This window comes from Hippopotamus amphibius, chromosome 4, assembly GCF_030028045.1.
Source record: "Hippopotamus amphibius kiboko isolate mHipAmp2 chromosome 4, mHipAmp2.hap2, whole genome shotgun sequence".
Classification (NCBI taxonomy): Eukaryota; Metazoa; Chordata; class Mammalia; order Artiodactyla; family Hippopotamidae; genus Hippopotamus; species Hippopotamus amphibius.
Window position 1 is genome coordinate 185822501 of NC_080189.1, and position 143440 is coordinate 185965940.

General features: G+C 43.1%; 2 protein-coding genes and 1 pseudogene across 11 annotated transcripts; 2 read left to right on the forward strand and 1 right to left on the reverse strand.

The window, feature by feature from the left end:
- The first annotated feature begins 11562 nt into the window (after positions 1-11562).
- On the forward strand, positions 11563-115079 carry MARK3 (microtubule affinity regulating kinase 3). Of its 10 annotated transcripts, none has more exons than XM_057730584.1 (18): positions 11563-11921; positions 34896-35087; positions 48171-48224; positions 74575-74623; positions 77294-77359; positions 81484-81554; positions 85858-85914; positions 88522-88758; positions 88918-89037; positions 89277-89376; positions 89692-89804; positions 90314-90467; positions 95856-96073; positions 99009-99112; positions 105748-106005; positions 109827-109853; positions 111143-111187; positions 114107-115079. In XM_057730584.1, the coding sequence occupies exons 1-18, from the start codon at positions 11871-11873 to the stop codon at positions 114450-114452; spliced, it is 2262 nt and encodes a 753-aa protein (XP_057586567.1). In that variant the 5' UTR covers positions 11563-11870; the 3' UTR covers positions 114453-115079. The 10 variants fall into 10 exon arrangements, with proteins under 10 accessions (XP_057586567.1, XP_057586570.1, XP_057586569.1 ...); XM_057730587.1 differs by having other exon boundaries at positions 90362-90467; XM_057730586.1 differs by lacking the exon at positions 111143-111187.
- Positions 30303-30618, forward strand: LOC130850974 (enhancer of rudimentary homolog; annotated as a pseudogene).
- A 20010-nt stretch (positions 115080-135089) lies between the features above and the next one.
- CKB (creatine kinase B) lies at positions 135090-138538 on the reverse strand. Its single transcript, XM_057733428.1, has 8 exons — positions 138433-138538; positions 137930-138134; positions 137559-137713; positions 137353-137485; positions 136843-137014; positions 135976-136099; positions 135559-135748; positions 135090-135476 (listed from the first exon to the last, which is right to left on the reverse strand). The coding sequence occupies exons 2-8, from the start codon at positions 138120-138122 to the stop codon at positions 135298-135300; spliced, it is 1146 nt and encodes a 381-aa protein (XP_057589411.1). The 5' UTR covers positions 138123-138134; positions 138433-138538; the 3' UTR covers positions 135090-135297.
- Positions 138539-143440: the final 4902 nt, after the last annotated feature.

Sequence of the window (143440 nt, forward strand, 5' to 3'; positions counted from 1 at the left end):
CGTCTGAGGTCACACCTGCCGGAACAGAATTTTGTTCTAACAACTTGGCGGGCTCCAAACTGCCTTGCCATGCCTGGCTCCTGAGCTGTCCGCGTGAAGTCAGGGATTTATTAAGATGAAATGCTACACTTTGAGGATTTCATTCCTTCAATTCTGCCCTTGTCTTTGACCTGGAATCATACTGACAGCAAATATTTTCCAAATGCAATCGCAGCAACTGCTTTCCCAGCTGACATGTGCTGAGGAACATGATGAGGCATCAGAAGTGTCATGGTTAGCAGGTGGGGAAACAGAGCCAGGGGGCCGGGAAGGGTCTCAGCCAGTCAGGTTCAAGGGTGAGGCGAACTTCGTCTAAGGACAGCGACTCTGTCAGCTTCCCACATCGAATCCACAATGAGGGACAGAAAGGTGGTCAGTTGACTGTTAATTATGCCTTCATGCACTGACTTCAAAACAAAGTTGAATCCATTACCAGTATGTGGAAAATTACCCTCCTTTCTTTCAAAACCACAAAAAAATAGTCAATATAAACTGCCTGCATATTTTACCCACACTTTTTTTTGTTCTTTTTTGGCCTCACTTCGCAGCATGCAGGATCTTAGTTCCCCGACCAGGGATTGAACCCGTGCCCCCTGCAGTGGGAGTGCAGAGTCTTAACCACATGACCGCCAGGGAAGTCCCCTACCCCCACTTTTCTTGGTCATTTTGTCACTTCAGGGTGGTGACCTTGGGCAAGTTAGTTAGTCCCACTAAGCCCAAGTATAGTAGACTGAATAATGGCCCTCAAAATATCAAGTCCTGCTTCCTGAAGCCTGTGCATGTTACCTTATATGGCAAATATCTTGCAGATGTGATTACATAAGGATCTTGAGGTGGGGAGATTGCCCTGGCTTATTTGACTGGGCCCTAAATGCCATTACAAGTGCCCTTTTTTTTTTTTTTGATAATAAGGGACTTCCGTAGTGGTCCAGTGGCTAAGCTCTGCACTCCCAATGCAGGGGGCCCCCAGTTTGATCCCTGGTCAGGGAACTAGATCCCACATGCTGCAACTAAGAATTTGCATGCTGTAACTAAATATCCTGCACTCCACAACAAAGGTCCCAAGTGCCGCAACTGAGACCAGCACAACCAAATTAAATAAATATTAAATAATAAGTGTTTATTGAGCTCAGGAGTGTGTAGGTAAGCTGGGTGCCTCTGCTGATCTGGGTGGGCCTGGTTGAATTTGGCTGGGTCCATCCACTCATGCACTTGCAGTCAACTGTGGACTGAATGGGGGTGCCCTGGTTTAGCATGGCTTCAGCTGGGACAAGTGTCCTTTTAAGAGAAAGGCAGTGGGATGTTAGCTACACAGAGAGAAGAGGAGATGGCATTGTGACTAGAGGCTGAATGATGCATCCACAAGGCAAGGAACACCGCCAGCCACCAGCAGCAGGAAGAGGCCAGGAACAGATGCTCCCCTAAAGCCCCCAAGGGCAATGGCCCTGCCAACACCTTGGTTTGGGTCTTCTGGCCTCCAGAACTGTCAGAGAATAAACGTACGTTGTTTTAAACCACCGTCTGTGGTCATTTGTTACAGTGGCCATAAGAAACTGACATGCCAAGACCAGGGAGGATGCTGCCCTGGGGCACCGTGGAGACACTATAGGTGCTGCCCGCTGGTCCCCAAGGGAAACCCACTGTCCTGCTCCGTGGATGTGGGCTGCTGGGGGGTTCCTTTGTCCAGACCCAGCTGATGCTGCTTCCCGCACCAGTAAGCGCAGGACTGGCAGGCCACAGGCAGCCCCTGGGAGGTCAAAGGTGGAAGAGCTGCTGCCTCTCCAGCACCCCTGTCCCTAGAGAGTCCCTGGCTTCTGCTTCTCCTGGTCCACTGAAGGGTTAACCCCACAAGCAAACTCAGGCTCCTTCCTCTGAGCTCTGACGGATAAGTCAACCACTCATCACTTATTTTCATTTCCTCACTGCCCAAATTCAGGGGCTCCAGATCCCTAAGCTTGTGAAAGTCCACTGGAGCCCAGGGCCGGCTGGTGCTGGGGGTGTGATCTGTGGCAGGAGACCCACCTCCTGGTGAGCTCTGACACTCTCCAGACCCCACGCAGACTCCAGTGCACAAATGGAATTGAGGCCTGGTATTAGCATTTACCAGCTGGGGGTGCTCGGTAAACTGCTTAAACTTTAGGAGTATCAGTTTTCTCATCTGTAAAATGGGAACTCATTCGCTGCAGGAGAGGACAGGAAGATAAGAGGGAAGGCCAGCAGACTGATGGGCCCTCTCAGATACCACAGGCAGTTGATGGAGGGTGAGGTTGGGAATGGTTGTAGGAGGGGGCACCCTGGGAGTCACTGGGGACTTGCGTGGGGATGGTGGGGACAGTCTGACCTCAGCAAGAATGAAAGAGAAGGGAGCCAAAGGCTGGGGGCAGGGAACAAATAAGGGTCCCTGTTTTGTTTTGTTTTATTTTTTTATAATTTTATTTATTTATTTACCTATTTTTTATTTTATTGGCTGCATTGGGTTTTCATTGCTGCATGCAGACTTTCTGTGGTTGTGGAGAGTGGGGGCTACTCCACATTGCGGTACATGGGCTTCTTATTTCAGTGGCTTCTCTTGTTTCGGAGCATGGGCTCAGGCACACGTCTTCAGTAGTTGCAGCATGTGGGCTCAGTAGTTGTGGTGCACGGGCTTAGTTGCTCCGTGGCATGTGGGATCTTCCCGGACCAGGTATCGAACCCATGTCCCCTGCATTGGCAGGCAGATTCTTAACCTCTGCACCACCAGGGAAGCCCCTATTTTATTTTTTAAATATTTATTTATTAGTCGTCGCATGCAGGATCTTTGTTGCAATGTGCGGGATCTTTAGTTGCGGCATGTAGGCTCTTAGTTGCAGCATGCATGTGGGATCTAGTTCCCCAACCAGGGATCAAACTGGGGCCCCTGCATTGGGAGTGTGGAGTCTTAACCAGTGGACCACCAGGGAAGCCCCAAGGGTCCTCTTGGTGCCTGAGGGGAAGGGTCTGTAGGGAGGGAGAGGATGCCAGGGAAGGAGGGTTAAGGATCCAGGGAGAGTCCAAGGAAGGCATGAGGGGCCGGGAAGGGTTCAGGCCCAGACTCCCCACACATGCAGGGATGTAGAAGAAAAAGGTGGCCCTCTATGGGGCACAGGGTGTCTGTGGGGTCTTCCAGGCTGTGAGGCATTAAACAGGGTGTGCTGTGCAGGCTGGTGTGCTGTGCAGGCTGGTGGGTAGTGGGTGGGTTGTTGCTGCTTCTCTGGGGCAGACAGGGCTCAACCCAGTATTTGCCCTTCCCCCACTGCCCCATGATGCTCCAGCCCAGAAAGGGCAGGAGATGAGCCAAGGCTAGGGGGCACCCCCTTCCTCTACTGGGGGCTCACCAGAGGCAGGAGGTGGGGTGAATCCTACCCTTACATCGAGTTTGATCTGGCAGCTTTAAACTGGGCTGGAGGACTTCCCTAGTGGCGCAGTGGTTGAGAATCCGCCTGCCAGTGCAGGGGACACAGGTTTGATCGCTGGGCTGGGAAGATCCCACATGCCATGGAGGAATTAAGCCTGTGAGCCACAACTACTGAGCCCATGCACTGCAACTACTGAAGCCCACACACCTAGAGCCTGTGCTCCGCAACAAGAGAAGCCACTGCAATAAGAAGCCTGCGCACTGAAATGAAGAGTAGCCCCACTCTCTGCAACTAGAAAAAGTCCATGCACAGCAAAGACCCAACACAGCCAATAAATTAAAAATAAATGAATAAATAAATAAATAACTACCTTAAGTGAAAGAGGCAAGACACAGAGGATCAAATAATGTCTGGTTCCATTTATGTGAAATATCCAGAATAGGTAAACCCAGAGACAGAACACAGATTGGCGGCTGTCAGGAGTTAGTGGGGAGGGGATGAGAGAAACTGCTTAATGGGTGTAAGTGTTATTTTAGGGTGATGGAAATGTTTTGGAACTAGATAGACGTGGTGGTTGCACAACACTGCCAGTACTAAATGCCCCTGAATTGTTCACTTTAAAATTGTTAGTTTTATGTTTTGTGAATTTCACATCAATAAAGTATTTTTTTTAATTGACAGATACATCTCTAGTATTGGTTAGGAGTTGTGATACACAAACGCTCCTGTACCTGCCTCTTGCCTCCCTCCTCTTCCCCTAAAGGTAACCACTGTACCACTACCCTGATTTTTGTGTTTATCACCACCTTATGTTCTTTCAATTGTTTTACCCCATATATTTGCATCCTTAAACAATGTATTGTTTGGTTTTACATGTTTTTTAAAAACTTTATTTATTTACTTATTCATGGCTTCATCAGGTCTTTTTGTGGCACACAGGATCTTTCGTTGCAGTGCGTGGGCTTCTCTCTAGTTGTGGGTGCACGAGCTCCGGAGCGCATGGCTCAGCAGTTGCGGCACGTGGACTTAGTTGCCTCACTGCATATGGGATCTTAGTTCCTTGGCCAGGGATCCAACCAGCGTCCCCTCCATTACCAGACAGATTCTTAACCACTGGACCACCAGGGAAGCCCCTGGTTTTGCATGCTTTTATTTCTGTGCTTCGCATAAATGGAGTCATGCTTTACACAGTCTATGAACTGCTTTGTACTCAAGAACTGATTTATTCACGTTGCTCCGCATAGTTGTAATAAAGTTGTTGTCTCTGCTAACATATGCTATTTCTTTGCGTGAACATGCTCTGTTCTTCATTCACACAGATAATGGACATGTAGGTTGTTTCTAGTGTTTTCCTATTACAAATAGCAATGTGATAATATTCTTATGCATGTCTCCTGCACACACAGTCAGGAGCTTCTTTAGGGTAAACATCGTGGGTAGTATTGGTGGGTTTTGGGAGATACACAAGCTCAAGCGTGCTTGCTGATGCCAGATCTTTCCCCAAATGTTGATCGTATTCATTTTTGCCAAGGAACCAATGTTTGGCTTTGTTGGTCCTCTATGTGGTGCATGTGTTGCATCACATAATTTTCTGCTCTGGGCTTTATTATCAGTTTCCACTCCTTCCAGTAGTGTCTAAGAGTTCCTTTCACTCCACACCCTCAGCAACATTTGCTTTTGTCAGACTGTTTCTGGTGGCAGTTACGTAGTAACTCATTATGATCTCAGTTTGTATTTGCATTAATGAATCAGTTTCAGCATTTGTTTTTACATTTACTGACCACTGTGGAGTGCCTGCTTTTATGTCTTTCACATATTATATTAGGTTATCTTATTAAAGTGTAGACATTCTTTATGTAGTATGGATATGACTCCTTTATCAGTTACATCTTCTCTCCATTTGAGGTTTGTATTTTCACCTTCTTGATGGCATTTTTGAAAAACAGAAATTGTTATAGAGTGGAGGAGAGCTTTTTTGGTAATTGTATGTTCCTTTGTACCTTTTAAATTTTGCACCATGCGCATCTATTATCAAAAGAAAAAAATTAATAAGGTTTGAATTAAAACAAAAGAGCTAGGGAATTCCCTGGTGGTCCAGTGGTTAGGACTCCAAGCTTCCACTCCAAGGGGCACAGGTTCGATCCCTGGTCAGGGAACTAAGGTCCCACATGCTGCACTATGGCCGAAAAATTCAAATCTAACCAAACCAACCAACCAAACAAAAGAGTTAGTTTCTATCACTTTATCCTAATTAAATTTTCTGTTAGACATTATGTCTTGAAATTATTTTATTCTTGAGTTCTTTTATATGTGTCCTGTAATGACACTTGAGAACTGTAACTTTTTCTGTTCACAGCTATATCCCCAGTGCTTAAACCACTGCTTCAAACAAGGCAGGTGCTCACCTAACACTGCGGAAGAGGAAAGAGAGGTGGGAAGGATAGAGGGCCACCCTTAAGGGCTAACATGGCTTTTTGTAGGGGTTCAGTGGCTCCAAGGGTTGGGCAGGAACCTAAGTAACAGAAGAAATATTCTTTCCTCAGATAGAGCTTAGACTTAAAATTATGATTTGTATTTGGGAGATCCGTATTTGTTTAGGGGTGCTCACTTTAATAGGGCAACCCTAGAGCAATGGGAAGATATGAGGCCGCAAGAGAGAGTGGGTTTTATTTACCCACTCATCCTTTTTCTCTCCCATTCTCTTGCTGCCCATCTCTCTTTGCAGCCAGCATGGTGTCAGAGCCACCAGAGTGCAATCTAAGGGCACTGCCTCCTGGCCTCCCTGAGTTTCCATGTTCCTATCTGCAAAATAGAGACAATAACATGAAAATTAACACCTTTCGTATTGTAGGACCCCTTACCAAGCACTTCTGCACCCATTACCTCCTATAATGAGCTCAATGCCCAGTGAGCTAGGTGAAACTGGATGGGAGGAGTAACACTCTGACTTGCAGCCATGCATGGCCTGATAAGCCTTGACCTACATCTCCAGACTCTAAGTCCAGTGCTCACCCAGGGGAGAACTGAGAAGTGCAGCTGCCCAGGAAGCGGGGTCCTCTCTGCGGCGGGAGGGTGAACTCTACACATGCATGCTGGCTGTTCTCTGGGCATTATCTCCATGGATCCCCAGAGCAGCTGTGGATGGAAGGTTCTATTATTCCCATTTGACTGATTAAGAATTTGAGCCTCAAAGACATGACGTATTTGCCCAAGGTCACCTAGCATTCAGAGTCATAGCCAGGGTTCAAATCCAGGGTTAAAACTCCAGAGCCCTTGCTTTTCTACCACCTCTGTTGTCTCCACAGACCCCTGGATACAGTTCTAAACAGTGGGTTTTCCCAGCTCAGAGCTGAATAGACGGGGGAAAGGACCTGCACAGAGAGCTCCACTGTCGGAATGTAGCAATGACACCCAACAGAAGGTCATATGTGTGTGCATCTGTACCGAGATCTGGATCTATAATCTCCAACAGATGAGAGAACAGAACATTTCATAGCCTGGGGCCTTTAAGTGCAGGGGCAACATTTGCCCTTTCTATCTCCATATCCCCCAAGGCCATCCAATATTGCAATGCAATGTGGGAACTGATAAAAGGACTATGAGTCCTTGATAAAAGCTGAAAATTTCAGAACAGTGTGTTTAGGAAAGCTGGGAAGTCTGTGATCCATCTCAGAAGCAATCCATCCACAGTTATCCCGAAAAGATACAGTACTGTGGAAGAGAGAAGGGTGCAAAATCCCTGATGGTTCTATGCTGAGTTTCTAACTGGGCCCTCCGTGGAGCTAAGCAAAGGGACTAGAATGCCCTCTGCTTACCCAGAACAAAAGGGACCAATCACCGCTAGACAACTGGAGGGCAGAGCACAGCTGTGGAGTCCGATCATGGCTCTTCTGTGGACTGTGGTGATGTGAGACAAGTTACAGCCCCTCTCTGAGCCCCGGCTGACACCTCCCTCAGTGGGTTGGTGCAGTTAGTGGTCTTAGTATAGGTGCCCGGTGCACTGCCAGTAAAGCTGGAGCACAATAAATGTACTCAAAATGGAGCTCAACAGGGACTTCCCTGGTGGTGCAGTGGTTAAGAATCCACCTGTCAACCAACATGGGTTCCATCCCTGGTCTGGGAAGCTCCCACATGCTGCAGAGCAACTAAGCCTGTGCACCACAACTACTGAGCCTGCACTCTAGAGCCCTCGAGCCACAACTACTGAGCCCATATGCTACAACTACTGAAACCCACGCACCTAGAGCCCATGCTCCACAACAAGAGAAGCCACCACAATGAGAAGCCTGTGCACCGCAACAAAGAGTAGCCCCCGCTCACCGCAACTAAAATCTGCATGCAGCAACGAAGACCCAATGCAACCAAAAATAAATGAATAAATAAGTAAATAAACAAATAAATCTTTTTTTAAAAATGGAGCTTAATAAATATACTATGACCTCAGGCAGCAATGGGAGCTAGTCTGAGAAGGTTCCATGGAAGACGTGAGACAACAGGGCTTTATAACAATAGGGAAGATTCAGGTACATGGGAAGCCATCCCAGGCAGAATGGCAGGGACAAGGTCTTGGATGCAAGAATTCCTAAGCGACCTGCTGGCCCTCATGGAGGACAACAATGGCCCCACTGGGGTGAAGGAGACAGAGCAGTGAATTAAAAGAATATGTCTGCCCTGACCCCTGATACGTTGCAGAGCAGCCTGGAAATGTTGGGGAGGGTGGGGTCTGGAGTGGACTTTGTATTTCCCTTAGAGGGTGGTGGCCTCTAAGCATCTGTGGCCTGCTTGGGGTCACACCTGTCTCTGCCTCCAGTCACGATGACCCCAGGTGTCCCACAGTTATCACACTTCTCTTCTTGACTCTATTTATTCTCAGGGCTCTGCTCTCTGTCTGCTCCCTATCAACTACACAACAACAACAACACACTCGCACACACACGTGCACACACGTGCTGAGGAATGGATCCTGGATCCCAGCAGTTCCCACACCCTGTCACAGGGGAGTTGTGCATGTGGGTGCTGTGGTGTGATAGCCAGGCAGAAGCAGGCCTTTCCAGCTCTGTCCAAACTAGGTATGGTGCAGAGAACACAGGTCCAGGGGTCAGGAGATGTGACCACTTGACATGATAGTCTTGGTTAGAAATGCACTTGGCTGCAAGTAACAGATAGCCTAAACTCTCATGAGAGGGGCTTATTTTTCTTGTATAAGACAGTCCAGAGGAGAGCAGTTTCAGGACTAGGGCAGTTATTCCTTCTTTCTGGTGCTGGGATGGGGTGGATGCTAAACAGATCTCCCCATCACGTGCCTACAGAGGCTGTGGAGCAAGGACATAGGTCTGGGGCTTCTGAAATCTGGGCCCCCTTCTGGTTCTGCTGCTAACCAGCTGTACAACTTCAGACATGTCACTTCACCTCTTTGAGGCTCAGTTTCTCTTCTGTCCTATAGCAGCAAGGGTAGGACTGGATTATCTTCAGTTTCTTACCTCTTAGGATGACCTTCCTTCTTGACATGAAAGCAGGCACTACCTAGGCACATACACAACTTCGTATATTTAGTTATGTCTTTTCAGTTTAAGGAGACTGAGACAGAACCTATTTTAATATAAAAATAGGAAACAAGACTGTGAAAAAGGACAGAAGACAGCATTCTAAGAACAACTTCCAGATCCTGCCCTTCCATTCCTTCCAGACCAAAGATCCATAGATGTATGTAATTCAGGCTACAGTGAGTCCTTCAGATAGAACAATGCGTTGTTTTTTCTTTTTTTTTTCCTTTTTTTCCTCCTCTTCCTCCTCCAGTTTTGCATGTAACATGTACACCGTGCCTCCCATTTCCAGCTCTTTATAGTACCACGATATCATTCAACATAAGTGCTATGAAAAGTTCAAAGTGTTTAATTCTAGCCTTTATGAAAAATCAGAAGCATCTTGAGTTAAGTACTGTCAGCTTCATTTCTTACTTCTTGGCATTCACTGACTCATTATTTAATGTGTGGCTTCAGTGAAAACAGCAGTGAGGTGGAAACCTCACCCCTAGCCACTTCTCTAGCCTATGTGGTGGAATGTTCTGAATCGCCCAAACCCTTTCTCTCAGCTCTTGCCTGAGGCTGAAACCCTTTTGTGGGTCCTCTGGGTGTTTTCCCAGCTGCCTTGGTTGACATTCCTGTCATTAGGAATGCCATGCTGTGTCCAAACCTGGCCTGGCCCCTGCCTACCCCTCCAGTCTCACCTCTCACCTTGACATTTACCTAAACCCACCACGTGGTTCTTCATCTGTACAGGCCATTCTGCTTGGCATCCCTTTCCAGCCATCCTCATATAGCTCACTTGACTCACACTTCTAGACTCAGCATAATCACCACTTCCAGGAAGCTTCCTTGACCCAACTCCTCAAGTTGGGCTAAATGTCTCTACAGGGACTCCCACAACCTTGTGTTCACCCACGTTTCCTTTGAACTGTGTGAAACACACATTTAACTAACAAGAATTCAACCATCTCTATTTGACCAAAGAGGAAGAAAGATAAGGACATTTTAAACAGGGTTGTCCTTGGCCCAGTAAACACTTTCCTGAGAGGGAGAGATAAAAGCCCCGACTGCATCTTAGTCCTCACAAGTTCTTACCTTGTGAGTATCTGCCCTTTCTGGGAACGATTCTGATGTTTTAAGACATGTATGTCTCTCAGAGCAGGAAATGTCCCAGACATAGCAAGAGGAGTCACATCCTGGGGGACGAAAGGAGAAAACGTTAAAATAGAAAAAGAAAAGCAAGACATACCTACTATAAGGACTCATCTGTTATGGAAGTTTTAGGATATGGGTTCAAATCCCAGCTTTGCGGCTAACCAACTTGGGCACTTTGGTCAAGTCACTATAACCTGTTTAGACTTGGGATCACAAGGTGTGTCTGCCCATCTTACAGGGCTACCCTGAGGCTTAAGTGAAGTAACAAATGTACCCACAAGGTAGACTCTCAGTAACAGTTCATGTTACTCCAGTCCATTCCGCTCTCCCTCCTCAGAACCCTGCACTAAAGCATTCCATCCAACGCTGGCCAGGCTCTAGGCAGGTCCACGGGACACATTCAGAGGCTCGAGAGTAAGGAAGGCTTCTAGGAGAGATTCCATTTCCAACGTCCCAGTCTGCAAGTGTCCACTTAGTTCCAGCCCAAGGTGGGACCCGGGGATGAAAAGTCTGGTTATAAACCCCCTACAGGCATTTAGGCGGTGGTCCCTGGGGGCTTTTAGGACTCCCCGCCCCCTTCTAGTATTCTTCCTTCCGAAAGGCATTTAGCTGGGTCCGGGTCCATCTGCCTCCTGACCGCGAGCTCCTCGAGGGCAGGGTGCGTCTGCTGCCCTCAGGAGGCTGAGCCCAGCCCCCGGCTGCTCAGAGCCAGAGGCAGGAAGGGTGATGGAGTCCTCGGCTCCCGGGTCACCGTTAACGATGCAGTAATTCGGCTCCTGCCCATAGCCCCGGCTCTATAATGGCTGTCATGGCTCGATGTGGGGCAGCGCTGTCCCAGCTTTTGAGGGACGCTACCTCAGCTTTTGCACACAGCCGGCGCTCAAGCAACACTATAAATATCAATCCAGCAGTCAAGCTCAGGCCGCCGCCCAGGGCCGTTTGCCGGTTCTTTCGCGGGTACCGCGCGCTCCGGCCGCTGGGAACCCGCGACTCCCGCCGCCTGCCTGGCCCCGCCGGCCCCGCCCAGTCTCCGGCCCCGCCCCCTCGGCCCGGGACTGGGCCGAGTCGCCCCTAGCAACAGCAGCCAGGCCGGCTTCCTCGGGCCGCGCTGATTGGCCGAGCTCCGGGAGGCGGCGGTGCCGTCACTTCCGGCACCCGCAGGCAGCAAAGGAAGCCGAGGGGCGGCCATCTTGGGTCCGTGAGGCTCGAAGGTGCCGGGAGCGACGGCGTCGGCGGCCGCCGGGCGGAGGCTGAGGCGGAAAGCAAGCCGGAGGGAGGAGAGCAGCCGGGCGCAGGCGCCGTCTCCGCAGCCCCCTCCATGGTCGGCGCCCGCAGCCCGCGGGGACCTGTCTTGCACTCCACCTCCTGCACATTCTCCTCCTCTTCAGGGGCCGCCGGCGGCGCTGTGTGGAGGCTCCGGCGCTGAAACCCGCGGCGCGACGGGCGGGGGCGGAGGAGGAGGCGAGGGGGTCCGGGCCCGCGGGGCGCCCTGAGGCGCGGGGACGCCGGCGGGCCGACCCGCAGCCCGCCGCCGCCGGCCCGGCCCCGCCACCGCCGCCCGCGGGGCTCCTCGGCGCGGCCGCCGGGGCCGGGGGAGCATGAGCCCCGCGACCCGCCGGGGGACGGCCCGGGCCCGGCCCGGGATCTAGACGGCCGTGGGGGAGGGGAGCCGCCCTCCCGCTCCGGAACCGCCGGGCGCTCGACGCCGCGTCGTCGGCCGCCGCGGCCGCGCTGTTTTGTTTCACCCTCGCGTTGTGCCGAAGTGAAGTGAAGTAAAATGTCCACTAGGACCCCGCTGCCGACGGTGAATGAACGGGACGCTGAGAACGTGAGTAACCTCGGCGGCCGCCCCGCGCCGGGTGTCCGCGCGCCGCCCCCGGGAGCGCGGCCGCAGCCCTCGCCGCGCCGCCGGGGGGTCCCCGCCCGTGGGCACCGGGAGGCGGCCGGGCGGCCCGTTTCCTGAGCGCGCGGGCCGGGGAGGTGCACCCGCGATCGCGCCGGGGGCTCGCCTGGTAGCGGAGGCCGCGCTGCAGCGTGGCCGGCCGCGCCGTGGGCTCTCCGAGCGTGTGGCGCGTCCCCGTAGCGCTTAGGACTTATTTTCACTACACTCTCCGTTCAAGTTAGGTTGTCGGGTTAAAAACACGTTCGCGGTGTTGATTCAGCGCAACGGATGGGATCAAGTGGACGGTCCTTTATGCCTCGTTCTCTAAATTGTCTTGAGCTGAGTTTCGTGACCGTCACTAAAATTAAGTGCCCCCTGAGGAATCTTTTCGGCCCCCTTAGAGGCAACTCCAAAGCTATTCGGAAGTTCTAGGACAGAGCTTAGGCTTGAGCGAGGAGTAGCCTCGTTTCCGTACGGATCTGTTTTGGAGGAGTTGGTTAAGCACATTTCAAAGGAGACTGTGTAGTCCCGCCGCCCTGCCGCGCACTGCCTAGCCGAGGCCACCCACTCCGGGCTTAGCTTTCCTGCTTCCTCACAAGCAGTTGGCTTCGGTGAGCTCTTAGGTCCGTTCTGGCACTCACATTCTATGATTCTGTAAAAGGCACCTTTGATTTTGTTCGTGTAAACCTTTTGAAAAGGCCGGGAGCAGCAGTTTTAGGGACTGACAACTTGTAGTAAAAATTCCATTGGAGAAATGCTGCCTGTGTCCAGGTGCGTTCTGACCTCTTCTCTAGCACTGGCTTCAGGATTGTTCCAGTCTAGCTGTGAGTTATCGTCTGTTAAAAACAAAAACATCTAGAAAATAGCTTGTAAAGAAACTTCACTGGCATTTTATTATAAGTGTTATGAGGTAATTCCTGGCAAAGAAGTGCTGTCACTTAGGGAAAGCTTCCTTGCTCTGCCTGTTTTTATGTTTTTAATAACGTCCTGAGACCTTGTGGCCTAGTGGTATCAAATGCCTTCATTTTAATCTTCAAAATGCCACTTGTTTGCTGGATAGCTATCAGGTGATTTAATCTGTTTATGTAAATCTTGGTTTAAAGCATCCCTTTAGTATTAGTATATTAATGTATGGTATTTAATGCTCTTTAACCTGGTAAATAAGTGTTGCAGTGGGGTATGTTCCTTTACCTGAGATGGATTAGAAAGTTACATGAAACGTAATAGAAAATCTAGACTCGGTAAGTCAGTGAAATCACTTGCTTATAGACCCGCTGATGACTTTAATTCTTCATCATTTTCTTGTTCTTTGACGACCCTGTAGAGTGGAGCAAGCAGAAAAGTGAGTTGATTAGCTTTGATTTTTTGACTTTCACTCAAAGAAGCAAAACCTTACATTGAACCAGAGCAGGAGCTCCATACTTTCTAAATAAACTGAAGCCAGGAACAATCATAGCAGATTTGTGATGATGGATTTACACCAAATGGGTCTTTACCTTGTTTTCTGTTGACTTTGTTGAATTGTGGTTTAATCTTTTTGTGTGTCGTTAGTAATTACTAACTTTAAAAACAGTGTAGGGTATGGAGTGTGCCTTTATTCTCATGGAATGTATATAAAACTGAATTTTTGACAGTGCTAAAATAGAGGTTTGTAGCACATCATTGCATTAATTCACCACACCCTGTTTTTTAACTCTGGTACTGACATGTTCTGGAAGTAGTTGTGTATCTTTTACAGTGTGGTATCCTTGTGCCGGCTGGCATATACCATGTTATTTTCCTACCACTGCTGAACTGCTAGGTATTAGACTTCCTGCCAATTGAGTGATGAGGGTTCAGGAATGAATGAGAGTCCTCTGTCTCTTTTGGTAAAGTTGGGTGTATTGAGATAGAACATTCACTCTAAGTGTACAGTTTGATGAGTTTTGACAAATGTATAATCATGTCATCACTATCATGGTCAAGTTAGAGGACGTTTCCTTTGCTGAAGAAGGTCTCTTGTGTCTCTTTACAGTCAACCCCCTCTCCCTTCCCACAGCCCCTGGCAGCTACTGATCTGTTATCTGTCTCTATAGTTTTACCTTTTCTAGAACGTTATTTAAATGGAGTCAGAGAGCATAAAATCTTGTGTCTGGCATCTTTCACTTGGCATAATACTTTTGAGATTTATTCATGGTTGTGTGTGTATCAGTAGTTCATTCCTTTTTATTGCTGAGTAGTAAGTAGTTCATTGTTTGGAGGTACCACAGGTTTTTTTTAATCCATTCACCAGTTGATGGACATTTTGGCTGATATGACGAATAGCTTTGTCTTTATATTTTATGAAAAGACTCTCCATTTTGCTTACCCTAGGAATCTTATGTAAATTTTAAGTAATTATATATAATTGTGATGAGAATGTTGCTTATAGATCAAGAATAATAAAAGGTAGATAATTTGCAAGAATATTATCTTCATGCTAGTACACTACTCTGTTTTCATTTGTTTGATTTCCAGATGTGAGTATTCACCTTTAGCTGATAGATATATAAAAGATAAACTGTTATCAGATCATTTTAAAACTCAGAAAGACTAGTCAGACAATCAGACCTAATGAGGATGTTGAGGCTCAGAGAGGTGACAGGAGCTGCTTGTGACTACTGACTGTTTAGCAGCAGAGCCTCTACTAGGCCTCGGGTCTCTGTCTCAGTCCTCTCTGCTTTTTTGTGTAGCAGGCTGTTTCTCAAAAACTTATGTACTAATTATTCAACTAGGGAGATGTAGTTGTACCAATACACAGAGTAAAATTAAAATTAGACTATTAAAAATGTTTTGCTATGGGAAATTTCAAACAAATGAGAATTTAATAAGTTTTTATCAGTGGCTCTTAACTGGGGACAATTTTACCTCCCCAGTGGACATTTAACAATGTCTGGAGACATTGTTGGTTGTCACAACTGAAGAGGGTTGCTACTGACCAGAAATGCACCTAAACATTTTACAATACATAGGACAGCGCCCCCTGCCCCCTCAACAAAGAAATATTTGGCCCAAAATGTCAGTAGTGCCAGGGTTGGGAAACCTTGGTACATAATTAGCCCCGCCAGGTACTCAACAGCTCAGTGATCAGATTTCTTTTATTTGTTCTCTCCCCAAGAAGCAAGCTCAATACATCATATCATTTCATGTCTAAAGCTTTAAAGAGATAAAGCTTCTTTAAAAAATATAATCTTAATCCCTTTATCATAGTTTTTAAGTATCAGACATCTCACTGCTCGAGGTTGCTCAGTTGTCTTTTTTTAACATACATGTGTTTATTTATTTTTTTTAATATAAATAAATAAATTTATTTATTTATTTTATTGGCTGTGTTTGGGTCTTTTTTGCTGTGTGCGGACTTTCTTCTTTTTAGTTGCGGTGAGTGGGGGCTACTCTTCGTTGTGGTGCGCTGGTGCCTCACTGCTGTGGCTTCTCTTGTTGCGGAGCACAGGCTCTAGGTGTGTGGGCTTCAGTTGTTGCAGCACATGGGCTCAATAATTGTGGCTCATGGGCTCTAAAACTCAGGCTCAGTAGTTGTGGCGCACGGGCTTAGTTGCTCCGAGGCATGTGGAATCTTCCTGTAGCAGGGATCGAACCCGTGTCCCCTGCATTGGCAGGCAGATTCTTAACCACTGCGCCACCTAGGAAGCCCAGTTGTCTTTTTTTTTTAAAAACGCTTTGTTCAAATTAGAATCCATCTTGGGTTCATATATTATAGATGGCAAATATGAGACAAGATGCTTTTTTTAAAGGCAGCAAAAAAGTTTGCATTTTAGTTTATGTTCTATAGTTGACTTGTATAGAGGTCATGGACGTATTCTGTTTGTGTACTGGTAAAATTAGAAATGTATTTTTCACTTACATTTCAAAGTATATGACACTTTGTAAGTAAGCCTGGGTTATTTGCCAAAGTACCAGAGGCGCTGGAGGGCTTTGCCAATTTAATAGCTCCTGATGTGTGTGGATACCATGTACTTACTTATTATTAGTTAATGCAAACAGTCATCAGAATTTCCTGTCTTTGTGAAATAAACTGGTGGTGTTATTGTCTAGCCAGCTATTGGTTGTATGAGACTATTAACCTGTTCAGATTTGAGTGCCTGATATGTGTATGCCACTGTGCTAGGCGTGGTAGAGCAGCGGTCCCCAACCTTTTTGGCACCAGGGACTAGTTTCGTGGAAGACAATTTTTCCACAGGCTGGGTTGGTGGCGGGGGCGGGGGGGGGGGGGTTGGGGGAGTGGTTCCGGTGGTAATGCGAGTGATGGGGTAGCGTTGGGGTGCAGCAGGTGAATTTTTGCTCACTTGCCTACTGCTCACTTCCTGCTGTGCCGCCTGGTTCCTAACAGGTTGGGGACCCCTGTTGGAGAGACTGTACTTAGGAACGGTATACCTCCTCAGCTCTAGGACTTCCAGTCCCTACAGAACAAAGCACCCTGAGCTCTGTGAAACTAGTCTGTAAACTCTCAAACTGGAGTGAACACCAGAATCACCTGGAGGGCTTACAAAAGCTCTGGTTGCTGGGCCTCACCCCCACACCTGATTCTACCTTTGGGGCCCTAGAGTTTGCATTTCTAACAAGTTACCAGGTGATGTTGATGCTGCTGGTCCAGGGACCACACTTTAAAGAAGTGTGATATTATCTTAGTTTTCAGTGAAGGCTTTCTGACTAAATGATGTTCCTTTAGATTGTATTGTGTCTAAAGGGGAGAGATTTCAGTGGTTTCAATAATGTTTTCAGGTTCCTTGAGTTTTGTTTTTTAATTAATTAATTAATTTATTGGCTGTGTTGGGTGTTCATTACTGCACATGGGCTTTCTTTAGCTGTGGTGAGTGGGGGCTACTCTTCATTGTGGTGCACAGGCTCCTCATTGTGGTGGCTTCTCTTGTTGCGGAGCACAAGCTCTAGGCACATGGGCTTCAGTAGTTGCGGCACATGGGCTCAGTAGTTGTGGCTCACGGGCACTAGAGCACAGGCTCAATAGTTGTGGCGTATGGGCTTAGTTGCTCTGCAGTATGTGGTATCTTCCTGAGGCAGGGATTGAACCCGTGTCCCCTGCATTGGTAGGCGGATTCTTAACGACTACGCCACCTAAGAAGTCCCAGGTTCCTTGAGTTTTTAAAGTTGGTTCCTTGCAGGAAAATGTGGTTTATGGAGAATAAAAATAGTTACCATTTTTTGATCACTATGTATCAGGCAACAATGCTAAATACTTTATATTTCAGTTAAAATATGTAATATGGGGACTTCCCTGGAGGTCCAGTGGTTAAGACTTTGCCTTCCAATGCAGGGGGGTGTGGTTCGATGCCTGGTGTCTAAAAAAACCAAAACATAAAAGCAATGTTGCAACAAATTCAATAAAGACTTTAAAAATGGTCCACATTAAAAAATCTTAAAAAAAAGATATGTAATACGATTTCATTTAATCTACTTAACTTCCAAGCACAGCTATCTGTTGAATCGAGGTGTTTGGGGCCTTGTTTTAAAAAAAAAGTTGATCTCTGAAGAATTAATATTTTTATTGGGTCAAAGTGTTTGGAAAAAGATGTTATTCAATTTGAGAGTTGTTTTCATTTCTTTTTTATGTAAATTAGGTGAAGGTGGAAATTTTCAATGAGTAGAATATTGGTCGTTTTGAATTGTGTAGTGCATAACTATTTTTTAAATAAATAAACTTATTTATTTATTTATTGGCTGTGTTGGGTCTTTGTTCCTGTGCACGAGCTTTCTCTAGTTGTGGAGAGTAGGGGCTACTCTTCATTGCGGTGCAGTGGCTTCTCTTGTTGCGGAGCACAGACTCTAGGTGTGTGAGCTTCAGTAGTTGTGGCGCACGGGCTTAGTTGCTCCGTGGCATGTGGGATCTTCCCGGACCAGGCCTGGAACCCGTGTGCCCTGCATTGGCAGGCATGTTCTTAACCACTGCGCCATCAGGGAAGTCCCTGTGTAGTGCATGATTATGTTGTAATTACTTATAAGCGACTCATACACAGTTTAATATAAATTAATAGTACCTGTTATCTTTAATTGCAAAGAGGATTGTTCTGGATTCTAAAACATAGCCAATTTTTTTTCCCCTTAATTTGTTTGGCTGCACGGGGTCTTAGTTGCCACACATGGAATTTTGTAGTTGCGGCATGCAAACTCTTAGTTGTGGCATGTGGGATCTAGTTCCATGACCAGGGATTGAACCCAAGCGCCCTGCATTGAGAGTGCAGAGTCTTAGCCACTGGACCACCAGAGAAGTCCCCATAACCAAATTTTATCCTTGGAATTTGTTTCCAAGCTGGAAGTAAGAGTCGGGGAGTACAGCCCCTTCTGATCACCACTGGGAGGACTAAAGCAGAAATTCAGTTGTCTCACATCCATTTTAAACTTTCAGAATAAACAAGGAAAAAACAAATCTCTTCCCTGGAAATCTCCCAGCTTTAATGTTGTCTTATGTAGGAATTTAAAGAATGTGCTTGGAGTTGGTCTGCAAGTAGTAATAAGGGGTTTGTGCTGACCCACATGCACCTGCCTGAACAGTAATTGAGACGGCAGAAGTTGGCACTGGATGAAAATGCCTTTTTTGGGGGAAGTCCAACTTTTACTTCAAGCTTAAGTTCTTTAGCACTGCACTTTAGTCACCTGAGCTGCTTGGCCATCGTTAGTACAATCTTATGTAGACTAGATAAGGCATTGTTTATGTGGGTTACGTGGGATCTTGGTGTTCATAGTGGAAGCTTGAACAAAGCTTGAGATGTTTGTTTGTATTTCTTGCTAATAGGCTGTTGCTTGGGGGTGAACGTTAAATATTGTGGGGTTTGCATTATGGACATTTTACATGAAAATCTGTATTGGGAGAATTTAATATGAAGTTTGAGTAAGGTGAACTTAGAGATTTTTATTCCAGAATTTTATATAACCCCATTCTTTCTGTAGTCAGTACCTTTATGACTTCATTCCTGGAGAGGAATAGACCTAGAACCATTTCCTAACACAGCCTTTTGCCCTTAGCCTTACCATTCTTTGTCAAGAAGAATAATTTAAGCTGGGCAAGCAGCTTTTGTTGTTGAAGGTACTTGAGGTGTTTTTGATGGCATTCTGTTCACATGCTGTCTCCACCTCTTTCCTTGTCTTCCTTCCCTTGCATAGCCCTTGCTTATCCTAGGCCTGCCTTGATATTCATAGGCATGTGTTAGCTTTACTAGTGGAATGGACTAAAGGAGGTTATATTTTCTTCTCTTAAAAGAAGGTTGCCATCTAGACATTAAAGATAGTCAGTGATAAAGAATCTTCCACATACCATGGTAATGTATTCTAGTGTCTTTTTCTGTTTCTGTTAACGTAGGTCAGGTGCTTAACATTTCCTGCTTATTGTATAGCTGTCCTACTTATTATTGCTGTGGAATTAGCCACTCCACAACTTAGTAGTATAAAACAACAGGCATTTCATTATACTGACAGATTTTGTGTGAGGAATTCAGGTGGGAGTGGCTTATGTCTGGGACTTCAGTTTGGGGGAATCACGAAAGGCTGGGGGATTTGAATAGCTGGGCTGGAAGATCCACATCCTAAGACCGATTGTTCACTCACATATATGGCACCTTGGCAGGTATTGTTAAAAGGCTGGGTTCAGCTGGAACTTGGCCAGAGTGGCTACATGGGCCTCTCCAGTAGGGAGACCTCACTGTGATCGGACACACGAGGTAGCTCAGTGTTTCAGCAAACAAGACAGAAGCTGCTTGCCTTTATGACCTAGCCTCAGAAGTCATATCTTCTGCCATTTATTCTTAAAATGTTAAAGCAGTCATGGGCACCCAGATTCAAGTGGAAGGGACATAGACCTTTCCTTGTAATGGGAGGTATGTCAAAGACTTCGAGGTCATGTTTTCCAGTCACTGTAATAGTAACTCTTTGGTTTTATAATATGACCTAGCATTTTTGTGTGTGACCTTGGACAAGTTATTTAACTTCTTCATGCCCCAGTTACCTCATCTATAAAATGGGATTCGTAGTAGTAATGACCTCATAGGGCTGTTATAAGAATAGGCCTTCCATGCTGTGGCCTTCCTTGCCTATTTGTCCTTATCTCCTACCTCTCCTCACTCACTGCATTCATAGACCCAGGTGTCTCCTTGCTGTTTTTTTAAGACACCAGGGACATTCCAACCTCAGTGCCTTGATATTGGCTCTTCTCTTTGTCTGAACACCTTTCTTCCAGATATCCACATGGCTAACTTTCTCACCTTCTCCTCTTTTCAAGCATCACCTCAGTGAGGCTTACTCTGACCATCTGTGGCCCTCCCAACCTCCCTAACCCTGATATAGTTTTTCTTTTTTTCCATTGCATTGTTACCTTTAACGTATTATATAATTTACATATTTCTTATGTTTATTGTGTTTTGTCAATTTCCTCTGGTATACTGAAAGCTTTGTGAGAGCAGGAATATTTGTTTTGTTTATTGATACGACTTCAGATACCTAGAACATGCTGGTCGTTTATTACAGGTGATCAGTAAATAAATATTGGTTGAATTAGTGATTAAATGAGACAATGAGTAAAGCATTTAGAATGATGCCTGACACATAATAAGTAATAGATAAATGTTAGCCATCATTAATGGTTTGTTTACTGGTCTTTTCATCTCTCATCTCTGTGTCATTTCTTTCCTCTCTCATGTCCTGTGTCTTCAGCCTCTTCCCCCTGTAGTTCCAATGAATTCATCTTCTTTCTCCTTTTTTAAAACCTCAGAGAGCTTTCTTAAAGGAAGGCTTGATGTAAAGAGTCTGGGCTTTGAAGTGAGCGATAAAGATGGGAGCCTAAGACTGTGGTTGAGGAAGAGATTCTGAAGACATAGTGGACTGAGGTATATGGACCAGATGAGCCGAAAAGAAGGAGCAACAAAACATAGGAAGGGAAATTGGGATTTGGAGTTACAGGCTTGCATTTGAAACCAGTTTTCAAATACAAGTAACTTAACCATGAGCAAGTTCATTACTTGTCTGTGCCTCATTTTTGAAAAATTTTAGTTAAAAACTTTAATTGATATTGTCTACATATAACTGCATTAGTTTCATGTGTACAACATAATGATTTGATATTTGTGTTGGGTTGGCCAAAAAGTGCCTTTGGTTTTTAAGGAAAAACAAAAGACAGTTTTCATTTTCACCAAAAACTTTATTGAACAACATATTCACCATTTTGTTCTACTACCTTCTGCCATTTTTGAGGCAACTTCATAATTCCATCTTCCCAAAACTTTTTATCCTTTTGAGCAAAGAACTGTTTCAGATACCTTTTACAGTCTTCCAGGGAATTGAAAGTTTTTCCATTAAGAGAATTTGTAAAGACTGAAATAAATGGAAATCCGAAGGTGCAATGTCTGGTGAATATGGCGGATGAATCAGAATTTCCCAGCCAAGCTGTAACAGTTTCTGCCTATTCGTCAAAGAAACATGCGGTCTTGCATTATCCTGATGGAAGATTATGCATTTTCTGTTGACTAATTCTGGAAGCTTTTTGTCAAGTGCTGCTTTCAGTTGGTCTAATTGGGAGCAATACTTGTTGGAATTAATCATTTGGTTTTCCAGAAGGAGCTCATAATAGAGGACTCCCTTCCAATCCCACTATATACACAGCATCACTTTCTTTGGATGAAGACTGGCCTTTGGTGTCACTGGTGATGGTTCATTTCGCTTGCCCCATGATCTCTGCCATTTTCTCATTATTATATAGTATCCACTTTTTGTTGTCACAAATTTTTTTTTCTTTCTCCCAAGTCATTTCCCACCCCCAGGCCCCCTCGCTTTCCCCATGTGGTCACAATTTGTGTGTTGTTTTTTTTTTTAATAAATTTATTTATTTATTTTATTTATTTATTGGCTGTGCTGGGTCTTCGTTGCTGCACACAGGCTTTCTCTAGTTGCTGAGAGTGGGGGCTACTCTTCATCGTGGTGCGCAGGCTCCTCATTGTAGTGGCTTCTCTTGTTGTGGAGCACAGGCCCTAGGCGCATGGGCTTCAGTAGTTGCAGCACATGGGCTCAGTAGTTGTGGCTCACGGGCTCTAGAGCACAGGCTCAATAGTTGTGGCGCATGGGCTTAGTTGCTCCATGGCATGTGGAATCTTCCTAGGGCAGGGCTCAAACCCGTGTCCCTTGCGTTGGGAGGCGGATTCTTTACCACTGCGCCACCTAGGAAGTCCCACAATTTGTTTTAAAAACAGAATGTTTTCATTTCATTTCAGTAGAGAAATGCATGTGGAAATATGGTCAAGAAGGTTTCTTTTTTGGTTTTTTTTTTTTTTAATTTATCTATTTTTAGGCTGTGTTGGGTCTTCATTGCTGCACTTGGGCTTTCTCTAGTTGCTGAGAGTGGGGGCTACTCTTCTCTGTGGTGCACAGGTTTCTCATTGCAGTGTTTTCTCTTGTTGTGGAGCACGGGCTCTAGGCTCGCAGGCTTCAGCAGTTGTGGAGCACGGGATTAGTTGCTCCATGGGATGTGGGATCTTCCCAGACCAGGGATCAAACCCGTGTGCCCTGCAGTGGCAGGTGGATTCTTAACCACTGCACCATCACAGAAGTCCAAGAAGATTATTTTCACTTAACTTATGTGGACCCCAAATATCAAAGCAATTCACATAACCAAGCTGATTTTCTTTTCTTTTTATAAATTTATTTATTTATTTATTTATTTTATTTATTGGCTGCGTTGGGTCTTCGTTCCTGTACACGGGCTTTCTCTAGCTGCTGTGAGTGGGGGCTACTCTTCATTGTGGTGCGCAGGCTCCCCATTGTAGTGGCTTCTCTTGTTGTGGAACACAGGCCCTAGGGGTGTGGGCTTCAATAGTTGCAGCACATGGGCTCAGTAGTTGTGGCTCACGGGCTCTAGAGCACAGGCTCAATAGTTGTGGCGCATGGGCTTAGTTGCTCCGTGGCATGTGGAATCTTCCCAGAGCAGGGCTCACACCCATGTCCCTTGCATTGGCAGGCGGATTCTTTACCACTGTGCCACGTAGGAAGTCCCCAAGCTGATTTTCAGTTCACATAACCAAATGATTTTCAGTGCTTGATTTGGATATTTTGAGTGTGTCAGCTGTCTCCCATGTGGTATAATGTTGATTGTTCTCAATTATTGTTTCAATTTGATTGCTGTCAACTTCAACTGTCCTACCTGACCGTGGGGCATTGTCCAGCGAGAAATCTCCAGCACGAAACTTCGCAGACCACTTTTGACATGTTCCATCAGTCACAGCACCCTCTCCATACACTGTACAAATCTTTTTTTTTTTTTTTTGGTATTTCAGTTGTGCTTTTACCTTTCTTGAAATAATAAAGCCTAATATGCCGAAAATGTTGCTTTTTTTCCTCACATCTTCAATGTTAAAATGGCTACACAAAAATTCATCAATTTTGTTGTCTTTAAATCCAAGCTGATATGACAGCTGTCACATACAATCTAATAAAATTGTTTTGAATGAACTTAAAGACAGCTCAGTGCTACGAGAGCCGTCTTAGGGGAAAAACTGAGTGAACCTTTTGGGCAACCCAATATATATTGTTAAATGATCACCACAGTGTCTAGTTAATAGTTAACATTCCATCTCCACATATAATTATAGGCTTTTTCTTTCTGTTCATGAGAATTTAAAAATCTACTATAGTCACCATGCTGTACATTATATCTTTTTTATTTAACAAAAGAGAATAACACCATCTATTCAGGGTTGTTGTGATTGAAGAAACTAACGCCTGTGAAGTGCTTGGCCCAGTCTTCTCCATATGATGGGGGTTCTGTAAATGTTAATTCCCTCTTGAGATAGCTTTTGTAGTGTCACTCCAGAAAACTGGATAATCTAGTCCTTGGTTTAATATTCAAAGTTCTTGACTCACCTTTCTAGCTTTGTTTTTTCTAACTGTTCACCTATATAAACTTAACACTATAGCCAAACAATCCTCCTTGGCTATTTATGCACCTAACAGTTTCACACCTGCTGGTTGCCAGGTCCAATGTACTAAGAATACAGAGATGAGATAATTCTTACCCTCAAGGAACTCATAGTCAAGTACTTTAGTGTAGCAATTAACTAAGCAGGGGAGTGGGAGACAGAGAAGTGCCAGCCTAGTCAAGAACATTAAGATAAGAAATTGCCAGCAGTCGTGGTGTCAAGGAACTAAAGCCTTTTTCTTTTTCCCTCCAGTGTTAAAATGGCATGTGAAAGAGCTGTGAGAGATGAAACTGGCTAGACCTGCAGATTAAGGGAAGGCAGTGCAGCCACGCCCGCCCCCCCCAAGCGTTTTAAGCTTTCCTTGTGCTGGTGTCTGGCTTGAAATGGCCTTCATCTTCCATTAGAACTCTACAACTTGTCCTTCGAAGACCCGACCCCTTTTTTTCCTTCATCTAGCCCAATGCGATCATATCCTCTGAGTGCTTAGAGCTGCTTTGTCCCGCACAGTAGCTACCAGCCACGTGTGGCTGCTGAGCACTTGAAATGTGGCTAGGCTGAATTAAGATGTCCTGTGAGTATAAAATATTTACCAGAATTCAAAGACAGTTTGAAAAAAGGAATGTAAATCTTACTCTTTTTATGTTATGTGTTGAAACATTTGGGAGCATATTGGGCTAAACTATTATTAAAATTAATCTATTTCTTTTTAGGTTTTTTTTAATGTTGCTACTAGAAGATTGAAAATTTCATACGTAGCTCACAAATCTATTGGATGGCGCTTGGAGTATTCGCTCTCTGATTTTCTTGTGGGCAGGGATTGCCCCTTATTTCAGTTACTGTTCCCCATGTTGGCTCCCCAGCTAGATAGTGAGTGTTGAAGGTTTGACACCATACTTTTCTATTTTTTTATCCTCTTATAGTGCCTGCTACGTAGTAAGTGTTTAGCATATAATTAACTTGTCAAAAGCAATCGAGTCAAAGTTTTCTTTAGCCATGATTTATTTGTGCCTTATTCTTCTGAGGGTTGGCCAATTAAATTCTTTCATTTTATTTCATTATTATGACAGTTCACCTGCTCTGCCAATAATGTGTTTTGTTATAAGTGAAACCAATTTAACTGAATTTATGCACGTGAACAGCAATTGTTCTCCTTCCCTATTTTTCATATTTTTGGAAACATTTTCATAAACTCAGGTGCAGAAGTCATATCTTTGATCAGTGTGAGGCCATTCTCTTGCTTATTTATTCCTGTTAATCCCTATTTGTCATTTCCCTTATCCTTCCAAGAGGTTACTGTTCTAACATTTTAATATATTGTCATGTGTGTATATGTATGTGTTCTTAAAAGTGTATGTTTCATACTTTGTGTAAATATTGCATAGTCTCATCTGTGCATCAAATCTGTTGCTTTTAACTGCTGCATAGCACTCTGTGATGTTTGTCTACCACATTTTACCTGCTTGCTGGGGTAGGCTACTTCTCTCTCTCTCTCTCTCTCTCTCTCTCTCTCATACACAAACACACAATGCAGCAGTGAATACCTTCATATATGTCCCCTTGTGGACTTGTGTAAGAATTTCTTGGGGATGTGTAGCTAGGAGTAGACCTCCTGGGTCACAGGACATGTCAGTGCCAGGTTGCACTTCTGGATGGCTCCTATCAGCCCACACTTCCACCAGTAGTGCATGGGGGTTTTTGTATCCCTGGTTCCTCCAACATTTAGAATTATCCAACTTTCTAATTTTTATTTTATTTTATTATTTTATTTTATTTTTGCCAGCCTACTAAGTTTAATGTGATACCTCATTGTTAACTTGCATCTCTCTATGATTTTTTATTTATTTATTTATTTATTTATTTATTTATTTATTGGCTATGTTTGGTCTTTGTTGCTGCTCATGGGTTTTCTCTAGTTGCAGCGAGTGGGGGCTACTCTTCACTGTGGTGCGCTGGTTCCTTATTGTGGTGGCTTCTCTTGCTGTGGAGCATGGGCTCTAGGTGCATGGGCTTAAGTAGTTGTGACACACGGGCTCAGTAGTTGTGGCTCACGGACGCTAGAGCTAGGCTCAGTAGTTGTGGCGCACAGGCTTAGCTGCTCCATGGCATGTGGTATCTTCCTGGGGCAGGGATCAAACCTGTGTCCCCTGCATTGGCAGACGGATTCTTAACCACTGCGCCACCTAGGAAGTAAGTTTAAAGCTTTTTCCAGAGAGCTCTTATATATTCTGAATTAAGTTATTTTCTACCTACTTTTTAGTTTTTATTGCTATAATGAATGGTTATTTTTAGTTAAATTTTGTGGTATGGTTACTACTGGTGTAGAGAACTGTTGTTATAGATTGATCTTGCACTATGTCAAGCTCTCTCTTGAGTTCCAGTGGTATTTCCAATTCTTTTGGCTTGCATTCTATCCGTAGATGGCATTTTTTTTCTCTCTCTCTGAGTTTTTTAACTTTTTCTTTCCTTAGAGTTATTAGCCATGATCTCCAGTATTATGTTACATAATGGTAGTGATAATAGGCAGCTTTGTCTTGTTTCTGATTTTAAGAAAATGATTCTGAAGTTTCTCTATGTAGTGTAATATTTGTTAAAGGTTTTGGTCTATAATTTTTACTAAATTGAGAGAGTTCCATTCTCTTTCCAGTTTGCTAAGAGTTTTTTAAACCACAAATTATTCAGTCTTATCAGTTATTTTTCCTGCAGGGAATGAAGTAATTGCCCAGCTTCTTTCAAAAGTGAATTTTGATTTTGTGAGTATCCCTGAAGTACAAAATACTTGAGGGACAGCCTTTTATTGTCATGGTTTGGCTTACTTTTGAAAAACCTGCCCATGTATTAAGGAGGTGGCTTGTTATTTTAAGGATTAGAAGGGATATGGGGGCATGTCTTGTGTTTTACAGTTCTATTCAGGAACAGTTAAAATGTAGTGTAAAGTTGTTGTTATATACATTTAAACCTGGTTTCTTAAGTAGGCTTCTCAGATTTCAGGTTGGTGCTTTAGCAGATAGATCCAAGGGCAAATCTGGAATCATATTTATTATGTTAAAAAACTAAAAAACAACAAAATTTTTTTTTTAATATATGTGGGTCTAAGTTATATTCTCATTTGTGTCATCATAAACAATGATTTGTGTTCTATGGCTCTTATTTTTCTTCTTTTGGTTTTCTTTTTTTTTAATTAATTTTTATTGGAGTATAGTTGATTTACAATGTTGTGTTAGTTTCTGCTATACAGCATAGTGAATCAGTTATACATATAGTTACATATATCCACTCTTTTTAGATTCTATTCCCATATAGGTCATTATAGAGTATTGAGTGCTCTGTGCTATACAGTATGTTCTTATTAGTTACCTGTTTTACATATAGTAGTGTGTATATGTCAGTGCCAGTCTCCCAGTTAATGCCCCCCCTTCCCCTCCTTGCTAACCATGTTTGTTTTCTACATCTGTGACTCTGTTTCTGTTTTGTAAATAGATTCATTTGTACCATTTTTTTTAAACTCCACATATAAGTGATATCAGTGATATTTGTCTTTCTCTGTCTGACTTAACTCAGTATGACAATCTCTAGGTCCATCCATGTTGCTGCACATGGCATTATTTCGTTCTTTTTTATATGGTACATATATACCACATCTTCATCTATTCCTCTGTAGATGGACATTTAGGTTGCTTCCATGTCTTGGCCGTTGTAAATAGTGCTGCAGTGAACATTGGGGTACATGTATCTTTTCAAATTACGGTTTTCGCCAGATATATGCACAGGATTGGGATTGCTGGATCATACAGTAGCTCTATTTTTAGTTTTTTAAGTAACCTCCATACTGTTCTCCGTAGTGGCTGTGCCAATTTACATTCCCACCAACAGTGTAGGAAGGTTCCCTTTTCTCCACACCCTTTTCAGAATTTGTTTGTAGATTTTTAAAAAAATAATTTATTTGGTTGCACTGGGTCTTAGTTGCAGCAGATGGGCTCCTTAGTTGTGGCATGCATGTGGGATCTAGTTCCCTGACCAGGGGTTGAACCCAGGACCCCTGCATTGGGAGCATGGAATCTTAACCACTGCGCCACCAGGGAAATTCCTGTTTGTAGATTTTTTGATGATGGCCATTCTGACTGATATGAGGTGATACCTTTTTGTAGTTCTATGGCTCTTATATATATAGACACATTTTAAAAGAACTAATATATATATATAACATAAAATGGAGTGCATTCCCCATTCACTCTTCTTATTGCTTCTTTTTTTTATATAAATTTATTTATTTATTTTATTTATTTATTGGCTGTGCTGTCTTCGTTGCTGCACACAGGCTTTCTCTAGTTGCAGAGAGCGGGGGCTACTCTTCATTGTGGTGTGCAGGCTCCTCATTGTAGTGGCTTCTCTTGTTGTGGAGCACAGGCCCTAGGCGCGTGGGCTTCAATAGTTGTGGCACATGGGCTCAGTAGTTGTGGCTCACGGGCTCTAGAGCACAGGCTCAATAGTTGTGGTGCACAGGCTTAGTTGCTCCGTGGCATGTGGAATCTTCCCAGGGCAGGGCTTGAATCAGTGTTCCCTGCATTGGCAGGTTGATTCTTTACCACTGCGCGGCCTAGGAAGTCCTTCTTATTGCTTCTTACATTACTATTGATATGCCCCTGTAACAGTTTAGTAGTGCTTTGGCTGAAAGTAACTAAACTTTACATCGTGGCTTAACCAAATAAGGGTTTATTTTTCTCACAAAAGAAGCCTGGACAGCTTCTAGTTTTGGTTCAGCAGTTCAATAATATTGGAGCTGGTGGTTTTTAAAAATTTTTTTTTGTCTTTTCTCTCATATTTGAGACCTTATGGCTGCAGGATAACTTATACAGCTCTAGCTGTTATGATTGCATTCAAGGCAGGAGAAAGGAGGAAGGGACTGTGCTAGTGTACCTGACTCCCTTTATGAGAAACAAGAAGTTTTCCCAGGACCTCCCAGTAGACTTTAATGAGAACTGGACAAAACTAAACCGTATAACTCTAGCTACAGGGAGGTTTGGGAAAATAGGAATTTCACTGGCCATGTTGCCTCCCCAAATACACAAATGGCTTCTCGAGTTAGAATGAAGAAGGGAGGAATGGATTTTGAGTAGATACTACAGTATTTGATCCATTCCTTAATAATATTACCTAGCAACTTAAATGTTTTGCATTGAACAGAAGTTTTAGTTTGAAAATGAACTCTTCATGAATTTGTTAATAACCTTCTGTCTTTGGCTTGATTCTGCATAATTTTTGGTAGCACTGCGCATGTTCTAGTTTTCATGGTGGATAAAGTGGTTCAGCTCAATTCCCTGGGAGGGAAAAGGATGAGGACTCCTTTAATCTTTAAACAGCTTTGAGGGCTCGCTTCGGCAGCACATATACTAAACAGCTTTGAGCCTGTTGTATTTCCTTCCTTTTGGGAATGTTTAGTACTACTGCAAAAAGTGGCTACTATTATGTAACCTTTTTTCCCCTCTCAGGTTGTTTATTGTCACTTAGGGAGAAAAGAAATTCATGTACCAACTGATTGGCTAATAGTATAAGAATTCAAAATTATTTGTTGAAATGCTAGGAAGTTTTTTCTTCTGTAGGGCCACTGATGAATGCATGGGAAAAATAAAATGAAGGCCAAGTAGAAGCAAAAGCCCATTTAATTTGTATCTGTTTTGAAAAAATTTTTTAAACACATTAGATTTTAAAATTTAAGGACTTTGTATATCAAAATAAATATACTAAGTTTATTAACTATTGGAATTTAGCAAACATCAGATATTTCAATCTGTTATATGAGTTTATACTCTTATGAGGAAATACAGGTTTCTTTTGGGGTTTTATTATGATTGTTTATTTGCATGCAGGTATATTAGGTTAGGCTAGGTTATGCTGTGGTAACATTCATGACCAAAATCTTGGTGGCTTAACACAGTTTTAAAAAACTGTCAACTTCATTGACTCCATGAAGACCAATCTCCATTTCCAGGCCATTTGGTGCTGTGACCCCCCATCCTTGGACAGCGCTGTGGGCTCAGGAGAGCAGCGCAAGTGTCAAGCGCTGACAATAAATGCTTCAGCATGGAAATGACATGTCACTTTCACTCATATTTCATCTGCTAGACTTAGGCATCTGGCTGTGGGCAACCTCAAGTGAGGGGAGTGGGTTTCTCTGGGAAGTCAGTGTACTGTGGTGGATAATTGTCTACAACAGAGTAGCAGAATAGAGATAGATATAAGCAAAGTACATCCCTGGAGCCCAGAGGAAAAGAAATTCTGATGGGATACAGGGAGGGTGATGGAACGCTTCATAAAGATGGAGACAGGGCTGAGCTCGTGTGCGGCGGCGGAGTCAGCAGCAGCTGCAGCGAGGGAGTTTGGCGCGATGTCTCACACCATTTTGCTGGTACAGCCTTACCAAGAGGCCAGAAGGCAGAACTTATGCCGACTATGAATCTGTGAATGAATGCATGGAAGGTGTTTGTAAAATGTATGACGAACACCTGAAGAGAATGAATCCCAACAGCCCGTCTATCACATATGATATCAGTCAGTTGTTTGATTTTATTGATGACCTGGCAGACCTCAGCTGCTTTGTTTACCGAGCTGATACCCAGACGTACCAGCCTTATAACAAAGACTGGATTAAAGAGAAGATCTACGTGCTCCTTCGTTGACAGGACCAACAGGCCGGGAAATAGTTGAGTTTGGAAGCGTTAAGAGGATGGGGGTGGGCTTGGAACACAGGTGTGTACAGCATGCTGTTGTGGAAGTTCTGTAGTATAGTAATCCTGTTTCCATTTTGGTACACTCTAGCCAGGATTGAATGTGTTAGATGAAATGTGAGGATCTTCTTCAATCTGAAACCCCCTTTGCGCTCTTCTCCCCCTGCCCCTTTTTTTTTTACTTAAACATTTTTATGATGATGTAGATTGGTTGGTTTTGTCAGTTAATGTTGGTTCCAGTCCTTCAAACTGTTATATCTGCTTTGTAACATTCACTGTATTAACCCTTCTTCAAGTTGGGGTGGGGGTGTGATGCAGTTTAGTTACGTCCTCAAGACAAAGTCTTAGTGAAAAACAAATAAATGTTCTTTAGTTTAAAAAAAAAAGATGGAGACAAATGACTCAAACATAAGAGAATGAGTAGGATTTTCTTAGATTTGAAGAGAAGAAAGGGCACTCAGACTGAGGGAGAATCATGCTAGAGAACAGTGGAGGTCGTAGCTGGAGAGAAGGAACAGATTAGATCAGCAAGGGCCTCAAATTCATTTACCATTCATTCAGCAACAGTGTATCCCACCGCTACTGTTTGCCAGGTACTGCTTCATTTTGTGGGAATATCTGATAGTGAACAAAACAGACTGAAATCTCTGTTCCCCTGAAGGTTACATGCTAGTGGATGTGGTGCTGTTAGTGTTCTATTATAAGTAGATTGGAGATTATGCAAACATATAAACTTGATGCCTGTGAATTTTAAGGTTCTCCTGATCTTTCTATTTTACATGCAGTAGGAGACAGTTGATTTGCACAAAAGTTAATATTTTGTCTGTTTAACTGTGCCTCACTGTATAAAACTTAATTCGTGAAAGGCTGAATTTATAAAACATGTAAGTTAGAAAGTATACGTTTGCATTAAAAAAGCTTCCTTAACCAAAATTTTGGATAGTAGTATAATTTTAATAACTATATTTTCATTGCATAAATAGTAAAACCACTTGATATATATACCTCATGGGAACACGGATTTTGTTTTATGCACTGTTGTATTTCTAACACTCAAAACAGTACCCAGCTCATAGTTCTATAAAATCTATTATACATTATCATTTGATAAATATTTGAATGAAGAAATTTGGGGGATAAAAATTTCCCATAATTTAACCATGTGAATGTTACAAGGGTTAGTATTTTGATCACTTATTTAGTCATTCAAATATTTATTAAGTACCTGTTATATGCTAATTACTGTTTTGAGATCTAAGGAACAGTAAATTACAGTCCGTGTTTTTATGGAACTTATGTCTAGTTCGGAAATAAACATAATGGTTACTAAAATTTTTTTCAAACTGTACTCCAGCTTATCTACGGTAATTTGCATTATGATATACCTATTTTGTATAAAGCGTTAGTGTCATAACTTAGTTATTTTAGTTTTTTCTTTAATCATTGAGTCCTCATTTCTAATAGGCTATTTTATAATTTGGAAGTTAGAATCTTTTTGTTACAGGGACAAAGTTGCTTAGATTTGTCACCAGTTTGTAAACGTCTATTTAACCTAACATATACATTTACAGTAAAAAAAAAAAACAACATAGAAATCGTTGTTTGCAATGCAGTATTATATGATAATTGAGTAAAACAGAAGAGAACCTGTCCCAAAACCTGGTACATGAGGGACAGAGATTTACTTAGAGGAATATGAAAAAGTAGATAGAAATTATCGTAGACATTCTGGAAAGGATATCTTTTGAGGACTTTAGAGATTGATGGCTCAAATTCTTAAGCTTTTGCTGTAAAATAACTTTTCCCTTTTCCTTGATATTAGTGTGTTACAAAGTGTAGTTTCTTAAGTTTGTTACCTAGAATCAGGCTTATTTTGATCTACAGATAGAGAGCATGAGAAACAAGGGACATTTTCCTGGACAGAAAGTTAGAAAAGAGAAAAGAATGAAGGAGGTTGAAAGTGTCTGAGTGTCCTGAGAGTGAGAGGCCTTCTTTGAGCAGGAAGGAGGCATGGCATCCTTTGAGCATGGGGGAAAGAGGAAGAACTAGGCAGCTGGCTGCTTGTACATACAGAATTGTATACATCAGGCATTTGTATCTCTCATACCTTTATATTTAATACAGTAAGAGGCATATATGATTTGTTTTACCCTTATGGAGTATATTGAGTACTGTGTTCATCTATTCAACAAATATTTATCAAGGGCTACAGAGTCTCACTGGCTGTTTTTTTAAACACATTGTTTTATTTTATTTATTTATTTGGCTGCTTTGCTGCACTTTGCCTTTCTCTAGTTGTGGCAAGTGGGGGCTGCTGTTTGTTGTGGTGTGAAAAGCTTCTCAGTGTAGTAGCCTTTATTGTGGAGCATGGACTCTAGGTGCATGGGCTTCAGTAGTTGCAGCCTATGGGCTTAGTAGTTGTGGCACGCGGGCCCTAGAGTGCGTGAGCTTCAGTAGCTGTGGTGTGTGGGCTCAGTAGTTTTGGCACGCAGGCTTAGTTGGTCCATAGCATGAGGGATCTTCCCAGACCAGGAATGGAACCTGTGTCCCCTACATTGGCACACGGATTCTTAACCACTGCACCACCAGGGAAGTCCAAACACATTGTTTTAAATTATTGTTAGCAGGACTTCCTAGGTGGCACAGTGGTTAAGAATCCGCCTGCCAATGCAGGGGACACAAGTTTTATCCCTGCTTCAGGAAGATCCCACATGCCGAGGAGCAACTAAGCCCGTGCGCCACAACTACAGAGCCTGTGTGTGGCAACTACTGAAGCCCACGTGCCTAGAGCCCATGTTCTGCAACAAGGGAAGCCACTGCAATGAGGAGCCTGCGCACCACAATGAAGAGTAGCCCCCACTCACCGCAACTAGAGAAAGCCCATGTGCAGCAATGAAGACCCAGCAAAGCCAATAAATAAATAAATTTAAAACAAAAAAATATTGTTAGCAGCATAGTTTAGAAAGAAGTTGGGAATGTAGATTCTGTTTGGATTTCTCACTAGTGAAATGTGGCAGTGAATAAATCTCAAGGTATCCTCATCTGGTGAATGGTTATATTAGCTGCTCTGCGTGCTTCACAAGGTGTGTTAAGGATAATATGTGCTGGTACATTTAATAGCGTATGGAGGGCTTCCTAGGTGGCGCAGTGGTTAAGAATCCGCCTGCCAATGCAGAGGTCACGGGTTTGATCCTAGCTCCAGGAAGATCCCACATGCTGTGGAGCAACTAAGCCTGTGTGCCAAAAAAAAAAAAAAAAAAATAGCATATGGAAAAGTTAAGTTCTTTTTTTAAATTTATTTATTTATTATTTTAAAAATATTTATTTACTTGTTTTTGGCTGCGTTGGGTCTTAGTTGTGGCATTTGGGTTCTTTTGTTGCAGCACACAAGCTTCTCTCTAGTTGTGGTGCACAGGCTCAGCAGTTGCATTGCACAGGCTTAATTGCTCCGCATCATGTGGGATCTTATATTCCCAACTAGGGATCAAACCCATGTCCCCTGCATTGGAAAGCAGATTCTTAACCACTGGACCACCAGGGAAGTCCCAAGGTTTTTTTTTTCTATTATTAATTTTTTTTTTAATAAATAAATTTATTTATTTATTTATTGGCTGTGTTGGGTCTTCGTTGCTGCACGCGGGCTTTCTGTAGTTGCAGAGAGCGGGGGCTACTCTTCATTGCGATGTGCGGGCTTCTCATTGCAGTGGCTTCTCTTGTTGTGGAGCATGGGCTCAAGGCTTTCGGGCTTCAGTAGTTGTGGCACGTGGGCTCAATAGTTGTGGCTCTCGGACTCTAGAGCACAGGCTCAGTAGTTGTGGCACACATGCCTAGTTACTACACAGCATGTGGGATCTTCCCAGCCCAGGGCTCGAACCCACGTGCCTTGCATTGGCAGGCGGATTCTTAACCGCTGTGCCACCAGGGAAGCCCCCTATTATTTTTATTGGAGTATTGTTGCTTTACAGTGGAAAAGTTAAGTTCTTTATGACTGTTTGTCTTATGTTACAGCCACGTATAGAAAATATCTCATTTCTTTCTGAACGCCCAGTTGAATTTTGACACTTGGTATTTCTCTTTTCAGCATTTTCTTGTTTTCCTCATAAATTTATATCATGTGGGCAAATCCCTTTAAAGTGCCTGATGTATTGGGATTAAAATTAAAGCAGTGATATTTTATTTCTTTAACTAGGGGCTCTTGAAACTTGTCAAGTGCTGTGAGTCTCGCCTAACCTTTGTTGTATGTCTTATTTTAGCACACATCACATGGAGACGGGCGACAAGAAGTTACCTCTCGCACCGGGCGTCCTGCAGCGCGGTGTAGAAACTCGATAGCTTCCTGTGCAGATGAACAACCTCACATTGGAAACTACAGACTGTTGAAAACAATCGGCAAGGGGAATTTTGCAAAAGTGAAATTGGCAAGACACATCCTTACAGGCAGAGAGGTAAGTACAAATTATGCTTGATTTCTGTTAATATACTTGCTCTGTTTAGTTCCATGTGAGAGAAGTAGGAAGAGAATGTATATATTTGGGCTAATTAAACATTTCTTAAGAACAAGAAGCTTATATATTAATTATCTGGGAGTTCTTTTGCTTTCTCATTTCTTTAAATGTTGTAAAGATTATATTGAGTGTTTGAATAATCTTTTGCATTTGAGAAGAGGTAGTGTTCTTTTTCAGTAGTAAATGTCTACCACCATAGTAAAAATTTTTAACTTCATTGTAAACTCATGGTACTTGAAAAAATCAGTAGTGTTGTCTGTTCTTATAGATTTATCCTCATGAAGTTTCTTCATCTCCCCAAATATTTTTCTCATAGCTTATGTTTGATAGGTTATTGTGTAGGAAGGCACATGCTTTCCTAATTTTTGTAATATTGGTTTTCTTCTCAACCACATGTCATATTTATCCAAACCACTTTCCTTAGCATTGCTGCTAAATTAACTCCCTCCTCACGTTCTGCTTATGCGGTATAGAACTGTTCTGCTTTTTTCTTTTTTCTTTTTTTTGGTCATAGTTTCTTGCATTTGGATCTTTATACCTGCCGTTCCTTTGCCTAAAGTACACTTCACCCTTTTGTGTAGGAGTCACTTCTTCTGGAAAGTAGCCATTGACAGACTCCCTTTCCCCAGGCATAGGACTCATGTTAAAAATCCTGATACTTTCCTTAGGTAGCATGTTTTACTATTACAGTTACATAAACAATTATGTTTTACTCTTAAAATTACAATTATGTCTCCCTCCTCTAGTTGAGAGGGTAGACATCAGTACTTAACTACGTTTGGCACATATTAGGTACTTAATAAATACTCGTATTTATTGAATGAATTTAATATTACTTTTTTAATTATTTAATTGGTTGCGCCAGGTCTTAGTTGCAGCAGGCGAACTCTTAGTCACAGCACGCATGTGGGATCTAGTTCCCTGACCAGGGATCGAACCTGCGTCCCTTGCATCGGGAGCTCGGAGTCTTATTCACTGTGCCACCAGGGAAGTCCCTTAACATTACTTTTGAAGGAAGCTTTTTCAAGAAATGCTTGCCGTGTACCAGAGCCTCCTGATATGTGTGCCAGGGTGGTGTTCCAGGTGTGCCATGGTACTGATGCCTGCAGCCCCCTGTGCTGGGGGCTGCTGGAGCAGGACCCATCCTGGGTTTGCTACAATTCGCCCTGCAAATATTCTGATTTTCTGTGTGTGCCGGGACCTGAAGAAGGTTGGGGAGCATTGGTCTATGCTAACTGGAGTCTTAGGTAAAGGCTGTAACTGAAAATTTGCCTCTTCACATTTCATCTCAATTTTAGTGACAGTGCCCTGGTTAAGACTCCTGGTTGTAGAGATGCCTGGACTGCTTTTGGAACCGGTAAATAGCATGAATGGTTAGAGCTTTCTTTGCTGCCCTTGAGCAAAACTTTTTGATATAAGGAACAAAACCACTGAGTTTATTTCCGCCACCAATCTCAGGTGGTTATTCGGCCAGTTTCCTTACACAGGTAGAGATGGTGTGTTAAAAGAGGAGTGGGACAGACAAACCCTCTCCCCTTTTACATAATTTAAGTGTGCTGGAATGTGGCTTACCACGTTTACATCAGTAGACTCTTGAGACATAATGGTAATTTTTCTTAGTGGTGTACTTGATCACATCTGGATCTTAGTGCACATAGAACCAACATATTCTGTTCAGTGGAACATCGTTTTCCAGTGTTTGCTGGCACTGTAGTTCACCTCCCGTTGGTGGGCATTGGGTGGTTTATGAATTTTTTGCTATTACAAGCATCAGCAGTGAACGTTCTTTAACATAACTTTCTGTGCTCTTGTTAAGAGTGTTTTTGTAGGATAAATTACTAGAAGTGTGGAAGTCCGGGGTCGGGGGGATGAATATTTGACACTGTACTGCTAAATTGGTTTTGAGAAAACATGGTACTGTTTTATTAACCTACCACAATGAATGAGAGTGCCCCTTTTTTCTACATCCTTGCTAACACTGTAGATAATTTTTGTAGATGATCGGATGAACAAAAAATGGTATTTAAAAAAAGATTGTTTTTTCCTGATAACCACTTATATTATTTTCATATATTTGTGTCATTTATATTTTCTTTTTAGAATAAGCTTCCTGTTGTATAACCTTTATCCATTTTTCTTTCTTTCTTTATTTATTTATATATATATATTTTTAATAAATTTATTTATTTTTTTATTTTATTGGCTGTGTTGGGTCTTTTTTCCTGTGCATGGGCTTTCCGTTTTTTTTAGTTGCGGTGAGTGGGGGCTACTCTTCGTTGTGGTGCGCAGGCTCCTCTACCATGGCTTCTCTTGTTGTGGAGCACGGGCTCTAGGCGTGTGGGCTTCAGTAGTTGCAGCACATGGGCTCAATAGTTGTGGCACACGGGCTTAGTTGCTCCGCGGCATGTGGGATCTTCCTGGAGCAGGGATGGAACCCGTGTCTCCTGCATTGGCAGGTGGATTCTCAACCACTGCGCCACCTAGGAAGCCCCTCTCTTTTTTTTTTTAATTATTGGTTTATTCAACTGAAGTTTATTATTATTTTTAAAATTCATTTATTTTTTATTGGCTGGGTTGGGTCTTCATTGCTGCGCATGGGCTTCCTCTGGTTGCGGTGAGCGGGTGCTACTTTTCATTGCAGTGCACGGGCTTTTCATTGCGCTGGCTTCTCTTGTTGCATGGCATGGGCTCTAGGCACATGAACTTCAGTAATGGTGGCATGTGGGCTCAGTAGTTGTGGCTCACAGGCTCTAGAGTGTAGGCTCAGTAGTTGTGGCACACGGGCATAGTTGCTCCGTAGCATGTGAGATCTTCCTGGAGCAGGGATCGAACCTGTGTCCCCTGCATTGGCAGGTGGATTCTTAACCACTGTGCCACCAGCGAAGTCCCTCTTTTCTCTTTTAAATCTTAGTGATTTAAACCTTTTATGTGTTTCAGACATCAGTCTGATCTGTCTGCGTTTCATGTCTTGGCAAGAAAGGTTTGCTTTGTTCCAAGATTTCAAAAATGATTCTGTTTTTTCTTCAAATACTCCTGTGGCTGACATCTGAATGTTTAATCCATTTGGTATGTATTTGGGGAGATTAGTATGAGGTGTAGGGCTCTAATTTTTCTTCCCCTGTGTGCATTGCTGCTTGTCCCAGGATCATCTGTTCTTTCCTCCCTGTTTGTTAAATTCCCTTTTGTTTCTCTGATTTAATTTGTTGTTTTGTACCCATATCATGGTGTTTTTATTATTGCGGCTTTTGATTGTACACTTTGATTTTTTGGAGTAGGTTAAGTCCCCTAGTTATTATTCTTTTTTTTATTATTATTATTTATTTATTTATTTATTTGGCCGCATTGGGTCTTCGTTGCTGCCTGCAGGGCTTTCTCTAGTTTCAGAGTGCCAGGGCTACTTTTCATTGTGGTGTGCAGGCTTCTCATTGTAGTGGCTTCTCTTGTTGCGGAGCACTGGCTCTAGGCACGGGACTTCAGTAGGTGTGGCACACAGGCTCAATAGTTGTGGCTTGCGGGCTCTAGAGCGTAGGCTCAGTAGTTGTGGTGCATGGCTTAGTTGCTCCGTGGCATGTGGGGTCTTCAGGAACCAGGAATCAAACCCGTGACCCCTGCGTTGGCAGGCAGATTCTTAACCACTGCACCACCAGGGAAGTCCCTGATTATTCTTATTTTTTAAAAATTTCATTGCTCCTTTTGCCATTTACTCTGTCAGATGAATTTTATTTCATTTCATTTCATTCCATTTCATTTTTTTTTTTTTGGCCACACCATGTGGCTTGTGGGATGTTAGTTTCCTGACCAGGAATTGAACCAGGGCCACGGCAGTTAAAGTGCTGATTGCTAACCACTGGACCTCCAGGAAGCTCCCAGTCAGATGAATTTTATTTTATTTTATTTTATTTTATTTTATTTTATTTTATTTTATTTTATTTTTTAAAATCTTTATTGGAGTATAATTGCTTTACACTCTTGTGTCAGTTTCTGCTGTACAGAATGAAAGAACCACATGTATACATATATCCCCATATCCCCTCCCTCTTGAGCCTCCCTCCCAGCCTCCCTATTCCACCCCTTTAAGTCTTCACAAAGCAAGCATCAAGCTGGTCTCCCTGTGTTCTGTATTAGCTTCCCACTAGCCATCTATTTTACATTTGGTAGTGTGTATATGTCAATGCTACTCTCTCACTACGTCCCAGCTTCCCCTCCTCCTGGTGTCCTCAAGTCCGTTCTCTATGTCTGCATCTCTATTCCTATCCTGCCACTAGGTTCATCAGTACCATTTTTCAAGATTCCGTAAATATGTGTTAGCATATGGTATTTGTTTTTCTCTTTCTGGCTTACTTTACTCTGTATGACAGACTCTAGGTCCATCCACTCACTATGAATAGTTCAATTTCATCCCTTTTTATGGATGAGTAGTATTCCATTGTGTATATGTGCCACATCTTCTTTATCCATTCATCTGTCGATGGACATTTAGGTTGCTTCCATGTCCTGGCTATTGTAAATAGTGCTGCAGTGAACATTGTGGTACATGTATCTTTTTGAAATGTGGTTTTCTCGGGATATATGCCCAGTAGTGGGATTGCTGGGTCATATGGTAGTTAGTTTTTTAAGGAACCTCCATACTGTTCTCCATAGGGGCTGTAGCAATTTACTTTCCCACGAACAGTGCAGGAGGGTTCCCTTTTCTCCACACCCTCTCCAGCATTTATTGTTTCTAGATTTTTTGATGATGGCCCATCTGACTGGTGTGAGGTGATACCTCATTGTGGTTTTGATTTGCATTTCTCTGATGATTAGTGATGTTGAGCATCTTTTCATGTGTCTGTTGGCCATCTGTATGTCTTCCTTGGAGAAATGTCTGTTTAGGTCTTCTGCCCATTTTTGAAACGGGTTGTTTGTTTTTTTGATATTGAGCTGCATGAGTTGCTCGTGTATTTTGGTGATTAATCCTTTGTCAGTTGCTTCATTTACAAATATTTTCTCCCATTCTGAGGGTTGTCTTTTTGTCTTGTTTATGGTTTCCTTTGCTGTGCAAAAGCTTTGAAGTTTCATTAGGTCCCACTTGTTTATTTTTGGTTTTATTCCCATTATTGTAGGAGGTGGGTCAAAAAGGATCTTGCTTTGATTTATGTCATAGAGTGTTCTGCATATGTTTTCCTCTAAGAGTTTTATAGTGTTTGGCCTTAAATTTAGGTCTTTAATCCATTTTGAGTTTATTTTCGTGTATGGTGTTAGATAGTGTTTTAGTTTCAGATGAATTTTAGAATTAAGTTGCCATGTTCTAAAAACAGCCTTACTGGGATTTTGATTGGATTAATTTTGATGGGAATTAATTGAATTTATAAACTGATTTGGGAGGAATTTGCTGTTTTAATGATACCAAGTGTTTCTGTCCAGGAATATGAAGTGTTCTTGATTTTATTTTTAAGGTTTATGATTTTCTTCATCTGGGGTTTTCATAATTCTTGTTCATTCCAAAGTATTTTATAATTTTTGTTGCTATTGTGTGCAGTTATATGAATTTTAACACATTTATAGATTGATGTTACCAGTACCATAATCAGATACAGAACAGTCCAATTACTTCAGAAAATTCCCTTGTGGTCCCTTTGTGGTTGCTCCCTCCCCCAACATAACCTCCTGCAACCACAGGTCTATTCTTCATCCTCATAATTTTGTTTCTTTCAAGCCTGTCAAGTAAATGAGATCATATAGTATGTCTTCTCACTCAGTGTAATGCCTTTGAGATTGATCCAGGTTGTTGCATATAGTATTGATAGTTTGTTCCTTTTTATTGCTGAGTAGTATTCCATTGCATGGCTGGACCACAGTTTGTATCCACTCCCCCATCGAAGGACATTTGAGTTGTTTTCAGTGTTTGGCAGTTACGAATAGAACTGCTGTAAACATTCCTGTACAGGTTTTTATGTGAACATGTTTTTATTTCTCTAGGATAATTAACCCAAGAGTAGGATTGCTGGGTCATAAGGTAAAAAACTGAAGTTTTTCTAGAAAGTTGCTTTTATTACAGATTTATTATAGTATACTATTCCTAATAGAAATAAACTTCAAAACCTTAGTCTCGTTATTATTGTATTTTTTTCACTTGGTACTGTTTTTAGCCCACTAAAAGCTGAAGTTTTTCTGTCAGCATTCTCTTACCCTTTTATGATAATGTAATGTATCTTTCCTATTGAGGTACTAAGACCACTAAAGAAAACCCAGAGTGCTCCAGGAAGTGGTATTGGTGATTCAGAGACTTAATTCTTTCTGAGTCAGTAGGAGATATGTTAAGGGATAGTTTTAACTGCTATCCTTGGGATAAGACTAGCAATGTAGTAGAATTATATAGTGGAAAGAATTCCCTGAAAGAAGAGAGTGGGGATAATCTATATCATGCACTTACGTCACAAGGATGTTGTGAACATAAAAGATACCCAAGAAAATTTATGTGATGGAAGAATGGCATTTTTACTGAACAGAGAAATTCCTTATGTTGTTGTTGTCCCCCATGGCTTTTTGAATTTTTAGTTCCCCTACCAGGGATCAAACCCAGGCCCCCTGCATTGGGAGCACGGAGTCATACCCACTGGACCACCAGGGAAGTCTGGAGCCTCGATTTTGTTTTGTTTGTTTTGTTTTGTTTTCTATCTCTGCATTTCTATTTTGCTTTCTGGGAGATACCTTTATCTTCCAGTCTTTCTATTAAATTTGAGTTCCTATCAGTGTCCTTCTCCTCCTAGTTCTTTCTTGTTCTTTATTTGTCTTTATAGTATCCAGTTCTGGTATCAGTGCTGTTTCTTCTCTTAACTCCCTGAGGATAATAAAAGCTTTCTTCTTCTTTTTTTTTTAAGTAGATTTTTTGCTCCCTACATTGTTTCTCTTTTCTCTGGGATTCTTTCTTGGTGTCTGTCTTTCATACAGAGACTTTCTTTTTGAAATCTGGTAACCCCTGGTTATCTGTCTGTATTTAAGGTGGAACTGTAAGAAGCTGGTCAGAAGTTGGGTTTGCATGCATAGGATATGTCTGACCACAGAACTTTCCTTTGGGGATTGTGCAGTGCTTTTATTGGAGGACACATATCTTTTTCTTTAGATCTCGTCTCTGGGACCATTCTGTTCTCTAGATTAAGAATCCCCTGTTCTGCCTGCGGGGAGCTGTGGTCCCACCCCTCAGTGGCAGTCTAACAGGTAACTCCCCCCACCCCACTTTTCGTCTCCATGCCTCACTCCTGCCCTCTCCTGGGTCCATTGACCTTGAGTCCAGAGCCGCATTATCTTCTCCACAGAATAAGTTTACAGTCTCTTAGGAACCCGTGGTCATTGGTTGGGTTGGGGAGCAGCAGCATTCTTTATACAGACTTTTGGCTTTGGAATTAGTCCAGTAGCTCCCCTGTTGCCTTTGGTCCCCTGGGATCTCCCAGTCTGGAGCCCTTTCCAGATTGTGTTGGGGAAATCACATTGTTTCTGGTTATAATGTCCTCTGCTCTCTCTCCTCTCTCTTTCAGAAAGTTATTGACATATCTTTCCCACTGTGGTCTTCTCAACTTGTTATTGTGCTTTTGTGGCTGTATGCTTTTATTGCATACACTAGAGGAGAAACCAAAGAGAGGGAAGAGAGAAAAAGATTCAATCTTGAACCTCATTTATCCTTGGCCTCTACGTACTTAATAACTGTTGTTGCTTGTAAGAATGATAAAACCGTAGCTCTTCATCCTTAAATGTGCTAAACTCCTTGACATTTTAGTCACAACTTTTTGTGTGTGTGAAATCTATGTTAATAGCTTTATGGGAAGTTTGGAGACCAGAGAGGAAAAACATTCCCACAATCAAAATATTCTGAATACCATGTTTATTTTTTGTGTATTCTCCATATTTTATATGTAATTTCAACATACTTTTGGCCATAATTTTGTATCCTGTTTTTTTTCCACTCAGAATTTTATCCTAAGCAGGTTTCCCTATGCTGCATAATCATAATTGTGGGTTTCAGTGGTGCAGTTCCATTGATTAGAGAACAGTAGTTCTCAAACTTTTTTTTTTGTCTCAGAATTCCATTAAACTTTAAATAGAGAACTCACAAGTTTTTGTTTATATGGGTTATATCTCTTGCTATTTACTGTGTTAGAAATTAGCACACTAAGAAACTTAAAATATATATTGGGTCGGCCAAAAAGTTCCTTCGTGGTTTTTTTTTTTTAAATAAATAAATTTATTTATTTATTGGCTGCGTTGGGTCTTCGTTACTGCACGTGGGCTTTCTCTGGTTGCAGTGAGCAGGGTCTACTCTTCTTTGCAGTGCACGGGCTTCTCATTTTGGTGGCTTCTGTTGCTGTGGAGCACAGACTCTAGGTGTGCAGGCGTCGGTAGTTGTGGCTCGAGGGCTCTAGAGCAATAGGCTCAGTAGTTGTGGCACATGGGCTTAGTTGCTCCTTGGCATGTGGAATCTTCCCAGACCAGGGATCAGACTTGTGTGCCCTGCAATGGCAGGCAGATTCTTAACCACTGCGCCACCAGAGAAGTCCCTCCTTCAGTTTTTAAGTAAAAATGAAAGACATTTTTCATTTTCATAAAGAACTTTTTTGAACAGCGTATTCACCTTTTTGTTCCACTACCATCTGCCATTTTTCAGGCAACTTCTTAATTCCATCTTCCCAAAACTTTTAATGTTTTTGAACAAAGAACTCTTTCAGGTACCTTTTACAGTCTTCCAAGGAATTGAAATTTTTTCCATTAAGAGAATTTTGTAAAGACCGAAATAAATGGAAATCTGAAGGTGCAATGTCTGGTGAACATGGCAGATGAATCAGAACTGTAACAGCTTTTGCCTGGTCATCAAAGAAAGATGTGTTATCCTGATGGAAGATTATGCATTTTCTGTTGACTCATTCTGGACACTTTTTGTCAAGTGCTACTTTCAGTTGGTCTAATTGAGAGCAGTACTTATTGGAATTGTTTGGTTTTCTGGAAGGAGCTCATAATAGAGGACTTGCTTCCAATCCCACTATGTACACAACATCACCTTCTTTGGATGAAAACCAGCCTTTGGTGTGGTTGGTGGTGGTTCATTTCGCTTGCCCCACGATCTCTTCCATTCCACATGATTGTGCAATATCCACTTTTCACTGCCCATCACCATTTGTTTTAAAAACGGAACGTTTTTGTTACGTTTCAGTAAAGAATCCCATGGGGAAATACGGTCAAGAAGATTTTTTTCACTTCTGTGGAACCCAGGCATCAAGGTGATGAACTAAACCAAGCTGGTGCAAATTATTTTCAACACTTTATTTGGATATTTTGAGTATGTCAGCTGTCTCCCACGTGGTGTAACATTGATTGTTCTCAATCAGTGTCTCCATTAGATCGCTGTCTTCAACTGGTCTGCCCAACAGTGGAGCATTGTCCAATGAGAAGTCTCCAGCACGAAACTTCACAAACCACTTTCGGCACGTTCAGTCAGTCACAGCACCTTCTCCATACACTACGCAAATCTTTTTTTGGTGTTTCGGTTGCGTTTTTACCTTTCTTGAAATAATAAAGCATAGTATGCCAAAAATGTTGCTTTTTTCTTCCATCTTCAATATTAAAATGGCTGCACAAAAATTCACCAATTTTGATTTTTTTTTTTTTAGTGCATGTTGATATGACAGTTGTTACAATACAGTCTAACAAAATTGCTTCCAATGAAGTTGAAGACAATTAAGCACTACTAGAAGCCATCTTACAGAAAAAATCCAATGACCCTTTTGGCCAACCCAATATGAATTCATTTAAAATAATAACAGACCTTTTACCTGTTAATATAAATAGTGTATTTTTATGAAAAACAACTATTTTCCAAAACAAACTACAGAGAAGAGTGACATTGTTTTAATTTTTTGCAAATCTCTTTAATGTCTTACTTAATAGAAGTTAGCTGGATTCTTATATCTGCTCTACATTCAGACTGTTTTGGTATGTTGTTCTGGTTGAAGTGTATGAAGAAAATCTGGCCCCACACAGATATGTAGCGAGAAGAGAAGGGAGGACCTCAGTATCTTTTTTAGGTGGTTCCCGGTATTGTTCTTTGATACTCTACTAAAACTCAGTAAGTAGTTATTTCTTGGAAGGGGGGGCAGTGATTAATAGAATGTTTATTCAAAACAACTGTTGATGGACAAAAAGAGTTAATATTCTGAACAATTTGCTTCAGTTGGAAATTAATAATAGAAGATTTGGAAGTGAGCAAGCAGAACCATAAACGATAGCTTTACTGGTCTGGTAACAGGTGTAACTGACAAGCATAAAGATGATCGTGATGGTTTATTGTGGAGTATTTATAGTTAATGTGCAGAAAAAGAAAAACCTCACATAAACCCAATTCTTACAAATTAAAAAAATCACTTAATTACATGATTGTGACACTTTTTTATTGTGGTAAAATATACATAACATAAAATTTACCATTGTAGCCATTTTTAAGTGTGCAGCTCAATGGCAGTAAGTACACTTACAGTGTTTGCAACCATCATCACTGTCCATCCTCAAAACAGATATAGTCAGTCTCATTATTCACAAATTCCATATGTGCAAATTCACACACTCTCCAAAATTTATTTGCAGCCCCCAAAATCAATACTAGCAGTGCTTTTGCAGTCTTCTTTGGACATGCACAGAGCAGTGAAAGGTTTGAATTGCTTAATGTGCGTTTCCCAAGCTGAGGTCCAACAAGGTGACACTCTGCCTTCTTTCAGCTTTCATACTATAAACAAATGCCCTTTTTATGATTATTTAGTCCAGTTTTCCACATTTTTGTGCATTTTGTTGGTGATTTTGTGGTTTAAAATGGCCCCCAACTGTAGGACTGAGATACTAGCCAGTGTTCCTAAGTGTAAGGATATGACATGCCTTATAGAGAAAATACATTTGTTAGGTAAGCTTCATTCAGGCATGAGTTAGATATTTCAGTTCAGTGTTAATGAATCAATAATGTATAGTAAATGAGGTGTCGTTAAACAGAAACACATAAAACAAGGTTGTGTATTGATCAGTTGATAAAAATGTTGTGAAGGGGGCTCACAGGAACATAACTCTTTCCCCCTAGGAACAGTGGTTCAGTATGCACTAATTCAGTGTTCACAGTGACTTTTTATAGAATGTAATTACCGTGAATAATATGAGTCAACTGTCTTTTTTTTTTTTTTTTTAATTGAAGGAGGAAGCTTAATTGCTTTCCCCTAACAACAGATATATGGGAAGGAGTATTAGAAAAGATTATAGGCTCTCCTCATATGTTTGATTCTTGAAAATGGTTTTAAGAGCAGAGAAATAATAAGCAAATTGAGAGCTCTCTACGTGAGGTGTGTGGAGGGTGCTGGTCAAGCGCCTGGCTTCACGGTTGGCTGGGAGGAAAGTTGGCCTTTCGCTGGAACCTTCCATACACACAGCACTGAATTGTTTTCTGTGGTCAGTAAAGTTTTTCCTGGGTTGTGCCCTTTGAGCATACTCTAGGCTTGTATGTGCCCTGCTGTGTGTGCCTCAGATTTTTGTCTCTCAGAAGTTGTTTAAAGTCATTTGTCTGCTGATACCACCTCTCCCATTCTCTTTGCAGTTCTTTGTCGTTTTGTCTTTATTGTTTAATTGGACTATCAGGTGGGAAAAGAGAATAGAATGCATGTGATTAGTATGTTATCTTTAGCTGAATGTCCTCATTATGGGTATGAAAGATCTTTTCACTTAGTTATTTTTATTCAGGTTAGTTAATTATACAGTTTAGAGTCAAGGCTTGTTTTTGTTTTTTAAGTGTTCCCTGCCCCTCCCCCAATTTCTAATCTAAGATGGCCAGTTTCAGTCTTTTAAACTGATTCTTTAGGTTTTACTTTCATATCTTTTAATAGCACGTTTTGTTCTTAATTATGTTTTAGTTTTAGGCATCATTATCGATTGATTTCTCACTATGATTTTTTAAAGTTATCATTGGCTTTTAAAAATTAACTCCCTATTGAAGTATAACACACATCCAGAAAAGGTGTAAACATTTGCATAACCATGGCAAAAATATACCATGACTTGAACCCCAGAAGTCCTCCCTCTGCCTCCTTTTTTTTTTTTAATAAATTTATTTATGTAGTCATTTATTGGCTGTGTTGGGTCTTCGTTGCTGCACATGGGCTTTCTCTAGTTGCAGATAGTGGGGGCTACTCTTTGTTGCTGTGTGCACGGGCTTCTCATTGCGGTGGCTTCTCGTTGCAGAGCACAGGCTCTAGGCGCATGGGCTTCAGTAGTTGTGGCACACAGGCTCAATAGTTGTGGCTCACAGGCTCTAAAGTGAAGGCTCAATAGTTGTGCGCTCGGGCTTAGTTGCTCCGAGGCATGTGGGATCTTCCTGGAGTAGGGATCAAACCTGTGTCCCCTGCATTGGCAGGCAGATTCCCAACCACTGCACCACCTAGGAAGCCTGCCTTTTCCTTTTTTAACTGCCTAAAGGGCTTTTCTGTTTTTTGAAATACGATGTTTTTTAAGTTTTCAGATTCAACACCAAGTTATTTGTTAATATATTTATTCAATTAACATGCTCCCGCTTTGTGCGGGACACTATGGAAAGCATTTTGGGCTGTGTAAACCTATGAAAGCTATAGTTCCTGCCCTTAGATCCCAGAGTCAGATAAAATTGAAGTGTCAGTAAATAATGACTAGGCCTGCTACATTGCCATGTTTTTAGAAGTGTTTTCATTGTGTAATCTCTCCCTTTTGGGGAGGGGGTGGGGGTGGTGTCTGGGAGATTTGTTTTCCTTGTGTCTATAGGTAACTTAAATGTAAAATGTTATAAAATACCCTTATTTGCATGAATCCCCTCTTGTCAATTATAAAATATAAAGTGTTAAATATAATAGTAACTAGCTGAGTTTTAGGTTTTTGAGTTTTGTTTACTTGCTTTTTAACAATGCCACATGTCTGTGCATTTATAAAACTATTACCAGTTAGTCTATAATTACCAAGTTCTTAAAATCCGTAAATGTGTATTAACTTTTTTTCTAGGTTGCAATAAAAATAATTGACAAAACTCAGTTGAATCCAACAAGTCTACAAAAGGTAAGATTGATCCAATATCCAGTATTTTTTTTTAATGATTTTCAGTGCTAATTGCCATCTAATTTGTCCATTAATTACCTCTATTATTATTTTTATTGTGTTTAATACACAGTAAAACTTCCTCCTCCTCAAATGAATGCAACTTGAAATATTAAGTGTAGTATTGTTGGATTTTTTCCTTCAATTGAAGATAATGATTTTTAAATGTTCTTAATAGCACAAACTGAAGGCTGTACTTTTAAATTGAATATTCTAAATATTGACTAGAATAGAGTTATAAAAAAGACAGAACAACATATTTTCATGGAATTAGTCTTTTTTTAATGTAATTATTCTCATCTTTCGTATAGCTAATACTGAGATCTTTAAAGTTAGCACTTTGGCTTTATTAAACTTTCACAGTATGTCTAATATAAAAGGAAATAAAAAGTAAAACTGAGTTGGTAGTTGAAAACATGTTTGTAATGCACTGTTGCCATTTGTATTATCTAATGTAGATCAGAAGTTCTCAACCTGGTGCATGTTAAAATCACCTAGGCCTCTTTTCAGAGTCCTGATGACTGGTCCATGGGGGAATTTAATTGCTCAGGTGGGGCCTGGTCATGGGTATTTCACTGATGCATCAGTGAATGACTAATGGTCTTCATAATAAGATCCTTTGAGTTCTTTTTAGTTTTGCAAAGCCTTTCTACATACTTCATTTGATTTCTAGACCTGGCCTATGGTAGCTGCAGGGTACAGAGACCGAGAAATAAGAATAGGAAGTCCTCTTCCACTTAGCTGAATGCCTGACTTAACCTTGAGCAAGTCACTTAACTTTCTGGACGTTGGGTTTCTCATCTTTAAAAATGGAGATAATTTCACTAAGTGAAATAAGTCAGACAGAAAGACAAGTACCATATGATCTCACTTATATGTGGAATCTAAAAAACAGAACAAATAAGACAAAATAAAACAGAAACAGACTTACAGATACAGAGAGCAAAACTGTTGGTTGCCAGAGGGAGGTTGAGTGAAATAGATAAAGGGTTAAGAGATACAGACTTCTAGTTATAAAGTAAACAAGTCATGAAGATATATAATATACAGCATAAGGCATGTAGTCAGTAATACTGTAATAATTTTGCATGGTGACAGATGGTTATGTATATCAACTATGCTTCAATTGAAATAATAATAGAAAATAACTAATTAAATGGAGATTTAATCTTCTCATGTTGGATTATATTAATGAAATAATACATATAAAATAGTTTTGTAAACTGCAGAGCAATGTGTAAGATATTTCAAGTGTAATGCCCTATGTACATTTCTAATGTTCTAATGGTTATTTTCTATTTATATCATCATAATTTTGAAATCCTGTCCGTGTGTGTATGTGTGTGTGCGAGACAGAGATTGAGGTGGGGAGGGAGATAGATTTTGTCTTACACTGAAAATGTTATTTAAACAAGTGGTTCTGCAGGGTATAGTGGGCCTTAAGGGTTCTCAGGGTGGCCACGGAAGGATCCAAAAATTCCAATCCTTTGTTCTGAAGATAAAATTGTATCCATTTCCTTAAACTTTCATTTCTTCATATATCTAAGGACTTATCTAATTAATAAGTTAGGGGTTGCTAAAATTTGGTATTCAGAACTGAAATTAGCATGTAAAGAAGTTTGCTGAGGATTCTAGTTTAGTATTTTAAGGATGTTGCATATCTTCCACTCTTCATGTGTACTTGCAGATACCTGGAATTCTAGCAGTTTTCTAGGAAGAATTTTATCATAATACTGTCTTGAGTTGGTTGTCATTTTCCTTGCTTGCTTGCTTTTTTCATTATTTTTGGCCATAGTTTTTAATTGCCCCTGTTCTTTTTTTTTTATTATTGCAAATTACTGTTTGTCACATCATTATCAACTTAGTACCTGGTAGGTTGTCTGGTTAGCTTGATAGTGTGATTATGCAGGTTTGCATCAGCATTAATTTTGGCACATAAATAATCTAATAGGTAAGACTTTTAAGATTTGTTTGGTATAGTTCAAGTATGAACCATCCACAAAAGATTTATACTAAAGGCAGATCTGTCCAAGTTAAATAATTTGATAAGTGTAATGTTTTCAGTTTGTGGGCATTGTTTTATTTTTATTTATTTATTTATTTATTTATTTATTTATTTATTTTATTGGCTGTGTTGGATCTTTGTTGCTGCACACGGGCTTTCTTTTTAGTTGTGGTGAGTGGGGGCTACTCTTCATTGTGGTGCGCGGGCTCCTCATTGCTGTGGCTTCTCTTGTTGCAGAGCACAGGCTCTAGGCACGTGGGCTTCAGTAGTTGCAGCACATGGGCTCAATAGTTGTGGCTCACAGGCTCTAAAGCGCAGGCTCAGTAGTTGTGGCGCACAGGCCCAGTTGCTCCGCTACATGTGGGGTCTTCCTGGAGCAGGGCTCAAACCCGTGTCCCCTGCATTGGCAGGTGGATTCTCAACCACTGCGCCACCTAGGAAGCCTGTGGGCATTGCTTTAAATCGTAAATCATGTGTTCGTTTTCTTCTCTTATAAATTAGAAGCATACTATAAATATTTCCTTCAAATTCTTTTTTGCTGAGTTCTTTTTCCATGGAAAAGTGGCAGCAGAGTGGCATATCCCAGGAGTCTCTTGCCCTTGGAATAGTGGTTCTTGCAGCTTTTTTTCTTCCTCTGCACCACTCACAGTTGTATCACACCTGCGTCAAGAACAGTTCTCTTTATATTGTGATTTTAAGCTCTGGAGCTTGGTGTATGGCCTTAGGAGCTAACATTTGCATTAAGGAACATTCTGCCGTCAACAATATGCAGTCTTTCTGTACTGCCACTACCAAAAGAAATGTGGACTGGCTCATTCAGGCAGTGTTTGAACACAGGTGTCAAAATAGTGCCAATTTCAAAATGTTCACAGTATTCTGGCTTACACATTGAATCATGTACATCTCATAAACACATATAAGCAAACCTGAGTTGACTGCATATTTGTAAACTGATGTTATTTTCACTGACAAGTTCTTTACTTTTCCTTTTAATTTTTCCAGCCACTGAGTGAATAAATGTTAGATTCTAGTAAGATGTATTTTTCTCCGTTGTTTTTGTACTTCTCAATTTCTGAGTACTATCCCTGAGACATTTTTCTGTTCATAAATGTCTTTTAGGTCAGCCTTTAAAGAACTCTGTAATGTTGTATACCTGTAATGGTTTTGAAAACCACAGGAATTTGAAAAATGTTAGTTTTCTTTCTAGTTTTTTTTTTTAAGATCTTGGAATATAATTGCTTTTCTTCCTGGTTTTAGAGAGTCATTTTTAGCTTTGATTTGGTTACAGATAATCTTGTTTTATTAAATTCAAGTCTGTCATTAAGAAGCAAGTCATGACTTTATTAAGACATGCTAGTACACTAAGTGTAACCCATCTAAAGTTATTTTCTTTTCTAATATTGGAGTAGGGTGTAGAGTGTTAACATAAAGGAGTATAGAGTAATGATTAGGAACACAGTGAAGCCAGGCTACATGGATTCAAATCTAGGCTTCAACCCAGCCTACCTAGAGAAGTCACCTCCCTGAACCTTAGTTTCCCTGTTTGTAAAATGGAAATAATAACAGTACCTCTAGGGCTGTGGTGAGAATTAGACAACATTTAAAGCCCTTAGAAGAGCTAAGTGTAGTTCTTGGCACATGGTAAGGACCAACTGTTTTGCTATTTTTGTGTATCTTGCTGAATATTGGTTTTGACGGAGGGTGGGAGATTTGGGGGTGTTTGTCTTGTTTTTTTTGTTTTTGGAGTAGAGTTGATTTACAGTGTTTTGTTAGTTTCAGGTATACAGCATAGTGAATTAGTTATATGTACACATATATCCACTTTTTTTTTTTTTGGATTCTTTTCCCAGGAGGTATTTTTGTTTGTTTATTTGTTTCTAATTTTACCCTCACAGGAAATAAGTAGAGCTTAAGAATTGAATGGTAGGTTCTGGCTTAGGTCTTATAGGACTTATTTACAGTAGACTACTACTGATAATGGCTGATATTTGCACGTTTAGTATACATTGAGTACTGTGTCAGCTTGGTCAAGCTGCTGTAACAAAATACTGTAGACTGGATGGTTTAAAAAACAGACATTTATTTCACACAGTTTTAGAGTCTGGGAAGTCCAAGATCAGAGTTGCTAGCATGGTCAGGTTCTGGTGTGAGCTCTCTTTTCAGCTTGCAGAGGGCTGCCACCTCAGTGTGTCTTTACAGCAGAGGAAGGTGTATGAGCACGTGTGCATGCTCTCTAATGTCTCTACTTATAAGGGCACTAACCCCCATCATAAGGACCCACCCTCATGACCTCATCTAAACCGACTTAATTCCCAAATGCCCCATCTCCAAATATCACATTGTGGGACAGCTTCATGAGGTAAGTTCAGTTATTCAGGAAAGAGAAGCCAGGGAGATAAAGTAGTCTGCCCAAAGTCCCCTAACTAATAAGTGGTAGTTGCTCGGGAAGTCATTTTATGATAGGTGTAGTTAGCATTGAGTCGAGCATTAATGAACACGTTTACCACAGTTTAGATAATAGAGCACTTGCGGTAAGCAATATCCCAGGTATGTTAGTAGATAGAAAGTCATTGTCATTAGATACTAGAGCTTGTGTTTCCCATGTTCTTACACATACAGGCTTTTTCACACTACGTAGTCTGATAGATATTTTTTCATCTTCGTGCTCTGTTAGGTGAGTATTACTACCATGTTGATTTTCCATTGAGGAGACAGACTCTGAGAAGTTGATATAGTCAGGCTTTCCAGTTCGTAAGTGATGGAGCAAAGATGTAAATCTTAGTCTGACTCCAAAACATGGACTATTTCTGCTTCATTATACCACCCTCCTGTAATTAAATTTCCCTAATTGAGATGGGAACTAACCTGAGGCTTTCTTTGTAGTAGTTGTGAAGAAGTTAGTTTTTAGTTTCAAGTTTGAGGAAATATTTCAAGTATGTAAGAGAAGTAGGTCTTGTGCCCCACCTCTACTTCCAAACTTTGCATAAGTCATGTTTTTATGCAAATTTGTTTATTCACTCCTTCACTTAACAAACACTTATTAGTAAATACCTGCTGTGTACCAGGCATTGTTCTAAGCACTGAGGGTACAACATTGAACCAAATGAAGGTCCTGCTTTCATGGAATTGACATCATAGTGGGGGAGCAGCAATAAACAGATATACAATATAATGTCATGTCAGTGCCTTGAAGAAAAATAAAGCAAGATGTATTTACTGTGTTTTCTTATTTTTTGTATTCTTGATGCTCTGGCATCTGGGGCCTTGCTGACCTGCGAGAGACGACTTCCCAGGGCTAGCTAGTTCCTGAAAATAGTAAACTACTCCCCAGTGAATACACTGTTCAGATACACGCCAACCACTGCCAAGCGTATACTCTGAATGACCTCCTCCATCTGGCTCTTAAACTCCAGGAGGCAGTATTTCTCTGCCTTTATCACCAGAGCTGGTACTGGACACCTAGAGACAGTACTTATACCCGAGAACCTACTGAAATTATTCAAATGAACCAATCCTCAGCCTGCATATCCTGCCTGAACTTGCCTTTCCTGTGGAAGCCAAGGTAAAAACTCTTTGCCATGCTTTCCCCTTGTTCCTGCCGTCTCCTGACCCATACTGGTGCTCCCTGATATGGCCCTGCATGGCACTGTGCACCCCCTTCTTTTGGGAACTGTAAGTAACAAACCATCCTTTTAGTGGCAGTCTTCTCCTGATCTCTTGGCTCACCATACCTGAATAATAATAGAACCTAGGGGCTTCCTAGGTGGCGCAGTGGTTAAGAATCCGCCTGCCAATGCAGAAGTCACGGGTTTGATCCCAGCTCCAGGAAGATCCCACATGCCGCGGAGCAACTAAGCCCGTGTGCCAAAAAAATAAATAAATAAATAAATAATAGAACCTACTTTTTAAAACACAGGGTGAGGAGATAGCATGCAAGTAATGTGTAGATTTCAAGTGATGAGTAGGGGTATCCTCTTAGTAATCATTTAAGAAACATTCTTGTTCTCTTGAACCAGGCCTTGTGATAAGAAGAGTCACATAAATGCAATGGACTCTGGGTAAACCCATGTAGTTTGCAGTAAAATTTTACTTAGGCCTTGAGGATCTAAATATTTTTTACCAAGTAATAAAGAATGGAAAGACCTTTGCAGTCTTCATTGCAGTGTTGACATGGGGGTCCTCACTAAGCGTTTGGGGGAGGATTGCACACACAGCCTAAGGAGCAGCAGCAGCAGCGGGCTGTGGAGGCCTGCCAGTGTGCAGGGCAGGGAAAGGCCCTGAGCCAGCACTTACATCAGGCCAAACCAGGAGCCTCAGGTGCCCCAGCTCTTTAAGGAACAGTCATCTGTGTATAATAAATTTTTCAGTGATTCCCTAACTTTCCCTTGGGTTCTTCTGACTAAGATTTTGTTATCTTAGAAATACTCAGTCTTTTCGGTGGCAGAAACTTAATTGTCACCATACTGTGATATAATCACTTTATACTTTAAACAGTAATGTCTTTTTCTTAAACTGGAACCATTTAGTTAAAAACAATAAATGTGTGAATGTAATGAAATACTTGATTTTTTAAAATATATGATAGCTGGTTAGCCAGCTTTAAACACATATAGGGATGGAGGCACACTCCTTCCTATGCCATCTTGTTCTAGTGTTGGATTACTCTAGTTATTAAACAGGTTTTTTTCTTTTATAGTTTACACTAGCATCTGTCTTCTAGAAATGTGTACAACACTGTTCTCTATTCTTTCATGTAGTGCTGTGGAGGTTAAATCTACCAATCCGAACAAAACAAAACAAAACTTACCAATCCAACGTAAGCAACTATCTTGGGTCTTCTTGGTCCCTCTCCAGAGTAAATACTCAACCTCTTGGGCCAGCCACAGGATTTGCCCTCAGTGCAGGACTCGTTTATTCCATGTCTATAATTGATTTTTTTCTTATCTGAATTTATTTGATTCTTGCTAAAGACCATTTAATTGGTTTCCTGCCATAATTCCAGTCTTGGGGTATTTTTTTTTCTTTTCAAATTTTAAATAATTACAATTTAAAAAAGGCAGCTAAATTTTACTTAAAACCCCACTTGAAGAACCAGAAGGCAGACTTCAGGGCTCCTACATGAGTGCAAAGCCAGGGGAGGAGGTTCAGGAAAGGAGCTGCTGCGGAGAAGCACCACATTCTGCAAGCTCTGCCGCAGTCTCTGGAGGACCTTTGCACCCTGCCTGTGGGAGGCAGAGTAAAGCCTCTTGGCTAAGGCGGAGGGAGTGAATGTGACTTCAGTTGCTACCATGACAGGAGAGACAAACTATGGAGTATGAGTTCGGCCAAAATAACTGCAAGATAAAGTCAAAACTCCTTAGCAAGCTTTATCTTCACCATCCGGTCCCAAGGGGGATGTCCCCGCTCATCTCTGTATACACCTGTGTCAGCGCACTTGTCACACTGTGGCCTTCCTTCCTGGACTGTGAGTCTGCAGAGAAAGGGCGTGGAAGCCTCAGGTCCGCAGATGCTCCTGCAAAAGGGACAGGAGGGGCGCTGGCCACGAGGCCTCGGTCGTGCCTTACTTTTACTTCCCTCCTCACCATTCTTGTGCTGTGCCGTTAACGTGTATCAGAATGGCCCTGCGGGGCCTTTTAAACACCCGGGGCGTCTTCGGCTTTCACTGCCAAACCGGCCAACCACCCCATTCAGCTCCTCTGCCACCCCACTGGCGTCAGGACTCGGCACAGGGCTCCCGCGGCCTGGGCCTGCGAGGACCCCTTTCAGGGAGTCTCTCGGCAGATCTCCCGCAGCATCCGCAGCTGCGCGCGCGCCTGGCACAGCAGAGAGACCTTGTCCCCTAGACGGGCACCCACACGCTCCGGGCTCCGCTCGGCCGGCGGAGGCCCAGGACAGCGGCCGCTCGCCCCGCTCAGCCCTGTGGGTCGGACACAGCCGCCCGTCGAGCCGGACGCATGTTGGGGTAATTTTGAAAAATGAGTCTTTCGTAGGATGTTTTCATCCAATTAAAATATCCGACAAGGTCGGGACTAGGCCCCTCAATGGCAAATCCATCCTTTAGTTGATCCTGGTGATCCAGTAAAGCAATTATTAAGTAAGATCCAAGCAGTATTCTTCAATCCAAACTTTTAGTAAGAGAGAAAAGGAAATCCCCGTGTTTAAAAAAATTAATCAAAATTACTGAAGAAAAAATAAAGAATGCACATTAAATTCAGGTATGTGCAAAATACGGGAATTCGCTGGAGGTCCAGTGGTTAGGACTCCACGCTTCCACTGCACGGGGCACAGGTTCAATCCCTGGTCGGGAAACTAAGATCCCACATAGCCTTGCAGTGTGGCCAAAAAAAAAAAAAAAAGTATATACAGCAGATTGCTGAATGATTTTCAGAGTATTATGGACTGCAGATTCGTTTTATCAGAGTCTTTGTGGGAAATTGTATTTATATCTACTCAAGTCTGTTTTTAAAGTTAGTGTTTATTTTGGAGTCGCTGTTAATGCTTAGAGCAGTGACCTTTTTTGGCATCCCAGGGAATCTTAACTGTGGGACAAGCCAGGGAACTGTGTAATTGGAAGCAGTGAGAACCAGTTCATGCTTTCATATGGTCTATAATGTAATTTACTCTTCTGTTACCATCGCTGGGTTATTTGGGGGTACTTCTGCTTCAGCATCCTTAGGGCAGTCTTTTTTTAACCCTTGCTGTGCAGTAGAATCATCTGTGGAGTTTTAAAAACAAAACAAAACAAAAAAATCCCATGTTTTCTTCAAAATGTTCCTCCATCCCACCACCTAGAGGTCCTGGGTTGGTGGGTCTAGGGTGAGGCAGAGGGATCCCTAGTGCATATCTCAGATGGGAGTGGTTCTTAGACTTCCTTTGCTTCCCTTCAAAGTTCTTAATTTCTCTGCTCTTTCTAAAGGTAACCTGTTTTAAAGATGACCCCTTCCTCCAGTGTTTTAAGTCTTATAGACTGCTGCCACTGCCACTGCCGAATATCTCCTTCCTCTCTTGAACTCTTCCTGACCCAATTTCTGGACTTCTTTCCTTCTCCTTGCCCATTCGGTAAAACACAAAGCGGTTTTGGAATCTTTTTCATTGATCAGTTCTGTTCATCTTCTCCTTTCTTAATAACTTCCTCTTTCCATATTGACTTGTAGGAGGCTAAATAGCTAAGGCAATTAACAAAAGTAGTTGTTAGGGTCCTGACTTTTTTTTAATTTTTTTTTTTTAAATTGAAGTATAGTTGCTGTACAATATTATATGTTACAGGTGTACAATATAGTGATTCACGATTTTTAAAAGTTATACTCCATTTATAGTTATTATAAAACATTGGTTATATTCCTTGTGTTGTACCATATAGCCTTATAGCTTATTTTATACCTCTTACTCCCCTACCACTATGTTGCCCTTCCCCAATTCCCTCTCCCCACTGGTAACCACTAGTTTGTTCTCTGTATATGTGAATCTGCTTCTTTTATGTTATATTCACTAGTTTGTTGCATTTTTTAGATTCCACATCTGAGTGATATCATACAGTATTTGTGTTTGTCTGACTTATTTCACGTAGCATAATGCCCTCCATGTCCATCCATGGTACTGCGAATGCCAAATTTTCATTCTTTTTTATGGCTGAGTAGTATTCCATTGTGTGTGTATACATATATACACACCACATCTTTATCCATTCATCTGTTGATGGACACTTAGATTGCCTCCATTATCTTGGCAGTTATAAATAATGCTGCTCTGAACATTGGGGTGCATGTATCTTTCTGAGTTAGTGTTTTTAGGGAGTTTTAGATATATACCCAGGAGTGGAATTGGTCACATTGTAGTTCTATTTTTAGTTTTTTGAGAAATCTCCATACTGTTTTCCACAGTGGCTGCACCAATTTACATTCCCACAATCAGTGTACGAGGGCTCCCTTCACTCCATATCCTCTCCGACATTAGTTCTTTGTGTTCTTTTTGATGATGGCCATTCTGACAGGTATGAGGTGACATCTCATTGTGGTTTTGATTTGTATTTCCCTAGTGATTAGCGGTGTTGAGCATCTTTTCATGTGCCTGTTGGCCATCTGCATTTCCTCTTTGGAAAAATGTCTATTCAGTTCTTCTGCCCATTTTTTAATCGAGTTGTTTGTGTTTCTTTGATGTTGAGTAGTGTGAGCTGTTCATATATGTTGGGTACTAATTCCTTATCAGGCATATCACTTGCAAATATTTTCTCCCATTCTTTTCATTGTTGTCTTTTCATTTTGTCAGTGGTTACCTTTGCTATGCAAAAGCTTTTAAGTTTAATTTGTTTGCTTTTGCTTTTATTTCCTTTACTTCAGAAGATGGCTCCAAAAAAAATATTGCTGCAATTTATGTCAAAGAGTGTTCTGCCTGTATTTTTCTCTAGGAGTTTTATAGTATCTGGTCTTACATTTAGGTCTTTAAGCCATTTTGAGTTTATTTTTGTATATAGTGTTAAGAGACTATTCTAATTTCATTCTTTTACATGTATCTGTCCAGTTTTCCCAGCACCACTTATTGAAGAGACTGTCTTTTCTCCATTGTATATTCTTGCCCCATTTATCGTACATTAATTGACTATAAGTGTGTGATTCCTCCAGTTCTGTTCTTCTTTCTCAAGATTGTTTTGGTTATTTGGGGTCTTTTGTATTTCCATAAAAATTTTTAAATTATTTGTTCTAGTTCTGTGAAAAATGCCATTAGTATTTTAATAGAGATTGCACTGAATCTGTAGATTGCCTTGGTTAGTATGGACATTTTAACAGTGTTGATTCTTTAGAGCACTCCATCTGAAAGCAGCAGAATACACATTCTCTTCAAGTGCACATGGCACATTCTCTAGGATAGATCACATGCTGGGGCACAAAACAAGCCTTGGCAAATCTAAGAAAATGTAAATCATATCAAGCGTCTTTTCTGACTACAATACTACAAGACTAGAAGTCAACTACAAGAAAAAAAAACTGTGAAAAACACAAACACGTGGAGGCTAAACAGTATGGGTCACTGAACCAGTGGATCACTGAAGGAGTCAAAGGAAATAAAAAATACCTACAGCCCTGACTGTTATTTACAGTCCAGCATCTGCATTCAGATCAGTGCAATGAATTAGGTAAACTTATACAGACAGGATATGGTAAATGAAATCTAAGACAAACCCTTCTTCGTTTTACATATTTAAAATATTGAGAATAAAAATATGTATATTGTTAGATTTCAAAAGTGGTAATTGAAGTGAAAGAAAATATAGCTTCAGTGTTGCTGCTGCTTTATAGGGAAAATTTTAATTTATTGCCAGACTTATTTTCACTTTGGCAGCAAATTTAGAGTATAGATTGTGAATTGAGAATATTAGAATTTACTTTTAATTGTACCAGTCGTTCATTGTGCTATTTTAGAAAAGTCACTGAAGAACCAAGTATTTCATTTTATTTTATTTTTTTATAAATTTATTTATTTATTTTATTGGCTCTGTTGGGTTTTTTTTTGCTTTGCGTGGGCTTTCTTTAATTGCAGTGAGTGGGGGCTACTCTTCGTTGTGGTGCGCGGGCTCCTCATTGCCGTGGCTTCTCTTGTTGCGGAGCATGGGCTCTAGGCATGTGGGCTTCAGTAGTTGCAGCACATGGGCTCAATAGTTGTGGCTCACGAGCTCTAAAGCACAGGGTCAATAGTTGCAACACACGGGCTTAGTTGCTCCGCGGCATGTGGGATCTTGCTAGAGCAGGGATCGAACCCGTGACCCCTGCATTGGCAGGCAGATTCTTAACCACTGCGCCACCTAGGAAGCCCCCAAATATTTTAAATGGGTTAAACTTAGAGCCTAGCATGGACCCACTTGTGGAAAATTGAAAACTGGGCAAAAACTAGACCTTTGGGAAAGAATCCTGGCAACAGCAGCCAGAATCATAGCCACATGTTGCTTATTGTGTGCCAGGCACTGTTCCAAGAACTCTACATGTCAGGTTGCTTTATTCCTGGGAATACCAGAGGCCCAGGGAGGTTAAGCCACCTAAATGCAGTCAGTGAGTGGTAGATTGCCAGGGAGGGCCAGGTGGTGTACTCCAGAGGTCAAATTCTTGATGAGTGTGCACTGACTGACACACTGACTGAACGAACAGTAGTACTTAAAGCCCTGACTTCAAATAGCCTTTCCCAAAATGTCCCCTTGGAAGGAATCAGGCCCAACACCTTCCATTTGGGAAAGATAGCAAAGGAGTTTACTGAAACTCCTTCACCTTACACGTGGTAGATACCCAATAACATCTGTTCATTATTTTGTAAGTACCAAATTTATTTTAATACTAAATTAGTATTTTTCTCATGTTGCCCTAGTCCCAGGAATCTTGACCACCAGAACCTTAGGTGGGGTAGGATAATTTCCTTGTCTTTGAAATATTTGATCATAAAAATGCACATTGCTGCCACTTTTATTTTAAATTTTTAAAAACTGCTTAACTTTATTAATCAGCTAAATCTAAGCAATTATATTAAATTTGATTTTAATTTTAATTAAAATGCTTTACATACAGAAGAATGTTACATGTTTGCCATATAAATATGTATAGGATATTTGATTCAAGAAGTGGATCATCAGCAGTACTTTAAATCAGTCACAGTGTAGCCTTCCCCAACCTGACCTGCTCCTTTGTTTCCCACCTTGCAAGGTAACCACTAGCAAAAATTTCATGTTACTATTTTCTTGATTGTTTTTATAACTTTACCACATCAGGATCCCTCATCAATATAGTGTAAAGGTTTTAAATATTATATAAATGGAATCATATTATCTGTATCCTTCTCTTATTTCCTTTCTTTTGCCAAATTGTGTTCCATGTTGATGTATTTAGATGTAATTTACTTTCACTACTATGCTCGTTTTCATGGTTATATAGTATCTTATTATATGAATATTTCACGATTTACTTATCCATAGTTATATAGTATCTTATTATACGAATATTTCACGATTTATTTATCCATTTTCTCTCTGATTCAGAGGCATTTGGATTACTTACAGCTATTTGTGTCACAGACACTGCTACGAATTGTGTGTCCTGGAGAAGTTGTGTAAGTTTCTTAAGGATATGTGTCCAGTAGTAGAAATATTGGTTCACAGGGTATATACATCCTCATTAAAGGAGGCCAACTTGTTTCCAGAGCAGCTGTGCTAATTTATATTCCCAGCAGTAGCATATATGACAGCTCAAGTAATGTCACATCCTCATCAAAATTTTATTTTATCTGATTTTTCAGTTCTTGCCAGTCTGGTGGATATAACCCTATGTCATTGTGGTTTTCATTTGTCGCCCCATGATTACTGATGAGTATTACATCTTTCATATTTTTATTGGCTTTTGTTTCTTCTGTGAATTGCCTGTTCAAGTCTTTTGTTCAGTTTCTAATGGATTTTTTTCTTAATCATTTTGGAGAGTATGTATTCTGGATACACGTGGCAGGTATCTTCTGTTTGGTGGTACATCTTTTCATTCTGTGGATGTTGTTTTTTGATGAATAGCAGAGATTCTTAATTTTAACACACCTGAATTTATCAGTCTTTTCTTACATGGTTTGTACCTTCTCTATCTTCTTTAAGAAATTCTTCTCTGCCTGGGGCCATAAAGATATTTTTCTCTATTGTCTTAAAGTTTTATAATCTTTAATCCACCTTGAAGTTGTGCCTACTGTGAAGTAGGAATCCAATTTCATTTTTTTTCATATATGTTACAATTTAGTGCCTACTAGCTACTTTCCCCACAGATCTGCAGTACATCTGCAGTACAGAGTTTCGGTACCTAGCTAAACAGACACACACATACGTTGTTCTTCACAAGTGGTTATTCTGGTTCATTTCACAGTTGCTATTTTAAAGGCAGTTATTTTACATTAATTTTCATATTTTAAATTTTAATTTTCAGTAGTAGAATGGCAAATAATAAAGAGAACCCCAGAATATGTGACGGGTAAAATCTGAGCTAAATTAGTAGAAACACAAGAGTGACAAAGGAGACTTAACCTCTCTCAGGCTATGTATAACACATTCAATAGAGAAAAAAAGATACAGATCTTAATATAGAGTCCCTCCACTAGCCCATGTTACAAATTTGTGTGTTTTTAATTTAGTTAATTAATTATTTTGGCCACACTGTGTGTCACGTGGGATCTTAGTTTCCCAACCAGGGATCGAACCTGTGCCCCATACAGTGGAAGCACAGGGTCTTAACCACTGGACTGCCTGGGAAGTCCCACAAATATGTGCTTTTAAAAAAAAAAAAAAAAAAAAAAAAGCATCCCTTTCTTGGGATACATTACAGCTATGTGCCAGGAAATTATTGTGACAATATTCAAATCTGTGATGACGGCAACATAAATGATTTCTTCAGAGTTGGGCAGTACATAACTTGCACAGCTATAAACAGTGGTGCTATTAATATGATTAATGAGCCTAAGAGATCGTTCCAAGCTACATTTTCTGAACAAGCAGTAAAAATAGAAACCAATAAAAATAGAAATAAACAGAAAGCACAAACATGGAACTTAAAACACACTCACAGAATTCATGGGGTCAGAGGGAAAATGCAAACCAAAATTGCAATGTATCTAGAAAGTAACACTGTATCAGAACCTATAGAATACTGCTTTTGGTGTTCAAGAAAATTTGAAATCTTAAACAGATTATTAAAAAATGACAATAACATTAAATATTCAACTAATAAGTTAGAAAAGGGAACAAAACTCAGGAATTAAGAAATTAGTAAACTTGAAAAACAATAGAAATATTCCAGAGCTTTTTTTGGGGGGCGGGGGGGGGATGAGAAGCAAGGCAATAAAAAAGATAAACCACTAGTTACTTAATCCAGGAGATAGGGAGGGACAACACAAAGTATGAGTATGAAATGAGGGGCAGGGAAAAGACCAGATGGAGAAGAATTAGAATTATTATGAGAGAAAGAGAACCTTCTGTGCAAACTAGAAAACCTAAAGAAATGGATGATTTTCTAGGAAAACATAATTTATCAAAATTAACTCTCGAAAAGAATCTAAATGCACCAGTTACTATAGAAGAAATTGAATAAGTGATAAAAAGGCCAGCTGCCCACCTCAGATTGCCATATGCAGAGTTTCATGATTGGCTTCTTTCAAACCTTCAGTGAATAGATCTTAAAGGGAAACTTCCAAATTCTTCTCTGGAATCATGTACATGGCTATCAAAACGTATTAGAAACAGGGAAGAAAACTATAGTTCAATCTCACATAATATCCATTCAAAAATTGGGAATTAAAATATTAGCATATAGGACTTCCAGTTAAACATTAGTACATTTATCTTTGCTCTTTACTCCCACTCACTAAATAGTAGTAAAGGAATTAAAAGGAGTGTCAAAAATAGAGGCACCTAAGCAGACAAAAAATTAAACTTAGTGCCAGATGGAAAACAGATGGATGAATAGGGGTGTGTGTGGGTGTGTGTACACTATTACATATATTTTTTCATGTAATAGACTTGGCAAATCATAGTGAGCTGAAACCAGGTCCCTAAGGGGAGCAGTTAGGGGTGGAACTAGGTAGGCTGATGCCAGCATGAATCCTGCTGAGTCAAGCCACAGAATTCAGAAAGTTTAAGAATGAGTTCTGTTAGCTCCTTTTGTGGGTAGAGGTACAAGTAGAACTGGAAACAGGATTGGCTGTGAAAGTCTGTAATTGGGCCTCATATCACCTTCAGGCAACTCTCCCGTCTCTGCCCCAGTAGAAATTGGACAGTTTGTTTTGTGAAGAGGTTGAATCAAAGAGCATCTAGACTTGGGGACTCCATACTAAAAACAGGGGCCCACTGAGTGGTGAGATTCTGTTTCTCTCTTCCCTCTCCTTGCTTTCCGCCCAGAACTCTGTTAGCCTTTCATGTGTTGCCTGAAAAGGAGATTGGAGGATTCTTTTGCAGCAAAATTGAGTTAAATGAAAATATACAGACATTTATTGTCTTTCAGTGAATCTGCTTAAATCTCTGCCCGGTCATCCTGTGGTCCAGCTCTTATATATTAAGAACATTCAGTCCAGCGTTTCGATGCCTCTGTTAAATGTGGGAGGACAGCCAAGAATCTCTAGATATTTGAGGATAACCTGAAACTAAAACAAACAGGAATAATAAGAAGAAAGGAACCCTGGAAGAGGAACCTCAGCTGCTTTAAAAAACAACAGCACTATAATTGTGTTTTCAAAGATTTTAAAAAGAGGGAGACAGAATGCAACAACGACCATTATATTCATGAAAGAAGAATGTGGTGCGCTGAGAAAGCACTGTTGGGGAGAGGGTGATTTATGGCATTGTAAAGAAAGTCAATGAAGGGGTTGGAAAATAAAGTGAAGCAAATCTCTCAGAAAGTAATATAGAAGTTGATAGAGGTGGAAATTAAGAAAAATACCATGTAAAATTGAAGTACCTCTCTAGGAGGTCTAGTTTCTGATAAAGAGGTGTTGTGAAAAGAACTGGAGATAGGAGGGGAGATTATCAAAGACTAACAGAAGGTGATTTCCCAGACCTGTAGGATTGAAAGGCTTAGTGCCCAGTGCAGTAAATCACAAAAGACCCACTGAATGGTAATGCACCACAGAGACTGAATCTGTGGTACATTAAAATTTAAATACATCAAAATTAAAGAGAAGGAAGAGGAAAAAATAGGTCACAAAGAATTGTAACAGAATATCATCATACCATTCCACATCCCTGTTAGCTGGAAGGAAATGAATCAAGGCCTTTAAAATTCTGAGAGAACTGGATATTCATGTGTAAAAGAATGAAACTGGACCCTTGTCTTACCACCCACAAAAATTAACTCAAAATGGATTAAGGATTTAAGCAGAAGATATGAAACCATAAAGCTCATGGGAGGAAACAGAAGGAAAAAGCTCCTTGACGTTGTCCTTAGCAATTTTTTTTTTTAATATGACACCAATAGCACAAGCAAAAAAAGTGGGACTACAAAAAACTTCTGCAGGGACTTCCATGGTGGCACAGTTGTTAAGAATCCGACTGCCAGTGCGGGGGACATGGGTTCAAGCCCTGGTCAGGGACGATCCCACATGCCACAGAGCAACTAAGCCCATGTGCTACAACTACTGAGCCTGTGCTCTAGAGCCCTCAAGCTACAACTGCTAAGCCCATGTGCCACAAGTACTGAAGCCTGCATGCCTAGAGCCCGTGCTCCACAACAAGAGAAACCACCCCAATGAATGAGAAGCCCACGCACCGCAACGAAGAGTAGCCCCTGTTCACCACAACTAGAGAAAGCCCGCACAATAACAAAGACCCAGCATAGGCAAAAATAAATACATAAATAAATAACTTCTGCACAGTAAAAAAAAAAAAAAAGGGCAATCAACAAAATGAAAAGACAGCCTACAAAATGGGAGAAAAGGAACTCCTACAACCCAATAGCAAATAAAACCACAAATAATCCAGTTTAAAAAGCAGTAAAGGACCTGAATAGACATTTTTCCAAAGAAGACATTCAGATAGCCAACAAGTGCATGAAAAGGTGTTCAGCATCAGGCGAATGCAAATCAAAACCACAGTGAGACATACCTCACAACTGTTAGGATGGTCATCATCAAAAAGACAAGAGAGGAATGCTGGCAATGGTGTAGAGATGGTAACCCCTGTGCACTGTTGGTAGGAGTGTAAATTGGCGCAACTACTATGGAAAACAGAATAGAGGTTTCTCAAAAAATTAAAAATAGAGCTACCATATGATCTAGCAGTTTCACTTGTATATATCTAGAATATATAGAATATTATATATTCTATCCTGTAATAATAGGAATATCATTCAGCCATAAAAATGAAAATCCCGCTCTTTGTGACAACATGGATGGACCTTGAGGGCGTTATGCTAAGTTAAGTCAGACAAATACTCTATAAGTTGTATGTGGCATCTTTAAAAAAAACTGAACTCATAAAAAGAGAGCAGATGGTGATTGTCAGGGGCTGGGGGGTTGAAGGAAATGGGGAGCTGCTGGGCAAAGGGTACAAACTTCCAGTCATAAGATGGATAAGTTCCAGAGATCTAATGTATAGCACCATGACTGTAGTTAACAAGTATTGTATACTTGAAGGTTGGTGTGACAGTAATCTTAAATGTTCTCACCATAACAACAACAACAACATCAAAATGGTAATTTTGTGAGGTGAAGGATGTGTTAACTAACTTTATTGTGTTAAAGGTTTCACAGTATGTATGTGTATCAAATCATCACATTGTACACCTTAGACTTACGCAATATTATATACCAATTATATCTCATTAAAACGGGCGGGGGCATTTCTGAGAGAAAACAGTTCTGGCTTAGAATTTTTTACCCAGCCAAAATGTCAATCAAATATGAAGCTAGAATCAGAACATTCTGGATCATGCAAGGTCTTAAATTTAACCATATACTTACCCTTCCTCAAGAGCTATTGGTGGGATATGTCACAGCAACAGGGGAGGATACTGAAAAAGAGAAAAAGCAGAGGATCCAGAACCAGAAACCCAACACAGCAGGCCTTGGGCTCAGGACAGAGGCCTCCAGAATATGAGTATCTTCAGGGGGTAAAAAAAGAATACTTGACTGTTTGAAAGTATTTGAGAGGAGATACACACTTCTGTTACAAAGTTTAAGGATGAATTAGTAAAGTGAGAGATACATAGAAAACTTAAGTGAACAAAACAAGTGAGACAATTATTAGCTCAAAGAAAATCAAAAACATTTTTGATAAATAGAATGGAAGCACATTCCTAGTATGGCTGTAAAGAATATTTAAATAGTGTAAACAGTGATTTAGCCAAATATTATGATAACTGATCAGGAGGAAGGAGGGAAGGGATGTGGGTGGGGGACAGGATGTAAGAGAACAAAATCTTCACTGCCAATATTGAGTCAATAGCTAGGGGCTTCCCTGGTAACACAGTGGTTAAGAATCCACCTGCTAGTGCAGGGGACATGGATTCGATCCCTGGTCCGGGAAGATCCCACATGCTGCGGAGCTACTAAGCATGTGTGCCACAACTACTGAGCCCATGAGCCACAACTGTTGAGCCCATGTGCCACAACTACTGAAGCCCATGCACCTAGAGCCCATGCTCCACAGCAAGAGAAGCTGCCACAACGAGAAGCCCACGCACTGCAACGAAGAGTAGCCCCCACTCTCCACAACTAGAGAAAGCCCTCGTGCAGCAACAAAGACCCAGTACAGCCAGTAAATAAATAAGTAAGTAAATAAATAAATAAATATTTTTTAAAAGTCAATAGCTAATATCAAGGGGGAGTGGCTAAGAAATCATAGAGTAACAGCACAAGCATGCTATTCATAAGTAAGGCAGCAGGGACTTCCCTGGTGGTTCAGTGGTTAAGACTCACCTTCCAAGGATTGGGGGGGGGGGGGTGGGGGTCCAGGTTCGATCTCTGATCGGGGAGCTAAGATCCCACATGCCTCACAGCCAAAAAAACCAAAACATGAAACAAGCAATATCGTAACAAATTCAAAGACTTTTAAAATGGTCCACATCCCCACCGCCCCAAAAAAATAAATCTTTGGGAAAAAGCAACAAATACCTGAGTTGAAAGTGCTTGTCATTATGAACAAAGGTTGAGGATGGAGAGAGATACATTACATTACACAGTTCAACTTTTAAAACTATGTATATGTATTACTTTTACCAATAAAAATTAAGCGTCATCTTTAGCCAAAACTGTAATAGAACCTCATGAAGGAGACGGAGAGGGGAAGCATAAGTCTGTGTTTGGAAGGGCTTTAGGAAAGCTAAATCCAAAGTGGGAGCCACAAAACAGTGCCTAAAATGGAAAATCAAGGAAGCAATATAGTCTGGCATTTTAGAAATATGTAGGTAAACAAGAGATGAAATAGTTAAAGAAGTTGAAAGGATTGCTCATGAAAAGTCATCAGAGAAGGAGTCAGGGTGAATTTGGGTAAGTACCCAACATTGTCTGCAGTGGCACACAAAGGTCTTATTTCCTTCCTATACAAAAGGCCTTGCAAATTGAGGAGAAACAGCAGGATATAACCTAACAGAAGATAGTCAAAAGATATACTCAGGCAATTAATAGGACAGATGGTCAGTATTCAAGTAAAAATGTTCAGTGTTTGAGGAGATAACATTTTTTTCACCAATCAGATTTGCAAAAAACTGATGATACATGTTTGTTGGCAAGAGTGTAGAGAATCAGGAACTCTCTTATTGTTGACAATAGAGTAAGTTACTATATTTTGAGAGAGTAATACAGCACTAACAGAATTTTAAAAGCATGTATGCCCTTTGGCCTCCCCATTCAATTTCTAGGAATCTACTCCACCAATATATTTGCATAAGTGTGTGAGGATATATATATACACAAGGATGCTCACTGTAATGTTACAATAGCAAAAAGTTAGCAGTAACCTACATGATATCAGTAAAATTCTGATTAATTACACTGCAGTACATCCACACATAAATATTCCCCCATCTATAGACAGCTCTTCCTGGGTAGGAGATATGTCACTGCTTTTGCCTATTGTTAGACAAATGCTCTTTAATAATGCTCTTAATTATCTTCTCTATCATTTGTTCACTTTCCTATTCTGTTGTTTATTTTAATGTTAGGGTGGTTCTGAGAGTAATTAAACCCTCTTTAAGCTCAAGTTTTGCCTTACTGTGCCGGCTCTCATATTTGCTGGACTTTAAAGATATTCCTGGACTTCCCTGGTGGTGTAGTGGTTAAGAATCCACCTGCCAATGCAGGGGACATGGGTTTGATCCCTGGTCCGGGAAGATCCCACATGCCAAGGAGCAACTAAGCCCATGCGCCACAACTACTGAGCCTGTGCTCTAGAGCCCATGTGCCACAACTACTGAAGCCCAGGCACCTAGAGGTGGTTCTCCGCAACAGGAGAAGCCACCACAGGGAGTAGCCCCCGCTCACCACAACTAGAGAAAGCCCACGCATAGCAACAAAGACCCAACGCAGCCAAAACAAATTAATTTAAAAAATAAAATATATTCCCTGGAAGATTTGCTTGCCTTTCACCCACTGGCAGTCTTGGGCCACACAATGAAAAGGAAGAGTAAACTCTCTTCTTGTTAACAGTCCTCAGAATACAGCAATTTTCAGCTACCTTTTCTTTTTTAGGAATTCCCCGTTTGTCAAAAAACACTTTTCTTTGTTCATTCTCAACCTTTTTCTTAAAATTCAAATTAATTGGGGGAGAGGAGATGGATAATACAGTTGTGATTCAGAGTTCAAAGGACAGATAAAAGTATAGAAGACAGTCTTCATCTACCCCTTGACTTCCATCCATCGAGGTCCCTGCCCTGGGACAACCAGTGGCATCAGTTTCTATTTGTCCTTCCAGAGATACTCTGTTTATAGAGAAGCAAAGACATTTATATATATATTTTTTCACACCAGTGCATTTTCTTCACAATTCATTCTCCATGAACTCTGTGGGCTTTTGCCAGACTCTCTCCCTCTGTTTTGTCTGAAAGGGTCTTTGATTTGTTCTTTTGTTAGCAGAGGTGCTGTGATCAGTGTGGTGAGACAAAGGGGCATAATGAGGAATAGCTGGTACATCATCTTTCTCTCTTTCCTTCATTAAGTGCCCCAGAGATGGTCCAGGGTCTGGGAAGCTGGTTGTAAATGGAGGTTTGTGACCCCACTTCAGGTGTGTGGTAGCCATCAGGTTCCAGTGTCTGGATTTCACCCTGTCCCTCTAGCTGCCTTCTCTGAGTCTGCACTGTGGGCCCCAGCTCTTTTCTTTCAGAAATGCTTGCTTGTTGGTGATTCTATCTTCTCATTTTGTAGTTAGGCGGTGTCGTTTCCTTCCCAGAATACTATCCCTATGCTGATAATTCTACAGAATATATCTCTAGCCGAGATTTCTTTCCTGAGCTTCAGACCCAGGTAGCAAGTACCAAGCTATGCTTTCACTGTCCTCACTTAACTGCTCTTCACATGGCATGTCCAAAACCAGACTCAGCCTGTGACCCTTCCTTGCTGCAGCTTGAGTCTTCTCTGTCTCAGACTGGCACTCAAATTCACAAACTTGGGTGTCAGCTTCAACTCTTCCTCCATCTCCCTTACCCCCCGAATATTTCTTACCTGTATCTCCTTCTCTTCACGCAAGGCTAATAATTACTCAATCTTGGATTTCCAGTACAGCTCTTTCCTAGTGAAGAAGAGTTTGGCGATTATGTTCCTGTCCATTGTTTCTAACACGTAAGTTGTCCTCCAGCCTGTCACTCAGCTGCCATGAAAAGCACAGGCTCTCAACCTTTGGCCTGTTAATTCTGTCTCATATCTAGAGAAGTGAGTCTGAACACTTCATGATGATGATTCAGATCACAGTCTGATGACCATGACATCTCACTGCACCCTATGCTGTCTCTTATATGCTCATTTTATTTTTATATCGATTGGTAAAATTGTTTTTTCCCAAGGATAATTCCTGTACATTCTCAGTCCTGCCTTTGGGGAAATTTCTTTACTCTGTGGTACTGTAGGCTTTTTGTCCTCAGTATTCTCGTCACCAGGATCCAAGTCTTTACCTTCAGAGATGTTTGTTCTCCTCCAATCTACCAGTTCTTAAAGGACATACAAATGGGAAGATGTGTAGAGGATGGGAATTATTCGATGAGGAGAGAATTCTTTCACTTTACACATTGCTGTGTTATTTCATTTTATTTTTTACAACTAGCATCTGCATAAGATTGAAAGGAAATGTAGAGAATAAAATAGGAGAAATAGGTGAACTTCTTATGTAAATGTCCCTTTATAGTAGCAAAACTTTAAAAAAATATTTTGTACAATTCTAGTAAGGACTTTCCTTAAAGTTCATGTTTTCAATAAATTATTTCTATCCAAATTTATCTTCAGCCATCAGGTTCACGTTGATACAAATAAATGAAATCTCTGGCATTTTAATCACATATGCAAATTGTCAACTTGTTAAAAAATTCTGTGCCAGTACCCACCTATTGCTCTTGAGCTTTCTGTTTTGCCAGCTTGTAATCTATCAGTTGTTTTACTTGTACATTTCAAAAGTGACTGCTTGGAATCATGAGATGAGTGTGGACTCGGGAGTCAGACAACTCAGACTGGGCTCCGGCGTGTGTTAGCTGGGAAAACTTGGACAAGTTTCTTAACTTTCTCAGTCCTCCTTTCCTGCACATTGGAGATGATCTTAGTCACCTGACATAGTTGTGAAAATCAAGCTAGATAGGATCATACACGTGAAGCATCTAGTGCTGAGCTTCAGACATAGGTGACACTTGATAACTATTAGCTTCTTGTTTCCTCTCCCCGCCCCCTTTGATTAACTTGGTATAGAGCTTATTAACTCATTGCTACCTCATATATGATTCTGATAGAGGTAAATATGTAAAGTTGTTTTGGTAATATCCTGACACTATCTTAGTAGGGACTTTGGTTATTTTTCTGCCTACAGAAATAAGCTTGTACTATTCATCCCTCTCTCTGGTCCCACTCATCTTTCCTCAGTGTTTTCACAGTGCATCTCTTGGTGTGACCTCTGCTGTATGTAATTCAGGGGTTTTCAAACTTTGATATGTTAACTGTAATGATGTACTACTAGTCTCTAAAAATTACTCCAAAACTTTGCAACTTAGAACCATGTGTTATCTCACAGTTTCTGTGAGTCATGTGTTTGGGAGTGACTTAGTTGGATGATTCTGGCTCAGATACTCTCAAGAGAGTTTGGGTAAGAGCCACAGCTGCAGGCATCCAAAGATTTGGTTGGGGCTGGTGTGTCCACTTCCGAAAGGCCCTCTCACCTGGCTCTTGTGTAGGGCCTGCAGTTCCTCACCAGCTGTGCATATGAGTCCTCATTTCCTTGCCATCTGGGCCACATTGAGGTGCTTAACGTCCTCCCGACGTGCAAGTAAGTGATCTGTGAGAGCACGGAGGGAGTCCCATTGCTTTTCACAACCTAGTCAGTCTCTGAAGCCCCCTCACCATCGCTTCTGCCTTACTCTTTTCATTAGAAGCAAGTCCCTAAGTGCAGCCCACACTCAAAGTGAGGGTTAGTGAGGAATATTTAGTTCTACCTTTTGAGGGGAGGATTGTCAAAGAATTTGTGGACTTACTTTAAAACCACTACACCTAGGGTGCTGGTTGAAAGGTAAGGTTCTCAAGACCCATTTCAGATCTAGTGATAGGTAGGGCCTAGGAACCTACCGTTTGCACAGACACCCTAATGATTCTGATGGCGGTGGCCTGAAGTCCACACTTGGAAACCCACCTATAGTCATAATTGGTTGCACCTCCCTGTCTTTGCTCACATGTATGGTGCACGCATAGCCAGCCCATTTCAGCTGCATAACTCCAGTTACCTCCATGGTGCCCACTACTCCAGACAGAAGTGAGCTCTCCCTCCTTTGAATCCCTGTATGGGTATTCCATCTTTTTCCTGCTCTTTGGTTCTAATTACTTTAGTTCTGATGTTTTAGTGCTGCACTGCTAGTAGGGATTTAAAAAACAATTGTTTTCATTTGCCCTCTCTTGCCAGCAGAACTATGATAGCCCTGTAATAGGCATTCTGCTACTCAGGATTTAAAAGCAGTATGGTCTTTAGAATGCTAAGGAGGCTGGCTCAAACCACACTTCTTGGTAGTTAGTACTTTCTTGCAGGCATTTATCAAACAAATGAGTTCCTGTTGTGTGCCAGGCTTGGTTTCAAGGATACAGCAGTGAAGGGAGACAGACGTGCTCGCAGTAGATGAGGAGCCAGTAAACAAAAATGTATTATCACAGCTTGAAAGACATTCTAGAACAGAAGTGAACAGATTGCTATGATGTAAAACAAAGGAGACCTACTTGGATAAGATTTTTAGAGAATGTGCCTGAAAGCTTGAAGGACAAAAAGGAAGAAAGACTCTAAGGAAGGAAAGAGCTTAGTGTGTTCTAATATCTGAGAGAAATCAGGGTGGCTGGAGCTGAGGTTGGAGGGGTAAGCAGAGGCTGCCATGGCCATGGTCAGGGTTTCATTCTAAATGCAGTGTCCTAAGCTGTGTTAGTATGATATCCAACTGGGCGCTCTTCTAATTTAGCAGTTGTAAAAATAACTGGGAGGTTCGAATTATAGCTGCAAGTTAAACTATAATGGATTTGAATACTGGATTCCTGTGTTAGTTTGTCAGAGGGAAATTAAGAAAGAACTCAAGCCTGAATGGTTGTCAGGGAGGCTGTCTTCTCATCTCAGAATAGAAAATATGGGAATGATCACAACAGCAATAGGAAGTCTTTGTGTTGGAGATAAAAGTGCTCGTGCCTTTAGGGATGATCCAGTATTCTAGACAGGAAGGCTCTTCATCTTGATTCCATGTTTTTAAGCTGAGTAGTTTGTAGGTCAGATACCATGCCTCAAGTGCCTTTCAGCTGTTAGCTGCTGATTAAGTTCTAGGTTAGACCTGGTATGCAAGGACAAGTGCAGGGAGAGCCCCAAGTTCCTTTTCTCATAGTCATCTGCTCCTCATTTCCCAAACCACTTTCCAGCCTTGCCTCCTGTAGGCTGTGGTATACTGGTTGCTGGGAGACTAGTCTGGGAAAGACTAGTATCTTTTCCCCACGGAAAGACAGCAGGCCCTTGGAAGGTCTTTTCCTCTTTTTTTCTGGTTTCCACTTGTTTGCAGGAGGGTTGCATAAGATGGCCTCTAAAATTCTGTTATTTTCTGAGATCTCATGTTAATCCAGGCCATAATGCAGTGACCCGCCTCTGAACTCAAAGCATGTGTTTGTACAACAATTTAATATTTCCCCTTATGCTGTGTGATGGCTAGGCAGCTCAAAGTGATTTTATTCAAAATCTTCTCATAGAATTTCTTGAAATTATCAATCTAATACACTCATGATGCAGTTCATTGGGGCTATACAAGTTTTGATTTGCAGGATGAGAATCCCGAGGTAGATGTTGAATCAGACTAAGTCTGATCACAAACTATTCCTGCTTAAATCTGATTTCTGTGTTCAAGATAGCAAAATACAATTTGAAGTATAATTCCCAATAGCAAAATATCCTCCTCTGGGACCTCTGCTTTTTTCAAAAGATTAAAAGTAAAGCATTTAGTATTAGGTAACAAAACTACTTCATAATTACTCCGGATTTCCATGTCTTAGATGTGGACTACTAAACATTATCAGTGAATCAGTTATCTAAGAGAAAATTTAAATTTATATTGCAACCATGGCATATAATGTTTAATAACCTGTGTTGGGGGAATTGTGTGTGTGTTTGTTTTTTAGCTCTTCAGAGAAGTAAGAATAATGAAGATTTTAAATCATCCAAACATAGGTATTTTCTGCTTTCTTAAATACTTTTGGGTCTAAATGCATTCTTGAAAGTATGTCGTAAAGCTAAACATATATTCCAGGAGTGACAGGAGATTTCTTCCCTTCTCCCAGCCCAGGTACACTTTTAGAATATATATGTGTATATACATTGTTGATCATGTCTGTTAACTTCTTGAAATTACTGAAGATAGGTTAAAAGATTAGGTATTAAACATTCAAATTTAAACCTGTAATTCAGTAGAAACATCTGTAATCAGATTATAATTTTTTAATTTTGAATATATTAGACAATGTCATAATTGTACTTAATTTATAGATAAAGGGGTAATTATAGTAACTTAGAGTTAAGATTGTCAAAGGTGTAAAACTTTTTGGCTCTGTGTTCCTAAGAAAATACTGGTACATTGAATCATATTTTAAAAGATATAGGGACTTCCCTGTCAGTCCAGTGGTTAGGACTCTGTGTTTCCACTGCAGGGGGCAAAGATTCGATCCCTGGTTGGAAAACTAAGATCCCGCATGCCACGCAGCACCGCCAAAAAAAAAGATATAGGATACTTGCTATCTAATGGAATTTTGATATGAATTGTTTTATACAGCACAAATGTGTCTTATGTGTCCTCTGGACACATAGCTCTGTGCTATGTGCAGTGAGGGTGGGTTTAAAGATGAGGAAGGTTCATGGTCCTGCCCTCATCATAATTGTAGGAACAAGATGAAAGCTGACCCTGTTGTACATGCATCCCAGTGAAAACTTTTGATACTATACATAATGGAGATCTTTTAAAATAACTGCTTTTTTATACAGTGATAGTTCCTACAATCTAAAAATATTTCAAGAGTGAAATAGCTTGTAAGACAACCAGTTGTGTCAGCTTACTATCAAAATCAGTTCTGGGAGGTGGGAGTGTGATACATTTGATGTTAAGGATATCTTCTTAAGACTTCTTGAGGCACAAGGATAGAAGAATAAAATGGAACCACAGGAGGGAAAAAACTTATACACTATTTCATCTAATCTGAGCCACCATCACTTAAAAGCCATTATTGCGTTAGGTACTACTAAGAAAATGCTACCAAGCAATTATCCCCTTATCAGTGATGTTAGTTAAAATATGAAAAAATTTACATCTTTGAATCAATGAAATATGATGTGTTTGGTGAAAAGAAAAATAACAAGTAATATAATAGTGGGAAGAAAACCTTCATATTTTAATTCAGCCCTTTGGGGTTTGCTAGCCAGCTCTGGATTTCAACTCTGCCAAGAGCTAGCTATCTTAAAGCTATTTATTATTATTTTTTTAATTACTTAAGTTGTACCCTGATTACAGTTCTCTATACTAACTACTAAATGACATATCTTTGAAAATAAAAATTTCTAAAAATTTGAATTCCCATTGGAGCTAATATTTGCATTGGAATTTTATTTTGTTTTATTTTATTTATTTATTTATTTGGCCACACCATGTGGCTTGTGGGATCTTAGTTCCCTGACCAGGGATCGAACCCCCGCCCCCTGCATTGGAATTTTAGAAAAGTTTTATTTATATGTTGATGGTTTACTGGCATATATGCCTTAAATTTCTGTAAATAACTTTTTAACAGCCTGAACATATATCACCTTAGAAATGATATGATAGTTTTAATCACCAGTTTGACAAACACATCAAATACTATGTAATCTACTTTATTTGGTCTAATACTCTGTATTAAAGTATCAGAAAATAACCCACAATATAAGAAACTAACATTCTCCCTCACCGCTCACTTTTTTGCTAAATTTAATTGTAAAATATGTATTACCAAAATAGGTACAGGAGATAGTGATTTGATAGCTTTAGAAATTAACTTTAGTTTCATTTAAAAATTATATATTTCTGATTGATTAGTTATGGTTTTATGAATTAGCAGTAGTAGAAATATTAGTGCTGTCTGTAACAAGAGACTGCTGTAGCAGTCACACTGACCCTTTGAAAATAGTTCTTTTTAAAAAGTTCTTTTCAATTATTTATAATATAACCTTCTACTTTGCCATCTCTGACTTTAGAATAGAAACAAAGGAACCTTAGGAATTCCCTGGCAGCCTGGTAGTTAGGACTCCGAGCTCTCACTGCCAGGGGCCCATGTTGGATCCCTGGTCGGGGAGCTAAGATCCCACATGCTACATGGTGCCACCAAAAATAAATCCATCCATCCATCCATCCATCCATCCATCCATCCATCCATCCATCCATCCATCCATCCATCTTAAAAAAGAAAAGAAACAAAGAAACCTTGTTCTCTGAGAATTGTGATGTTTCCCAAGTATCCTTAAAGCCATAATGACAAGTGGATGGACTTGCATTTGTAGGAGTAGAATAGATACAGACATAATAGAGGAGGGTGAAATGAGAGCAGATACACGTCACTAGACTGCTGATGCATCCTGAAGTTACACCTTTTGAGCACCCAGAAATTGTTTATTTTTATGGAATTCCATGTTTTTATGAAATCTTTTCTGCTGTTGTAATATATTAAAAAGTTGCCTAAAACCATTTTTTAGAGGGCCAGCTATTAAAAAAAGCTATCCTTAAGGGGAAAAGTTACTGTTTGTAGTTACAGTTTATGTGTACATAGTATGTGCATACGGACATTTGTTTCTTTTTCTCCTGTATCTTCTCCCCCTCCCTAGTGAAGTTATTCGAAGTCATTGAAACTGACAAAACACTCTACCTAATCATGGAGTATGCAAGTGGAGGTAAGAAATTTGTAAATTGTTTTTCTTTCTTTCTTCCCTTATAGAAGAATACACAACTACACTGCTCACGTGGATAATTGTTAAAGTTTCATTTAACATTCAGAATCATCATATACTAGAATGAGAATCAGAAAAGCTAATTCCTAGCAGTTCTGTGGGTTACTATTAAATGTTTATTAGCATCATTAATTGATAATTTGCAAATACTTGAATTTTTTTATTGTGGTATAACATACAATTTACCGTTTTAACCATTTTACATGTACCGTTTGTGGCATTAAGTATATTCACATTGTTAACCATTGTCATCATCCATCTCCAGAACCTTTTCATTTTCCCAAAATGGAACTCTGTCCCCCTTAAACAATAACTCCCCATCCGCCCTCCCCCCAGCCCCTGGCAACCACCATTCTGCTTTCTGTCTGTATGCATTTGACTACTCTAGGGACCTCATATGAGTGGGATCATACAATATTTGTCCTTTTGTGACTTCCTGTTTCACTTAGCATAATGTCCTTAAGGTTCATCCATGTTGTAGCATGTGTCAGAATTTCCTTCCTTATTAAGGTTGAATAATATTCCACTGTATATTTTATGTATAAAATATTCAAAATATAGTGTATTTGAAATAAATGTGTGCCGCGTTGTTGGATAGATGTCTTTATCAGATTTTTATGTCATAGGTGTCCGTCATTTCCCAAGGCCAGAAATGGTGGTCGCAGTGTATATGGTTAGATTTCCTTAAAACAAAGATTAAGGACTGGTAATTACTTGCCTGTAAGGTTGTATAAATGTAGGCATTTTTATGAAATGAATGTATGTAACTGTTATCTTTTACAAAGATTCTTATTTCAGGGTTATAGTTGGGCGCTGCTTGTAGTGTTTGGACCACATGTGAGTTTTCGTTGTGAAAGGCAGAAATGTTCTTGTTTGTCTTTGTGTGTTCCCTCCCTCCAGCACAGTGCCTGGCACATAGCAGATACTCAGCAAATAAGAATTCAACTGAATTAACGAAATTATAAACTACTGGAGACATACTCTGTTTAACTCTACAATATAGATTAAATTGTTTTGATTATAGCAAGAGTTTTACTTTATTAGCATTTTGATCCAGGAAGCAAAACCTGGAGACAGAAAGCTGAATCAGAGCCTCACTGTGGTGAGTTAACCATTAAATAAAAGATTGTAAACCTGTTGTGGGCAGAGCAGGCACACGCCAGCACCACTTTTTCATATTCCTAATTCATTATTAGTTGTGTGCTTCGTATTTTAAATGTGGTTTGAGAATTTAGTTGGGATTCACAATTGAGGAGTAGTAGAAAGAGCTGAAGGTTTATTGTAGAACCATAAATCTATATGGAGTTCTAATGCTTTCTACTCATCTTACGGTTCATATTCTTTTCATTTGTGTAGCCAGTACAGTGTACAAGTGCTTTTTTCTCTTCCTAATCTTCTTTGACTTTCATGATGACTCTGTGATGTGGCCAGGCAGTGAGTGATGGGCTTTACCCTTGAGGAAATGGAGGCTGGGAAATCTCACTGTGGTCATATTGCCAGGCCTGGAGCCCCAGCCTTCCAACACCACATTGCCTCTCCTGATTGGTCAGTCAGTCATGGCTTTCTGTTCCCATCTATTTTAGGTACCAGGGTCATAGAGATTGCTCTGTATAGGAGAAGTCAAAAACATCTGAGAAGTGTCCATCCAGAAAGAGGATGGGCTCTGGAAAAGACAGACATGGAGTCTGTCCAGCCAGTGCCCCTCATTGGCACTGTGACCTCTCATAAGTTATGTCTCCGAGCTTCCCAGTGAACATGGTAGCACAGCCCTCCTTTGAGGGTTCAGTGCCACTGCTCAACATTGTAACAGCGCTAATCGGTGGTGGGTTTTTGGCTTGGGCCATTTGCTTTAATCAGCTCAGCAAAGCACTGTCTTATCTCCAGGGCAGCTGTTTTATTGTTGATAGTTTGCCATTTTGAACAGCAAAAGTTTCATTAAATTGGCTACCTACTCCTCCCCAGCCTCGTATTTTTCAAATTGGTGCAATCATAGAATTTTAGATTTGGAAGGAATCTTAGAAGTCATCCAGGGCAACTGCCTAGTTTTTATAGATGAACCTAAAGCTCTGAAAGGTTGTTCTGTGCCAGCAGTTTCATCACTGGTTGTAGTGGCAGGACCTGAACTAAAACCAAGGGCTTTCTGAACTTTCCTGTCCAGTGTCATTTCATCAACCACATGGGCCCTAACCTGGGCAGGGAGAGCTACTGTTTGCAATTTTTTTCTCCTAATAAATAGTAACTTTTAGAGGTTTTCAATTTAGCTGCTTAATCTGAGTGCTAATGCATTTTTAATAAGGGGAAAAAAAGAGATCTGGGTTGTATTCCTGGTTTATAATTTAGTGATTGTAACTTTATGGTTCCAAAATCTTTTAACAGGTTTATATTGCATTTGAATTTTAAAATATTTTTAAATTATATTGACGGACTTGGGCTTTATCTGTGTGACTCTACAAATACTGGCTTAATCCATTAATTTTTTTAAAAAAAGTCAAAACTGGCTCCATATGATATGCACACATCTTTGTTTTCACTTTTTAACCACTTGTTTTGACCTAATACATTATTCTGCAAATAGAAAGGTCGTTCTCATAGAAAATGCTGACATTTTACAGAGCTAACATTTAATTTTATAATTCATCATGATTAAATGAATTGTATAGTGTAAATTAACAATAACAGTTCCTTTTAAAGGATCATTGTGCAGTCAGTGATAACTTGAACATATTTATACACATTTATTATTTTAAAATTTATTTAGAGTTAGAGCTAAAAGTTTAAAAGTCCGTTATTAATGTACAGTTCAGAGTAACCTTTTCCTCAAAATTAAGTATCACAGTATTTTAGTTGACTCGTTGCTAAGCTAATGGAAATATTCTTTGTTTGAAGTAGATGTGATTCTTTCCCAAACACATTTTGTATCCAATTTGCTAAATTAGTACTCTTTTTGGTGATTTTAGAGGTGTTTATTCCATATTGATAAGCAGTTGGCAGTACTGAAACATTCCTTGAAGGGTCACTTCTCTACCCTGAAGAATTAATGCTGTGTAAGCTACCACCTAGATGTGTGCCAGCGAGTTCTGTTGGCTTTGCACTATGTCCTGAATCTCCTCACTTGTCACCACCACTGCTGTTTCCCACTGTAGGCCCAGCCACCCTCATTCTTGTCCTGATTATTGCACTCTTCCCAGCTGGTCTCCCGGTCCCTTCCTCAGCCCTAACCCTCTTCTCCCTCTAGCAGCCAGAGTGATCCTTTTAAGAAAGTCATTTCATGTTCTCCTTTGCTTCTCCTTTCACTTAGAGCAATGCCCACAGCACTCTTCTTGATCTCACGTCTCCTACCATCTCTTTGCTCATTCACTACCTCCCCTTTCCCTTGTTCATGCTTCTCCAGCCTTGTGGCCTCCTTGCTCTTGTCTCTGTCCAGAATCTTTGTCCCAGATAACTACAGTATCATTCCCTCACAGTAGTCAGCATAGTGCTTACACACACAAACACACTTCCTGTTTCTTTCCCCCGATTTTTCTCCACAGTACTTTTTATCATCTGATACACTGTATATTCATTTGTTTATTTTCTGTCTACCCCCTCCCAGAATGTAAACTCCATGAGGAAAAGGACTTTGCTTTATTCACTGCTGTATTTCCCCAGAGCCTAGAACAGTTCTCAGCAGTTATATAGACACTCAGTAATTATTTGTTGAATGAATATATTCAAGAAATGCTTTTTTGTTATAATTCTATAGTAAAGACATCTTCTTTTAACACAGTTTTCAGTTGCCAAGTTTATTAAAGCATACTAGAAACATAACCTTTAAAATAAAAGTTGTATAATTTAAACATATGAGAATTTAATGTTAAGGTTTTTCTTTCAGCTTAAAAGATTTTATCAATAAACTTTGCTTATGATTAAGGCTAAGTTAGTTCAAATTCCACATATTTCTGTTTATTTTCATACCTATATTTTAAATTAAAATTAGAGCATTGCTATAAGTGAAACATTTTCAGTTTATGGGAAAGTTAATGCTCAGAAGTAGGATTTCTGCTTACTTTTATTTCTCTCATTTATAGGTGAAGTGTTTGACTATTTGGTTGCACATGGAAGAATGAAGGAAAAAGAAGCAAGGGCTAAATTTAGACAGGTATGGATTGCTGCACCTCAGTTTATTGATCTAATAACATTTTCTCCCTTAAATCCTGAAGCAGACAAGTGTTTGCCTCTGTAAATGTCATAAGGCCCACTGGATGGAGCAGGGGTTGGCCATTCAGTTAAACATGACAAAAATTAAGTGCTTTCATGCCTGAGGGTCTGTGCTAGAGGCAGCCATGGGTTCTATTTCTAGCTTTGTAATTGGAACTTTAGTTCCACTCTTAACCTTAGTTTTTTGACAGTTGAGCCTTAAAAAACTAGAGCCATTCAGACACTAGTGATTGCATTCATTAAAACAATTTCCAAGTTTTTAGCAAGAAGTGTCGCAATCCCAAAATTCGTGATTAGTTTTGTCTTACATAAAGCCAAAACCAAACAGAACTTAACCTGTGAATTAGTGGCTTACCTTCTTGAATTTTGTCTTTACCCCATTGCCTTAAAGAGACACTTATTTTAATAAATAGGTTTTAAGCATAAAGGTAACTGTAATAATGTTTACTGTTTATTGATTGATCATTACCTGCTAAATACTGGGACAAGCGCTTTACCTGCATTAATGTAAATCTTGCAGCAGCCTTGTGAGTAAAGAGTATTATGCCCATTTGCTTAAGATAAGGAAACTGAGGCACAAGAAGATTAAATAATTTGACCCAAAATTTGATGCCTGGCAAGTAGCAGACCTGCCATTGATTCAGAGCCGGGTCCTCTGACTCCAAAACTAAAATTCTTAATCGTTATGATGTGGTCTTACTTAGACTAGGAATCAGCAAACTCTTTCTGTAAAGTGCCAGATAGTCAATATTTTAGGCTTTGTAGGCCATGTAGTCTGTTGCAACTATTTAAGTCTGCTGTTGTATCATAGAAGCAGCTCGGACAGTATCTGAATGAATACACTCACATGATTGTGTTCCAGCGATCCTTTTTTTGCAAAAACAAGTGGTGGGCCAGATTGAGCCTCCGGGCCATAATTTGCCCATCCCTGATTTAGATGAAAGGAAGGAGCAGGTACTTTATTACTTTTAAATTCACTCTGTCCTCCCATAGTTTTAAGTTCTATATTTAAATGGCAGTATAGCCTTTAAATTTTTTAAGGCTGTATCTGATTTTAAATATAAATCAGAGCCTTTAAATTTTTGTTTTATTCATATATAAGGTTGTTAAGGTAGAAGTATAGATAGGAATCTTTAAGGGTTTCACAATATTTAGAAAGGCAAGTTTAACTGATTTTCAAGGTTTCTCTTAATAGTCGCCTCTTTTGATTTGCTTAGTCTAGCGTTTACAGGTAAGGACTTATAAATAAGTTGCTTAACTTTTGCTGTTGCTTAAATTTAATTTAATTTAAAAGCTTAAGAAGTACTAATAGTACTTTGAATTAAAACCTGCTAAATATCAAAGTTGAAATTGACTTTGACCATCATTTAACTTCTCTGTTAAATCCTAGTTTTTCTAGCTATGAAAAGAGGAAGTTATACTTGATTAATTCTGAAATCCTTTCCAGTTCTGCTATCATTTTATTCTGTGGTCTGTGGGAGGAAGTTCAAATTTCTCTTTATTACAAAACAAGTCTGTTTGGCCCTTCCCATAACTGTACTCTTAATTTTTATAAATTGGCCACCTAAAAGTCAAGAGTTTTTTTTGCCTCATAAAACTGAAATTCCTTCCAACTCAGGTGACTCTATCTGACTTGCAACTATTTTTGCGAATATGATTGACTGTGAGGAGAAGGCTTGTGCAGGCCAACAGCAGCAGGTTGGAGCCTGCACCTTCTCCAGGGAAACAGTTTAGTGCTTAGACCTGTGGCTCCTCTCTTCTTCCATCTCCACCCACCCAGGGGCGGGGGGGGGTGTCTCCCTGACTTGTCAGGGGGACTTGGACATGTATCACACAGCTTCTTATCTTAATTTCCTGCAGAAATTCTGAAGCATTTATTTGAGGAACCTTTTGGTTGGTCCAGGAAAGATAGTTTCTGTACTTTTACAGTTAATGACTTGATTTACAGTGCTTACAGTTACTGTAATCTTTTCTCCTTGCCGTTGGATTTCCTTAAGTCCACTTTACTAAACCCGGAATGATCAGGCATATTGGTGCTTCCACTTTTCTCTGTTTCTAATTGCCATGCTTTCCAAAAGTTTGTAAGTCATCATGACTTTGACGAAGTCAAATTTTACCTATTTATAACAAAGAGAAAGGTATGCCACACGCAGAGTACACTATGCTTGATCTGTTTTCTGTCAAAAATAGGCCCTTCTTTCCATATTCATCAGCAGATGGTTTTCCTCTTCCCACTTCCTTCTCCGCTCTCATCCTGGTTATTGTTTATGCTATTTTAATTTTTTGGCTGAGCACTTAATCTTTTCAAAGAAAGAGAATAGACTCCTGGCTCTGTCTTCTTTCCTCAGCTCTTGGTGGGTTGGTAGTGTTGCTGCTCTGTTCTTTCATGTGTGACTGTAAGGGAATGAGGCTTGCATTCTTATTTTAACTTGGGTAACATCTAGTTTCTCAGCCTTCTTTAGAAATAACTTTTTACCTTAAAAGCGGAATGCAAAAAAGCAATAATTGAAAGTCGAGTACTTTCAGGTTATTGTGGCATTAGGTTAGCTTTGAGCTGTTTGGAGGTAAAAGAAGAGAAGTTCTTTTTTAGAAAAGGTAGGAAATTGTCAAATCTGGTTCAAAAGCAGAAGTTGAAAATAACCTATGAGAGAAATCTCAATATGGGGGCCAGGGGTGATGGGGGAGCAGGGAAGATTGGATCAGGCAGAAATAAGATAAAATTTTACCCATGTCCTGGGCAATAAACCTGCTACTTTGGGGGGAACAAATCTATTTCACTTTCCCAATTTTCATGTTGACAGAATAGAACAGCACAGTTTATAACAGAAGCTCTGAAACTGATGCTTTGGGATTGGAATTTGTGTACCTTTAGTTGATTATGAATGTGTCTCATCTTCTACATGTTTACTTTACAAACTATGAAGCTGTTCAGTGAAGCCTTGATTTTGGTATTGTTCCCACCCTAACCCCAGCCCAGCGTATCCTTGCTGCTTATTCTGAACCAAAATATCAACCAGTAGAACGGCCCTCTCTGAGTTTTGTGTTCAGCGTAGTTAGGTGCATGTTGCTTACAACTAAAAGTCAACAGTGATTTGGAGAAACAAGCAGTATTTTCATTATAACGCCAGTTTTGTAATCATGTATAAACATATATATGTAATATATATATACACACACACACGTATGTAATCGTATGTATTTAAATAAGCATACATAATACCAAAGTAAAGACCAGAAGCAAATACGCCAAAATAACAGGAGATGTCATCTCTCATGGTTATAAAAGCATATTCTTATATGTTCTTTTCTGTATTTCCTAAAATTTTTATAATAAGCATATAAAACTTCTATAATTAGAAAAATAGACTTAAGAATTGGTACTAAGTGTGAAATTTCAGTGGAGCAGTTACTTAACAGTGCTAATGAGGGTATTCCCTGGCGGTCCAGTGTTTCGGACTCCCTGCTTCACTGCCAAAGGCCCAGGTTCAATCCCTGGTCAGGGAACTAAGATCCCACAAGCCACGAGGTGCAGCCAGAATAATAATAATAATAATAATAACAGCACTAACCTCAGAGGTAATTAAAAGTTGGCTAAATGAAAGCATATGATTTGCTGAGAGCAGGAGGGATTCTTATTGATAAAGCACCTAATTGTTTTCATAGTTGTAGTTCACATATGTTCCAGCATTCATTCTTCTCTTTGAAGGGAAAGGAAACTGGTCCTTAGAGAAGTGAAGTCACTTTTGCTGTCCTTGAACCTACATTAGCCAAAAGGAAGAGGGTGGTGTAGGGAGCAGACTGGCTAAGGAGAACCAACCTGGATAAACACCCGGCGTAGATAGTCCTTAACCACCGGCGTGGTTTTAGTTGATGACGTGGGCAGGGAGAGCTTGCACCAGAGCCTTCTTTCTGATCCTGGGCCCCTCGCAGCCAGGTTTGTTGGGGCCTCGCACCACACTTAGAAATAACTGGAATGTCAAAGGGCAGGGCCCAAGAAAAGACTTTCTAGTTAAAACCAGAAAGATGAGGAAGAACCACCCCACCGCAGCTCTTCTTGCACTCACCTTTCAATTCTTCAAACTAAAAAGTTCAAAGCATGAGAAAGTTGTATTTAGAGATGCACACACACATTGAAGTGCATGCTCACTGAGTACTTTGCATGTGTAAACGTTAGGGAAATGGTTTCATCTTAGTCATGAGTCTGCACCAGTGATGATTAATAACTTTGTATCTCTCCTGTCCAGATAGTGTCTGCAGTCCAGTACTGCCACCAAAAGCGGATCGTTCACAGAGACCTCAAGGTGAGTCACAGTGCCCTTAGGACGAGTGTAAGCTGTCCTTGTGTGTGTTCAGGTCTCCTGGTGCTCATGACACAAATGAGACATAGATTAGATTTACTAAATTTAGTAATACTAATACTAATTACTAATTAGTATTACTAAATTAAAAAAAAAAATCCTAAGATATATTTTACATTTCAGTTAAAGCAGCTCGTAGTTGGTCTCTGGAGAAAAATCATCCTGCCACCAAACAGATGGGGGTCTCCAGAAATGTACCCTCTCGCTGGACAGCATCCTCAATGCTGCCTGGCACTCTATTCTTTTTCTCTCGTCAGCATTATCTCCTGTTAATAGCAGTGGTATTTGAGACCTACTTCACGGTTCTCCGCCTCTGCCCACACCCCTGACATAGGATAAGGTTTCCTGTTTCACAGAGAAAATAGAAACGGGAGGCAGAAACTCCCTCTTTCCCAGCAGGCCTTCCAACTTAGCTGCACCTGCATCCACCCTTAACCTGTCAGAATTTTCCCCTTGTTACAGGACAGCAGAAACGTCTGCTGACCCTGCCTCTGTGTGCTGGGTCCTTTTGTCCCTCCAGGGGCTGCTTTACTGTTTCTTCCCACCTCTCCTTTCTTCATCCACCTTCTCTCTGCTGGCGTTTCACTAGTAGCATGTATAAAAACATGCTCAAGATTATACCCTCTTTTACCAAAAAACCTCCCCATCCCAGTTCCCCTTCCCGATACACCCTTTTTTTTCTCTTCGCCTTCACAGCTGTGTTTCTCTAAACACTGTCTAACTTGGTGTTCGCTTCTTCACTCTCCTCACTTAACTGTTACCGATTCGCTTTTCTTCTGCTACCCACCCTTGCTGCATTCAGCTACTCCAGTAGCTGTGGTGGCCGCCTGTATGCTGATGACCCCCAGATCCATCCCTGCAGCCAGAGCTCTCTTCTGGGATGTAGTGTCCAGCTGACAAAGGACACCTTCACCTCAGCATCCCTCAGGCAACTCAAGTTCAGCAAGTTCAGCACCTAAACTCTTCCTTCCTAAACTTGAATTTTTATTTCTTATTGTGGTAACTGCCCCTCAGGTGCTTCTCTCTCCTTTGCTCTGCCGTCCACTCAGACTCCAGGTCCTTTTGCTACTGTTGCCTGAATATCGCTTCAGCCCACTCTTTCTAGTCCAGACCACCAGCATCTCATACCTGATTGCTACACTAGCCTCTTGCCTGGTCTTCCCTGCTTCCATTGTTGCCTCTTTCTTTCATGTCTGTTTCCTACCTTGCAACCAGAATGGTCCTTTAAAAACACAAATAAGATTGTCATTTCCCTGTGTGAATGACTTTTCAGTGGCTTCCCATTTCCCTTAGGTTAAAAACCCAAACTTCCTGACTACTGGTCACTTGGCTGACCCTCTGTAATTCGGCCATGGCCACGTCCCCAGCCGTCTCTCTCTGCATCTCTCTACCACACAGTGCCTTTCGGTTTCTTAAGCAAAACATATTCTGTTTCACTTGCTGGGTTTTCAGACTGTTTATTATGCTTGAAATACCTCCTGTTAACAAACCCACTACTATCAGCTAATCCTCCAGGCAATGGTTTCAGTTTCACCCCCTCTAAGAAGCCATACCATACCTTTCAGTGCTGGGCCCACGACTCCCCACTTCTCTGTCACAGCACTTAGGTCCAGGAGTGTAGCCACATATTTTTCTGCCTTTTTAAATTGTGAACTTTTTGAGGGCAGGACCCTATCTGTCTGTGTATCCAGACACTAATATAACACCTGGTATATAATTGCCATGTGGTAAATGTTTGTTGAAACAAGTGTAAATGACTGAGATCTCTGTCTTGAATGAAGTTTAGGGTGCTCTTCTCCACAGTAATAGCCATTATACAGCTTACTTAGCAGTGTTTGTGAAATGTGCCTATCCACTTAAAGCAAGGATCTATTTTTTAAAAAAACCCTTAATTCTTTTTTTTTTTTTAATATTTATTTATTTATTTGTGCCAGGTCTTAGTTGTGGCAGGTGGGCTCCTTAGTTGTGGCTCGCCAGCTCCTTAGTTGTGGAATGTGAACTCTTAGTTGCGGCATGCATGTGGGATCTACTTCCCTGACCAGGGATTGAACCTGGGGCCCCTGCATTGGGAGCGTGGAATGTTATCCACTGCAACATCAAGGAAGTCCCCAAAGCCCCTTATTCTTAACTGGAAAAACTCTTTAAAGATTTTTTTTGATCATGGGCATTTGCTGTTTAAATTAGTGCTGGAATTAATCTACACAGTCATGCCCCCCATCCCTGGGTTCTGCACCTGTGGCTAAGGAGGGCCAACGGTACTATACCATTTTATATAATGATGGATTATGGTATCCATGGAGGCCCTGGAACCAGTCCCCTAAGAAGACCGAGGGATGACTACACCTCATGTATGTTATTGGTTATTAATGCTAAAAATTTAGGAATTCTGGTGTAGCTCCTATTTTTTTCTCTAGAAAGAATGTTTTCTTATTCATTAGGATATATTAAGTTTACATCATTATGAAAAGCTTTTATGAAATGCCTAATTCTATCACAGTTCTGATTATATTTTGGTTAAATTTCATTTTTGTCTTGATGTTTTCCCTCTAGGCTGAAAATCTATTGTTAGATGCTGATATGAACATTAAAATAGCTGACTTTGGTTTTAGCAATGAATTCACTGTTGGCGGTAAACTGGATACGTTTTGTGGCAGTCCTCCGTACGCAGCCCCAGAGCTCTTCCAGGGCAAGAAATATGACGGGCCGGAAGTGGACGTGTGGAGCCTCGGCGTCATTCTTTACACTCTAGTCAGCGGGTCGCTCCCCTTTGATGGACAGAACCTAAAGGTATAAGAAGCAGCTGCATCCATGTTCTCCAGAAAGCTAAAAGGAGTTTATAAAATTATCAGAGTTCATGCGTTAATGTTGTTTCAGTAGGGTTTTTTGAGTTCTTTTTTAACCCAGAAGTTGACTCACTAGTTTTCTTTCCTCTCTGCCTCCCCAAAGGAACTGAGAGAGAGAGTATTAAGAGGGAAATACAGAATCCCTTTCTACATGTCCACAGACTGTGAAAACCTTCTCAAACGTTTCCTGGTGCTAAATCCAATAAAACGAGGCACTCTAGAGGTAATCACATAAGTGGAAATAAGGAACAACTTTGGAAAGTCTTTAAAGTATTTTTAGAACTTTGCTTGGTTTGTGTGATGTATTGAATACTATCCTGGGTTTTTTAAGCAAGATTGAGACATTTTTTAAAAGTTATCCTTTGAGCCATAATTGATGAAATGTTGAAAATAAATTTCCCTAAATATTGTGATTATCAGAATCTTTCATTTTATGCTGCTAATGAACAGTTCACCTTTCAGCAAATCATGAAGGACAGGTGGATCAACGCAGGGCATGAGGAAGATGAACTAAAACCATTTGTTGAACCAGAACTGGACATCTCAGATCAGAAAAGGATAGGTAAGGACTCTGTGCCTGCATGCTGGTGTGTGTACAAGTGACACATTTCTGTTTTGATTCATAGGTATGTGCCTAAAATGGGGATCGTGAGAACTTAAGCATGTTACATGAATCAGCTGATATGTTTTGTCATACTTAGGAACTTATCTGCAGTTTCCTGTAATAGCACTCAGTAACTCAAAAATAAGCCAACTGCCCGTATATGTTAGAAAATGTGTGATCTTTTGGGTCAAATAAAGGAAATTATTTTACCCTGTAACATAATGATCTCTTAATGAAACAAAACACATAAACTGTATTATGCCCTTCTTTTAGATATTATGGTGGGAATGGGATATTCACAAGAAGAAATTCAAGAATCTCTTAGTAAGATGAAATACGATGAAATCACAGCTACGTATTTGTTGTTGGGGAGAAAATCTTCAGAGGTAAGAATAATCAGATAAAGGCCTACAGTATCCTTTTTGTAAATTATTAGCTCATGTAAACTCTTTTGTTAGTTTTTTTTTTTTAGTGTGTATCACATTTGATAATATTTTAAAATTTACCTTCAAATAACTAATCTAACTCCTGTGACTAGTATGAGCTACTGTTTTAACTTGAAGATAGTAACCTTTAATAACTTGGCTTTCATAAAGTTAACCTACAGTCGTTAATAGTTTTAAAATGACGTGAAGTATCAGATGAGATAAATAGAGCATTTAAAGTTTTTTGAGAAAGCCTAGAAAAAAGAACATAAATATCTATCCTTGTTTGTGTTTTTCCAGCAGTCAGAAAAATACTTCTGCCTGAGTAGAGTTGTCATTTTTGTACACTGTGATTCTTCTCTCTAAATGAACTATTTATGAGAGGTTTGTGTGTTATGAGAAGTTTAGTTTCATAATAAACCATTTGGGCTTGTGTTGTGGTTTGCTCTGTTTTTCTCATTTTCTCTTAGCTGGATGCTAGTGATTCCAGTTCTAGCAGCAATCTTTCACTTGCTAAGGTTAGGCCAAGCAGTGACCTCAGCAACAGTACTGGCCAGTCTCCTCACCACAAAGTGCAGAGAAGTGTTTCTTCAAGCCAGAAGCAGAGGCGGTACAGTGACCATGGTAAGTTTGAGACCATTCCAGTGTTTCTCTCAGAGTCTCCTGTTGCAATAGAGGCCTTCTAACATGGGAAGCATCCTTTTGCTTATGACCTACTGGGGTTGGAGTTGGTTGATATCCCTTCTTGGGATTTCTTTCAGAGTAGTCCTGCAGGTGCTGACGTGTTTATCTCAAGACTCCAATCTCTTTGTTACACTCACTAGGCTTTTATTGAATAAGGCCTGGCTGGGTGGAAACCTTAGCCACATGTGACTGTTAAGCACTTGAACTGAGGAAGTGATTTTCAGTTTTGTCTAAGTTAAGTTTATAAAGCCATGTGCAGCTAGTGGCTACCACATTGGACAGCACAGCCCTGGAAAATGTATAGTACCCCAGTTTTCCTTTAATTGGTTTTAAATTTGTGTCATTCTCAGGCACACCCTAGCTGTTGGTGTGTCTAAATACCCTCACTCTTAAAAATTTTCACCGTAGAAGTGAATCTTTCATGAGACTTAGGACCCTAAAGGATGTGCTTACCAAACTTGACAGTTATTCTACCTTCAAGGCAGCCCCATTTGTTGAAATCTAGAGACTCTCGCAGGTGTGTGTTTATTCACATATTATTATTTCCTTTATTTCCAGCGTGCAGGAACCAAATTTGTGTTGGCCTGCTCCTAACTTTTGAAAATACATTCTCACATGTAACACCAGCGCATCTGTTTGTTCAGTTCATTTCTCTAATCCAGACTTTGTCCACCTCTGTTCTTTCACCTTGAGATTTGGCACTTAGAACTGCACAGGGTATCCTGGTTGTCTATAGCTTTGGTTTTGTACCAAAAGTGATGACACTTTGCCTGGTTTCCATTTCTCTTCCTGCTGCTGATGTGGTTTGGGCTGAAGCAGCACATTGTACTGACACTGTCAGTAAACTATCTGTTACCTATTTTCTAGGGAATAACTGAAAGCTCAGGACCTGTCTGATGCCAGGATTTGTGCAGATGGCATTTGTAAACCACGTGTTGATCTGGGTCTCTGTCTCTTGTGTTCATATCAGTTGCTAACAAGGAGGGGTTTTCTGTGTACTGCAGAGCAATTAGCAAAATGCCTACAAGTTGCTCTGAATCAACCGGTTTAAAGGGAATTGTTCCTAAATCCTGGAAGAGACCTGGTAATGGAGTTTTCTCGTGTCCCTAGTGACTATCTTAATAAGTTCATTCTTCTTTAAGGAGAATCCATCTGGATTGGTAATGCCGTTTTTCCCCAGCTCAGAAAATTTTAGAGCTAAAAAGAGCTCACCAGACCCCTGTATTAGCAATAAGGAAATAGGTCAGGAGAGCTCATCAGGTCTTCTGAGTTAAATAGAAGTGGGAATGCCTGAGACAGAACCCAGGACTCCTGTCCCTGGTCCTGTGGCTCTGTCCACTCACCTGCCCATTACCTCTTGTAGTAGTGCTTTTATAATAATCATCATCCTTTCTTGGAGCCTCTGATATTAAGAAGTTCACAAAATAATATTTCCAGAAATTCTGTATACAGAAAGTCACTGACCCAATTCCACATTCTTTTTATTCTTTTTGGGGATGAAGTTAGTGGTCAGCAAAAAAAAAAAAAAAGATTTGATTATGCCTGGCACTGTTCATTTAAGTGCTGAAAATGGGATAGGTTCCAAATGATGAACTCTAGTAAAGCACATCCACTTAGTACCAAGTGAAGGCAGACACGCCTATAGCCAGACCAGCTTTTAACTTGCCCTCCCACCCCTCTCATCTCTCCCCTTGTTCCCTACCTCTGGATGCCAAGGATTTTATTTCTGCCTGCTTCTGTAAAATCGTAACAATTTTTATTTGTGTTTCTTAATTTGGGTCCCATATGTGAACCCCCCTGTGTATGTATGTACATTTTTTTCTAGGAACGGTGACCTTTATCAGATTTTCAAGGGGTTCTTTTATTTAAGAAAAAAAAAGGTGAAGAATTACTGTTCTATTAATCAATAAATGGTATTAGGGAGGTTGGTGGTGATCAGAAAAAAATAAATTTGCATCCATTTCTCACATCTTATACAAGATTGGATTCCAGCTGGAATAAAGATGTAAATATATATTTAAAAAACATAAATATTGAAAGAAAATATGAGATAATTTGCTTTGTAATGTGGACTAGTGAAGGTCTTTTTAATTATGGCCCCAAATACTAAGAAATAAAAGACTTAACAAATTTGACTACATAAAAATCACATTTTGGGGAATCCCTGGCAGTCCAGTGATTAGTTAGGACTCCAGGCACTTTCACTGTCATGTCCCAGGTTTGATCCCTGGTTGGGGAACTACGATCTTGCAACCTGTACAGTATGGCCCCCCCAAAAAAAAAGAAAAATCACATTTTTGTGTGATACATCCATACCATGGAACACTACTCAGCAATAAAAAGGAAAAAGTATTGATAAAGACAACAGTTTGGGTTGATCTCAAGGGAATTATGCTGAGTGGGGGAAACAATCAAAGGGTTACATTGATTTCATTCACATAACTTTTTTTTTTTTTGATATATTTATTTATTGGCTGTGTTGGGTCTTCTTTGCTGCACACAGGCTTTCTCTGGTTGTGGTGAGCAGGAGCTACTCTTCATTGTGGTTCCCCGACTCCTCATTGCTGTGGCTTCTCTTGTTGCAGAGCATGGGCTCTAGGCACACTGACTTCAATAGTTGTGGCGCATGGGCTTAGTTGCTCCATGGCATGTGGAATCTTCCTGGAGCAGGGCTCAAACCTGTGTCCCCTGCATTGGCAGGTGGATTCTTAACCACTGCGCCACCTAGGAAGTCCCACATAACATTCCTTTTTTTTTATTTTAAGAACTTTTATTGAGATACAGTTAACATGCAATAAACTGCATATATTTAGAGTGTACTATTTGGTATCCCAGTCTCCCAATTCATTCCCCCTCAACCCTCCCCACTTTCCCCACTTGCTGTCCATATGTTTGTTCTCTACATCTGTGTCTCTATTTCTGCCTTTGATTTGTACCATTTTTCTATATTCCACATACATGTGTTAATATATGATATTTGTTTTTCTCTTTCTGACTCAGTTCACTCTGTATGACAGTCTCTAGGTCCATCCATGTCTCTACAAATGTCCCAGTTTCATTGCTTTTTACAGCTGAGTAATATTCCATTGTATGTATGTAGCACATCTTTTTCATCCATTCATCTGTTGATGGGCATTTAGGTTGCTTCCATGTCCTGGCTATTGTAAATAGTGCTGCAATGAACATTGGAGTGCATGTGTCTTTTTGAATGACCACATAACATTCTTGAAAGGACGAAATTACAGAGATGAGAACACATTGGCGGTTGCCAGGATTTAGGGAAGGGACTTGAGGTGAAAGAGAGGTAGCTGTGGCTGTGCCACAAGATCCTTGAAATAGAGCTGGTCTGTGTCTTGACTGGTGGTGATCACATGAATCTGCACATGTGATTAACGTGTGTAGAGCTGAGTACACACACATGCGCACACACACACAATTGCAGGTAAAACTGGAGCATCCTGAGTGAGGTCAGTGAGTTGTATCAGTAGCTGTTTCATGCACAATCTCGAATCCTAAAATAAAAAAATTTTTTTTTAATTTTCTAAATAGAAATAATAAATGTTTCAAAACAAATTGATAGTAACCCTAAAGGTTCAGAATGTCATTAGATGTATCATGATATTGAGAAGAAAGATAAGTACTAAGGGTAGTATCACCCCGTACGTGGCTGATTCTTTGTCTTATATGTTAAAATTGCCAGACTGAGAAGTTGTTTTTCTCCCATGAATAAAATCAAATCTTTGTTTGCTTTTTTTTTTTTTTTTTTTTTTTGCCTGCACCGGGTCTTGTTTGTAGCCTGCGGAATCTTCATTGCGACGTGCAGGATCCTTTGTTGCAGCGTTCAGAATCTTTAGTTGTGGAATGCAGACTCTTAGTTGTGGCATGTGGGCTTCTTAGTTGTGTTATGCATGTGGGATCTAGTTCCCTGACCAGGGATCAAACCCGGGCCCCCCTGCATTGGGAGTGGAGTCTTAACCACTAGACCCCAGGGAAGTCCCTTTGTTTACTTTTAATTCAGTTCCAAATAGATTTTGCATTTATTTATTTATTTGAAATGCTGTGTGGCTTGTGGGATCTTAGTTCCCCAACCAGGGATTGAACCCAGGCCCTTGGCAGTGAAAGCACAGAGTCCAAACCACTGGACTGCCAGGAAATTCGCTAGAGGTACCATTTAGATTTTTGTCCAAGAAGTAGCTTTTTTGTACCCTACCCCATCCATTTTTTTTATTAATTTATTTTTCTATTGAGGTATAATTGATTTACAATGTTGTGTTAATTTCAGCTCTACAGCAGAGTGATTCAGTTATACATATATATACATTCTTTTTCATATTCTTTTCCATTATGATTTATCTCAGGACATTGAATATAATTCCCTGTAGTATACAGTAGGACCTTGTTGTTTATCCATTCTATATGTAGTAGTTTGCATCTACTAACCCCAAACTCCCAGTCCCTTCCTCCCCCCCCACCCCCCACCATCCATTTTTTAATAGACCTAAAATATAAAGTCTTTTCTGCCATAAATTATGAGCATTTGGTGCTGTTCCTTAAGATTACCACTGGATGTCATATATAATGAATATACTAGTTATCTTGTTCGTTTCCAAAATTCTTTGAACTCCAAATCTCCTTTATCATTCTTTGAACTCCAAGTCTCTAGGTAATTTATTGCAGGACATCAGTTAATAGCCCTGGTATGTCCCTAGGCACCCTCCTCCTGGGGAGGGAGGGGTATGACCGGGAACATCCATCCAGCGTCCCCCCTGTCACCTGCATGAGGAATATACTTTCCTCTGCTTGTACTGCCTTTCCTTGTCTACTCAAATTCCTGTTTATCTAGAAGATTATGAGTGTTTTTAAAAAGATGCAAGGTAAAACTTCAAAAGAAATGGCCTGTAAATCCGTACTGTTCTTTTCCCAAAGGTGAAGGCATCTTTTGTACAAAAAGGATGAGGTTCACTCAGATGTATTGATACCAGGTGAAGCAGTCCGTTCTGCACGATGTGTGCATCAAGTTGGTTTGCTTATTTATCTGTCCAATAACACCCCCCTCTCGTGAAGGTGTTTCAGTAGGACAACTATATACGCTTATTAATTGAAAACAGAATTTTTAAGTAGAAAGTTAGGGACTAATAAGTGAAATTTTAAAATTGAATTCATTGCATAGGGAAGACATGCATAAATGAGAAGCATCTTAGAAGATTTTAGTGTCTTATATTTTCTTAGATGCATAGAAATCTTGGGTCATCTTATAAAAGGTTTATTTTCACAGGATAAAATATAAAACTATATTCTGACCTCTAAAAAGTGTACTCTTTATTTTAGCTGGACCAGCTATTCCTTCAGTTGTGGCATATCCGAAAAGGAGTCAGACCAGCACCGCAGATAGTGACCTCAAAGAAGATGGAATTCCCTCCCGGAAACCAAGCAGCAGTGCTGTTGGAGGAAAGGGAATTGCTCCAGCCAGTCCCATGCTTGGGAATGCAAGTAACCCCAATAAGGCAGATATTCCTGAACGTAAGAAAAGCTCCACTGTCCCCAGTGTAAGTATTGCCGAACTGTAGAGCATGCCTAGGATTGTAGCATTGACGCATTGAAATGACATAGACGTTTTGCTCCTGTGTTCTCATGTGCCTAGAAAGCCTCGTGCACCAGGCCACCATGCACAGTCTCCACCTGTAGGGATCACTTGAGCCCCATCCCACAGGATGAATGATCAGATCCTTTGTGTCAGTCACTCCATAAACATCTGCTGAGCATTAGATTGTATCAGGTGCTGAGAGATAGAAAGACCTCATAATCTAACAGAGGAAGTAAATAAAACGGTGACAGTGCAGACAGGTGATTGCAAACGGAAGTCTGGAGGAGTCTCTGCAGGGCACCACCGTGAGATCTGAGTGCCAGGAATGTGGTGTTTGCCCTGCATCTCAAAGGGCTCTTTCAAATACAGAGCTTGACTGAGTCTTTACCTAATGTGCCAGGGACCATGCTGAGTGCTTTTCCATGTGTTAGCTAAAGTTTAAGATGAAGAAATTAAAGTTAGGTGATTGTCTAAAATTATACTGCTGACCTGAATCCAGCTTGTAATCCCTGCCCTTAACAAAATCTCCCTAGTAAGTAGGTAGTATTTGTTAAATTGAATCTATTCAGTCTCAGAAACTTTTCTGAGAATTGAAATGTGTTCTGTGACCTAAGGTAGTGATTATTATTCTTAGCACTCCAAAAATAATTTTGTTTGTGATTTGATGTTTATATTTATTGTGAAATAATCTCTTTTAGTTTACATCTGTCATCATATATATTACAGAATTTTTTTTCTTATGATGAGAACTTCTTAGATTTATTCTCTTAGCAACTTTCAAATATACAATACAGTATTGTTAACTGTAGTCACCGTGCTGTACATTGCATCCCCATGACTTATTTATGTTGTAACTGAAAGACCCCAAAAGTAATTTAAAAAGAATTCACAGAGAATGAACAGTTTTAAAGATATTCTGTAACCGCATTTTTCCCTAAAAGTTAACAGTGACAAAGCCTTCCCTCTACCCTAAAGAAACCCCAAAGTGAGGAGCCCTCATGGAAGCTGTGCTGCTCCCTTTGTCCTCCTGTTTTAAAGAGCCCAAAAGGTTTTGTGTGCTCCACCTCTGACTGTGTGCTTTATCAGAGTAAACATTGTGGAAAGGTTTTTTATTTTGGCTTCCTAATGCATTGAAATTGGATCGTCATTTCATTTCATAGCCCTGCAATTTAATTTCAGCCTCCAACTTCTGTTGACAGTTACCAGAAGTAAAGGATCTTGCTCTCTGCCTTCATAACTTCCATTCCTTCACTCTCCTCATCTGCAGACCCCCCTTTTGAAAATATATCCCAAGCATTATTAGCCACTCATATTTGATTATAAGGGGAAAAAGTATGTTGTAATAATTTTCTCCCATTTGTCTTCAGAGTTCCCCTATACATGATCTACTCATGCTGTATTAAAGGTGGCTGCTTTTATCTCTATTTTTAAATTATCTGATAAAAGTTCTTACTTGTGACTTTTGTTCCTTTTTAATTTTGAAAGTATTAGCTTTTTCAAAATTGATATGAAATTCACATGACATGTAATTAGCCAGTTGAAGCATACTGTTCAGTGGCACCTGGTGCATTCACAGTGTTGTGCAACCTCTACCTCTCCCTAGTTCCGAAACACCTAACAACACCCCATGCTCATTAAGTAATCACTCTCCAATCCTCCCTCCCCCAGCCCCTGGCAACCCCTAATCTGCTTTCTCTCCTGATAGGTTTGCCAGTTCTGGATATTTCATATAAATGGGCTCATACAAGCCTTTTGTATCTGGCTTCTTTCACTAACTATAATATTTTCAAGGTTCATCGAAGTTGTTGGGTGAACTCATTCCTTTTATATGCCACAGTTTATCTACTGACCCATTGATGGACATTAGATTGTTCCTACCTTTTGGTTATTATGAATAATGATGCTGTAAGCGTTTGTGTACAGCAGCTGCACTATTTTACATCCTTACCATATTTGAGTCCCTGTTTCTCCACATCCTTGCCAGTACTTGTTATTTCCTGGTTTTTTTATTATAGGTATCCTAGTGGGTGTGAAGTGGTACCTCATTGTGGTTTTGATTTGTGTTTCCTAAATGACCAGTGATGTTCACCATCTTTTCATGTCTTTGTTGGTCATTTGTATGCCTTCTTTAGAAAAATGTCTCTTCAAGTCCTTTGCCCATTTTTAAATTGGGTTGTTTGTCATCTTGTGGTTGAGTTGTAAGAGTTCTTTATATATTCTGGATATTAAGCCTTTACCAAATATAGGATTTGCAAATATTTTCTCCTGTAAATTCTCTTTTCGCATTCTTGATAGTGTTCTTTGATGCACAAAAGTTTCTAATTTTAATAAAGTCCAATTTATTTTTTTCTTTTTGTTACTCATACTTTTGTGTGTGTGTCGTATCTGAATCTCTTGTCAAATCCAAGGTCATGCAGATTTATCCTTTTTTTTCCTAATAGTTTTACAGTTTTAACTTTAATATTTTTTAAAATTGTATTTGTATAATTACCTTATATTTATAATCCTTGCCTTTTAAATTTTTAGTTTGAAAGTATTACCTTTTAAAAATAGTGGATCTATCTTCCTGCTTTGTTTTAAATAATCCATGAGTTATTACTCTATAGATTATTATAGCCAACTTTTCAGAGTCACTTTACCATAGCCATTGTTCATTATTGCAGAAATAATGGAGGGTAGGAAAAAGGGTAGAGGATGCTGCCTTCATCCTCTTCTCTCATCTGGTGGCCAGTACTGTTGATATTTTAGTGTAGGTTTATTTAAAGACTGAGTTTTCAAAAAAATAAATAAAGACTGAGTTTTCACATTTATTTCCATGAGGTTTGGTTTTTTTTTTTTCCCGTTGTACTATACTTACTAAATAGTTTAAGACCAAAATGCCCTTTTTTTTTTCATAGAGCAATACAGCATCTGGTGGAATGACGCGGCGGAATACTTATGTTTGCAGTGAAAGAACTACAGCTGATAGACATTCAGTAATTCAGAATGGCAAAGAAAACAGGTATGAAATTTTACCTGTTTACAAGAAAATTTGTTTTTCTCACGAGAAATGGAAGGATATTTACTTCTCAGTTTTTATAATCAAAATTCAAATAGTAGTGGTAAGTATTCTGTAATGGTAAGTTAAATTTGAATGCAGAGTTTTAGTGAGGTTCCAGAATTGCAAATTCCTCTCACTGTCCAGAGCTTATCCTCCCGGCCAGCTGTGTATGGTGATTGGAAGGGTTGAGTTAAACCAGGGAGCTTTCCCAAAGGAAATAGATATTAAGCTGTGGTTTAATTGTAGAATTATGAACAGGGAAATGGAGATCATTTTATGCACATGAATGACTTGAACCAAGGCTGGAAGGGGGAAGGATGAGTACCTGGGACAGGGAGCCACACCTGAGGAGGACGTGGAGCACCAGGCGGGGTGGGTGAGCCTTCAGCTGTGGGTCAGCAGTGTGCCAGAGGGGTATGGTGGACGAGTAGTAACACAGTCTTCACTCTAAAAGAGACACATTTGAGTATCCCAGAGAAATGGAGAGTGCAATCTCCTGAATGATTCTAATCTGCTGGTGAGGCGATCGTACACTGGATAAGCATAATTTAAAGTCCTAACACAGTAATATATTAGTAAGGAGTCAGATCATGCAAACAACTGTCTTGGAGTTTCAAAATAAGAAATAGAGTCAGAAAAGTGGGATTAAGTAGATCCAGAAAGCGTGGAGTAGAGCTAAGTTTGGGCAGAGAGAAAAGAGAGAGGAAAAAAAAAATTGGATTGGTAGAGTAGTTAAATATATTCTGAATAGAACAGATTTCCCAAATGGGCATGATTTTCCTTCTTTCTGTTTGGAAGAGTAGTATAAAACTAAATTCAAAATGGTAAGATTAGGTCAAAGTGAGCAGATACCATTCTAGAGTACAAATCCATAAAATAAAGTCACATCATCTTTCATTGTCCCCTGCCTCTCAACTTGAATGTTGTTTGGTCATATCACATTCTCACATGTAACATCAAAATTGTTTTTCCTCCTTTTCTGACATTTACTTTCTGAAATTGCATCGTAAGGTTTCTGTTTCCTTTAGATCTCATCAGTCAAATGAAATGTTTGATCACTTAACTTCTGTAACAACTTAAACGGAAGTTCTATCCTCTTTCATCCTTAAAACCAGACCATTTTGTCAGTTCCGTTTTCCACAGACTGCTTATGTTTGAATTGACGTAAAGATAAAAGCTATTATATGAGATTACATTCATTTTTCAGTGAATTTTTAGAAATATTTACATCCCAGTATTCTATCTTCTGATTTCCTCTGTGTATGCTTAATTTAACATTGTCCTTTTCCTTGTGGTTAAAAACTGTTAATAACTTGCTTAGAGCAACTGGGCTAGATAGCTTACAAGTTAATGATTGGTATATTAATTTTTAATAGTGATCTATTCTTTGGTAAATTTTCTTTTATTACAGTTACATTCTCAAACCTATCAAATTTCTTCTAGTTCACAGTGATTGAATAGGAGATATCAGTAGCAAACTTAAATAGAAGTTTCTTCCTCCCTCACTCCATGCTGCCCCCCCACCCCCCATGGGAACTTAGTTCCCTGACCAGGGATTGAACCCGGGCCCCCACAGTGAAAGTGCCAAGTCCTAACCACTGGACCGCCAGAGAATTCCCAAAAGTTTCTAATATGTTATGGATTTTAGTCTGTAGAACTAGAAAAATGCTGTTTCATGACCCTTCTTTTTACAAATTCTTCTAAATTGTTGAACTATTCTATCGGATTCCTTTTGAACTTTAGAATATACAGTTCTCTAAGGTTCAGAGTCAGGCTTTTATTTAAAAGGCTGTAAAGACCAAGATCTACTGTCTGCTCCCTCAATTTGTGTTTTTGTGTGTGCATATGCTCCTCTAATTCTCCGTTCCTACAATTATTCAGTTCCCTGTTTGGAAACAGTTCTAAGAATACTCCAGTTTCTTTGGAGTCTTTACCTGTCTCTGTGTTCTACCTGCAGACGCCTTCCTCAGTGGGGCTGCCTCCTTTATCGCAACCTGGGCCTCATTGTGTCTGATAGCATCAATTATCTAAATGCTTTGCTTCTGAAAGTGTCTTATCCTTAGTCAAACAGAGCCTCCAACCGCACAAGATGGGGTCCCTAATTTTAATAATATCTGGATCTTCTTTTTCTCTCTTACAAATGAATTGAAAAATTGTGGGAAAATGTTGGAGGTTTGAGTGCCAAACTAGTGGTCATATTTTTTATTTTCAGTTAAGGGAGGCATTGAATGTGACAGCTATCTCACCCTTAAAATAGAGGCTTGAGTCATAAATTATGCACTGAGCCTTCTCTGTACACAGATGACTTCTTTCGTCAGTTGTTGCTTTTTCCTCTCCCATATATATGTGTCTTATTCCTTGACTAAAATACTAGTGAGGTACAGGATGCCTGAGTCTCTGTTAACTCCTGGAAGAAGGACATTAATTCCCATTTTAGCCTTCAATATGCTGGACTTTTTTCTTATATGAGTATTTTTACAGAATTGCAACAAGAGAATGATATGGTTAATAAAAACAAAATGAGCAAAGAAGGTTTTAGCACAGTTAACACATGTATCTTTGGATTATATTTTTAATTCTGCTTTTTCCCAATCACTGAGTATGCTTTGAATCTGCAACTAAAATGTTTCATATCAGAATGTTCTGATATGGGATAGATGTCATATCAAACAGATTGAAAATACCTCTCCTTTAATAGCCTTCAGTGGATTCGAATTTTTAAAAAGGTTATCCGAGATAGATATAGAACCAGAAGATTAATAAGAACGTCACACAATTTGAATTTTAAGAAATAATGCTATTTCTATAAATTAAGGTTTAAAAAATAATTTTTCCTTAGACCCAGAACTACTAAAAGTATAATAGAGCTACTGTTTTGTTTATGTAGATTTTTGTGGGATAGTTTATGAAATATAACCATCATTTTTGCCACTTTTCTGGGGGAAAAATTTTGTCCAGCTTTAACAACAGCCAACTTGATGCAGCCCATTGCAATGTTGGGGTTGTCTGTTGTAAATAGAATTTTTTTGAGCTTGTACAAACTTGAAATTCAAACATTTATTGAGTTTACTACTTCCTAAATTGAGGTGCTAGGCCTACTTTAGAAGTCAGAAAAGAACAACTGTTTTGTTGCTTGCTTTGTGGAACTCGTGATGTGACATGATTAAATTTCTAAAGAAATAATTTCAAGATTATGTCCAAAATTTAATAATTTATCATGGATATATCAATTTACACTTCCTTTTTAAGAAGGTCTCTGACTGTAAGGAGGGTCCATTTTTTGTTGCAAAAGTATCTGCCCACTCAGTCTTGCCTGCACTGTGCAGCCAGGGGGCGACGGCCTCATGGGGAAGAGACTGAACATCTCCCTGCTTGAGATGCTGCGTAAGAGTCATTTCCTTACCCAGAGTCTTTGGGACCATGTATATTCTCCAGGGAAGATGCCAAATAACCCTGCCTCATCTTCTTCCCCTGCTTTTGTTTAATGCATCTATTGATCCTAGCTCCTAATTTGGACAAGAGAACGCCAGCAGCTGAGCAGGGGGATAAAGTGTGTTGACTCTTGACCTGCTCTGAGCAGATAGTAGAGCACAAAGACAGTTGTATTTATCTGTAACTTATTAAAGTAAAATTGTATGTATCTATGTGTATGTGTGTCTGTATGTGCACATTGGAAACAACAAAGCATTTCTTCAGATAGTTGAATCACTTAGGACTCTCTCTGTTGCAGGTTACAGAAACCCAGTCTAAACAAATTTAAATTTAAAAGGGCATCTGTGAATCCCTATAACTAAAAAAGTCCAGGGATAGAGTCAGGATTCATCTCATAGTTCTGCTGCTTCTGCAGGAGTTCCTCGGTGGGCTCAACAACATCAGCCTTGACATCTTCCCACACTCAGCTCTGCTCAAGCAGGAGCCCTGGGGCTGTCTCCTGGGCTGTGTTGGTCTGTCTCTGGCCATGTGCCCATCTCTAAACCTGTCACTGGCCAGGGTAGCTGGGAAAGTCTGGAGTGGAGTCAACGACATCGAGAGACCAAAAACCTATTCCTACCAGAACAGAATTCAGATGCTGTTGCCAAAAGAAAAGACTGTCAAAAACACAAAAGTGAATCTATTTTAATCTTTATAAGGAATTTGTTTCCAGTTCTGTGACTATATTAGAGCCACTCCTCCAAGTCAGATGGCAGGATTGTCAGACAAAAATGCAGGGACAAGCAGATCTTCTTGAGAAGTTTATTGTAAAGACCTGTCTCCTTCATGTTGGAACTGTTAGAATCCCAGGGACTCCTTTCACTAATGTACCTTTTCAGTTAGGAGATACCAGGGATGCAATGAGGTTGCAGGCCGTGTTTCCAGGGCACACAAGCAGATAGGAGTCACTGCGGTATAGTGTGGTGTGCAGTAATAGGTGTCTGCACTGAGTATACAGAGGGGATGAGTAACTCCTGATGGGAGAGGGCACTGGTGAAGACTTCACGGAGGGGATGACCTCTGGGTTGAATTTTGATGAAAATAGAAAGATGCCAGCTCTCCAGATACAGAGAATAGCTCCTGCAAAAGTTCTTTGACCTGATGCATGACCAAGAGACTGCATGTCATCGGGTGGGCCCAAAAGTCTAGTTCAAGCAGGTAACAGTGGAAGGTCAAACCTGGAGAGATGGCAGGGGCCAGGCTGTGGGTGCCTGAGGATGCAACTTGGATGCCAGGGTGAGGAGTTTAAACTTTATCCTGAAGATGCAGTGTACTTTTGCAATGTTAAACGCATATGAATGACAAGGTCAGGTTTGCATTTTTAGAAAGTTCACAGCTCTATGGTGCACAGATTGGAAAGTGTGAAATTGGAGACCCAGAGAGCAGTGAAGATAAGTGGCTGAGGGTTGGACCTGTGAGAGATAAAGGTCTGTACGAAGACCCTCAAAGTAGAGGTGGGGAGGCTGGGCTCGTTGAAGTGCTACTAGGAAGTTAACACCAACAAGATGTCCCAGTTGCTCTGGATGTGGGGAAAGAACCTGATGGTTTCTAGGTTTCAGGCTTTGAAAGGGTTTCTGCAGAAAGACACTGAAAGAGTATGGTCAGAATTCTAAATCCCTGATTATCCTTAAAGGAAAGAAACTGCCCCTTGAAATTCGAAGGCCATGATGACCAAGCTGAAATTGAGGATAGGGTAAACTCCCTTAGGTAGTTTTGCCCCGTAGCTGTCTGTGCCAGGTGAAACTGCAGATATGCAGCCACTTTTGTCACTCTTTCTGTCTATAAGCAGTTAATTCGCTCTTATTAGTTTTCCTACCTTGAAAAATGGGGCTCTGTTAACCCCTTAGGAATTGTGAGTGTTGCTTATAAAAAAGTGAATGTCCTTTGAGTACGAAGGTTTTAACAACATAGGCTACTTTGATAAATAAAACTAGCTACTACTATACCCGTAATTTTACTAGTCCATTTAAAATATGACGGTGCGCTTTGGGAACAGGTCGAGAGCAGTGTGCTCATAAGTATAGATTCATTTTAAAGCTAATAAACTTTTTAAATTACTGTTTTTAAAAAAAAAAGCAGATACAAATTAGCAGTTGCTCCAGAATCCCCAAAACAAGTTTAAGAGATTTTTGTTCTTTGACAGAAATGAGATGGTTTGGGGAGGAAGGTTATGTGTTCTGAACAACAGGTTGCTCTTTTTGTCACTAGTCCATCATACTGTTGTTTCTGCCTCTGCCTGAACCCAAACCCCCTCCCAGCCTGACAGAAGTGTTCGCTTATGCAGCTAGCCCTGCCTCTGTTTGTAAGACATCTTCTACCTGTCGGCTGAGACATCAGAAGTCGATGTCCATGTCAGCCTCTGGGCACCCCAAGATGATGTTACCTCCAATAGACAGTGAAGGAGATAACTTCAAGGCTATGTAAGAAAAACGCACATTCCTTGTGAAACTAATGTGTACCCACTGCTTCTTAATTTTGTGCTGTGGATTTTATAGTCCAAGATTTTGTTCCAGTTGTCCACAAAGTGTCCTTCCTATGTGTGGTTTTAGTTAAGCACATCCTGTCTCATGGTGTCCCTGGTCATCTTTGTGTCTTCATGCCTTTGCATACTGTAAAGGGTGTAAGAAATTCCCCCTTCTCTCCAGGTTGCTTTTAGCATGTGGAATTTTACAATACTTGTGCCATTTTTTGTGCATCCAAAACTTTTTAGTTGCCTCTTCTTCAGTTTCACCTGCATAGTCTTTATTTCTTTTGTTGTTGGCAAGGTTTTCTGCATGTAAGCAGTTTGAGAGGGAAACAAAGGAAAAAAAGCTTGAGTTAGCTGTTCTTTGTTCTAGAATTTCCCTGCATTAATCTTGTCCTTGAAAATATGTATGTACTGTTCCTTTAAACTCCATGAGGTTTTGTTTCATTATATACTATTCCTTTGGTACCCTTTGGCATTTAACTTACCTTTTGCTCCTAAGTCCTGTAAAATACCCCTTGGATCTGGATTTATATAACTGGTTTTCTCCACTCTGTATGAAAGGTATGTTGTGATTGTAAATGTTTGTGTGCCCTGTTTGCTACAAAGCCAGGGTTTTGTGAATAGAGATTTAAGAATCTGTCATTTTCTGATCTCATAGCGCTATTCCTGACCAGAGAGCTCCAGTTGCTTCAACACACAGTATTAGCAGCGCCACCACCCCGGATCGAACCCGCTTCCCAAGAGGCACTGCCAGTCGTAGCACTTTCCACGGCCAGCCCCGGGAGCGGCGCACTGCCACGTATAACGGCCCACCTGCCTCACCCAGCCTGTCCCATGAAGCCACACCATTGTCACAGACTCGAAGCCGAGGCTCCACTAATCTTTTTAGTAAATTAACTTCCAAACTCACAAGGAGGTAAGTGCCAGGTGTTGCTGGTTGGTCGGAGCAAATACAAGGGCAAAAGAAGTGTCTTCTCCTCTGTTGTATGAAGCCACTGCCCAGATGCTTTTCATTTTGTCTTTAGCTTACATTTTTCTGGTTTGTATATCTAACTCTATACTTTTAGAACCTTTTAGAAGAGAAATTATAGAGCTCAGAATCTTCACAACACTAAAAGTTCTGTAGCACTTCGGAGATTGTTCTTTACTGTTCCTTTTAATCACACATCTCTCCACATGGCGTGTGTCCTGCAATTTAGCAAAACCCCAGATCCAGTTTAGTCCGGAGCCTAGTGCCCCATAAGCAGCCACTGAGGAGAACAGTGTGGTGTAGTCACCCCTGTCTGGATACGGGGGAGAGACACATGGGGGAGAGACACGTTTCCTTTTCTTTTGTTTCATTCCCATCGATGAGGAGCACTAAGTTGCTTAGAGCTTAGATCCTGAAATTGTTCTCTCTGTTGGCCTAAGTTATTATGAGAACAAGGTAACATTATTATATAGTTTTGGAGATAAAATCCCTGCCTTGTTCTCAGGAAGAAGCTAGTATCTGGTCATTTATAAGATCTTTTGTATATCCAGTAGACTGTCAGTTGGGGAGTTAGGAAATCTCTAAAGATCCCTTGAGGTACTTTATTTTCAGAATCTAGTCTAGAGGTTACAAAGCCTAGAAACGTTGGCTGCTACAAGAGGAAAAGGAAAAGATACAACTTTTGCACTATAAGCAAATAAACAAAGGCACCTTTATCCAAGACCACACCCAAGGAAACCTGAGAGCCCCTGCACTTCCAGGACACCCGGAGGAAATTCTTTGAACTTGAGCCTCTCTGTGGATTAGTCTGTCTGAGGTGTCCTGCAGGTTTGCAGTTACAGACCCTCTTGTTCATCATCTAAAATGATACAGGCTTCCCCCCCCCACCCCAATTTCCCTGCACTCCCTGTGGCCCATTAGCCTATTGATCTGTTCCACACCGTCGTCATTATTTAACCTGTAAACTAAATATCACTTTTCAGTCTTCTTAATTCCTCCAATAATTTTATTTTAAATCAGTCATCTAAAACTTAGACAAGTCACATCAGACTGTCTTTCTCCAGGTGATCTGTTCGTTGTCAGAATGTTGAATATCAGATTATGGAGGACTTCTGGTATCCACTAGCATTGACTAGAGGTCAGAGAAGTCAAAAGTTTCTGGTCCACCCTCTTATTCTCTTCTCAGCCCATTTGCTGAGACGTCGCATTCTGGGCTGGGCAGAAGAACACGATGGCCTGAAGGGCCTTGCCAGATTTGGGGCGCCCATTTGTGGCCAGCAAGAGAGACAATGAATTCAACCGAAGAAAGAGTCTATGACCCCCAGAACAATGCATTGCTTCCTTTCAGGGCCATCCCAGGGACTATTCCAAGCCTCCCTGTGCCTTAACTCCTTCCTCAGAGACTAAGCTGCTTAATATCAACTAGTATTTTGCCCTCTGGTCCCTGAACACAGAAGGGATATGTGACAGTCAGGTCTGTCTAAGCTCCAGTCAGAGAGAACAATCAGCTTTGTGTCCTTACACTTTGGTCTGTAATGGGCCCTTTAAATAAAGCCTTGCACGTAATTAAAACCCTTGAATTTATTTGTCTGCTTTGTGGGTTGTTATTTTTTTTTTTAATCATCCTAATACTATCATTGATAAAAATAATATCAGCCACAATATACTGAATGCTTACTGTGTGCTAAGATAAATAGATGTCTGTAGATTTATAGATATAGAAATACTCGTTTTATATACATAAATAGGTATGTGTGTATACACATACATGCATTCTTTCTCACACACTCATTTAATCACAATCTACCCTGTGGAGTAGACATTATCCCAGTTTTATAGAAGAAACTGGAGGCAAGGTTCAGAGAGATTAAGGCACATGTTCAAGATCCTACAGCAGAAGAGTGCTGAGTCAGGTCCATGGCTCTAGAAGGATCCCCTGAGCCCACCATGTAATGTCCCTGGTAGAAAACAGTAGAGGATTGTTGTGGACGTGAGTCCTTTTCCCTCATTTTCTAATTAAATTTATTTCATATATTTGAAATTGGAGGCTGAGGGGGTCATCTGATTTTATAATTTCCATCCCCAAATTTTTGCAGAAAGTCTTCTATTTGTTAGTCTGCAAACTGAGACCTGGTATACTTCAGTTGCAGTCACTTCATTCTTAAAAGCAGTCAGAGTCCTTGCTGCTGCAGTGTAAATTTCTTATCTTCCCCTAACAATAATTGAGAGGATTAGAGTTCTAGTGCCGGAAAGGCTCAGGCGTTGGCACTTAGATGCCCCAAGGAGACCTGCCGTGACATGGTGGGAAGAGGACTGGCATCAGAAAACTCACCCTCTGCTCCTGGCTGTGCTCTGAATATTGTGAGAGCTTTAGAGAGCTGTAGGCTCAGGCCACTCAGAGTCACCTGTGCTCTGCGGGCAGAACAGCCCAGACACAAATGCGGGTGCCTTTGTGCTCCTAAGGTTCGTCCACCTGGTCCTGGGTGGAGCGTGAGGGCCGTAGTCCCGCTGCTTCCTCCTCTTTATACCTCAAGGGATTTGTGGGAGGAAAAGTTAAGAAAATCAGTCCTGCGGGTACCAGTCCTAGGGTACCAAAGTCCCCTTGACTTTTCTCAGGTAGAACATTTGGAAACGAACGTAACGTTTTAAAGAGCTTTTAATCAGTCTTCACGTGCATGATCTTTCCTACTGTGTGTAACCCTGCTGTGTACCACTTTTGATCTGACTATGGAGTGATTGGTGGTTATCTCCAGTAGTTAGGTACTTTTTAAATTGGTAGGTATCTGAAGCAATGCCAAAGTCATCCCAAATTAGAAAAAAAAAACAACTGAGGAAGTTATTACTTTAGTCACTCAGCAAATACATTTGAGTGCCTCCTGTGCTCTGTCGCAGAAATGAGATTTAGAAATATTCTGACAAACCCGGCTCAAGCTCACCCAGGAATGCTTGTTGCATGATCATACAAGCCTGAGCCATAGTTTGAAATTTCTTCTGTCAAATTCAGTTCAGTACAACCTAAGCATCTCCTTAAATTTTTTTTAACAAGCAAAGTCACTTCTTTTAAATACAACTCTTTCGTTTATTACATAAAACATAAAAATGAAACCCCCAGTGTTGTCATTTAATTTTCATTCATTTTGATATCTAAAGATCAAAAAAGTCTACTTCATTTTAAACTCCCAGTGCTATATGTCAGTTTTATCAAAACTGGAAGGTAAAAACCTCCAATGACCTTTTTTTTTTAAAGTGATTTCTATCAAACCACTGTAACAGATGTTCTATTAACATATAAGTCATCCTCCTGAGATGTCATGCTTCTCTTCATGGGTAACATTTTATAATGAAATTGCTTAATGTTTCTGTATAAGGTGATATTTTTGTCTATAAAATATTCTGGAGAAAATTGAGAAATGTTATTTTATTTGTAGTACATTGCAAATGACTTCTCTAACACAAGATGTTGAATTTTATTATCTTAAGGTATACCCATCCGAAGAACCTTAAAACATTTAATTATAGCTAATGTCAATATTTATTGCTAAATTTTTTCTTACAAGTACAGATTTTTTATATTTCTTTTTAAAAGATCACGTACTCAATTATTTGTGATAATTTTACTTTTTCATCAAATATCAATGTTTCATTGTTCGTTGGACAGGAGAGGAGCCCTGTTTTACTTGCTGTTTTTTGTTCTGTCTGTAATTGACTATTCAACTTGTGCAAGTCATTTTTGTTAATTTTTTTTTTTTTGGCTTAATTTCTTTTAGAAACATGTCATTCAGGTTTATCAAAAGGTAGGATTTATATATACACATTTTTTTTCAATCCTCACCCCGAAATGGCTCCTGCAATTAACATCAGGTTTGGCTTTCTAGCCCTGTTTTTTTCCCCCTTAAACACTAAACTTCCTGCTGAGAACTAAATACTTATTTCTTTGAAAGGAAGCTGGAAAGAAAGAGATTAACTCTGTCGGGCATTTTTAAAGGGACTGTGGCACCCATGTAACAAGAGGCCTATGCATGCTCTGTGCATTTTCTTCTTTTGGTAGAATTATTTAGCATCCAAATAATTCTGTCTTCATACTAATAACACTTAGCATGCTTCTGTTTGAAGAATGAGATGTTCAGTAACAATGTACAATTAATGATTAGCCTCAAGCATGCAAAAGGTAAGTGGTAAACATGTTGTCCTTTTTTATTTCATGAAGAATTGCATTAGCAAAAGGCTTTAAAATGACAGATAAATTCGCCAATATCCTGATACTGGAAAATAAGCATAAAATTCACGCTTATAGCCTCATTTCTTGGGGTTTTTCAGAAATTAAGATGTGGGCAACTGTATAGCAGAAATGTTTTAATATTTTCCAAGAGTTGAAGAGTAAATAGTATTGTATCTAAAAGGCACTTGCCACCAACCTCTGAAGAAAGTATGTCTCACTTTTACTTAAAGCACTGTAGCAAATGTTATTCTTACTAGGTGGGTATTTTTTGATGATGACACTCCAGAGACCAGAGGTGTTGCTCACTGTCTCAGGTTTGCACGCCCTTGAGGGGAAAACCTGCCACTACGGCCACGTCGTGCCTGCGCCTCTCACCGCACCAGAGGGCCAGGCTGTGGGTTTTTATATGGATGCCACCAGTGGGTCACGGAGAGTTTTTGTTCACGTGAGCTCTTCATCAGAAACTATGGGAAGAGTGCTTTCTTTCTGTGAGAAATTCCACTCTGTGATTATTTAATTGAAAACCCACTATACTTTGGGGCGTGATTAATAAGTCAGAATAACTCTAGTTGAAGGCCGTGAGTAGGCGCAGACTCCAGAGCTGGGCAGGAATACCTGTTGTGTATGTGAAGCAAGTGTGCAGCCAGCCTCTTGCATGGCCTTCATGGATACATGGAGATGGTCTCTGGCTGAATCACACATGCTCAGAGTAAGAGTTTTGATAAGCTCAACTGGTGACCAAAAAGTGCTTCGGATTTGTTCATTTTATAATGTCTATGTTTGTATTGGGTTTGGTCTATACTGGTGTGTAAGATTTCTTTTCTCTTTCCCACTTCTCTGTGCTTCCACATTCTATTCATTGAGGCTTCCAACTGAATATGAGAGGAACGGGAGATATGAGGGCTCAAGGTGAGGGAAATGATTTTTACTTAAAATATTCTATAGGTATTTACCTCATTTCTGTGGCAGAGGCAACACTTTTCTGAATGTCCTGCTCCACGTGGGATTGCTTATTAGTGTGGTCAGCAGTGTGTGGGTCAGGAAGCATGTGTGCTGCTGCCGCCGCCGCCAGCACCTGGCGGCCACGTGAGGGCGCTGGAGTGCTGCAGCCACCTCCCGGTCCGCGCCCCACCGGGGTTCACACAGCTGTTTGGATGTTAAAATACTCATTCCTCCTGCCTGAGCTTTCCTGACCCGAGGTGAGGTCTGAGAGTTGGTAGATGCACTGTCGACACGGTGAGAACTCCTGACGTAGTTCTAGTCTCAAGAAATGAAAGCGGATTGTTTTTGGCCATGTCGTGTGGCTTAGTTCCCCGGCCAGGGATTGAACCTCGGCCCTCGCAGGTAAAGTGCCAAGTCCTAACCACTGGACCTCCAAGGAATTCCATAGGAGAATTTTCATATTTCAAATTAGATGTCTTTTCTTTCTTTCTTTTCTTTCTTTTGTTTCTTTCTTTCTTTCGTTTCTCTTTCTTTTCTTTTGTTGCTTTCTTTCTTTTTTCTTCCTTCCTTCCTTCCTTTTTTTCTTTCTTTCTTTTCTTTCCTTTCTTTCTTTCGTTTCTTTCTTTCTTTTTCTTTCTCTCTTTCTTTCTTTCTTTCTTTCTTTCTTTCTTTCTCTTTCTCTCTTTCTCTCTCTCTTTCTTTCTTTCTTTCTTTCTCTCTCTCTCTCTCTTTCTTTCTTTCTTTTTCTTTCTTTCTTTATAGAATGATAATATAAGGAATTCCCTAGTAGTCCATTGGTTAGGACTCTAGCTTTCACTGCCAACTGCCCAGGTTCAACCCCTGGTCAGGGAACTCAGATCCCACAAGCCAAGCAGTGCGGCTGAAAGAAAAAAAAGAATGATTATGTAGTTGAGTGGTTTGCTTTTCAATTTTCTGTAGCTATCATTGCATGGATTTTGCTGCAGTGGGGGAGTCACCAGATGGGCTCAGGACTCTATATTTCTTCCATTTGTGCCCTTTTTTATTCTATTCGCCACCATGCTGTTTCAGGTCCTTGTTAAAGCCCATTTGCTCTCTTCCTAGTCTTTCTAAAGCACAACTCTGATCATATGACTGCCCTGAATGAAAGCCTGCGGTGGACCCATTGCCTGACTGACCATGTCCATATGAGGCCCTGTGTGGCCTCAGCAGCCCCAGTTTCCCCCACGCACAACCCCCTCAATTGAGGCAGAAGTTTGGGGTGAGTCAGGCAGCATCCCCCAGCCTGGCCTTGAGCAGGTCTGGCTGCCCTGTTTGTTTCCCCAGCCATAGCTGGGAGGGAATAACAGAACCTGCCTCCTGGTGTGCTGAGGATCAAGGGCTCAGTAAATGCCAGGGCTTTCCGTGTGTACATTTGATTTTGCCCTCAACACATTCTGTGCTTTCCATGCCTCCTTGCCTTCACTTAGGAGATTTCCTCTGCTCAACACACAGACTTTCTCCCACCTCCGTCATGTTGTTGAGATCCCTTGGGGTCTTCATAGCTCTTCTGAGATGCCATTCCCCACCCCCACCCCCCTGAAGCTGTTTTCTCACCATCCCCCCTGCCTTTCCCCCCTTCTCTTGCACTCCTTGCCCCAGGCAGGCTCCACCTCTCTGTGACTCCAGCTCACTGCCCCTGCCTTACCTATGCTATTGCTGTTTCCTTGTGTTTTGGTCCTTCCTTCCTTCACCCCAGCTTGGAGAGCTTTTGCTTCTTTTTTGTAACCTGTTTAGTATTTAAGAGCATTTTATACTTAGGAAGCTTTCAGACAGTTTTGGTAGACGTTAAGCGAACTGAATATTCTACTAGCAGGTGGATGACAGGGAGAGCTATGTACGTAGTAAAACCTATGGCCCGCCCTCAGCGCTGATGAATTTGCCGTAGGATTGAGTGTATTTAACGTACATACAGTGGGCGTTTTTACTGCACAAGAGTGTTGGGTATCCACCCTCCTGTTGAGCCATGCAGATGCACCTGAGAGAATGTTAGTAACAGATGGTGGCCGCAGAGCAGTGAGGGGGAGGTGCCTGCTGGCGTTCCTGAGGGAGCCATGCCCAGGACCACGGCCTGCACTGTGCAGGTCGGTGCACTTTGCATTCAGACTGCTCATTCCCGTGCTCGGCAGCAGAGAAGCCTCAGCATTTCATTTCCCTGTTTCAGTACTAAGATAGTGTCATCTAAGAATTCTTTTTAACTGTGAAATTGGAAGTTCAGATTAACAAAATAGAAGGAAAAATGCTGAGGTGGTTGTAGGGGACTGAGAGAATGGTCCCTCCACTCCCTAGCTGTGCTTAGCATCTGGGGCCCTTTGCCAGGAAAGCGATTTTAAACTATGTTGAGTCACTGGTTATCCTGAGTAACAGTTACAGTGGAGGTTATGATGAATTGAATCTTTAAATTCGTGGTAGGAGAAGCAGTCAGGCCGAGCAGAACAGGAGCACCTGCTGACACAACCTCCCTGAGCTGGGCCTGTGAAGGGCCCTGACGGCACCTTGCCGCCCGCAGCCGGACTGCATGGCAAGGACTGGGCTCTTGGAAGTGTGCTCAGCTCGCTCTCTACTTTTCCTGACTCCCAAGAGTTCTGTTTAACAAATTATTTTCTTAATTTTCACCAGTTGACTGGTGAAGATTTTTCAGCCAGGTAGATGTTTCACGTCTGTGGCTTTTGATTGGGGGAGGGGGCTGGGGGTGGAGAAAATAGATAAATTACTTGCTAGCAAAGGAGCAGATTACCAGCCATGAGCCTATGCAGGGAAGACATGCAAGTCATTTATGACGCTGTATTGAAGGTCGTGCACTAGCTAGAGCAGAAGAGGTGGGTTTTTCTGTGCAGTTAAGAATAAACCTGCCACTGTGCATTTCAGTCGCAACGTGTCTGCTGAGCAGAAGGAGGAAAACAAAGAAGCCAAACCTCGTTCCCTACGCTTTACCTGGAGCATGAAAACCACTAGTTCCATGGATCCCAGTGACATGATGCGGGAAATCCGCAAAGTGCTGGACGCCAATAACTGCGACTATGAGCAGAGAGAGCGCTTCTTACTCTTCTGTGTCCACGGCGATGGGCACGCAGAGAACCTCGTGCAGTGGGAGATGGAGGTGTGCAAGCTGCCGAGACTGTCTCTGAACGGGGTCCGGTTTAAACGGATATCAGGGACGTCCATAGCTTTCAAAAATATCGCTTCCAAAATTGCCAATGAGCTGAAGCTGTAACCCAGTAATTGTGGTGTAAATTAAGTAGCAGTTTAAGGTGTTTTCCTGAACACGGATGGAAATGTATAGAATAATATTTAGGCAATAACGTCTGCATCTTCTAAATCATGATATTAAAATACAAGGACGAGAGCACGCCTGGGAGCGAAAGCTGGCCTTTTTTCTACGAATGCACTACATTAAAGACGTGTGACACGTGTGCCCTCTGTCTTATTTCCATTGCTCTGAAAGTCAGCGTGTGACATCCATCTCCACATGCCTCCTGTCTGTGCGGATGTGAGAGTGGACAGTGTGTGTGTGAAGTAGTGCTACAGAAGCATCTCCTTACACTGGCAACCAGAGTTGTTACAAGTACCTCTGTGGGAGATTATTTGGTGCTAAAACATTAAAATTGCCAAGGAGGAAAATACTGAATTACTACTAAGAATTAACTTTAAGACTAGTTGATAATTAATGCAGGTTTACAGTTCATGCCTGTGGTTTTGTGTTTGTTGTTCCGTGTGTTTTTTTGTTTTTTGTTTTTTTTAGTGCAAAAGGTTTAAATTTATATAGTTGTGAACATTGCTTGTGTGTGTTTTTCTAAGTAGATTCACAAGATAATTAAAAATTCACTTTTTCTCAGTAAAATCTTGCATTGTCTCCTAATGCTGTATTTAAGACTCAGATTAAGGCAGTGATTAAAAGTATGTGCTTTTGCCTCCACCACCAAGTTGAACAAAAGCAAATGGAATGTGTGTGAAGGCCAGGCCACTTTTTCCTTGGTGTGGATCCCTACGTTCTGTGATTTCTAGCATCTTTTTTCCCTAAAGGCAATAAAGGGAGAAGATGGCCTTCCTGGTGACCTGAGCAGGACGGGAGTCGGGAGTGGCTGTCAGCCTCAGCCTTGGGAGCCCGGCACACCCCCGTGTGGAGAAACGCCAGGCCTTGGCAGTTCTGGGTTTGTTCTCCATGAAGTATGTAATTTTCCTCTCTTGTTCTTTGTGATTCAGTACATAAATTAGACCCACAGCCTTTTTCCAACACCTACATGATTACATAGAGAGGGTAATGAACTCATCAGGCAGCTTAATGCTTTACTCTCACGGGGATATTGTCACATTGACTGGTGTGCTGTTTGGGTACTGGGTTTGTTGGTGGTGGTCCAGGTATGAAAGTCTGGACAGTCACTCCGTCTTACGTGCTTACAGTTTGCCATGGTCAGAACACTGGTTTAGGTGCATCCCTAGCCTCTTAATGCTTCTGTTCCAATAGGACAGCAGTCAGTAAACAATAACAAAGTATCTAGTATGAAACAAAGTGGTAAATGGCATGAAAAAAATCACAGGGCAAGGTAAGGCATTTCAGAGATCCTGGGCTTCAAGGTGGGTGCCGTGTTACATAGGGTGACGGGTCGGGATGGGGTGCTGGAGCAGAGATGGGGCTGCAAGGGAGGCATCCACACACGTGTCCTGGAAGAGCATCTGGCCGAGGCCGGAGTGCACGAGCGAGCTGGGGCAGAGTGGAGGGGGTTTGGTCAAAATGCCAACTGGGCCAGGAAGGTGATGCAGATGCGTCCTTTACTCTGAGATGGGAGCAGGCAGGGGGTTCAGACAGAAGAAGAAGAGTGGCCTCCAGCTTTCAAATGCTTGTTCTAGCAGCTATGTTGCAAATTCTTCGCAGGGAGCAAGGAGAAAAGCCATTTGGAGGCTGTTGGCAGTAAATAGGTAAGAGGTGATGCTGCCCTGGTGAGACAGTGGTTGGATTCTGGGTATATTTTGAAATAAGTCAACTGCATTTGCTCTTGGGTTGAAAATGGGTGAGAAACAGCCAAGGATGACTGTTGGGGTTTTGGCCAGAGCAGCAGAAAGGAGGGGGTTGCTGTCCATGAAACAGGACAGGTTGTGGGAAAGCTTGGGGGTAGAAGAGGAGGTTTGGACACATGGAGTTGTAGGTGCCTTTAGACACAGGTGGAGACTGGGGAAGAGACCCCAGGAGCAAGTGAAAGAGCAGCTCACCAGCGCAGAGGAGAGGAGCAGTGCTGAGCCCCAGAGACAGTGTCTAGGGAGGCCAGGGAGAAGAACTGGCAGGGGAGCCATGTGGTGGGAGGAGCACCAGGCCTGTGGTCTCCAGCCAAGCCAGGGCTCGGGAAGGGGAGGCGGGGGCTGACCTAACGATAGAGCAGGTCGTTTTCACCTGACTGGAACTTTCAAACCTTTGTGACTAGGGGAAAAAACAACAGCAACAATATAAGCCCCCTCCTTTTTCCACTCGAGGAGTTTTCCTTTCTCCTCCAGACCTATCCCCTTTCAGCATGCGCTTTTCTGAGAGCTCGGTGTGCATGGCTTCCTGTGTGGGACTGCCCTGCAGGAGCTTCGGGGGTGAACCGGGGCTCTGGCAAGCAGAGGTGTGGTTGCCCCCGAGTTTCTTCTTATCCTTTCGCCTTGTGTGTGTTTTAAATTGCTTTCCATAGTTACTTTCTCAAGGACAAATTGAATATTAGAAGTTAAACTCCTTTAAGAAAAATTACTTTACCGCATGCCCGACTGAAATGGCCACTTTTTATGCAGACACAGCTGTTCACGTTGGTTTTGAGTGCTTGTCATGAGCTGTGTCTGCATTTTAACGTTGCTGGTCCAGTGAGAAACGGCGTGTGTGTCTGTGGCACCAGCGTTCACCTGCAGGAGCCATCTGAGCTGGTCCTCCTTAAAAGGCTCTGTTGATAAAGGTTCGATTTTAGTGGCAGCATACCTTTATTGAGGTTAAAACAGGGAATCTCACCAATTGCTAAGGGGCCCATGTCCTTCCTTGAGCTACTGCATCCTCAGGATATGGCATTTTTATTTTTCATACAGTGAATTTTGAAAGGGAATATTCTAGAGTACTTTGATCACATTTTTCTTCCTCATTTACTTCCCTGGAATCCCTCAGAAGGGAGGTAAGGTACCTGGCGGGGCAATACTACTGCTTTTATTTACCTGACAACCAGAGTGTTGTCTTACTCCTAAAAAATAAGGCTTATCTTCCAGTCTGTCGACTTTCCTCTCATCTAGATCAGGCACATCACAGGAGCCAAGACAGCATTCCTTAATGGCATGCCCTGTTCTCAGGCTGTCCTTCCATTTCTAAAAGTGAAGACCGGTGCAGAAAACTGTTAAGAAACATGGCTAACTTTCAGAAGCACAACTGTGATCCCTTTCACAGCATATGTTTCTCCAAAAGCCTAGAGAACGATGATGTTTAAAAGTCTCCCTCCGTGTGCAGTATGAACAAGTTACTGTTGCTGTGGCAACCGTCCTTGGAATACCCTCCCGGGTAGTTCTTACTGAGTGAGTGATGCTTGGTGCCCATGGGATCCACAGAGCGCTTGTGGCTTCTGTGAACAGCACCAGGGAGATGCAGGGACGTGGGGAGGCTCGTCTGTGAAGCACTGTCTTCTGGTCCGGTTCAGGCAAGAGGGGCAGCAGAAATGAGGAACGGCTTGGATTGGAGGGCCCAGAACTTTGCTTTTTTGGTTTTTGTTGGGATGTTTTTTGTTTTTTATTACTAATTTGCCATGAGATCCTTTAGACGGCTCAGCAGCCACTTTTGAATGGAGAGGGGAATGGCTGCTTTCGAAGGGAGTGATGTGAAGAGGGTGACGTGCCTTGCAGGTGTCCTAACAATGCACAGATGAGTCCAGGTGTGACTCACAGGTGTGACTCACCTGTGCATTGTCCCGGGGCATAGAACCTGGGTGTCCTGGTTGGGGAACTAAGATCCCACAAGCTGTTTAGCGCAGGAGGAAAGAAAAATAAAACAAAAAAAACCAAGCAGGACGTCTGGGCCTGATTTGCGTCCCCAGGGAAGGGAGCTTACCTGGTGAAGAGAGGATGTGGAGGATGGGTTGTGGGAGTGTCTGAGACCTTTCTTTGTGTTTGGGCCAGACTCTCAGGAAGCCAAGTGTGCGGGGGTGGCTTTAGGGTCCAGAACAGATGGCAGGGTGGGCATTGCGAGGAGGCCTTTGTGAACTCAAAATAAGAAAGTCCTCTGCCAGGAAGGGAGCTGCCGGCTACAGTGGTGTTGCCGAGCCTCTCCCCGCTAGTTGCTGCAGCAGGGTCTGCGCAGCCAGGAAGGCAGGGGCCGGGCGGGTTCCGGAGCAGGACCTCAGGATTCCCTCCAGACAGATGTCTGAGTGAATTGGGCAGCGTGACCTAGAGGTGTACGCCCTTGACCTGGGCAGCCTGGTTTCCAGATTCCAGCTTCTTAACCTCAGATTTCCGCCTCAGGAAGTCAGCCTGCTGTAATAGTATTCACGGTGGGTGGTTGGCAGGATCCATCAGATGGCAGCTCACACAGGCACAGGTCTTTTTAAACAAAAACACCAGGTAATCCCCTTCTCTTCCCTCCCAGCTTGTCCAAGGCACAGAAGTCCTTGAACAGCATACTCTGGTTCTCAGGAGAGGATGCTGCCAGGCCAGCAGAGACTTCATCAGGACATTCCCCCAGTGTCTAAAGTGTAGAGTTCTGGGCTCAGAGCCTGCTGTTAGGAAGTTGACAGGCCTGTGCCGCCACCTTTCTGGCCCCAAGCCTTTGCCGATGTCCCCAGAGGACAGGGAGAAGCGGCAGCCCTGGTGTGAGTGCACAGACAGGAAGCCGATGGCGCCTCCCCTCCTCCACCAAGGCCTGCCCTGACCTCTCTCAGGCCTGCTTGCCCAACTCTGCCCTCTCACTGTCTGCTGTTCCTGCCGCCCAGACGGTCAGCGTCATTTACAAATGTATTTCGTCTCGTCTCCCTGCCCTTACTAGAATGTAAGCCCCATGGGGCAAGGATCTTCATCTTTATTTTTTCCCATAACACAAGCACCTGAAATAGTGCTTGGTACATAGCACAAAATAATTCTTCATCTGAGTGCTAGTGGTGGTGACGGGGTCCGGGCACGACAGAGCTGGGAAGCACAAGGCAGCTGCTCCTGAATGTCCCCCGTAGCTGCCTCTCCTCTGGCGGCCCAGGCCGAAACAGGCTGCGTCTGTGCAAAGCCACTTTTGGTTTGTACGAGGGCCATGCTGCTTGGTCTCCAGCAGCTTCCCGAGCCTTTCCTGTTTTAGGGACGAGGCCCAGAGGTGGGAGGAGGATGAAGCGCACAGCCCAGGTTGGCCAGTGCGCTTTCCTCTTTGCACAGCTGATGCCCACATGGTGTCATTCACCTCAGGCCGTGCAGGTTTCTGTGGATGTGCAGGAGGTGGCCCCACATCGCAACACATGTACCGTCAGATGTGAAGCTGCGAGTGGAAACCCTTGGCTTAGCGCCTTACTCTGTCCCATGCCATGAAGAGTCCAACGGTCAGTGTAGCATTTAGATTTCAGTCCATTGAAAGTAGCGACCCGAAGCCTGGCAGCACATGTGAGCTGCGTTCTATCAGGAGGCCTGTCACGTTTGCTTGAGTATTCACAGTGGCCCCCCTTAGACTGCTTTGTCACAAACTGGAGCCTCCCACGGAGCAGGGTCACTTTGGGGAGGAGGCTAGACGCTTGCTGGGGCAACCTGGATCTCTTGGGGTGAGGGCAGGGAGACTGGGGGCCGTGTCGGGCACTGATGCCATTGGTTGTTGGTTTAGTTGCCTTGTTGGTTTATTTTGTTTTTGTGGTGGTGGTTTATGTGATGGGGCTGAGAGGTTGCACACTCTGAGGTTCTCAGGTCCTCTCCCAGCTCCCTGGATATTCATTCCTGTGGTTTCTAGCTGTGGTGATAAGTAGAGGCCTTCGTGGGGGTGTCACTGAGAAAAGAAACAACCCATCATACCGCGGCTCTAACCCAGACTGTGCCGTTTGTACTTTCCTGTTCCTTCTACATCCCACCCACTTAGCCCACCTCTGGGTGTTATTTTAAGCAGGGCCTCATCCCTCTGGCAGAAGGGAAGTCTGCAGTTGCTCATCAGGAACTTCTCCAGCTTCTGCTGGGCACCTCCAGTGCCAGGGGCTGCAGGGGGTTCAGGCTGGTTCTGTGTCTCCCAACGCACAGCAGCTTCCTGCCCTGCCCTGGGAGTCTCTCCTGCTCTCGCGAGCTTTAGCTAGTCGCGGCTCAAGTATTCGAAGATAAAAATTGTATTCCCTCCCTGATTTTGCTTTTCCAAGTTAAACTGTCCCAGTTCTTTTCAGGTGCTTCAGGACAAGATGCAAAGACTTTTTATCATTGTTTTTATGTTCATATGTTCCTTCCTCAAACTTGTGGGGGTTTAGGGTGGGAAAGCGACTCTGGAGGGCCCTGTGCTGAACTCAGGGGATCGAGAAATAAGGTAAAGCCCATGTCCTCTAGAAGCTTGTTCTCACAGGGAGAGAAACACAGACACAGCCTTGAAACCTGGTATGGCCAGTGCTGCATGAAGGAACGCCGGGGCTCGGGGCCAGGCAGGAAGCCCAGTCTGGATGGAGGAAGCACGCAGAGATGACGGGTACAGCCTGAAGCCCCCTGAGTCTGCTCAGTGGAAAAGGAGGGAGTAGCATGTGCAAAGGCAGGCAGGCGCAGAGGGCCCATACCATCCCTGACTCAGAGCGTGTATAAGGGCAGCGGTGGGGCTGACATGCTGCTGGACAGGCTTTCCATCCCAACGTTGCCATCCCAATAAAGCATGTCTCAGACAATGCACCTTTGTTCTGTTAAGGGGACTTTGGTCCAACACTTTGTTAGTGAGTGACTTGGCAGGCTTCGGGGGAGAGTTCTCCTGCTGCCAGACCAAATCAGACCCTGCTGCCCTGAGAAGCGAGGTCCTGGGGGCCTAGTGTAGGGCACCTGGCCCACCAGCTCCTTCTGGAGCGAGGTCTGTACTGACTTGCCCCTCCCTCGGGAGGAAGCTACTAGCAGGCGTGGGGAGGTGTGAGTACATTCTTAAAGCAAGCATGTTCTGCATGGAAATAAGCTGGGAGGTAGGAGCATGTGCAGTCGTGTTCATTAGTGTGGCACCAGGAGCCCTTTGGTAGAGGGCACCCCGATAGCTGAGTCCTGACAGCAGAGCTGCGGGCCCCTCCGCCAGCCCGGTGCAGCCCGTTCCCTGAATGCACTGTGCACCTGGGGGCTGCCTGTGCTGGTCCTGCCTTTGCTTGCGTCCTCAGGCCAGCTCTTCAGCACCAAGCTCGCCCTTCAGCAAACAGCTCAGCTGTCACCTGCTGCCCCCAGTCTTCAGCGTTCTCACCCTCAGCCCCACTGGCTTCTCTCTGTGTCCCTGGGTCCTGTCCCCTCCTTCTCTGAGCTCTGGAGACTTGGCATGGGCTTACCTCATGGCTCGTCACGTACCAACTCAGCCTGTGGGTAGAGGGTGGGAGTTCCTGCTACCCTGAAAGGCTGTGTGGGGCATGCTCTTGACCTTGCTTGGTGTGTAGGGTACGTTTTGCTGGGTTGAATTTCCTAATACCATGGCATTAATGAATTGAACCAAAACACTGGAACTGGACTGGAAAAGCAAGGTCATGTTATCCTATGTCTTTGATGCTAGAGAGTAGAGGAAAGCCATCAGCACCTGGATCCTCCTTTCTGGTCTCCAGGAAGGAGGAGAAGGCAGGACCTCTGGCCCCCTCCTCTGCTCAAAGCATTTCCTCTCCAAGCCAAGCACTCATGTTGTAGCACAGGTGGCCCCTGGCGAGCAGAGTCAACAATTTCAAGTATGGATGAATATGGACCACTTTTATTCTTTTTTTCAAATGCTACATCATGTGTTGGGCAGGTGATGGGTCAAAAGTATAGGCGAAAGTACACTTTTTACTCCAATGAAAACGATAGTTTTGTGTATTTGCTAAATGGTGTATTTCTGAAGTAGCCTGAGCATGTATTGATATAAACACAGACACCTGTACCCAGTTTGGGTGGGGTGGGACGAATGGGGAAAGACCAAAGCCAGGCCTCATAGCTATTGTTCTTGGGAGATTCACAGTGAAACCATTGCATGACTGGGAGGGTGAAAGAGGATAACGCCCAAGGAGAAGGACGGAAGGTGAGAGCAGCCCCAGACTATGGTATGGGGTTGTCTGTTTTTATAGAGGTGGGTAATTTCATAGGCAAATGAGTAGGAGGAGTATTCCAGCTATTTGGGGGAAGGGGTGGGGATTTCCAGGAATTGGGCAACCACCCACTTTTTGACCTTTATGGAACTGTCATGGCACCTGTGGATGTGGATTTAGCTTGCTCATGTGTTACAATGCATGTATACTGAGGCTCCAGGTCTCGTGGAAGTTGACTCTTCCGCCATCTTGGACCTATTTGGTTCTAATCAGTTTATGTCGTGTCCTCCGGCTATGTCATTTTTTTCATGACAAAAATGGTCCCCTTCCTGTCTCATTTCCCCCTCAGAGATTTTATACTCATAATCTTATGGGGAGCAGAGGGGCAATGGTCTGTCTTCTGTAGCTGCTTCAGGGCTGAGTAGGGGCATTGGCCCTGCCTGTCAGGGAGTAAAAATCTCTGGATGCCTGATCCAGAGGCCCCAGGGGCAGGACGTCTTGTTTTGAGTTGGTGTGGGCTGGCATCCTCGCATAGCCATCATCTTGATGTGGAACTGTTGTAACTGCTTCCCTAGCCTTTCTGTGAATCTTTCCGAAGATGAAGCACTTTTGTAACAGCATTGGAGTACAATAACTGTCTATAAATGACAAAAGACTTAAAAGACATGGTTAAACATCTGATTACAGTGTAATTGATAAAGAAGCTTGGTTACTGTTGTGACATACAACGGGTTTTTTTTTTTTTTTTTAATTTTTACTCTTTTTTTTTTGGCTGCATTGGGTCTTCGTTGATGTGCAAGGGCTTTCTCTAGTTGTGGCGAGCGGGGACTACTCTTCTTTGCAATGTGGGGGCTTCTTAGTTGTAGAGCACGGGCTCTAGGTGTGTGGGGTCTAGAGCACAGGCTCATTACTTGTGGCTTGTGGGCTCTAGAGCATAGGCTTAGTAGTTGTGGTACATGGGCTTAGTTGATCTGCGGCATGTGGGATCTTCCTAGGCCAGGGACCGAACCTGTGTCCCCTGCATTGACAAGTAGATTGTTAACCACGGTGCCACCAGGGAAGTCCACAGCATTTTAAGATAACAACTAGAACTCTGGCATTATACCAGGACATAGCCAAATTTTAGAAGCTTTATATGATTTTTAGAATGTCTATGTTAATACCATTCATCCCTACAGTATACTTTTAAATAGGTTTATTGCTCATATGATAATGTTGTCTGTGTAATTTAACGTACTAAATAATACTAGTTAAATATTTCTCTCTGAGATGCCTCAGGGGCCCTCTAAATCATCCCAAAGTTAGCTGAAAGTCAAAAGAACTTTCATTAAAATCTGAATTTGGGAATGCAAAAAGTTTTAAAATACTTGATCAAATAAGGTCTTGGGCCACTATGAGACAATACTTATTTCTTAAACCAGAGTTACAGGAGATCTCAAAAGCAAATACAGATCACTTAAAGGCAAAGAAACTCACACAATCTGTAATCAAAAACGGCATTCCAAGAAAACTTTGTTCTCTTAACAGAAAGAAAAGCCGAATCTAAGTCTTAGCTTACTCCCAACAAAATAAAGACATTAAAAATGGTCCACATCAAAAAATCTTTTTTTTTTTCATTCAAAAGACAGTTTACTGGGCACTGTGCACGTTATGAAACAGGCAGATATACGTTAACACAAGATTCCTACACTTACGTTCATACCTTTGTAGGATTGACTGACAAGGAACAAAAATTATGTACTATGGAGTGTTATAAAAAGCTGCATATAAAGTAGTGTGGGAGCACAGGAGAGGAAAAGACTAAATCTGTACAATATCGAATGGGGAAAGCTTGCTGAGGAGTTAACTTTTTTTTTTTGCCATTTCATTTTATTTATTTACTTATTTTTTATACATCTTTATTGGAGTATAATTGCTTTACAATGCTATGTTAGTTTCTCATGTACAACAAAGTGAATCAGCTATATTTATACATAAATGCCCATATCCCCTCCCTCTTGAGCCTCCCCCTCCCACCCTCCGCATCCCCCCCGTACTCTAGGTCATCACAAAGCACCAAGCTGATCTCCCTGTGCTGTGCAGCAGCTTCCCACTAGCTAGCTACGCCGTTGAGTCAAAAATTATCCGCACTCTGGCTGTAGAATTTATAGAAGTTTTAATATAACTGGAGTGCAGATAGTTTTTGACTCACGTTTTTTGTTTTTGGGGGTTTGTTTGGTTTTTTTTAGCTCTTTATTGGAATATAATTGCTTTACACTGCTCTGCCACTTTTTGCTGTACAACAAAGTGAATCAGCTGTATTTATACATGTATCCCCATATCCCCTCCCTCCTGCGACTCCTTCCCACCCACCCTATTGCAACCCTCTACGTCATCACCCATCATCGAGTTGATCTCCCTATGTTACGCAGCAACTTCCCACTAGCTATCTGTTTTACATTTGGTAGTGTATAAATGTCACTGCTACTCTCTCACTTCTTCCCAGCTTCCCCTTCTGCCCCCCCACCCCTCACCCCTGTGTCTTCAAGTCCGTTCTCTACATCTGCCTCTTTATTCTTGCCCTGTCACTGGATTTATCAGTACCATTTTTTTAGATTCCATATATGTGAGTTAGCATACAGTATTTGTTTTTCTCTTTCTGGCTTACTTCACTCTGTATGACAGACTCTAGGTCCATCCACCTCACTACAAATAATTCAATTTCATTCCTTTTTATGGCTGAGGAATATTCCATTGTATATATGAGCCACATCTTCTTTATCCATTCATCTGTTGGTAGGCATCTAGGTTGCTTCCATGTCCTGGCTATTGTAAATAGTGCTGCAATGAACATTGTGGAACATGTTTCTTTTTGGATTATGGTTTTCTCAGGGTATATGCCCAGTAGTGGGATTGCTGGGTCATATGGTAGTTCTATTTTTAGTTTTTTAAGGAACCTCCATACTGTTTTCCATAGTGGCTATACCTATTTACATTCCCACCAACAGTGCAGGAGGGTTCCCTTTTCTCCACACCTTTTCCAGCATTTATTGTTTCTAGATTTTTTGATGTTGGCCCATCTGACCTGTGTGACGTGATACCTCACTGTGGCTTTGACTTGCATTTCTCTTATGATTAGAGATGTTGAGCATCTTTTCATGTGTTTGTTGGCCATCTGTATGTCGTCTTTGTAGAAATGTCTGTTTAGGTCTTCCACCCATTTGTGGATTGGGTTATTTGCTTTTTTGATATTGAGCTGCATGAGCTGCTTGTATATTTTGGAGATTAATCCTTTGTCAGTTGCTTCTTTGGCAAATATTTTCTCCCATTCTGAGGGTTGTCCTCTTGTCTTGTTTATGATTTCTTTTGCTGTGCAAAAGCTTTTAAGTTTCATTAGGTCCCACTTCTTTGTTTTTGGTTTTACTTCCCTTCTAGGAGGTGGGTCAAAAAGGATCTTGCTTTGATGTATGTCATAGAGTGTTCTACCTGTGTTTTTCTTCTGGGAGTTTTATAGTGTCTGGCCTTACATTTAGGTCTTTAATCCATTTGGAGTTTATTTTTGTGTATGGTGTTAGGAAGTGTTCTAATTTCATTCTTTGACATGTAGCTGTCCAATTTTCCCAGCACCACTTATTGAAGAGGCTGTCTTTTCGCCATTGTATATTCTTGCCTCCTTTGTCAAAGATAAGGGGCCCATATGTGCGTGGGTTTATCTCCGGGCTCTCTGTTCTGTTCCATTGATCTATATTTCTGTTTTTGTGCCAGTACCATACTGTCTTGATCAGTATAGCCCTGTAGTATAGTTTGAAGTCAGGGAGCCTGATTCCTCCAGCTCCATCTTTCCTTCTCAAGATTGCTTTGGCTATTTGGGGTCTTTTGCATTTCCATACAAATCGTAAAATTTCTTGTTCTAGTTCTGTGAAAAATGACATTGGTAATTTGATAGGGATTGCATTGAATCTGTAGATTGCTTTGGGTTAGTATAGTCATTTTCACAATGTTGAGTCTTCCAATTCAAGAACATGGTATGTCCCTCCATCTGTTTATATCGTCTTTGATTTCTTTCATCAGTGTCTTATAGTTTTCTGCATACAAGTCTTTTGCCTCCTTAGGCAGGTTTATTCCTAGGTATTTTATTCTTTTTGTTGCAATAGTGAATGCCAGTGTTTCCTTAATTTCTCTTTCTGCTCTTTCGTGGTTAATGTATAGGAATGCAAGAGATTTCTGTGCATTAATTTTGTATCCTGCTACTTTACTAAATTCATCAGTTAGTGCTAGCGGTTTTCTCATAACTTATTTAGGGTTTTCTGTGTATAGTATCATGTCATCTGCAAAGAGTGACAGTTTTACATCTTTTCCAATTTGAATTCCTTTTATTGCATTTTCTTCTCTGATTGCTGTGGCTAAAACTTCCAAAACTATGTTGAATAATAGTGGTGAGAGTGGGCACCCTTGTCTTGTTCCTGTCCTTAGAGGTAATGCTTTCAGGCTGTGTCATGTATGGCTTTTATTATGTTGAGGTAATTTCCTTCTGTGCCCACTTTGTGTAGAGTTTTTATCATAAATGGACGTTGAATTTTGTCAAAAGCTTTTTCTGCATCTATTGAGATGATCATATGGTTTTTACCTTCAGTTTGTTAATATGATGTATCACATTGATTGATTTGCGTGAATTGAAGAATCCTTGCATTCCAGGGATAAATCCTACTTGATTATGGTGTATGATCTTTTTAATGTGCTGTTGGATTCTGTTTGCGAGTATTTTGTTGAGGGTTTTTGCACCTATATTCATAAGTGATATTGGCGTGTACTTTTCTTTTTTTGTGACATCTTTGGTTTTGGGATCAGGGTTATGGTGACCTCGTAGAATGCGTTTGGGAGTGTTCCTCCTTCTGCTATATTTTGGAAGAGTTTGAGAAAGATAGGTGTTAGCTCTTCTCGAAATGTTTGATAGACTTAGCCTGTGAAGCCATCTGGCCCTGGGCTTTTGTGTGTTGGGAGATTTTTAATCACAGTCTCAATTTCCATACTTGTGATTGGTCTGTTCATATTTTCTATTTCTTCCTGGTTCAGTCTTGGAAGATTGTACTTTTCTAAGAATTTACCCATTTCTTCCAGGTTATCCAACCTATTGGCATATAGTTGTTGGCAGTAGTCCTAGTGATCTTGTATTTCTGCAGTGTGGGTTGTTACTTCTGTAACAACTCTGTATGTTGTACATGTAACTCTGTATGACAGACTCTAGGTCCATGCATCTCACTAAAATAACTCAGCTTCCTTCCTTTTTATGGCCAAGTAACATTCCATTGTATGTATGTGCCACATCTTTATCCATTCATCTGTCGATAGACATGTAGGTTGCTTCCATGTCCTGGCTGTTGTAAGTAGGGCTGCAGTGAACATTGTGGCAGAGATCAGTGTTCCTGGAGAAGACCAACCAGGTAGGACATTTGCATCTCAAAGCCACAGGCAGTTTCCTCCTAGGATGACTTTGTTTCCCCTTTGTTTAATACTTAAACCTCTTAAGATAAATAAGGAAGGTTTTGGGATTGGTAAAAGGATTGGTGGGCTTTGGATTATTTTTGGAGCCACACCTCTAGTCCTGTAAAGACTTGACTTGTAAAATGAGGACAGTTTTTGTTCGTTTGTTTTTTGTTTAAAAGAATTGGGTGGCTACCTCAGTGATATTGAAGGACTGATACACCCATTCACCTACCTTGGAATGTTTTCCTTTTCCTCATTTAGCTTAGGAGAGAAGGCCTCCCTCAAAATTCCTATCAGATACGGTTAGTTTAGTCAGACCAGAGGCCTCCCATTTTGGTAATCTAATTACAAACAATTTGGGGAATCCTCCCTGGGTTTAAGAAATTCTTTAATTATGGCCCTCATTCTGGCCTTTGAGGAGACTTGCCTGTAGCCTCATGTGATCCCATTTTTAAAGGTAGCTGGACAGCTTTTAGCCCATTTTTTTTTGTCCATTCCATTCCTACCCTGTAGGCTCCCTTGGCTTGAATTTTATAAGCACACAGAGTGGAGGAGGCCTTCATGGCATTACAGTGTCTGGATTTGCCCACGCAAAGGAAAAGACTTACTGGAGCCTGGCTGCAGGGGGTGCAGAAGAAAGCGACCTTTAGTTCTAGCACCGTGAACCAGTACTTTAGATGGGGCGGGATGGGGACTCCTCTCGCTCGGGATGAAGCATGCTCCCCTGGCCAAGAGTAATTGTTTTTCTTGGTGGCTGCTGTTCCCTTGAGGGTCTCCGAATTGGATTGTTGCCTGGAATTTAGTGAGCAAGTCCATTTCCCAACAAGGTGACGGGGAACTCAGGCATGAGCAGCACTTGGTGTGGGGGTTTCCTTCAATCCCCATTATATTACAGGATTGGGAGAACAAGGGTCCAGGGAAATCAATCAGCACAGAGCAGGCGGCCCCCGTATCTAATAAGAAAATAACTTTCCTACCTGCCACATCAAGGGTTACCTGAGGCTCCTCCAGAAAAATGACCAGGTGTTTTTTGGGAGCCAGGGCACCGTCAGTCTTTGGTCCTCTTGGCCATCGTTGTTTTCAGAGCCCCAAGTCCCCATCGGGACCAGGGGCAGCCCCACTTCCAGTGGCCCTCTTACTCTATCAGGCAGGGTCCTGGTGGACTTTTCCCACACAGGGAGCGTTTGTTCTTCCAGTGGCCCTCTTGTCCACACTTAAAACAGACATTTTCTTGTCTCTTCAACCCTGTCTGTGTTGTTAAATACAGCAAAGGCCAAATGCATGAGTGGATTTACGAAGGTCTGGGCTCTCCAGCTCCCCGGGTGGGGCGTTAGGGGTAAGTGGTCTTGAAGGCTGTGCCACCTCAGAATTGGGGGAGGTAGGGTTTCCTGGTTGTGGACCTCAGGGAGGTGGACTCATAAGGGGATCATCTGAAACATTGGGCTTCTGTGGGGGAGAAGGCACTTGAAAAGGGGTGAGTCAGGCACACCCAGCAGTTGTGTAGACCTGGATCATGGAATAGGGTCGTGAACATTTGCATGGATGGGACGTCCCCCCATTTACTTTTCCTTTTACAAAATAAGTCTAGCTGCAAGATGGTATTGTAATTTAATGACTCAGTTTTTTTGCCAGATCTTTTGGTCCCCTAGTTTGTATTGGGGCTGTGCAGTACTAGAGAATAAATTAATTTCATTTTTCTTAAACCATCCTGTCTAAGTTTTCACCAGTTAGCTAATTTGCATCCTAGCAGGGAGTCCTTCTGGATGCTTGTAGTTGCCCCCATTTTTTACTGGGATGTCTTGACCAGACGGGGGTCTGATGGATGCTGGCCAGATGGTCGTTGTTTGTCCTGGTGTTCGTCCAGTGTCAACAGGGGGGTCCCTGTGAGCACCTGCAATCTGCCAGGTTGGTGAGCCTGAGGAGGCCTGTTGGCTGAGTCAAGGAAAGGAACAGGAGCCAGTGGGAGAAGAAGCAACCCAGGGCTTAAATCCTTCAGAGAGGGAGGGAGGAGACCTAGGCCCTGAGATGACTAAATGGATGAACCTTATCACTGAAATGGAAGAGAAACAAATAGAGCCGAAGGGTAGGGCAGGAGGCAGTGATAACAATACAAGGCAGAAACTCCCCTCAGGATGTGGTCCTTGTGATGCTGAGGAGGCCTGCCTCTCCACAGAAGAGGAAAGGCAGCACCCATCCTACTGGCAAAGGCATCAGGGAGGCTCAAGGATCAATAGACAGTCCAAGAAGTCAAGAGAGAAGGGAAGGATGTGAGACAAACCTGGGATGAGGGAAGGTGCACAGCCCAAAGAGATGCTTAAGCCTGGAGAGGCATGTGCTCACCCGCTGCCTCCGCTCAGGGGTTGATACAGTCCGCCTGTGACCCCCACAAGAGAAGTGCTTGCCCACACTTCCACGCAGGGGCATCTGGGCCCCCCACAAGTTGTGACCCTGAAGAGAGAGCATGATGCCCAGCTCAGTATCACAGTCGACGAGGGGGTCGGAATAAAGAGAGTGCTGAGTGGGACTAGGAGGGTGCATAGCAGGCAGAGTGCAGACATGCAGAAGGGAGCCCCGGGTTGGACCGAGATGGCAGGTGAGAACAAGTCTGTGGGGGTTGGGGCCACCGCTGTCAGTCTCTGGTCTTGTGTGTTCCATCCTGACTGCACGCTGGCTGGAAGGGACCCAAAGCCAGACTGTTTCTGGAGCCACTGGTCTCAGTGTCAACTACATTCCCAGACAGACTGACCTCCAAGCCCTGCAGGACCCTCAGCAGACCAGCAGGTACCAAGCCAGGCCTGATCTTGCAGTGGGATGAGTGTGTGGCCAGGTGGGGTCCCTGCCCCAGTCCCCATTGCCAGGTCACATGTGCTCCACTTAAACATTCTCGGGTGTTCTGCCCGCCAGGCTTAGGTGTCCGTTGTCCGAGGTGGCCTCTAGAGCATTTTCCCCACAGCCACGTTGCTGCAAGGGCTTCTTGGAAATGCTTCTCTAGCTGGGCAGCCGCGTGCCAGGCTCGAAGCCAGGGTAGTGTGAGGAAAACAGAAGGGCAGAATGCAGGAGACTCATCTGCAGTGGGAGGAGCCGGAAGGAGTACTCTTAACTTTTCTTGGTTTTAAGCTTAATTATTTAGGTCGAGCCTTACATTTTGACAAAACCCCAACTCTGAGAAAGGTGTGAAAGTTAAGGACTTCTGAAACCAAGCAGAACATCTTCACTTCTCTGTGTCTTTAGTAAAAAGAACCAGCTGTACAAAGACAGGTTTGGGGAGAAAGGTAGAGAGAGAGTCCAGATGCTGGGAATGGATCCCTGCAGAAAGCCTGTAGCGAGACTTGGGAACTAGGAGTTTTGTCATCCAGTTCACATGTAAAAAGCCACAACCCCTCAGCATGGCCAAAAAAGCCTCGCTTCTCCAAGCTGAAATTCTGCCCCCCATTCATTGGAAATCTCAACAGGCAGCAAGATGACTTCTTGCCAATGAAAAGATTGTTTTCCTTTTTTACCTGTGGAATGAGTGCATGTGTGCCCCCCAGGGTGCTTTAGGAGGCTTTGGTGTAGGTACCAAGCAGCTCCAAATAGAAGTGCTGGATGAGGGACCTTCCAGGCAACTGCCACCTTTGCAGATACCGTGAAGAGCAGCAAGTCCTATATGCTGGACGTCTGAGATGTTCTGAAAAGTCAAAGAGCAGTGAAAAGAGCCCAGAGCTTGGAACCAGGTGGGCTCACTGGTAGTCCTGAGCCAGTTCACTCTGTTTCCATCCCGGGGCGGGGAGAGGCTCACCAGGAGCAAATGGGGGCAGTGGCGGTGAAGCCCTGCAGCCTCAGTGGGTCCCCACCAACTGGGACACATAAAGCATTTTTTTTAAACCACTCAAAGAATTTGTTTCAGCTATTTATATAAGTAATATATGTTCACTGTAGAAAATTTGGGAAATGAAGGAAGTCACCTGTTACCCCACCACCCACAGCTGACTACTGTTGTTCGGGATTTTTCCATATGTGTTATGTGTGGGATCCCAAGAGCACAAGCTGTTCTATAACCTGCTTTTACACCTCTGCTTTTTTAAGCATGTCACTGTCTTGCTGAGTTCTCCACGCTGCAGTCGATGCCCACGTGGCACCACATCGAGGGAGCAAGGTGGCCTGGTTTTTTTGTTGTTTTAATTTTCTTTTTCTTTTCTTTTTTTTTTTAAAGCAAGTGACAAAGACCCACACCAGTTACTGTTGGAGTCCTGACCAGTTCTTCCCTGTTCTGAGTGATTGCATCTTATCTCTATAGGGCAATGGTTCTCCAAGGGGCTGAGGGCAATTTTGACCCCCAGGGGACATTTGGCAATGCCTAGAGACATTTTCTTTCCATTGTTGCAAGCAGGATGGGTGATACTGCTGGCATCTAGAGGTTGGAGCCTGGTGACAGTGCAAAGCGCCTGGCAGTACCCAGGGACCGTCCCACATCCTCCCGCAGGCTGGCTGTTGGTGGCCCTGCAGTGGGGAAGTTTCTTGGCTGGGCCCTGGCTGGGCCACAGGTGTGATGCTCTCACTGGTGCTAACTGGTGTCTTCCACCCAAGACAGTGAGCAAATACAAGTGTGTATTGTTGTGTGGTGGGGCATTTCTTAGACTTCCTATGTTTGACCATGGTTTCAAGGAAAGTTAAAATCACCCTGTGTAAAGGTCTCTTGAATTTAGAGGAAAGGGAGAGACGTAGGGACCCTGGCTGAAGTGCCCTGCTGAGCAGAGGTGCCCTCACTGAGTGTATATAGTCAGCTCTGTCTTGTCCCAAGAAGAATTCATGCAGCTTATTTGATACGGCCAGATAAAATAAACAGGAAGAAGTGGGAAGTAAAAGTGAGGCAAAGGGGAATCCATGGGTAGGAAAACGAGCAGCCTAGGGGAGCAGCAGTGGGTTTGAGAGAGTGCAGCTCTGAGCCTGTGGAAGATGCTTCTCCCCACAGGGTCCCAGGGAACCAGCCGTGCCCACACTGCTTGCTTGACTGGTTCCCAAGGGCCCAGGTACTGTGCGTGGTGTGTGCTCCACTCCAACTGTGGATGAGGGCAAGAGGGCAAGGCTCAGGCTGCTCCTAGGGAGTTGGCTTTATTGCCTTGTAAGAAATCCTACGCCGAGCCCTGCCCACCCAGCCTTCCTGGTAGCATGTCAGAGAGGCCTGCACAGGTGGTGAAAGGGGAGTGTTGAAACATTCCCTATCAGGAAGTGACTTGCCTGCCTGACCAGGCCCCTCGGCGTGAGTGCTCCACGTTGCAGTTGATGTCCACCTGGCGCCACATCAAGGGAGGCAGGTGGCCTGGTTTTTTTGTTTTTTCTTTTTTTTTTTTTTTTTTTACAGCAAATGACAAAGACTCACACCCTTTACTGTTGGAGTCCTGACCAGTTCTTCCCTGTTCTAAGTGATTGCATCTCGTTATCTCTGTAGGGCAATCGTTCTCCAAGGCGCTGAGGGCATTTTGCACAGAGGAGGGCAGTGCCCCCTGGCTCAGTCCAGTTGGTGGGGGGGAGCCCTGAGCTAGCAGGATGGCCTTCAGCTGGAGGGAGCAAGGGCTGGGCCCTGGGGTGGGCACAGGCCGATGGACCAGGAACTCTGCTGGCCGCTCAGATGGTAGTGACACAGCCAGGCTGGGCCGCTCCTGGACGAGCTGAGGGAGGCCTCCCACCGCTGCTGCTGTCTCTTCTGAGTGGCCCCCACCCTCCCCTTTCTGCGGGGTGAGGCCCTCACAGAGGAGGGGCACACCTTGGTGCTTGTAACAGCCCTCTTGACCCTCAGTCACCAGACTCTACAGTCTACAAAGCACCGTCTGGCCTGGCGCAGCCCCCACGGGCTGGAGGGGGACAGTAGCTGGAGAAGCTGAGAAAAGGGGAGCCCTGCTGATGTGTGCCCCTGACCTGGATCTTCATGGCAAAAGGGCCAGCCCAGAACTGGCCTCTGGCCCCCAGGCCAGGCAGGGACCCCCCATGGGTGGGTGCAGAGGCCCCTTCCCTGCCAGTCTTGTGCACTCAGGGGCCTGCCCCCTCTCATGCCTGACCTCCCCAGGTGTTCACTCACCCAGTCTCTGGGCCCATTCCCCCCACCCCCACCCCCAGGCATAGGCTCCTGAGGGCCCTCCCCAGCCTAGATACACCCTGGATGGGCCCCTCAGAGCGAACCTGGCCAGAGGCAGGTGCCAGGGCACACCTGCTACTCCCCCCAACCTGTTTGTCCTGGGCCCCAGGGTCTGGGTTGACAAGCTGCGCCTCTGCCCCTGGGACATGAGAGCCCGCCGTCCTTAGTGGGCAAGACTGCCCAGCCATCCCTGGCTTCTCCCAGTTGCAGGATAACCTCGGGACGGTGTGGTCTGTGTGGCAGCAGCGTGAGGAGCTGGGCACCACAGACCCTGATGGGGCTGGGGAACAGGAGGACGGAGGTGGCCCCGGCCAGCAGGGGGCAGCACAGACTGTTCGCAGGGCTGAGCAGCTGGAGAAGGAAGACAAGCAAGCCCAAGGGCCCCTGGCTGGCCCACCCATCCCACATAGGGTGCCCACCCAAGACCAGCTGAGGACAGCAGTAGCTGGGAAACTGACCAAAAGTGTCCTGAACAGCCCCAATCTCTTTCCTGCTCAGGGACACTCTGGTGAGGACCTGCCGTGGGAGGCCCAGGGACTGGGCCACCCGAGGGTCCTGGAGAGGAGGCTGCAAGGAGGGGTGACTGAAGGGGCCCCGGGACTTCCTGGAAGGGGCTGGAGGGCTAGGCCTGGGGGCCAGCAAGGGGAGAGTTCAGCCTAAGTGGAGGCTGGGAGGGAAGGAAGTGGAGTTGAGATGTTATTTAGGAGATGGAGTAGGTGTTGCAGTGGGAAGGGGGAGGTGGTGGGAGATGCTGCCTGGAAGAAGAGGGAAAGGGTTTGGGGAGTGGAGCATTGGAAAGGTATCAAGTTTCTGGGCTCCTGCCCCCCCCCCCCCCCCCCCCCCCCCGCCAGCCCAAAAATCCTCTCAGTGCTCAGGCTGGGGCTCTGCCACCCTGGAGTTCCTCCCCCTTACCCCTCCCCCACCAGCCCACCCCAGGCCTGCAGGGAAGCCAAGTAGACAGAGTGGCAGAGAGGTTCATGGAACAGGACTGGGTGGGTACAGCAGTGTGCCTGCCTCCTGATCACTGTCCCAGTTATGGTGAAGAGCAGACTGCACAGCCTGGCTGTGGAGCCCTGGGCTGCCCCTGGAAAGGGGAAGCACCACTCCAGCTTGGGGCAGGCCGAAACCCTAGTTTATTTCAGCATCAGCAACATCTCAGCCATCACAAAAATAAATTCTACCAAGGGTGACAGAAGTCTCTACAGCAAGGCTAAGGGCTCAACCGCCAAAAGGCGGGCCTCAGGGGTGCGTGGTGGGCACTGCCCGGGCAATAAGTTAGGAAGCAGCGGAGCTGGTGGTGGTGGCAGGTTCAGGCCAGGGCTTCACTTCTGGGCAGGCATGAGGTCATCAATGGCCTGGCCTTGCTCCAGCCGCTGCTCCATCTCAATGAGCAGCTTCACCCCATCCACCACCATCTGCACCAGCTCCACCTCCGAGAAGCCCAGGCGGTCTGCGTTGGAGACGTCAAAGACCCCGCCCACAGCAGCCGTGTCCACACCACCTGGGGAGACGGCCAGGTCAGCAGGGCTGGGCAGGGGGCTGCCCCGGGGAAGAGGACAGCCTGCAGGCCCCACCGCGCTCACCGGTGCCTCGCTTCTGAAGCCGCAGCCGCTTGAGCGCCTCAGGGAACGCCTCGTGCTTGCCCAGGCGGGGCAGCTTGATGTGCACGCCTGCTCGCAGCCCTGTGCCCAGGTTAGAGGGGCAGGTGAGGACGTAGCCCAGGTGAGGGTTCCACATGAATTCGTAGTTCTTAGACTTGAAGAGCGTTTCAATCTGGAGGTAGAGAAGGTATGAGAGGGCAGGCCTGGCTGAGACACCCCCCAGGGGACCAGCTGGGACCGGGGGACCCCCCTCAGCAGGACCCTGAAGTGACTGAGACCTGGACTCCCCAGGGGGCTGATGGAGCACTTACACCTGCCTGAACCCTGGGGCCTGGCCCTGCGCCCTCCCTGGCACCCAGCACCCACTGCGCCAGCCCAGGTTGGGGGGCCAGGCCTGACCTGAGTGAGGCCATTGCAGAAGCGGGTGAACACCTCCTTCATGTTGCCCCCCTTCTGCATGGAGATGACCCGCAGGTGGTCCTCCTCGTTGATCCACACCAGGAAGGTTTTATTGTCATTGTGCCTGGGGGAGGGGCACAATCAAGCCTCCTCCCTGGACTGTGGTCTCAGGGCACATCCAGAAAAGAAACTCGAGGGGGTCCCCAGACCCGAGGCACTTCCCAAGTCCCTGAGGTCCTCATCCCAGCTGTACCCAGGAGTGGGGGCTGCTGCGGGACCCCAGCCCTGTCACCCTGGGGGCATGCAGGGAGACCAGGACACCTCAGAGGGGACAAGAAGGGAGGCCTGAGCTGCTTCCCAGCTTGCCCATCAGGTACTGTGTGGTCCCCACCTAGGAGTTAAGGGGCAGGGGCGGGCAGCACAGCCCCCCACAGGGGTATGCACTGTCCCTGGGCTGGGCAGCGCCGCGATACATACACAGTGCCAACAGCAGCTTGCAAGCCCTCGTCCCCCACCCCCCCTCGAGGAAGCGTCTGCGTCACCCAGCACCTGACTGACTCCCCGCGGGGAAGGCGGTGGGAAAGAAGAGAGAAAACAAGTAGCTCCAGCTCCCCAGAGCGGGGTGGAGGAGAAAAGCCAACACGACGGGTGCCGCACCTCTAAGATCCTGAGAGGCTGAGGCCTCTACCAGCCCGGGTCCTTCACGTACCTGCGCGGTCACGGTCACCTGCGAGGAGGCCCGGGCGGCACCAAGCCTATCCCAGGAGCACGGCCCCGCCCTCTTCCTTCTTCCTTCTCGGCGGGAGGGTTAGGGAGAAGACGTAGCGGGGAGGGGAGACCCGCGGGAGGGGGGTGGGGAGGACGCACCAGATACCGCGGGCATCCGGCCAGTCGCGGGCCATGCCCGAGGCCAGCAGCAGGGGCGACACGGGCTTATCGAAAAGGAAGTGGTCGTCGATGAGCTGCTGCTGTTCCGCCTCAGTCATGCTTTTGAGCGCATAGTACCTCCCCGCCAGGTCACCGTCCAGGCTCGACAGGGCTGCAGAGGGGCGCGCGCAGGAGGACGAGCGAGTGGGCTCCTGTCTCACACCGCCACCACCCCTAGCGACACGGATCCGCCCCACCTCCCCAGGCCCACTCGGCTTGGTTGGAGTCCAGTCCTCCCGGTCCGGTCGGCGGGCCGAGTCGGTGACCCGGCCCAAGCCGACCCTCGCCGGGCCCCAGGGCGCTGTAGGCGCGGGGCCGGGCCTCTGTCCCTTTGGGAAACTGGAGCCGGCGCGCAGATAAGAGCGCGGCGGCAGCGGCGGCTCGGGTGACCGGTAAACAAACCGGCAGGGGCCGGGGCCGGGAGTGGTGCCCCGCCGGCCTGACCCTTACCTTCGACGGCGAGCTTCTCGATGGCACGGCGCTCCCCGCGGCTGCAGTGCGGGGGGAGGCAGAAGCCACGGATGCTGCGGCCCGTGCGCACCCGCGAGCTCAGCACGTAGTTGGGGTCCAGGTCGTCGCCGCCCTGGGGGCCGAGCAGGGGTGAGCGCCTGGAGACCCCTCCCCAGTCTCCCCAGCCGCCCCAGGCCTCCGCGCACCTGCAGGTTGTCGGGGTTGAGGTCGGTCTTGTGCTCGTCGGTGGGCTTATAGCCACCGTGCCGGTCCTCAATGATGGGGTCAAAGAGCTCTTTGAACACGTCGTACGATTCCTCGTCGCCAGCCACGCAGCCCACGGTCATGATATAGGGGTGGCCTGGGAGGGACGCGGAATGGGGACAATGACGTCACTGCCAGGCCTGAGCGAGCCGCTGAGGACCCTGCGGCTGTGCGCGGGAAGAGGGCGCCCGGACCTTGGCCAGAGGGAGACGGTGCGAGGGTGGGGGTGGGGGGTGGCCTCTGGGCCCAAACTCCGGGGGATGCCCGCGGATAAGGCGCTGGCACCCTGACCCCGGGACTGGGGTGCGCGTACCTGGGTTGTCCACGCCGGTCTGGATGACGTCGTCCACCGTGAAACCGCTCGGCGTGCTCTTAGCGCGCAGCTCAGCGTAGAGCTCGGGGGTCAGTACCTTGGCCATGTGATTGTTGTGGCCGCTGAGGTCGGGGAACTCGTCCTCGGCCGGGAAGCGCAGCTTCAGCGTGTTGTGGCTGTTGGAGAAGGGCATGGCGGCGGCGCGCTGCGGGGAGACGCGGGGGTCAGCGGGGACCCGAGCCTCCGGGCCTCCTGGGGACCTGCTAACCACCCAGGGCTCCGGGCCCCGGTCACTCGGGACCCGGCCAAGGTCAGCGGCGTCGGCGCTGCGCACAAGGGGCTACCACATAGCCCAGGACCCCCGGCCCAGCTGGCCCGCCCGCTCCAAGCGGCGGGCCCCTGAGTGCATGGAGCGCGCGACGCCGCGGCCCCCGCGCCCCCTCCGTGCGCAGCGCCCCCACCCAGGTGCCCCGGCCCCCCTTCCCGCCCTCGGGCCCGCTCACTGAGCAGCCGGGCGGGGGCGGGGGCTCTCGGTGGGTCAGCAGCTCCGGGCGCGGCGCAGGCGAACAGCGGCCGCGCGGAGCTCCCGCGGCTCTTAAGGGGCTGGATGCGGGCCGCCCATTGGCCGCTATTTATAGCCCATTCATTCCATTGGGTGGCTCCGCGGGGTGGTGCCGCTGCTTTGTCCGCCGCCCGCAGCCCCCCAGAGCCCCCCTCCCCACCCCAGGCAGCCCACTCGACTATCCCCTCGCCGGGACCCCGCGCAGCCCGCCTACCCCACCCCGCGCCCACGGAGGATCCCAAAGCCGAAACTTCAGGCCCTTGGACATTCTGGATTCCCCCAAGCCCCGCCTGCCTCCGAGCGGGAAATCGAGGCAGGAAGAGCCACCAGGCACTTGAGGACGCTCGGGCTTATCTGCACCATGGCTCCTGCCTTCCCTCGTCCCGCCAGCCCCCGCGGTGGTCGCGGCGAGGGGTTAGGCGAGAGCGTCCCGGGCTTCCACAGCAGGTAGTGCCAAACACCTCCCCGGTCCCGTCTCCCCTCCTCCCCCCCCCCCCCGCCCCCCCGCCCGGTCAGGTCCAAGCTGGCCCCGAGCCGCGACCTTCTTCAAGGTGCCCGCAGGCATCTCCCTGGCGAGAGCGAAGGTGCGCCGGAAGTGTAGTCTGGCTGCAGCCCAGCCCGGTGGCAACCTTGGTGCCTTGACCTTGGGCAAGTCCCCAGGGCTTTTGGGCATCTGAGCCAGAGACCCCGCGGCCCAAGCACTCCTGATTGATGCGGGAATACTGTGGCCCTGCTGGGGAGTACACAGTCTCAGAGTCCCCAGAGCTCAGGCCCGGGCCCTCTCTGCAGAGGCCAGGTTCATCTCCCCACCCCACCCCCAAAGGCAGTCCTCAGAGACTCTTGGCACAGATTGGAGGAAATGCTAGCAAACAATAAGCACATGTGAGATTAAAAAAAAAAAACCCCACTAATGGTCAGAATCAGAATCATGCAAGTAAAAATAACAACTATGCCTTCCACTACCCCCAACACACCCAGACTGGCAAAAATATAAAAGACTGATACCAGCCACTGTTGGCTATGGGTTGAAATGTAGGGAGACAGGCATAACAGGTTGCCTGCAACTGTGAATTGCTACATCTTTTCTGGAAAGTAATTTGGCAGTATCTATTAAAATTTTAAATGACCCAGAAATCCCACTTCTAGGAATCCAGCCTAGAGACAGTCGCCTTCTCTTTGCAGATAGACCAAACAAACACACAAACAAACCTGGATACAACTTGATGCCCAGCACTTGGGGACTGGCAGGGGGTAGGAAAGGCATCTCCCCAGTGTGGAATATTATACAGCTGTTAAAAAGTGTTGATTGGGGCTTGTGTGATTAATGTCCATCATACGTTCTTTGTGAATGAAGCAAGGAAATGGGGAAACCCTTATCTATGTGTATACTTAACAAAGTCCCTCCAGGACTGCACAGTGAGCTCTGTGGACAGCAAGGTGGACACTGCTGCTGCTGGGGGAAGATGCTGTGAGCAGGCAGCTAAGTGAACGATTATGGTCAGGAGTTGGGAGGAGATGGTGCTGAGGGGGCTGGGACAGAGTGGGAATCCCAGTGGATTTGGTGCCTCTGAGGGATGGGCACTGGAGCAAAGGACAAGCAAGTCCCTTTGCCTCTGCAAGCTGTCCCCATGGTTACCACAGAGGGACTCCTGCCTCTTCTCTTGCTCACCTTGGCGTGTTTTGACCTGCTCCCAGTCAGCATTTTTTAGACCCATAAAACAAACCAAGGTAAAAAGGCAAATGACTCTGGACTGGCCAGACAGCAGGTGTCCCTTAAGCCTGAAATTCCTCCATTCTGTGCTTCCTGTAGCCCCTTCCCCTAATTTTAGAAGTATCTGCAGCTGCCCTCCCCAATTCTCCACCCCAAAGGCCTGATGGGCTCAAGTTTCTGTTTCTAGAAACAGAGCTGCTGGCCCTGGAGGCCTACTTGGCTTTCAGACCTCAGGGGATAGAGGGTGTGGGGGCACTCAGGGCTTCCTCTTTGTAGCCTCTGCAGCTTCTCAGAAGGACCCCCTCCCCCACCCTCAGGCCACCAAGGGCCTGACCAACACGGTGCGGCAGGGGGGGGGGGGGGGGGCAGGAAAGGACCCTTGTTCCCCTCTCCCTGCACAAGCAAGGTCCACACTGGAGAGGTGAAGTCCAGAGGCTTGGGGTCTTGCCCAGGGCCAGGCCCTGGGGATGCTCCTGCCTGGGGCTCCAGCAGTCCTCCGCCTTCTGAGATAAGGGTTTGTCCCAGTTCTACAGCAAAGGGAAGATCAGAAGGTAGGTGATGGGGGACCAGGTCAGAGGTCTGGCAATCCCTCAGTGATCCTGGAGTGCCTGGCTCTGTGCTAAGCCGACCTGGGGCCACCCTGGGGACCCCCAGCTGGCCAAGCCTGGCTGGACTTAGGCTGACAGCGCACGTGGTCAGCAGCTGTGATGGGGGAAGGGGGAGGAGCCTTCGAGCCCTTAAGACTGAAAAGTCAGGGTGAGGCCCCCCCACCAGTCAGGGGCTGTTTGGGAGCCTGGGTGGTCCTGAGCAGGGGAGCAAGGAGCGGGGCCAGGAGGGTACCAGCCTCCACCTCTGCAAGGAGAACACTGCCCTCAGCTAACCTAGCCCTCATCTGCAGACCCTCCACTCTCCCCAGGGCCCACGGGAGCCAGTTTGGCAGCGTCTGGGCAAGAAGCTGGGTGACATCACCTGGCCAGTTTATGGTCCAGGTCCCTCAAATCACACATGGTTACATATTAACCACCTGACCCTGGAGGGGGCAGGGAGCCTCAAAGGAGTCCCTGGCCTTTCATCCATAGAACCTGACCCTGCTCAGCTGGGCAGGCAGTGCTGGGCCGGTGGAGGTGAGCCAGGTGGGAGGGCATGGCCAGGCTCCAAGCGGGGGACGCAAGGCCATCCTCAGAGTCTGTGCTTAGAGTGCAGCCAGGGCCAGCACTGCTTCCTCCTGGTGCCGAGTCCTTGAGCTCTACAGAACCCAAAGGGGAAACTGGCTGGGGTCAGAAAAGGAGCAAGGGTTGCCTTGTGGTCACAGAGCATGGTGGGGCAAGAGACTGAGCTGGCTGGGGAAGAGGAGACCTTGGGTCACTTGATCCCTGCCTAAGATGAGAGCAGAGCTGCCTCCCTCAGTGGGCATCCTCAGGGTCTCCCTTTCCTCCAGGGCCGCCTTCTTGCCTTTCCCACCTTTCTTCAGATCTGCCATTGGTTCTCTGAAGCCAAGTTTTCTGGCTTTAAATCCCAATCCCACTTCAGCCACATTGTGTGATCTCAGGCAAGTTATTTGACCTCCCTGAGTTTCAGTGTCCCTATCTGTAAAGTGGTCCCTCTCTCACAGGATTGTGGGGAAGACTCAATGTGATGACACTTCACTGGGCTCATATAGCATCAGTTCTTTTTAGGGAGGCCCCAATATATAAACTCTGCCCTGGACAAGGTACCCACCTGACCTGGCTAATCAGTTGGTGCTTAAGGACTCAGGCTGAGGGCTGGGCCAGGCTCAAATGGGGCAGATGGACAGCCCTGGGAAGGCTGCCTGGAGGAGGGGGCAATGGAGGAGCTGGCCAGCCAGTCACAGAGAGGCAAGTGGGAAGTTGGGACCACAGGAAACCACTGCCGAGTCACCGAGTCCTAATTTAGGCTCTTAGTTGGTGCTTGGCCTCTGAGCAGCTGCGAAGCTGGGGAAAAGAAACCCCCAGGAGAAGTGGAAAGTTGAGATCTCCCAGGAGAGCAATTAGGGGATGAATCAGACGGGTGCAAAGTCACCTGGAACAAAGGTTGGCAAGTTGTGGATGGAGTTGGGTTGCCTCAGTGTCAAGAGCAGGAGACAAGGGGACTATGATGTAGCCACACAGGCAGCTGGTGGGCAGAGCACTGGCCCCACAGGGACACGAACCCACCAAGAATGGAAGGTCACCAAAGGCCCCTTGCCCCTTCCCCTGGGGCGCCAAGACCCAGGCCCAGTCAGGGCAGGGGCATGGAGGGGCTGAGGCATGGAGGGGCTGAGGCTAGGCACCTGGGTCTCCATCATGGACTCTGCTGTCCACAGACACCTTGCCCCGAGGGAAGGGGAGTTCAGAGTGCCCCACAAGTTGGCAGGGCCTGGCCACTCCCATTTGTCCAGGATGGAGCAGCCTGGGCCTGGGAAGTGTGGCCAAGGGCCATTGCTAGCCAGCCCTGGGTTAGGGCTCAGCCCCCAGGGTGGCTGGGTGGGCTGGAGTCTCTATCCCTCTCCAGTCCCCAGGGCTAATAGGACAAGCCCTGGCCCACAGGAACCTGCCTGCTGGAGGAAGACAGTGCATGTCCTGTCCCCGCCCCGCCCCCAACAAGCCCTCCACGGAGGAACCGGCTCTGAGTCAGCCCCGCTGAGAGAGAACAGGGCTGCTTCTTCCTTTTTCTGACCCCGTCCTCCAGCTGCCCCTCCCCCTGCCCCCTGCTCAGGCCGCTGGCCCTGTCCTCACTGACCGACCGCAAAGGGAGCACAGTTCATCCAGTGCTCATTGCACCGGGGGTTCCAGGAGGGGACACGGGACTCCTCCCCTCCTTGAAGCAGCTTCTGCACTTCGGAGAACGTGCCCCTGAAGGGGAGGCAGGCCAGGAAGAGGCAAGGCCTGAGCCTAAGGCCACTTCTGCAGACCCTTGCCGGCCACCATCTCCTGCTCCTCGGGCTGACCCCAGCCAGAGCCTTCAGGGACGGCCCTCCCAGCTGCGATTCCATGTTCTGGAGTTTATCCTGGGGCCCACTCAGAGGTGTTCCCAGAGCGCTTTGCTGTGACAAAACGTCCACAGCAACGTGTCCTCGTGACGGGCTGCGCAGCGCGCCTGGGCCGCTCTTCCGGGGACTCCGGGGCTGTCAAAAGCCTGCGGAACGGGGCCCGGCCCGGGCCCAGCCTTTATCCGTCGCGCCCTTGGTAGAGGCCGCAGCAGCTCGGCGGCGGGACAGCGGGACTTTCAGTTTGTCTTT

What these genes read in the sequence shown, in the direction of transcription:
- MARK3 (XM_057730584.1), top strand. Translation starts at nt 11,871, where the DNA reads ATGTCCACTAGGACCCCGCTGCCGACGGTGAATGAACGGGACGCTGAG. An exon ending in CATGGAGTATGCAAGTGGAG is followed by an intron (nt 77,360 to 81,483) that starts GTAAGAAATTTG and finishes TCTCATTTATAG; the next exon opens with GTGAAGTGTTTGACTATTTG. An exon ending in TGGGGAGAAAATCTTCAGAG is followed by an intron (nt 89,805 to 90,313) that starts GTAAGAATAATC and finishes ATTTTCTCTTAG; the next exon opens with CTGGATGCTAGTGATTCCAG.
- CKB (XM_057733428.1), bottom strand. Translation starts at nt 138,122, where the DNA reads ATGCCCTTCTCCAACAGCCACAACACGCTGAAGCTGCGCTTCCCGGCC. An exon ending in CGAGAAGCTCGCCGTCGAAG is followed by an intron (nt 137,015 to 137,352) that starts GTAAGGGTCAGG and finishes GCCCCTCTGCAG; the next exon opens with CCCTGTCGAGCCTGGACGGT. An exon ending in TCTGCAATGGCCTCACTCAG is followed by an intron (nt 135,749 to 135,975) that starts GTCAGGCCTGGC and finishes CTCTACCTCCAG; the next exon opens with ATTGAAACGCTCTTCAAGTC.